Consider the following 144,179-nt stretch of genomic DNA (forward strand, 5'->3'; position numbering starts at 1 on the left):
CAATTTCTTTTTCAAATTAACCTTTTGGAAGGGTCGCAAAGAGCATTGAACCCTTCATATTTTTGAAGTTTAAACATAAACGGGGATTTCTTCCTTTTGGGCAATATTGCATTTATGTTTACGAATCACTATTTTTGACAGGACTAGGGAATAAATAATTATTTTTCTATAACTGATTTTCTTATAAACTCTCCCAAGTAATAAAATCTCTTACAAATTTTAAAAAACAAAGTTTTTTTTGAGTAAACATTTTATGAATGAAGTTGCAACGGTTATACTTGAGACTGTTTCTAGAAAAATCTTCAGTTTTTCTCATGCCCACAAATCTACACATATTATGTTATGTAAGGGGTGTAATATTACACCCCTTTAATTGAAAAATACACTAAGACCCCATGGCTGGAAAATGAACATAACAAGATATGTAAAGTCCTACAAAATTACATAAACAATCTCCATGTACATATTAAATTGATCAAGGTTGCGGGAATGCGTGAAGATAGGCACCTTTTTTTTTTTGTCTAGTTATTATTTCAACCGTCTTTTATCATAGACTTGGGCTCTGAATATAATGAATCAGACTAAAGCATTAAATCAAGTAGCGCATCGAAGGCTAACGTCATTATTAGCGAGGAAAAAAATATCTTGGTCAATTTCATTTTTTGCCTTTTTAAAACAATTTAAACTAGATAGGTGAGAATGATTACTTTACAGGGAAAAACTAACCTTTTATACATAAATCTGTGAGTAAATGCTCAAATACGCCCGCTACAAACGGGTAGAATGACAAAATATCAGTTCATAAGGTCATTTGTATTTATTAGATTTTAATATATTTAAGTATATACCTCAATAAAAAAATCAAGCCTGTGAAATTCATAAATAACAGTTTTAATGAAATTACTTAAATTGGTGTTTTTTTATACAAATATGTCTAATGGTTTTCTACTAAATGACTTAACAAAGCAAAGACCTATGAAATAACGAGCACAAAGAAGAAAGAGTACATAGAACAACTGTTTTTTCTTTCCTGATTTATAAACATAGTTTTTCGTTAAAAAAAATGTCTACTCAAGTAATGGAATTGGCTGGCTAATCTAAATAATACGTCTTGATAGCTAGACTGCTCTCCTCTCCTCTAGAACATTCTTCAAATTCTCACAGTTACCATATCTTTTTTCGGCTTATATAGTAACATTCCGGCAGTGCATAGACTATACAACTCAAAATGTATTCCATAAGAATAACTCGTAGCAACAGTTAAATCTAATTTACTATTATTAATATGATAACTCTATAGAATGTATTTAGATAAAACAAAGTAAACAGGAAGCATCTATCTTCATGAGAAAATTTCGAAAGCATTTGTCTTTATTCCAACTCAAATTATATGTAATGTCAACAAGCATATTATTAAGTAATAAGAATGAACTCAAATTCTCAATGATTTAAAAGCAATTACGTAGTAGGTAAGATGATAATATTAAAAAAATAGATTCCAAAAATATAGGTAAGTAATTATAGGGGAGGAATAGAGTCGTAGTTATAGAGAGAGAGAGAGAGAGTGGAGTCATACATGGTTGCTTTAAAAAGGGCTTTCTGTAGAATAATAATTAATAAATGCTACTACATAAAAAGTAAATAAATAAGTGCACACTTATATTATAAAATATAATTAAATCCAACTAAAAAAAAATATATGAATATAAGTAGATAGAGATAATAAGCCATTATTAATTATTCGATGAATAACGAAAATGATTTTATATTATTTATATTTCGGTAAATACAGACAGCAGAGTTAAATAAGTAAATATAAATAAACGATTCTTCACACATATACAACATCAGTAGTCCACGGAAACTCCTCTTCTTCCTCCTCTTCCTCAATAATTGTGATCTGTAAGAAATATAAGAGGGGAAAATCATTATTAATATTATAATAAATATAAAGGCATAAATTCTTAAAATTAAGGAGGAATAGGAAACTAATGGTCTGACACGCCTCTCATTCTTTTTCATGCTCATTTTTTGAACGTAACAAACAGAGAATCGTATTACAGACTTCTAGTTTACGACAAATGGTGTGTCGGTCCTTATATAGGAACGCAGTTTACTCCAGTCGCATCTCACTTGTTGGTCCTTCAAAAAGGTCAAATCAATACCTCTTGACGTAATTGAGGGTGTTTTTCCTTCATTAAGTAAAAATATAGAGCCTTTTCACTGATGTTATAAATAGTAACATAATTGAAGGCAACGCTATTTTGAGGCCTCATAACTAATGTTTTTACGACATAAAATGGAAAAATTTCCATTTAATAGTGAAATAACTTAAGGAAATTGCTTTAAGAATACAAAAAGGACTTGACATCTGGATAGAATACTAGTGGATACCAATGATAAACAGTGATATTTGAATTAAATCAAAGTAGTATGTAATTAAAATCCCTATGAAATGACTAGATTAGTTTTTTTGATTGATTAAGGACGAGAATAGTGGAATGATAAAGAGAAAAATATCTTATTACTTCCATAGAAGTAGTTAATTTATTGTTTAGACTATAGAAATATGATTGGATAACATATTAGGGCCCTATATGATAAAAGTAGCCATTAGAGAAGGGGTCGGGGATCAGAAGTTTATTAATCCGAAGGGGGTAATTTAGAAAATTTTGTGGGAAATTCTGCAAGTAGATTGATTTGTCCTGGAAATTAATTCTGCTACAAGTTATTTTAGGGTATTGCTAAAAAAGTTACCCGAGCCCTCATTAGAGGGATATATTTTTGATGGAGAGAAAGGGTACATGTCCTTTTATTTGTTAGTCACATTTTGACGTGATCCAATAGCTCACTATTTTCGTTAATATGAATGAAAATAGGTGTTTTATTCTTATAAAAATTGGTTGTTTGAACCCCCAAAATGACAGACCTTTAATAATGCTGACGGTACATGAAAACGATCAATGATCTATAAGTATTATATTACATTACTAATGGAAAAATGACTATTTTTTTATGGATAAAATATGTACAATCCTCTTTCTATATGTATTTGACATATCTTATTTGGCTTAGTAAACGCACAATATTTTTAGAAAAGATTCAATAACCAACAATTGTAAGAAAGGACTGATAGGAGCGGTCCCAAGACTGGACTGACACAACACTATAATTACGACCTCATTTAATATTAATACATTAACAGGCATAATATGTATGATCACAAAAGATAAAGAAACAATAATTATTTCTAATAATAAATTCACACCAAAAAAATAGATTAAGGATAGGCCTCAACCGATTCTGGATAAATAGAAAACTGCAATAACAATAGCCTGGAATCGACTTCAGAATACTGTCACGATTCCAGACTTTGCTACTAATATACATCATAGTCAAATATAAATAGATAGTGGCTACCACATACATATATAAATGGTTCTCAAACTTTTTATAGTGTGTAACCAGGGCAGGTTTACCGTAAGCGGGCCTGAAGGGAAAATATATTTGTGGAAGATTTTTTTTAATTTGAATTTATTTTTTGCAATAACTTTATATCAATTTATAATTGATTTAGTTGAAAATCAAGAATGTCCTAAGGCTTCCTAATTTATACAATCAAGCATGGGAGAAGGGCATGTGTCCTAAATAGGGAATGGTCCATAGAGCAATGAGACATAGCCCTACTTTGCCCCTTGCTCCACTAAAAATCGACCTTATATTTATATTATTAAATTGCTTTAGTGACGTATTTTACTCCGTTTTTTTGTTTTTTTTTATTGTGCAATAAAAAAAAATAGTAATTATTTGATTCTACTGACATTGGAATGGATTCTTAAGTCTTGAAAGTATTGAAAATTTACTCAAAATCCGGAATCGTCTCAGATCTAATCAAGGAAAACATTATTTTTTACTGCCTTGCTATTGAAAATGATTGAACACTTTCACAATCTACAATGAAAAACGTGTCACTAACATCACAAACAGCATAAACCACCCAAATGAATGGAATGTTAGAGGCATAGTTGTTAACTTATTAGAGTTTTTTTTTATAATAAATAAATAATCTTCCACAAAAATCTTGAGAAAGTGTTAGCTAATACCCTTAAAAATTAGATTGTTCATGCCTCCAAGATTGTCGACTTAAAAAATGATGACGCTATGGTAAAACACTATAACCATATATCAATAGATTATAATCTATAATAAATTATTTAAGGCATTATTTCTATCTCATATTCATACTTGAAATCAGAATAAATTGAACATTGGTTTTTAGGAGCTTATCAAAATGTGCTGAATAAATATCTTGAAAGGATATATTAAACTCCAGAAAATATGGTATTAAAGTAGTAGGATAGGTTGTTTACTTTAAAATGTGATACAAGATTTGAGCGCCATAACAAAATATATCAGTCATAACTCATAAGTGATGTCATTTTATCCTTTGCCCTCGTGACTAATCCAATTTCCCGCTTCCTTTCACAGAATTAACCAGGTTAATTCATGGACGTTGAGTAGTTAATTATAGAGTAATTAAAAGGGCATCTAACCGACAAAAAAGGTAGTCTTGTATTCAACAAAATATGTACATAAGCTTATTACGTGGTAATCGTTTCATCATAATCACGTTATAGTTTTGTCTGGAACGAGAGTTTCACAGCATTGAAAGATGCTCAAATTTTCAAGCCCTTTGAAATATTTATTTATTTAAATGAGATATAGATATTTCATTTAATATACTTAAATGACTATAATTTCTTCACCATTTATTTATTATCTGAATAGTAGGTGCACCGATTAAAAATGACACTGTAACTTTAAGGGGAGAGTGTAAAAACCACATGATGAAAACACTAATTGAAACTAAAAATTTCTAAATTAAAAGCCTTGCACAAAAATATTTATCGTGAAATCAGAGGATTTTATAACATAATAAATATACATATTATTTATGTGCATTAACAAATATTTTCAGTCACACATCAGTCACATCTATCTTCATTTTAGGAGTCATGTCTACTAGAAACGTGTACTCGAGTCACATCGGCATAATCTAGTTGGACTTGAGTCAAATGTCTAAAGTAAGGTGACTCAAATTCTCTAGAGCCACTCCCGAGTATGACTAGAAAATTATACTTGTTTACATGACTGGAGTTTCACTTTAATCAAGTTGAATGAATCAGCTCAATGAACTTTAATTCTCCGACTCTAGTACACATTTTTGGTTACATCTCATTATTATCATACTCTACATTATTTAATAAGTGTTCTCTATTATCATGCTTCAAAGAACCACTTAGTAGTCGTTTCTCAAATATATCTTTCATTTAGAAGTATAACAAATGTAAAGCTTTCGGATCCTTAACGATACCTTGTCAAATAGATGAATAAGTCACTTATATGTAGGTAGAAAAACTTTCGATCTATAGCATTTGTTCAGAAAACATTATTGTGATTAATCACATCTTGACATTAGTAATTTGAATTAAATAATCAAATTCAAAATCGAATTTACATCATCTATATAAACGTTAACAGAATATTAGTTTGTCCGTCCGTCTCACTTTTGCTTTTCAATCAAACTCGAAATTAGCAACTTCTAGAGTGCTAAAATTTTGCGTTTGACTATGATTGTTCAAATATTGTCATAGGTTATTACTGCCCCTTACTATAAAAAAAATGTTATCACAGAAAATGACCGGTGTATTTTTAATTACTATTTTGTATTATTAATAGCACAGAAATTGGTTTAAAATCGTTTAACCAGTCAAAGCCAGCTCAACAACCATGAAGATAAGAATTTGAAGGGAGAACAAAGAATTATATTAAAATGAAATTGATGTGAATAAAGAATCAGTACACTTTAAGTATTCATACCTTTGGTTTAGTAGCCATGTACAAAGTATGTGAACAAGTTTTTGGCATTTATCCTCTTCCCTCCCTCCCCCATGTTCGAATTTGGTACACATTTCTTTAGCCCTCTCTCCTCATAAAGTAAGTAAATTATAGCTTTTGTTAGCAATTTCAAATCCCCATCCCCTCTCCTATCTATATACGTACTTCGTATTATTTCATTTCTAACTTCAGTTAAGGGATATTCTGCTGGTAAGAAATCAATATTATTCAATTTTTGACTAATAATGTCATAATTTTTCAATATAAATTCATAGCACTCTTCAAATCTGACGTCATTTGTAAAAAAACAAAAAACAATGACGTATTAATGATTTGAAGAAAAACCCAACAATATATTTACATTTTTTGAACTTCCTATCAACTTAACTCACCTATTTGACAATATCATTAGCTATTAGAAAATTATACACATGATAAATCAATTAAATTATTTACGTATGACGTAAATTAAAACATGCAAGTGAATTAATTAATACGATTATGCATCAGAATATGTTACATTTATGTTTTTGAAGAAACGCAATAGATTGAAAAATATGTACTATATATATATATATATATACTATGTTACATTATTTGACCAAGTCCGCAGTAAAAGAAAACCCTTGTTTTTGTAAAAACACAATCCATGATTACTTATATAAATACTCGTTTGAGAACCTTGTATCAATTCTCAAACAATTTAAGTCATGTGACATGAAAGAAGCAGTGAATTTAAGAGCACTAAGTGGAACTAGTTTTTTTTAATAAATATTGATTGTATAGTAAGAGTGTTAAATTATGGCAAATACATTATTAATTATAATATTATAACATTTAGTGCTGTCTCCATTCTATGTATATAAAGATTTAAAGCATCATTATTATTATTTGACTATGTAGAGTAATAAAATGCAAAAAAAAAATATAAATATTTGAAAAAAGCATAAAGAGATAAATACAATAAGTCTTGCCTAACAAAAATTATGTTTCTTGCCGCCGCAGTTTTTGTAACTTTTGTCTCCCTTAAGTTATTATTATTTTTAAAGACTTTGAATGTATATCAAATATCTAGAGTGCTGGAAACTACGTCGTAGAAGGGACAAGTCAAAATAAGTGAGGCTGTGGTAAAAGATCCTTCGATATAAATATGTAAGTCCTTAAAATAATAATATTTAAAAGGAAGAAGAAAATCGCCAAAAGCTGCGGCAAAGAATGTATCCATCTGAAGAGTGGTATGTCTCTGGAGTAAAGTTCTTTTTTACTGCACTATGATATTTCTGCTGAAGAGCATAACAAACCAGCTATCTGCAAATTTTTTGACATATTTCTTCAGGTCTCTTAATTAATCAAAATTTTAAAGAATTGGGCCAAATATTGTAACGATATCACTACATATGTTTTGATATACCAAAACAACTCTTGTACACCTTGTTTTCAAAAATCAAAGGTGCTTCAAGGGATTTCAAAACCAAATGTTTCTCTTTTATATACCTTATAAATGGCGTGAGAGATCTCAAATTTTGCAGATAGCGGTTTCTTATGCCCTTGAGTAGAAAAGACCATAGTGCAGTAAAAAAAAACAATTTTACCTTCAAAACGGGACTTTCTAGTAATACAAATTTTACATTTTGCAATTCACATAGAATAAATGTGAGACAATAATTGATTTTCTATTGAAGATATGAAAAATTCAAAATATAAGAAACATTAAGGTATTAGGGAATCAATATGTCAATAATTCTTTTCTTTAGATAACATAAACAATAGCATTAGAGAATACCTTAGTTTCCCACTTAATTGCAACAGAGGCACTTTAGAATAGGAATATGTAAATAAAATTGGAGTAAGAAGGATAAATAAGGTTCGAAGGAAAGGAATATGATTTCTATAACTATGTATATTGACGGATAGGCCAAACTTCTAATACATTCATACAGGGTCGATTAGATATATACGTACTATTCCAAACTTGTTTTTAAAAAATGTAGAAAAAATTGTACAAAAAAAATATAATTCAGGGGCAATTATTCACTCAATACGAGTCTAAAAATGCTTTTAAAGCGTTTACCATCTCTGCAGGAAAGACAGCTGCCCAGTATTACTATCAATGACTCCAATAACACCCAGGGGCAGGATGAAGGCTATAAACTTCTTTTTTTGTACATATGGTAGACCTCTTATTTTAGAAGTTCAATCATTGAACAATTCTAAGCTATTTGTGATCCTGGATGACTTTTTTTTTATGGCGATTGTTGGCCAGAATACTGATAACATCCCAGGATTTGATCTGGGTGATCATTTTTGGGTCAGCCATAAGGATGGGAGTACTCTTCCTGTCTCATTTTGACGAGTGAACTTTCATAATATCCTTTTCATCCCTCCCAGCTATAGAAATAATAAACTGAGCTTTTTGATAACCAACTACGTCCTAGACTACACTGGAACAGTAAGCTCATTCAAACATGTTATCTTTTTTTTAAACTTTGACTGACACGTTGTTGAGTTGCATTGAACGAACAAATGTGGTCTGGAAACACAAATTGCACACGTCCAAAAAATAAATTCTTGCTACTTGCTCTCGACTATGTTTTTGATAAGGGTTAAAATTTTGTGGATTTATCCCATCTACTCTGATCTATGTATAATATCTGTTTCATTTGCTTCATCTTGCAAAATCTTATTGTGTTTTAATTCCATCATGAATATTGATGTGTGGTATTGAGAATATTTTACTATTCAACATGAATCATTTTTATTTTGTGATCATTGAAGAAGCTTATTAAAATAATATTTTAAACATATTTTAAATAAATAATCTATTGCCTGCTGTTGTACATACGTTTGTAAAATACATAAATGAACAAGGTATTTATTCAGTAATAACCCTTGTAGAATGCTAATGCCGTGTTTTGAATATTGTTTTTCCACTCGAAGTAGGCTGAGTCTCGACTGACTCCATTTCTTCGACAAATCTACGACTTACAGTAGTTACAGTAGCTGTTGTCATGGATGAACGAATGAGGGACTCATTATGCCTAGTTAAAATCCCTTCGTTATTATTGAAGTAATGTGCGACAAAGGATGGTATACACTTGAAACAAACAATTTCTTTAGAGTGAATACGATACAGCTCAATTCGCAAGGAATCCGACAGAAGATCCTCTTTAAACTTATCCATTGACATTTTGGAGTTCTTCGCATCAGCTGTATTGGGAGAGTTTGGATCAGTAGCATCCGACAAGATCTTGTAAGTATAGAACTGATCCTCGTTGTCTTCCTCAGGAGGATTTGAGCTTGAACTAAGGTTGTCTTTTGATGGTTCTCGTTCTTGAGGAGGAGGAAGGTCATCAATTATTTCCTCCTGGATTCTGTTGGTCTCTTCAAAAAACGAAGGGGATACGTAGATGTCACATTCATTAAAAGTGGTTTCCATTTTAATTACTTTCACAACCAAAAACTTTTTCTGCTTTTTTTGTAGTCCTATACTCTCCTCCTTCCCTACGCAAGAAGGTACATGGACCAAATTATCAAGTAGCTCCTTTAATTTCCTGAGTGCTAACTTTTTATCATCCATCATAAATTGCCATTTGAGTGAGTAGAGCAACTTTTGAATAAACTCAACATATAGCAAGACTCTGTCCCTAACATTTACATTATTTTCCCCTAACATTTCTACAATCCTCATCATAACAAATGACATCAAATATTCCTCCATTTGATTGAACTCAATCATATCTCGTTTGGCTTTGTAAAAAATGGACTCATCAAAACATATATGAGTAGGGTATTTATCGAACGATATGATTCTTCTCTGCTCAGAAGATAGAAGAATCAGTTCATTCTTAACTGAATGCAACAAGACAGATAGATTATATAGAAGGCAGTTAAATCTCAAAGGAGACATGGACGGGGGTAAAAGTAAGGAAGCCTCTGGTACAATTGATGCATCGTACCATTCTAAGTGTTCAGCACAAAAAAAAGAAATAACAAAAAAAAGAGAAAAGAAATAAAAAAATGAAGATGAGTAAATAGATGATTGATAAATGAGGATCATCAGAATTGTGGAACGTCAAATAATATTTTTGGGTCATTCTACATCAAATAATCCAAAGGTTTTCACATCAACAACTCTGAATCTGATACAATTTACTTTACTTGTGATGTTGACTTACAAACTCAATATCTACAATTTTTGTACAATCAAATAATTAGTTCTCAAGATATTGAGCCTTTATTTTTTTTCTCAATTTTAGAAAAGAAATTGAGGAGTACACCAAATTTCAAATAGTCATATATTCTTAACCTGTGGTTGAATTTCAATAAACAAAGTATTTATGAGAAGTGGAATGTGTGGAAAAATATGTTCTTCCAAAAAATTTACATTAACTTGTTTTGGGTCCATGGCCCTTAATTTGACCTCCTTGATAAATTGTATCTTGGTCTAATCGAATTCATTTTTAGCTCTGACGATATAAATATGAATTACAGTTCCTTATATTGATAATAAATTATCCTCATATTATAAGAAAATATTAATTTATAAGAAATATTTATGTAATAGACTGCATTTTATTTTATTTAAAATCAAATTGAAATATCTCCAAAAAAATTATTCCCTTCATATTCACATATATTACTATAGAAGATAAAACTTGAACCACCAAGTCAAATTCAAGGTTATAGTCCCAAAACGAGCTAGTTTTATATATAAAACTTTTTTTTGTACAATTTTAATGTTACTTGAGCCCCAAGTTCAGAAGATATGACTATTTGTAAATTGGTGCATACCTCAATTTTTGCTAAAATTAAAAAAATAAAGGAATTCAAATCTCAGGAACACATAATTTAATTGTAAAAAATTAGATATGTAGTCTGCAGGATTTTTTTTTACATGTATATTAAATTCCATCAAAACTCCGAGTTATTCAGGTGATTTTTTTTTTGGGTGATTTGATATGGAAATTTTTTCATTTATTTTTTCAAGTTGTATTTAAGGATTCAAAGAGAACTAAAAACCAAATTTTTAAAAGTGATAATAAGCAATTTAGATACTATTATGATGTACCTTCATGATTAGATGGTAGTGATTCAAAATTTCTTTCTTCTTCCTCTAGTTCTTCGAGTTCTTCCTGTTCATCTTTTTCGATTTCATTTCCGTCCTCTTTGATTTTCTCATCTACATACGAAATCATTAATCAATTATCAAAATGTTATTCATGACATACGGTTAGCATGTTTAATATTAATTCATTATTGAGTTCATTTTACCTGTATAAGAAGACTCAGAGACCACATCCTTTTCTTCTGCAATATACTTATGCTCCTCTGCTTCATAAATGGATGAAGCAACTTCCTCCTTCAGAGATTTCTTGTTGTTCTATATTGTACATAAATAGATAATTATTCTAATAATTAAATTTATAATATACACAGATAGTTAGACCTTATTAAAGGATACAATTTACTTGTCTCCTTTATTTATATTCTTAGTTTTTGTAAATGTACTTAAAATAATCGCGAACATCATATGAATAATATTTGTATTTAATAACTTAAAAAAAATCCAAAAAGTGACATTCTCCATAGATGTTATGCAGTATAGTTACAAATATGTATATAAAATATTCACAAGTCAAAAAGCGTCAAATTTCCTATGCAAAAAAAAGAAAAGTCGTTCAAAACTAAGATTGTCAATTAGGAATTTTTTTTAGCTATCCACAATTCTCTCCGTATTAAGTATGCTGGTTTATAGGAGGCATTTATTAAAGTCAGTTATAAAGGAGTGTATCATTAATTCGATTTTTCATATCCGGCTTCAGTGGGTACTACTGTATTCAAAATTTATGTATTTGATTTACCCAAAAGACTCTAAAAAATTAAAGGATAATTACCGAATTGTCCTGTACTTGATTCAGAGCCATTTGTGCGATTGTCTTTTCGTTATTATCTGTTACCATTTCCACATTAAACATACAAGCCTTAATGATATCCTCTCGTCCACAAACATGAAGTCCACGCTCAAGTTCATTCCCAGAAGCTCTATTTTCATTAAGATTCAACCACAAGCGGAGCATAACCATGGCCTGCTGACCCACATTCTCAGGGTACTCGGATTTGATTATATTTATGTCAGCTTCATTAATGTCAAGTATATGAGCTAGATGGACCCAGTCTGAACCGAGCATGTTACCAATATCCGATATGCGTAAGTCAGCTTTGTGAATGGTATCAAACTTACCTAAAAGGAATCACGAAGAAGAAAAAAGGTAATTATGATGACCAGAAATATTATTATGAAAAATCCGTTAGTTAAATTTGCTAGTCAGAATTGAAGTAAAAATTTAAAAATAATCATTCATATTGTTTTTTATATAATTTCTGAACAATTCTCAAAATTTCATTATTTATAAAAAGCTGTAAATAAATAAACGGGTGTCTTAAATCAAAAAACTCATTCGTTACATATCTCTTAGATTATTACAAACAGTCTGAGAACTATTCACCAAAGAACAATTTGGGATATTTGGGAAAAAATAATGTTTAATATATTGATATTTTAATACAATTAAAAATGATATAATAATAAATAGGAACTGTTATTACTTTCTTAATTTTACTAATTTACGATACAACATTTGTATCGTTCGTGTCCTATTGGTAAATTGAATGAGTGTTTTTTTGCAGAATAATATTTCTTATTAATTAATAATCATTATATAAACACAACACAGTAGCATGTGGTTCGAATCCTTTACCCTTAAATAATGGTATTTTATCTCAACACTCGCCTATTTTACAATTATTATCCTCTCAATTTTTAAGAACAGTTTACGGCCATTAATATTGTACATCAGTAGGACCGGACCCATAAGGGCCAAGGATATACATATTAGCCCTGACTTTTTTATACTAAGTACAGTAGTAAGATAATAAAATGGTCAGGTTGCGTGACTATGGTGTTGCAATGATATAATTTGTCCCCAGCAACTAGATCCTGATCAATTTTACAGAAAATTACAATTTATGGAGCAAATAAGAAAATGAAGAGTGATCATCCCTGGCAAAGAATTATTTTTTCTCACACCTACCAAAACAGTTATTTTAAGTAGCAAAAGGAGATAAAATCCATCTTACTGTCATATATATGTATAATGATCATAAATGAATATAATTATTAAAAGAAATATTATTCAGCAAAATAACACGAATTAGTTTACTTTATATGATATATATATAGCATATGAATAAAACCTATTTATCATTTTAAATTTAATTATAATATGCAAAAGCATATTTTAATATATATTAACTATCGTTTTTGGCGAAATGTCATTTTACGGTTACAAGTAAAGCCCTGCAATGAACTAAAGTTGAGTTTCCACATCTATTGAACCTCTACACTATTTAGTATTTATATAATTACTAAATAAGTCATTTCAAAGGTGGAGAAAAAAAAAAAAAAAAGACTGGTTAAGAATGTAGTCTTAAAATCAATCCAACAGTAGTCTGAAGTGATTTTTATGGACCAATATTTTTGTCTGGATCACGACTTGAAACCAAATTTAAATTTCAATTGCAGACCAAAATTTCCTTTTTCAAAAAATATCTCAAATGACTATTTTTTAAATCTCTTTTATAAAAAATCTTTTTTTTATATTTTAAAGAACGGGAGTCAACCCCGAATTTTAATACGAGGCCGCTCCATACATATTTTAAATGTAGGATTTCCAAATCAAAGCCCAGCACTAGTGTGCATGCTTACGACGTGTTAAGAAAAAACAATATATTTTTAAAAACTCTGCATATTATAATATTCAAATCTTAATCATTCTCATTTTCAAAATGAAGAGGTTCATTTTGTTAATAATTTTTCATCCAAATTTTATCTCATCAAAACAAAAAACATTTTAAATGTGAATTGATGTGGTTTGAGGGTTATAATAATGCAGAATTCTTATAAATATATTGTCCATTGTTCTGTTTCAAAATTATACACGACCAATAGATGTGGAAACTCACCTTATTACATAGTTATATTCATATTAAGACACGAAATCAAAAACATTCTCTACAGTAAGTATTTGTATTAAATATTATCCATATAATATTATGCAGTTTGATTTTAGGAACAATTTATTGATTAAAGTGAATAAAACAAAATATACTTTACCATAACCAGCTTCCTTTAGGAATGAAGTATTTTCATATGAGGACTCAACAATAGAATTTTTAACTGGGCTAAATACAGTTTCTGGCAGTTCTAGATTTAAGTTGCAAATTGGCGTTTGTTGAACATTATTGAGGGTCTTGGACTCTCTCATAAACGCTACGCGACCCATTGATTTGGATTCTGTGTCTTTTACTCGAACCACAAATGGAAGACGATTTTCCTTAAAAGCATTAAATTTAAGACTGAATTGTTGACCAGATTTTGAAACAGGAACCAAATTTCCTCCAAACTCCAAATAGTTTAATTTTCCTTCAAGAACTTCAACATCTCGGGACTTGGCCACCTCTATGAAATGTTCTTGGCTTTCCAGTGTTTTATCTTCCTTATCATCTGTGATACAAAAGACACGAAGGCTTGACTCATTAGGATCCTGTCTTTTGGAGTACACAAGAAACTTGGCCATAAAGGGAACATGGATAGCTTCTCTATATAATTCAGTTGCCATTTTAATCACTTCAGACACATTCCTACAATCAATGAGCCAGAAACGAGCAGACACAGTTGTGGTAAAGTTCACACAATCATTAATAAATGTTAGAGGTGTAGAGCCTGTAACATCCTCCCATTGAGCTCTAGTTGTGCCACCTAGAATGATAATTTAAGATTATTCACATCATGGTGAGCTGCTGGTGTATCTTTTATGAGAGAGAAAAAAAAGTTTGTAATTTTAAAATTTCTATCATGCAGATTAAATGATAAAAAAAAGAAAGAAAGAAAGAAAGAAATAGATTCCATCCTGTCATCACGTTGGATACCCGTACGATTTAATCATTAGTATAATTTATATAATGGTATCGGCTAATAACGCTAACATTGTTATCTGATACAAATAACTCAGTTTTGTCATTATTAACTTACCCCTTTCAAAAAACAATAAATTGCATAAAGTAATTGCGTTTGAAATAAACCATACAAAGATATTATACAATTGGATGAAACTCACTTACAAAAAATAATTAATATAAGTAAAAAGTTGGCAAGTAAGGTATGATGATGATCCCTTATTTATTCATTAGAAATAGTCTAATTGCATCTTTGAATAATTAATAATAAGATATTTAAAATAAAAGATATATAAAAGAATCAAATAATAATAGGATTTTTTTAAATAATAAAGAATAGAACAGTGTTAATTACGTCAGCGAATTTTGAATTCGTCTCCTCCATTTTCGTTTCGTCACATTTTGTCTTGACCATATATTATTTCGTCAAGAAGATGAAATATCTTTTACATACAGTCATAGATTAGTATAAAATATAAAAATTGTACTTTTTTTAAATGTTTATTTTCCACTTGCCAAATCGGAGGGGCTTGTTAATCCCCTTTGCAAGTAAAAATGTATTTTTTAAAGCCGCAAGTAAAATTTTGTTTGTATATTAATATTATGCATATATAGAGATAGTAAAAAAGTCAAACCCCAGGTGAGCGTAAAAACCACGCCTGAGAGAATTTAAAAAAATAGTAACTTTGAGAAACACTATTATAGATCACCATAAACTAAACTATTCCTAGCTTGTTAATACCAAAAGTATTAACCAAGTCACGAAACGATGCCCACTTCATCAATTTTGTTCAAATTTAGTTGGTTACGAGAATAATTTTTCGGCCGCTGGGGAGGTTAGTATATCTAACTACTCAACCTCCATGAATTTAACCTTTTAATGGAATGAATAATAATGTTAAATTTGCAAAAAGAGAAACATATTGCATAAGTCACGAGGAAAAATGATAAATTTACGTCATTTCTTAAAAGAGATATCTTGCGGGTGGGGGTTCACATAGCCAAGGAAATTTCTTCAAGCTAATAGGTTCATCTTGTCAATTTGTTTTATAGCTTAGGCTAGCTTATACGTTTGAATTAACAAAATAAGGATAAATAATTTATAGGACTTTCATATAAATATTTATAATTTACGCTCGCCGGGATTTGGACCTTTTTTACAATTCTAAATTTATATCATATTTTCGTCTGGTCCAGTCTGACGAAATTAACACTGAAGTAGATAAGTTAAAACTTTACATAGAGATATACCATATGTTATGAAAAAAGCACTGCAGAAATACTCAAATTTTGCTAATTTTAGTTAAAATATAATTAGAGAGCAAAATAAAAAAATAGCATTAATATTGTAAAATAAAGTCAGCCATTCATTCAACTTTTTAGTAAAGAATTCAAATATATTCAAACGTTATTTTCCCAAGTAGGATATAAAAAATCTATAATGTAAGTCATAGTATTGATATTTTACTCACATAAAATGTGTGGATCAATATTTCAATAAAATTTATATCCATCAATCACCCTTCAATGTGATTTTGTTTGACTAAAAAAAAGACGCTCAACTCACAATACCTTAACATTATTTTAGCACGTTCTATGTATAAACATTGAACGTAGTGGATATAATGAAAGTCAGATGGTTTGATTCTTAAAAAATATATAAATATCAAACGACATTACCGTTGCTTTATATTTGAGTTTACCTTCTCTTTTGCAAAAGGGTCTCTTATAAGAGGAAACAAGGATATTTGTACTCATAAATTACTATATATAGATATCGAAAAAGTAAGAGTCTAAAGACTCATTTCAATTATAAGAATTCATTTCAGTTTAAAGAAACTAAGTGTCCCACTAATAATATTAGGTAGATAATATAATTAGTTATAATCAAAACATATTTTAACGTGAGCAAAAGGTTGAGCAAAGATTTTCCTAAAACATTTTAAATTTAAATTTACTTTCTAACTTTGTTTTTTCTAAGAAAATAATTTCCAAATCTTTTTTGGAAAATTAAATGCATTTTTTGTAGAAGCAAATACAGCCCCAGTTGAATCCAGTCCCATTTATTATGTTTAATTAAGGTAAAGTTGATCCCTAGTGACGTCATTGTCAATTATATAGAATTAAGAAAAAATATAATACGTTCCAATTAAATTGAGAACAATAATACTTTTTGCAAGAAATGTAGAATAAATATCGTATACATCTTATTTGGCTTGATAAACTAACGAGATTTGTAAGAAAAAATCAATGACCGATCGTAGGACTGGATTGCTCCGAATAAATTTTGTACCGACGTACCAGTAGTTGAGATTTACAAGTTATAGTTCGTTTTTAACTTTATATATGTAGAAGAGCAACCTTTTTAAATTATTAATATATGTTTTCTACTTCATTTTCCTAGTCGGGCAAAATGATTAGCCTATTTAATATTGCTGCTATAGTAGCAATGATCGATTCATTAACAACAAAGCAAGTGTTAAGGTAAACCCTGAAACCGTTAGTTACGAGAAGAAGAAGAATAATTATAAATTAATTAAAACTAACAACCATGCATTTTGTGTCCTTATCATCATGCACAAAAACAATATATATAAATTCTCGCTAAACATGCCAAAAAATTTAAGTAAACTTATAATGATTTTTAACCTGTCTAATAGTTAAGTTATATGTATATTTCTAAGGAAAGAATGCCATGAATTGTTGAATTGTACTGAATGCATAATCTCAAACGAACATGATTGAGAATGTTATATATAAATTGGGAAGGGATTGACTTATATCCCTACCAGGATCATTAATCTAAAAAAATGCCCACATACTATCCGCAAAAAGGATACCACCTTGTGGGTAATTGCTCGTCGGCAATTACAACTTAAAAAAGTATTCTGATCCTTATTTATTGGAGAATACCCTTTTTTACCAGGGTATTTGTTTTAAATTTATCACCATTGACGGTTGATTTTGGGTATTTCCATTTGGTATGAGTAGTTAAATAGTTAATAAGTTTTTTAGACGTCATCAGTCTTGAAAACTCTGAATGATTATTGGCTTACGATTTCATCACAAAAGTATAGCTACACTTTTAATAAAATATGACATTAATACAGTAGACTTAGTTAAGGTCCCTGCATTGTTTGCTTTCCATGCACTCACTCATCACCAAAGTTACCGGGATTGATTCTAAGTGGTAGGGGATGGCCGAAATGTCATAAAAACGACGTCACATATTGATAGAAATATAATCCCTTTTCAAAGTTATTGATATCCAAAGGTTCTTTGCAATTAAGGTTATATATGTATATTATTTATTTTCCACGTATTTTTGTTTTTGAGCCGGGAATCCGATAGAATTGGATATTTTAATGCTCGCTTGTATTGCGTAGTTAACATACATATATTCATATGTAAAATAAAACTCGACTTGTCCAAAATTGTGTATGCTTATCTATTTATTCATGTGAAAGCTTTAAAAAAACTCTCAAAATATTAAAAGGCACTCCTCCCTCCCTCCCTCCCCTCTGTTTAATCAACTATAAACAAACAGGAATATATGTATTCTCCTCACATTTAGACTTTTTCCCCTATTATTTGAATTTGCTAGCATTTAAAAAGAGTTGTGCTTTGTTTTATAATGAACCATCATACATGTGATAGACTCTCACTATTAGAACATAAAACTCACTATGGGAGTTTATTTTGATAACAACAATTTTTAATAACAGAAAGAAAATTACTGGTACATAATATACCATTATGTGATACAAACTGAACCAAATGATTGTGTTAAGTAAATTATTTGAATTTCTACAAAATTTATTTTTGTGAAAACATAATAATTTTCCATACCTAGCACTAGCACGTCTTTAAGTTCATTTTTGTACAACTTAAAAGTTACATTCTTGGCATCTCTGTAAATTATCGGCAATATATACGCGCTAGGGACGGAAAAATCAGCAACTAATATGGACTAGACAACTTTTATCCATTGATGGAACTCTTTATTTTACTCTGTTTTGGCGGGAATCCCTGCCAACAAAGTTAACTCATGTATGAATATATTAGGATTGGGTTTCGGTCTGAAAATCCTAAACTGGTCTGTGACCATTATACTTTTTAACTTAATATGTACAAGTTCGGTCTACACCGGTCTCGTAGTAAAATTCGGTCTACAAAAACATTTTTTAGGGAAAAAAATTATTTACAGTTTAAAAAAAATCCCTTTGGAACAAACTAAAAAATCGATCTTGGACAGAGTCTCAGTATTGTTTTATAATTGTAGTAATTAAATAAAAAAGGTATAGAAACTCAAAGGTATCTAGAGTTGAAATATATCATATAAATATTATCATGGTTAAAATAAAATATTCCAAGGATTATCTTATGATGTAGTGCGTCCACACGTCATGTTAATAGTTAGCCATAATTAATTTATATAAATATATCTATCTATGAATTATCTACATAATTTCCTCACTTAAAGATCAGTTAAATTGATTTTCTATACCAAGACCATATCAACATCAGAGTTCTTTAATTAAAGAACTCCCAATCTGTTAAAAATGGGTATATTTTTTTGGTAGTTAATTATTTTTCAAAGAACAAATAAACAATAATTGAAATTATTATAATCAATGATAGTACCAAAAATGGAATTTGCTCATTATATTGGCAAATTAGAGTTAAGTTATCTCTATATCTCCCCCCCCCCTCTCCTCCACCCAACCACAATATTAATAACATCTTTTAAGGTGAAAACCAATACGCTAGCATAACATAAACCTGATTCAAATGTAGATATGTAATAGACGTAGTAATTAAATACTCTTATTAGGCATGAAATATCTATACAAGATAATGTTTCTCGTGAATCATAAAAAATTATGGATTGAGTACATTCTAGAATGTACGGGAAACCTTACAAATCATATTATTATCTTCTTCTATGTATTAAAACTTTGACAATTTCTAAGGATTTGCAAAATAATAATCCAACATGTTGTTTTTTTATGCTATAAACTTCGGTTAGAAACTAATGAACCTATATGTGGGCCGTCAACACAAAAACGAGCAATAATTATTTTTTTCAAAAATGAGTCTGGATTAAATTTAAATTGTTCGAGAACGGATATCGTGAATTTCTATCGTTCAATTAGAAATGATTATTCCTTGTAAAGTAACATTCAGTAAGTAAGATTCATTGTCACAATGAAGGAATTAGAAAATTGATGCAATATATCTGAAAGGCTATATGGGGTCCAAATTAAATTTAGGCTTTAAACTTCCTTCTAACATGGAGTTACCCTGTCATAATAATGTTGAACAAAAAGTTGGAAAATTATCTTTCATAACAAAGGGAAACCACAAGGGATTGGGCAACTCTGAGATCCCTTATATATACTATTAAAATCAAAGTTTTTAAATGATAAACCAAATACTAAAAATACAATTTTCAAATTAAAATGGCATGTAATTCGCCAAACTCTACTAAATTCAGTATTTCTATCGTCCCCAGTGGAAAAGGTCTTTGAGCAGGGGGGAAATAATATAAATCTGAAACCGGGACAGTCTATAATACGTTTATATACTATAAGTATATGAGATGACATTGTTCAAGATTGTTTTTATGTTAATTCAGCACATATACTCCTTATTTTTGAATTACAAAAGTTATGCTACACAAAAATACAAAAACAACAGACGATTGCATTTGATACAAAAAGAACTTGTTACTATGCTGCTGCCTGCCTGCTTTATTAAATAATAAATACACTCCAAAAAGTTAAAATAATAAAAGAAACCTCAACTTATATGCATTAGAGACCCAAGGTATTAAACCAGACAGTACAATTATGAGTATGACATAATCTTTCCTTTAATAATGAATTATAATAATACCATGTTTTTGAACTGATAAATTTTAAAGTCTTATTAAACAATCAAAAAGAACATACATATAAGTTTGATTTGTCTTTTAAAATGTGTTTACCTTTTAACGACCGTTTACGAAACAGGCCTGTTCAAAATAAAGGTAATTGTTTGTTTTACACAAGTGATCACAGGATGGGAGATGGGGGTCAAAGGAATAGGAATTGGCTAATAATAGTAATAATATTGAGAGCTAAAGATGTAAAGACAATTGGTTTACCTGTAATGGAGCATAGGAGTCTCAAAGTGGGAGTTCGGTCACTTGTATAACTATTGATCATTCCCTTAGCCACGGCAGTGGGAACTGGCATTGTCAGGGTAATTGGTTTATGAAATTTTCTACGTCTTGGTTCCACTGTAACTATAGGTGATACAGCAACACGATTACCAAATAACTTAGTGACTAGATCGTTAACAATAGGCTGCGCTTGAAGACCAACTTTTATCTTTTTAGTGAGTGCTCCCTGAGGGAAAATAGCTTGGACCTGTGGAACTACAGAACTGTTGACCACTCCACCCTCGGGTCCAATGGCATGTACTTCTTGACGAATACGGGACACAATTGCAAAATACTGAGGAAAATCTGTAGTTAAAATCCTAGTTATTCGGTTTGTGTTCAAATCCTCTAGCTGATCATCCCCATCAAATGACTCTTGTAAAACTTCTTGGACAGCATCCTCAGTTGCTTCAAGGGTGTGCTCGCGCCAGGATTCTCCATTGTCACTACGAAGAATGACTATTTCTCTTTCTTTACCACGAAGGGATGCAAAATGGGGTACCTCAATAATAACGGGTCTGAAAATAGTTCAAACATTAATTAATTTAAACATTCTTAAAAATACACATAAATTAGATCCTTATTTTAAAAGCCCAAGTACGAGTATATGCTTTTAGACTTTAGTTGATACATGAATCAAATTATTATTATTTTTTGAAAAATTATTCTCCCAATATAATTAAACAACATATGTAATTCACCGCCTAAATAACTAATATCTTTCAAACTTTGGAATATAGACAGTTTATATTAAAAATGTTAAGAAAAACAAATATGTATTAGACTAGTTAAACAATTGAAAAAATGTCAGTCAAAAGGTTAAAAAATCCTATATTATACATAAAGGACAAAAAAGTGGAGAGATACTTTATTTATCATTTTTTTGAACGAGAAATAATCATTCTAGGAGAAAAATATATCAAAACTTTTGAAAGATCTAAATTATTTATTGGTATAATCTGCAGTATTTTGACTCATATTGACTATTTATCTTTAAAAAAATAGGAAACTTTGAAACTGCAACGCCTATGTGCAACCTCTAAATATTGATCAATAAGGCTCAAACATTATATTTCTTCATTTTTACTAGAAGGAATATTTTTGGACAGAGTTTTCCAGACATTTTAAGAACCAGTCTAATATATATGAGCCTTTTTGAAGAAGCTAAATATGATTTTCATACATACCCCAAAAATTTTGCTCCAGTGGGCCAAGTTCAAGAATTCTTGAAGCAATAGCTTCTCCTTCCATCAAGGGTGGTGGGTGAATTAGTTTATCCTTTCTTAGATAACGGCAAGTTATTCTCATTGGCATGGGTGCTTTGCGAGGAGGAATGATGACTCTAACCCCTGAATGACGGCAGCCACGCATTGCTCCACCCCTAGCATCTACCATGAAACTTACAAGAAATCTAAAGAAAAAATATTTAAAAAGAAAATTATTAGGATACAAAAATAATTATTAAAAAAAAAGTAAAATGAATTTAATCAATAAAAGGTAGATACTCACGACCTCCAATGAAGCTTTCTGAATAGATAAATAATCATTACTATTGTTAATACCAAGGAAGTATTATTAATTTTGTTTGATAGAAAACACAACATAAGAAATAAATAGGTATGCAGATTATAAAATAAAATATGAATCCTAATTAATAAATGGGTTTAATTAGTCAATCATGGGGTAAAAATGAACTCGATTATAAATCCTTTTAAATACATAAATCTCAAAAGTAATCTAGGTACAAACAAAACCAACCTTTCTCGCCACATAGATGTACCAGTAAACGATGAAATTGAACTGTCAAAGCTTACAGAGCTCTTAACTCCAGAAGAAGACCTGAATTATTAAAGTAACTTTTTTTATAAAGACTCAATGATGTAATGAATGAATCTATATTTTATACAATATTGCCTTGCCTCCAAAAAAAAATAAAAAAATAATGTTTAATGTTTTCAAGTAATAAGCAAATAAGAAGAAACATTTATTAAATAATGAGTTGCTAAATAGGGGTAGTGCGCCCATTAGGTACTCATAATAACAAGGCGTTGCTTATTTGAACTGTGTACCATATCTATGTAAATATGTTGAAAAAGATTAGATAATAACAAAACATTTATTATTCTCTAAATTGTTATTAGATTTTAAAAAATATGTCCAAGAGCCAGTTAATTTGTTCGCAATGACTACATATAATTAACAAGCCCTTGTCTCTAGTGGAATATCTCAGTTTCCTTAAATAAAAAATGATCACTTTTCTACCATGTAAAACGCCTGAATTAGAATGATCTCTTATAAAGCTGTGAACAATTCCCCATAATTATTGAATAATAATTCTATAGTTGGGAATATTTCACTAGCTAACCATTAATTAACAGGTATTTTCAATTTCCTGGAGCATTTTATTACTTAATTTTGGCAATATTTGGAAAAATGAACCAAATATCGAGGGTTATTACATGTTTCTCCAGATTTCTTTTTGTTTTTGAAAGTGCGAAACAAATATTGGTGGGTTTATGTTTCTCTTTATAATTCCAATAACGGTATTTACTACTTGTTTTTTTGCAAAATGAATGACTTCCCATCTAGACAATTATTTTGATGTATATATTTTGGTATGCATTTGAAGTTTATAAGACTTTTTTTTTTAAATTCATAATAATAGATATACTATAATTCTCGCCACATTATCATAGAACAGAACTCAACAACTCTTTTACGAGTGAAAGATAGCATTGTTTTAATATCTGACTCTGTTTGCTACTCAATGCGCAATTACATATTACTTAATTATATATTAAAATGATGAAGTTAATAGTTCTCAACAAAGAAGCACATATTTTGATAGCTGAACTGCTACGAACGTTGCTACTTATGCTCAAGGAATTACGGTATTTTTTTTTTTTAAATCACAAAAATAAGTAAGATATCTATAATCTATTCCATTCATTCAGAGGCAAATAAAACTTGGGGAGAGGAGAGTGAGTATAATAATAAACACAAGTAACCATTACAACCATCAAGTTCTTAAATCCGTTATATACATACAATACATCCAGGTGTTATATAAAAACTTTAACTTTCACAATCAGATTGAACAAGTGGGAATTTGAACGTCATATATCTTAATATTTAATCATCAGGATGCCGGCCATTTTCATTACCTACTATAAATTAATGCTGACATTTCATTTGGTTGTAGAGTTAAAATTTCGAGTCTTTGGTGGACTCGGAGTAGAATTGGGGATCGACATCGGAGTAATTCTTGCCAATGTCCTGGTTTATTTCCTTCTCAGAGATAATTGCAGCTGCTCTACTCCAAAAGATTCTTAAGTTGTCAGGGTTACCATGTTGATTTCGGTTTCTTTTTTTAATATGCCCAAAATTTACACAATTTGCATCACTATTGATAAGCATTCTGTGGCACATTAGTAGGGTGTCCTTGTTTTGATTTCCAAAAAAAAGAGGACACGTAGTATTGGTTTGAGGAAGGGGGAATATTTTGAAGTTAATAACATCGATTCTTGTTTTTTATACAAGTTTTATTTCTTTATTAAATTCTACATACTTGAAGTCGATTTCAGACTATTTCTTCCATAAAACCGGACACTTCTTGAGTTTATAAATAAAATCCTCTTACAGAATGTAAAAAGAGGACATGATTGGGTAAAAGTGGGGCAGTTGGTCACTCTTAACATTCAATTATAATCCATGGCTTCACATTTCAATCACTTGTAAATATATAAAAACTAAGTAATTTTAATATGTCAAAATGGCATGATAACATCAATATATAGTTGGAAATAATTAAAATGACGAACATTATGATTAAATACTGCTTTATGAGACGTACCAGCTCCTAATTTGTACAAATCATCTACAAGATAACACATGGACTGAAAAGTCTCGGAATTACCAAAGAAAATGAGGTTAATTACAAAAACTTAGCGATAATTATTTGTGAATCCCAGGATTTTTCAGCCCATGTGTTGTATTTATATTTTTCGTTTTGTATCTTTAATCTTAAGATAACTTCATCTCACAGACAGAAATTTAGTAAAATTCAAGGTATAATACATAGCATACCAAAATTATGATACTTCATAATTACTCCTTTTATAAAGTTTTTAACCCTATAACGCCATACGTATCATATTTGATGCACGAGTTTTGGATTCCTAAAAATGAGCAGTTCGACCATTTTTTGGCTCAAAAACTTCATGAACGCAATTGTCAATGAATCAAAAAGTAACATATTTTTTCCCCCTATTTGATGGCCTTCCAGTATTACAAACGTATTCTAGGATTGAAAAAGTGTTATAAATCTAATTTATTTATCATTCAACGTTTTATATAAACATCAGCAAGAACAATTAGTTAGTTTCTTTGAATAAAAATAATTTCTCAATTTCTAACCAAAAACTCATCGATTTTAACCAATTAAAAAAATAATAATAATAATAACATTAATGTCCTTAATAATTGACAAGGATTATAATTTCACAAAATCTGACAATTCTGACCACGCATTAACCTCGTGGGTGTCATATGTCGGGGTTAAATTAATATTTATTAAAACATCTTGTGTGTTGCAATAGCAATAATTATTTAATGAGGTTTTTTAATGCCTACTTTATAAAATAGCGAACAAATGAAGTAGAGCGAGAGATAAATTATGAGTATGAGGTAGGTGTCTCAAATCATATCATGTCATGAAGTGAACTAACAATTCAAATTAAATATTCAAACTAATTATTGTTGGGTATAATATGAAACTTGTCACATATAATTTAAAGCGTCTTTGTAGACCTGGCTCCGAAACCACAATATTGCTGCGTAGGAACGAGATATGACCCTGGGCCATAAATATGAAACTAAAATCATTTTGAGTGGAGAAAATACGTAATAGTGTGTGTGAGAGAGTTAGTAGTGCTATATGTTTTAGTTGTTAGGAAAATGGGTGTGACCCAAGCTCAGCAAAATAATAAACGAATAAATAAAGAGATTGAATAACAAATTCTCCTTTCTTCTTTTTTGTAGATCAGCTGATGGTGATTGAATCTATATTTTACATATATATACGCGTATATTCATAATATTATGTATGCTTTTAGTCAAGGAAGGAATGCTCTATATATGCGAGGGATACGCTCTGATTTTTTTTGACGAATTTAAAGCTATTTTTTCTATGAGTAGAATATTTATCAAATGAAAAATGAGAATTAAATTAAAATAATCGTATATTTTTATGAGAATAATCATTAATCAAAAAAGTTATTTTCATTCCTTAAGACATTCATTACTCAATTGTTTTAATTCATTTCTCTCTTTCACTTCATTACTATTCTATAGGTTATGTTGAGACTAGAGGTGGATTCGGTATATGCCCGAGTCCAAAGTGCAAACTCATTTTACCAAACCCAAAAACCCTGTGGCCCCAGCCTTCCACCCCGACATTTATTTGTAATTTAAAATAATTCCATTACAACTAATCGATAACGTCATTTTTTATTTGATAGCTTATGAAAAATTAGCCGAAGATAACGTTATTGATCATTTGTAATTGTTACACTTACAAATACCTGTTTTAGATCGTATATTTATGATTGATTTCGTACCAACATATGTTACACACCTAAAATGTATAATCAACAAACCTCCCAATATTATAAATTGAAAAAATAGGCGTGTTTCTAAGATCGAAACGTCACAAACCCATTGATTTATCAATATGTAAAGCTTCAAAAATAATGCCTCTTCATTCAATTGATCGGGTTTTGATTATGTGATAGTAGACTTCATGAATTAGTTATTACATGCGAATGTTTTAAATATATTTAAATCTCATGAGTATACTTTTGATGTATAGATTATCATATTTTGCCCCGAAAGCCCACGATATGGCCCAACCCCGGTATTTTCTAGCTTGATCCACCTCTAGTTGAGACTAGGCCCAAAAGTGAATTGTTTTTTTGTTGTTTTTTTTCGTTTGGTTTTAAGAGATTTTTTCTAGACCAATCTGCACTGAAACTTACTCAAACCTAATTAGTTTAATCTTACAAAAATCATTCTAGAAAATGTTCTAGGATTTCCATGCTGAAGCCCGATACTAATATTCTTTTAATAAAAAAATGTGAAAATAGCTTTCAGTAGGTCAAAATAATACAAAGGGAAAAAAGGGCGTGCGTTCCATGTATAGAGTATTCCATAGACAGTTTAGTTTGCATATACCTAATTATCAGAAATGCATATTTGATTATCTTTAAAAAAAATAACTTATAAAGTTAAAAGTCATAACTACATAAAATGTATAATATAGATCCCCTGATCAAAATGTCAAGCCCATAATATTAATAATGGAGCGTTTTTATCTGACATCATCATCATATTTCTGGAAGCCGGCTATTTTTAGATGAGGAAGAAGAGGCACAAACAAATAGTTGGTATAAGAAAAAAACCTTTAATCCTTTTTAATTAAGGGAAATGGTGAATTATTGCCGTGTGAATTAATGTTATAAATGGACTGACAAATATATATGAACATAAACATTTATTTTATTGCACACCACCTACTAATCAGATAATTTTATTCAAATATTCCTGTATTTGAAAAGCATCTACTGCATGTAAAAAGTATTTTTTGGAATTTTATTACCATTAGATGAAGTTTTCTTCAGATTTTATTTTTTTGGAAATTTGTCCATTTTGTTTCATAAATCTCTTTATATTTAGCATATTTTATTTTTAAATCCTGTTAGGAGCGTCCAGGGGATATTTATTTATAAATTCATGATATGCTCGGTATTTGTAGGTTAAGACCATTTTCATTCAATATAAAATTAAAGTCAAATCAAAAATTATTATTATTATTTTGGTGTTCTTATATTTTATTATTGTCAAAAGATTACCCCACACCCTTCCTATAACTGTCATTGTAAACGTAGTATTGGATCGGTCAAAAAAAACTAAAAAGACTGCAATCCCATCAGTCCACTCTTTCATTCAAAGAGACAATATACCTTAAGTTAAAAGTAGGAGGTGTGTGACTAGAACGTACTATTATACGTTCCAACTATCTTTCATTATTTCCTTAGTTCTTATATTCTTGAATCCTAGCTAGGAGTGAAGAAAATAAAAAGATAGCTAGGACCGTAGAACTAAAAGACCGATGTATCGATCCTTAAGACCGTTGAATGATAAAAAAGATCGGACCAAGAAATAATCCAATCACCGACCGCACACTAGCCACGTGTCTTCTTTTGTGAAAATCAAAATATGGGGACCCTTGACTATGCCTCCAACGTGACGGTGTTGCTTTCTGTGTACTACTTATTTAATGTGTGAAATCAGTGAACACGCTCTTTTATATTCATCGATAGTGGGAGGGAGGTTTAATGTACAATCCTGAGCATACTTCAAAAAATACTTTTCAAAAAATTAGGAGCAATAAAACTCTAATTTATCACACGACTCCTCTTACTATGATCATAGATCTTGAACAAAAAAAAATGAAAAATGAAGACGTATCATAATTATAATGTAAGACACATATGAGAGATTAAATTCAATTAGGAACTTTTTCTTTTCATATATGTATGTATGAGTTCATCTATTCACATTTAAGTCAATTACCTTTCAAAATAGGCCATGAGAAAATGGGGTCATTCGTTGAAAGTTCGACAAACTTACCAATACATAATTAAAGTTATATATTATACTCTAGTGTTAGAGTTCGGAAGAGAAATACTTGATGGGTCTGAGACCACTATATTTTTTGTAAGGCCAAACTCATTCGGTCTGGACCGTCTCCTAGTAAAATTACTATTTTTTCCATCAATGTGATTGAAAAGACATTATTAGTCCAGATAGATCTATAAAAAAGTAAATTAAGACTGAACCGGTAAGAAAATCGGTCTCGAATCGAGTCTCAATACTAATATACACACACTCCTTTACCTATTTGTAACTATGTATATTTGGGTCAAAAGTTGAATTTTTCCTATGTCACCCAGTTTTTCCTTCCTCCCCCTTTCTGTGACATTTTTGTAATATGAACGTACAAATAACATATACAATCAATCATATAAATGCCCCACTACTGTCAAATACCTTAATCTAAAATCTGCAAAGTGAAATATATGTAGTCCAGCTCAAAGTTGATTTTTGAAGTATTAATGCAGCTTTAAAAAGAAATATACAAAACAAAACAAAATGCAATGCGGTATTTTCCTTTGCAAACTAATGCAGCACAAGTGGCTTTATGTTTTTGAATTTTTCACTACAATAAGTTGTTGCATCTAATAGCCAGGCATGAGCAAACTAACAAAACGTTCATAGTTGCAAGATGGCGCAGATATCCCAAGTCTATATAGTAAACAAACAAACACACAACCAAGAAAACAACGCTTATATAAATACCCTATTTATTTTCAAAATGACTAATAGTATGTATTTACAATATAGCGAGTCATTATAAATGCAATGAGAGTTTATACATATAATACATTATGTAATTACTTAAAAATGTGCATGCATTGGTTAATTCATGATGTATGTACAAGTTACCTACTTGTGAAGACTTGATAACTCTTACTAAGTAAGCCGTGTGTATTTTGTTATGTAATGGAAGCAAAACTATGTATGTGTGATATATATTACATCATATGTTCTTTATAAATTTGGAGAAATTAAGGGATGATGGGCGGCATGGGAGACTACTTCACTTTTCTGTTTTAATTGATTAAAGAGTTTGATACAAGTACATATATACATTCTATAACTATTATCAGTGACTTTGTCGGCCATGATTATTTATCAAGAACTATTTTCTATTAGAATTGTTTTTTATACAATATTATTCGGGATCCCTCAATTCTAGGAAATACTATACAGCCGTGAGTCAGCAGCAGCATGACGATGGGTGATCCAACACCCACAATTGAACCCACTGATAGAACAAAAAAAGCGTGCGGGTCATTGCAAAAAGTTAAGAGTTAAGACCAAGTTGATACGTGGATAGGTTTGTTAAAAACATAAACATTAAACATACCCAATAAGCATTAAACATGTTCTACATAACATATTTATGTATCGAGTAACAAATTGGGATTTTAACTTGTACAATAAGATTATACAACTTGCAATTTCTTCGTCATATCATGTTTTCTCTAATAATTACTACAGAATGTCATTTTAATTATTACAAATATTAGTAAATAGATGCTATACCTTCTTTTTTACTTATTACTATGTATTTAGGAGTAACATTATTACTGTGGACATTTGAACTTTATAATATGTCATAGAATACTTACTATCATTGGGTAATTTTCAAATCATACTAAAAAATGACAATCTTAATACATTTCGATCATCTAAGGAATATTCAACTGTTACAATATCCTCATCACAAGTCCTAATGTAGATTCATGATTGGACTTTTTGCAATTTGTATAATTTGTTTGTACAAGTTACTAACTTGTATAAGTAAATTGTACAAGTTACAATTTGTAGGTCTCATAACTCCTTAATTAAATAATAAAAGCGATCTTTTTACTTATATATACAAATATTAATTAATAATATTATTTCCTTTTGATCCATTAAAATTACTAAAATATGTACGAGTTATATGAATGTGAGTATTTGAACTTTAGTATGTGCCAATAAATTATCATTTATGGTAGTATTTTTCATTAAAACAGTCAAAAATTACAGAATTAATAATATGTCGATATTCAACTATTCCAAGTATATTGTAAATTCATCCTTTAAATTTTTCATTTCATGTTTAATTTGCAACTTGTTCGTGTTGGATTCGAGTATTAATTGAACTCGAGAAAGAACCGGACTTTACTAAAGTGGACAATTTTCTTAAAATTATTCGAACTCGCCCAAAAAAATATTTTAAAAACTCAACTAAACTCCATTTCCAAATATCACATTTCGAAAGATTCGAGAATAGAGTAACTTTCTACTGCTGGGGAAATTATATCGAAAAGTAGAAATATAATAGATAGTGAGTGATGTGGGGTGAAAAGTTATAAACTACACGTCAGGGAAAAACTATGTTTTGTTGTGATGATTTAGATACAACAAATAAACATAAATATATATTTTTTTAAATAGCCTATATTAGTTGATTAATATTTATCAACAGCCTTATTGAGGTAGTCAAACTGACTTTTGATTGCTGAATCAATGAAAAAATATCCTCATGTCTTAAGTCGAATTCGATGGTCATAACTCGAATACAAAACTACAACTTGTACAATTTACTTATAAGAACAAGTTACAACTGCATAATACATCGTATATAAGTAACTCATACATATCACATCGTGAGATCTCATTGTTACCTCTAGATATGGAAATGTACATATTATTATTTGTTATCATAATGATCATCCCAATTTTATGTCTGTATATATATTTTTAAGGGATATAAAAAGATGTGAAGGGGTTATCATATCATTAATGAAAGTTATAGGCAGCTAAGTGACATTCATACTTTATAATATAAACAATGATGTGGATTTTTAGATAGATTTGACGTAGTAGTTCAAATTGTACTAAAAAATAGTTAACATAACAGAGCGTGGATGTGTACTTTCGAATAGCCTATATTATGCTAATATACTGCTAAAATGAAAAGTTACTCACCCCACGTAAACTGGCGTATATAGAGCAATATTATCCGACTTCAAATGTTCAAAGGAGGACGTGTCCTTCACTTCACTATTACTAGTGTCCAGGGTGGCTGCAGCGATGGCAGAGGATATTTTTTCTTCCATGTTGTCCACCTTTCCTTGTTGTTTTTCATCATGTGTGACGTCAATAGGCATGGAATCATCTCCCAAGGATTTCATTTCATCAACTGTCAAATACTTATAACTATGATCACCAACCATCGTTTCTTCACCTTTAAAATAGAAATAAATCAAAATGAAATATGAGTTTTCTATAAGGAAACAATTAAAAATAGACTCTACGTTGAATTTAATAAAATAAACAGTAGTAGTCCTATAACTACTACTGTCATAGTTTGATGATAGATGAGGATTATTATTAGTTCTACTGAGAACTACACAACAATCTAAACCTTATGTCATTCATGTTATAGAGCGGGATTATTACTACTACAGTACTACTACAACGTACTGTGGCAAAAATACTTATTACATACAGAATACAGACACACATACGACTTGAGCAGAAGACACCACCTACGTGCTATGTAAGTAAGAAGTACATCACAGCAGCAGTGAATGCATTAGCGACGTGGCTCCCTTGCCAATCAGATTGCTTATATCTAGGAACGGTCTCTCATGATTGGAGCTATGGGATTGGTTAAATTTTAAAGGAACCCCCGGAATTACAACTTATTCGTTTTACAATTAAACTCATTACAGAAAGTAATGACATGGAGAGAAATACCTATAATAGTTTTGAAAGAATATTATATATAAAAAGTGATACTTACATCCATCATCCTCTGAGTCGGAGAAAAAAGTTTCTTGCATGGCCTCAGGTGAAATGACTTTATACTTTTCTTCTGTTATTGTAGTCGTTGTGGTAGTAACTTCTTGCTCAGTCACGACCTTAAGGGTTTCCACAACAGATATATAGCCCAATCGTTGAGCTATAGATAGAGGTGTTTGTCCGTTCTGTAGGAGAGAAAAATACATAGATATGTATTAATGATTATTATGTGTCTTAATTATGAATTGACGTCTTACATTGGAGACTGAGTTGGGAGAGGCACCATGTGATAATAGCATGTTAACAATTTGAGGATGCCCTTGTTGAGATGCCTGGTGCAAAGCAGTGTACCCTATTCCATTCTGTACGTTTGGATCCACCTTCTTTTCCAATAAAAATTTGACCATATTTGTGGATCCAAAGTGAGAGGCGACATGCAAAGGACTATAGCCTTGCTTCGTTTGTGCTTCCATGTCAGCACCCAAAGAAGTTAGCATTTCTAAATTAACATAGTGAGTTCATTATTAGAATTATAATCATTTAAAAATATCCCCACACACTAACCTGCCACTTCTATGGAGTCCTCTTGCGCACAAAGATGAAGCGGAGTGAGGCCATTTTTGGCGGCAGCATTAACATTTGCGCCATTCGCAATAAGTTTATTGCTTGTTTCCTTGTGACCCTCTTGAGATGCAAGATGAAGTGGTGTAAAACCAGCCTTACTCATGGCATTTGTGTCTGCTCCAAATTCTAATAGGGATTGTGTTATTTCTAATTGATTCTTTTTAGAGGAAATGTGCAAGGGTGTATATCCATTCTTGGCGACGGCATGTGGAGAAGCATTCTGAGGATGGATAAATAATCATGTATGAAATAAAAGTGAAGGACTGGTGCAATTATATAATGAGATATCTTACATTATCTAATAGTAAAATTGCAACGTTCGGATGGTCATAGTGAGATGCAACATGCAGGGGAGTTACTCCATTCTTTCCTTCACAATTCACTGGGGCTTGTTTTTGAAGAAGTAACTGGCAAACATTCTTGTTACCATACTTGGCAGCTAGATGCAATGGCGTAAAACCTTTTTTGGTGGGAGCTGTTCTAGAGGCACTATGATCCAAGAGCACACTTGCAACCTCTTCTTGTCCTTCTTTAGCAGCAATGTGTAATGCAGTATATAGATCTTTTGTTTTGGAATCAATCTGAGCACCAGATTGAAGAAGTAAAACTACAATATCGATATTTCCCAATCGAGATGCAATATGTAAAGGAGTTTGTAGTTCCTAGTAACGTAAATGTAATATACTTGCAAGTATTGACATAAAACGATATGATTTATTCTATTATTAATGATACATTATGTATCAATCCATTATTATGTAATTGATCTTCAATAATGCTTCAACTTTTAAGAAAATATTATATCAGATATAATCCGTCAATGACAGCAAATCTACGTACTTGATACTCATTTTTTTAAAAGCAAAATTTGACGTAACAACTACATATTTTAGATCCCAGCAACGCATGATAAAATCTACGTAAATTTCATGCACCACGTTGGTAGTTGAATCACTTCATCAGACAGGTAACAAAGCTTACATATTATTATGTTAATAATATGTAGTCAATCATTAAATCCTTGGTATTTTTCAAAAAACATTCATTATATGAAAATACCACTTCCGGAAGTATGTATGTTTGTAGGAGCATTATTATCTCTCTTTCTTATTAAAATCGAACCTTCTCTTTGAATAATAAAGGTAAAATTGTAAAGGAATCTCGCAATCAAGTTAAATAAATAAGAATATACATATTTTGAATGAAACCAATATAAACTGATCTCCAGAGAAAGATGAACATGAAATAATTTTGTAAGATGTAATGATAATTGTAGTAATAATTTGATTGAAATAACTTTGATCGTAGATGGCAATTTACAATGAATAATCTAATTAAATGCAAAAAAAAAAAAAGAACAAGTCGAAAAAACTATAAAAGCTTAATTATAATAAATAACTAATATTCACATTGACTGGAATCAAAGAAAGATACGTTTATCTTAAAATCAGTGTTGGGAACCTCCGTCTAAAATGCAACAATGCATCTTTTAAATGGCGCGCCTTTGTCCTATTTATTATATTGAGATAATTAACTCAAATAACTTATTGGAAACAATTGTATTAAGAAACTGTAAAGAAAGAATAAGCAAAGTAAACTGAGAAATAAGAGCGTCGTCGTAACCAAAAACATGGAGCAACGCAGAACTGTAAATCTGGAGCTATTCGGGAGTGGAAAATCACCACCAGAGATATGGGTGCTAATGCTCAATGATGGGATGTAAATACTATATTGTGTACTGGGTGGCCACAAGACTCACACCAAAAGCTTCCATAAGGTCCAAATTGAGGCCAAAAGAATTGATTGAGGCAGTTAAAGCTACCATTCAAAAAAGAAGAGGCAAAGTGACCGTCAATAGCTATGCTCGTGGATTTGACAGCAGCCAGACCACCATGCACCGCTTGATGAATCAAGACTTAAACCTTAATGCCTACAAGAGAACTCCTTGTCGAGGTTTGAAGCCTTTTGATAGAGTAAACCTTGTTACCCGTTACAAAATCCTCCTCAACAAGCTTGAAAATCAAAACTCTTGGCCTCACCACAGCCTTGACTGCTCCCCCTAGACTTTGGTATTTTTGGGCACCTCAAGGAAAAGCTTTCGGGAGTCACAACAGAGGACCGCCATCATCACTGCTTTAGTCAAGCTTTGTAAAAAAACTGCAGTGCAAAAGTCTGCGCCACGCTGAAACTGATCATTTAGGGAAAAGGCGTGTATATTGATTCAGAATGTAAATTACTGTTATTTATTAATTAGATATTTTTTGAAGTATAATATTATAGACGGAGGAGCCAGTATGACTTAGTTGAGTAATACCTTATTACATAAAACTCCGTAGAAAAATAATTAAGTTATATTACTTCGAATAAAGAGTAATAAAATTACTTTACTTTATATGACTTATTTTTTGATATTCCCCTAAGAGATTAAGAATGCTTCAATCAATACTGCGAGTTTCTTACATTAAAAAAATGAATAAGTGAGTAGTAATTGTATTTTAATATACATGCAGTGAAAAACTAATTTCTACTACATTTTCTGTATTAACATTTTTTTAATCATAGATTATTATTATTATTTTTTTTTTTTTTACATATTAACAATAAAGAAATATTTAAATAAGAAGCAGCAGTTTCTAACTTTGCATCATTCAATTTACAATCTTAACTTATTATTTCGCGAATACTTTCAAAATTATTTATTCGCTGGTTCACAGACAGTTATAAATTAGTATTTGTACAAATTATAAAATATCCCTTCAATTATTTTATAATTTAAAAAAATAAATAATGACTTTCGCATGATATAAGACAAAACTTATAGTAACTAAAAACATAGTAGCAGTATTTGAATTTATTGTTGCTCGTCTTCTGAACAGATTAATACATTTTATTTAATGAAAGATTCAATTAAGTAATATATTATATTATATTTTACTCAATTAAAAAGTAATTTCGAAGTGTCGTTGTTAAACTATTAGTTACTAGAAATGTAACAAGATTACAAAAATACATAACCAACTAGCGAGTTACTACCCAAAACTGCTTAAAATTGATATTTAATTAAATGCACATACCCTTGCTTGAGCATCAACCTTGGCTCCATTTCGAAGTAGTATTCGGATAATATCAGTTTGATTAGCCCTAGCAGCCAAATGAAGAGGTGTCTCACCACGAACAGTAGCATCATCTGGACCAGCTTGATGTTGTAATAGATATATTACAATATTCATACATCCCATAAAACTTGCTACATGTAATGGAGTTAATCCAGACTATAAATTAAAAGTGGGAAAAATAGTAAGTGGGTCAAGTTGAAGTCGAGTGTCAAATTTAATTCATTGATTAGTATATGTAAATATGATTTGACATACCTCTGTCGTAGACTCAATTGAGGCGCCATACTTGAGCAATAGCTCCACCAATTTAATACGATTTTTCTTACAAGCAATGTGAAGAGGAGTAAATCCATTCAAAGCACGAGAATTTGGATCTGCTTTACAATCGAGTAAAAGTTTAGCTACACGTACATGTCCACAATGAGCGGCAACATGAAGGGCTGTTAAATAATCTACAGTCACCTCATCAACAGGTGCTTTGTAGTGAATCAAGACTCTAGAGATTCGGTAATAGAAATGGTTTTGATAGATCATTCAAATATGTGTAGTCAATACACTTTACTGTACCTAGCTGCATCAACGTGATCCCCTTGACTTGACATATGAAGGGGTGCCAATCCATTTTTAGTTTTTGCAGAAATGGGCGCACCCTTTTGAATCATGAGTTCCACAACGTTCTCATGGCCAGATCTTGCGGCACAATGAAGGGGTGTTAATCCGTCTCTTGTTCTTGCTTCAAGATTTGCTCCGTTATTTAGCAACAAACTCACCATATTTGTCTTTCCCCACTTTGCGGCAACATGAAGTGGTGTTATATTGTGCTAGAAAACAGACATAGCGTTAAATATAATATAACGTAATTGAACGAAAGGAATGATGTTTAAACGATAGCATAACAATTAGACTTAACCCTATGTCAAAAATATATAATTAATCATTCTTGATAACTTATCCATCTTATTGACTATTGTTGTATTGGTATACCGGTACTATAGTGGTACCGATGTACTGACATATTTAAAATGGTACAATAATACTTCGCTATTAAAACAAGTTTTTGCAGCGCTATTACGTACTATACAAATTATCATATCAATGGCGTAGCCCTATAAATTTATGAGCTAGAAATTTGTATTTCATGAAACAAAACAAACATGAAAATTATGTGAATTGCCCTTAAATACATTTTTTCATCGAGAAGTATCGAAATATAGATACTAATTTTGATGTAGGAATCGATAAAAAAATATTGGTATAGTCACAACACTTATTTAGACATAAACAAATACAATTTCACAGCAATCATATTATAATAATTGTATGAACTTAATTAAGTATGTGTTTAAATCTGAGTCTCCTTTATATTTAAAGATGGTTCAACTTACTTTGGCTACGAAATTGACGTTTGCATTTTTCTGTAAAAGTAACAGAGCGACGCCTTCATTCCCGTAATGAGCTGAGATATGCAATGGAGTAAAACCAGACTTGGAAGTGACATCTGGATTATGATCATTATGCAGGAGTAGACCAGCAGCCTTTACATCATCTTTTTTAGCAGCAATGTGTAGAGCTGGAAGACGAGCCTTTCCACGTGAATCACTTTCCAATAAAAGTGTAACAACCTTGAAAAGCAATTGATGGAGGATTTATTTAAGTTTTAATGTAGAAAACGGGTACAAATTTGGATTTTTCATTTTGTTAAAATCAGTAAATTAATAACCATCATCAAACATCAACGCATTTAACACGTATAAGTCGGTCGATAATTGTTAACCTATGAGTGACAGATTTTCTGCTAAATGCTACATTATTGCAATAATTGTGTAAAACGCCACTTTGGAAATGATATTCTCGCAAAATAAATTCACAAAAAAAAAAAAATGCCTACAGACAATCCTCGTAGTACAAAAAAAAGATTGTCAACTCATACATTACCAACAAAGTTAAATTATATTTAAAATAAGTTTTGATTGATGTTATGTAAGAAATACACTGCAATATTAACTTAAGCATATACACACTTGATCATGGCCTTGTTGTAGTGCCACTGCAAGAGGAGTGAACCCATCTTCCGTTGCAAGTGATTGATTTGCTCCAGAAGCTAATAAGAGATGAACGGCTTGGACATGGTTTTCCTGAGCTGCCATATAGAGTGGAGTAAAACCATTTTGACTTTGTAGATTAACGGTGGCATCATGATCAACCAACATTTTAACGATAGCATCTTGACCCGCCAGAGATGCTATATGTAGGGCTGTGTTTCCCTTTCGGGTAGCTGCGTCGACAATGGAGCCTCGCGATAAAAGCTCGCTTACAATTTCAACATGACCCTCTTTCGAGGCTAAATGTAGGGCATTCAGTCCATTCTATATGTTATGTACATAGAAAAATGAAATGTTTATATAAAGTGGAAATATAAATATGTACATAGGTGTGTATATTATCATGTTCCAGTATAAAAAATCTACAATATGTAATTTTATATGCATCCCATGAAGCTAACTACAGATTATTGGGTGGAATTAAACTTGATGTAATTGAGCAATATATATATATATGTATATAAAAGAAAATTGTTTAATAAAGGCTCTAATCAAAAGATATTTGAGTTGTTGGGTAGATGCAGTTAAAAGTATGAATACTAATCAATGTTAATTTCATGTTGTCTTCGTCATATCGTATATATTACGTCAAGAAAATAAAAGATTTGTAAAATAATTAGTCAGACGAAAATTCAAAATAAAATTGTTTCACCTCGTCTTTTAATCATTATTAAAGAAATCATAGGTTAACGAATAGTTTGTGGAGCCATGGCTAACGAAATTAACACAAAATAATTTGTTCAAAATTGAATGACAGGTTGGATCTTCATACAAGTTATCTCACAAAAAGTATACATATATTTCAAAACGACGAACAATTGACAACTTTTAGCTCTTCCGTGGTGGTTCTATTCACATGATTATTCAGATCCTTTGGAGTGGGGTATAAAAGGGAATAGCGCAACCACCAAGTGAGTGCTCATAAAATAATAATGGAACTATGATGTTCAAGAGATGACATCCCTAAGAAATGAATGCAATGGAATTTACCGCATTACAAGAGTTGATATTTGTGGATTGTTTAAGATATTCCAACACTTTCTCTAGATTTCCTCCACGAGCAGCTCTCAAAAAGCTTGCATTGTCGTCCCCCTGCAATTAATGATGAAGAATGGATGAGTTTTGCATCGTACAAATTAATTTAGCTATGACTTACCTTCATATTCATCTTTCCAGAGTTCTGGTTGGACTCACTGTGCATCTTGATCCAGAAATGGGGATACTACTCTTACTATTAAATTACTAATAGTGTCTAATAAATCAACGTTCCTCCTTTTAATCAATCCCCTCCTGTCAAATATTATTATTTCAAGAGACGACTTGTACTAAAATCACTAATAACCTTCTTTCCTTTCATTACACTAACAACACACCAACCATCAGAGACAACTTTTCACTCACTTCTATGTATAAAGTTCTTTCATTTATCAAACATAGAAAACAACATTTAAAAAAAAAGAAAGTAGAGGAAAGGAAAGAATTAGACACACACGTACAGTAGTGTAGTTACTTTAATAAGGAAGAAACATAAATCCCACTTTCTTTCCTTCTTCTTCTCTCTCTCACATACGTACACAGAGTGCAAAGGGAAAATACCCGTATTTTATTGTCAGCTGTCTCCTCCCTTCTGCCGCGTACATTATGGCTGCCGCAGAAACTATACCTTACAGTTGAGGAAGGTAAACACGGGAATTTTAACAAAATGATCCGTTTCCAAAATATCGCAAATAATATTTTTCTCCTTTTCTTTTCTTTTTTTCCCTAGCTAGCTAGATATTTAACTCAATAAATATTTTCTTCCCGTCTTATCATTTTATTTAATATTTGCCTATCATGATCTATTTACATACAATTTCGGGCGTGACACTTATTATTGCAGAAGACTGCCTTAGCTGTATATAAAATTAATGTGTAAAATGTGAGGGCCGTAAAGAGTTGGTAACAATAGTATGCAATTGGCTTTATACCAGATGATTTCTGATATTTTTCCTTTCCTTAACAATAAAAGAAGGTTTGGTGATGTTCACTATGGATCCTTCATGGGCTTTCTCCACCTATTAAAGATGGGTGGGGACTTCCGGGACGACGTAAGCCCTACCTAACTAATCCATACATAAATTATCAAAGCCAGGATACTACTACTATTACTACTTTTGAAATGATCCTTTACTCTACATGACTCGATAGACTAATAATATCCTGATTTATACTTAAAAGTAAGTACATTTATAGGTTGGAAAGGATTGTATTTTGAATATTAATGAGGAGCTTCCTATTAGATCCGCGTAAATCATTGCTATTCATGTCATAGCGAGCCTGTATCTCCTTTTTTTTTTCTTTCCCTCTCTCCCCCTCCTACAAAATTTCCCCCTGTCTTTCTTTTAACAGCTCCCCTTTACCTCACTCGCTCGAGTTACTATATTATATAACTTCAAAATATAAAACACTCGCCATTACGCGCTTAACTTACTGTTGTACATAACTTAGTTATAGAACAATACATATATTAAGATATTATTAGAAATATATAATATATTTTCTTATTCTCTCAATGTACTATAATATTGTTGTTTAAGGGGGCCTTTTTTCTGTAATCAAGGTATTGCTATAAGTTACTAAAAAAGGAAGTATTTGCTAAAGAAGTTACATTAATCAATAATGAAAAATATCACAATATTATTTATGATAGAGCAGGAGGGTTTCTTAACTTGGAGTAAATTTTTGGTAAAATTATATATAAATTGGACTTGAAATATCGATTTCCTCAAAAACACTCCTCTAAATTTCCTTGTAACTCTCGAAATTATTAAATATTGACATCAAAGAACATTTAATAGCTTTCAATAGTTTTGGAAACAATATTGACAAAAGAAAATTATGTTTTCCAAGCGTGATCTGGTATGTAAATAAATATAACCACCCTCCCCCACCCCATTTGCATGTACATTCCGGCGCCGGAGCCTCTAGGATAAATTAAAAACCATACATGTAATGATGAAAATCCAATGTAGAATGGGGATGTTTAAAAAAAGAAAACAAAAATCAACATGGTAACCCTGACAATTTGAAGAATGTTTTGGAGGAGATAAGGAATACTGCTCATGACGTTTCATTAGATCAGCTACAATCAGCTGTGACAAGGGAGGAAGGAGAAAAGGATATAAACAAGTACATTTGCGAGAGTTATTCAAATGTCGATCCCCAATTCTACTCTGAGTCCAAGAAGGACTTACAATAATTATAACTGAGCTACAAATCTTGAGGGTTACGCTCTGTCTTTCATGAGCATACACGAAGGTTCAATCAGGGTTTGAATATAATTGAATCGTTTTCGGAAAGGATTCTTGAGACTACCAATTCCAAAAAACACGGGTCAGCTAAAAAATGCACTACATGTTCATCACTGCTAATTAGTATAGGCAGGTGCAAGAGAAGTGAGGAAATATTGACTAGAGTTGTAAATTCTCAGCATTTTCTAGATAGCAACCGGAACAGTTTTTTTTTTAATTTTTAATTTTCCAAAAACTGATATTTTTATTACTTCATTCTTAAGGATAAAACAATATATGGGGTATACAGATTAATCCCATATGTGTGCGCAAATGAATGATAGAGATGAACACTGAGTCTTTGTTGGAGAATTATTAGTCGTTGTTGTACTCAAGACAATGTTGAGGATCGACATCCAAGTAATTTCTGCGTATGTATTTTTTACATACTGAGTGGGGTATTAGTTTATTTCTTTCATCTCTTAGCTAATTGTCAGGATGTCGTATTGTCTTTTGTGAGTTTCTGGTTTTTTACATACCAAAAGTTCCTCCTTAAAAAAAATTCAAATAGTAATCCCTCAAAATGCTTGTGTCACTATTGGGGAAAATTGAGTCATAAACAATTTTTTACCTTGACTTCAGAAGTACAAGGTCCCTACTCTGAGAATATTCTGCCCCGCAACAAGCATATAATGATTCTTTGAAATTACCCTAAATGTACGAAGTCCAATGATACCATAATTATCCAACTGTGTCAAAAATTATATTTATTCGGGTATTGCTAGGAATCATTAAGAGATTAGTAACCATGAGCTACTAAGATGTTGTTCTTTTGATTACGCTTGTTCTTACGTAAAGGACATTAAACCAAACCTTCTATTATTTTAAATTAATAACTTGATACTCTATGATCAATCCAAAAAGAGTTTCAATATCATTAGAAAAAAGTAATCAATTAAAATTTATATATATCTGTTGTATGTTGGTTTGGAAATCATAGATCGATCTGATACCGTGATAATTTTTTATACATTGAACTAATTTTGATCTTGAGAGGTCTTATAGTAAAATTTGATATACACGAAAAAATCAATCTTCATCAATATTCTGTATAAAAATTTCCTTATTTCCGTCGATATCTTTATTGTGTCTTCCAACCTTTCTATAAAAAAGAAAGGGACGAACAGACAAATTTTAATGTAATAAAATAGAAGATAACTTCACAAGAAACCTCTGCTATACTCACCGTTTTTCAAGAACACATTCACACGTAGTTATTCAACTTTTAGATGTTCTTTCCTCCAGAATAAATGAATAATAATTACAGTTTGAGATTTTTTATGACGTGATGAACCAGGGAGTTATTTAGTCCAGAAACTAAAGTACAACCTGGTGGAGCTTTAGCTACGTACTCTCGGGCTTAAGCCTAATCTAGAGTGACATTCATTATTCTGTATATGTAATTTTGATTATACTTCCTTCTTTTTTAATATGAGATTTATCTACAGACGCTACAAATAAGCCCTACATTTATATTTTTTCCCAAGAATCCATCAATACACAATACTAAGATACACTAAAAAATAACTATACGTTGCACATACACACATACAGATAAACTTTGCTTTTTTTGATATACAAGGTATTACCTAGATTAATAAAAATACAAGCAGGGGCGTCCGCAGGGGGTGGGATGAAGGGGCTGTGCCCCCACCGCAATTAAGGATTTTTTGCTTTTTACTCGAAAATTCATTATTGAAAATTAAAAAAATTCAAAAAATTCAATATATATACAATTTTTCAAATTTTTTGGCAAAAAATTTAATTTTCTGGAAATAAATTTAATTTAATTTTTTGATAATAACAATGGATTTCTAAAATATTTTTACAAAATTGAATTTTCTGTTAATACTTTTAAATTTCTTATATTTTTCTCAAATTTGAAATTTATTTTTGAAATATTTTTGAATAAGTTTAATTTTTTGTAAACAACTATAGATTTTTTAAATTTTTTTCAAAAAAATTTAATTTTGTCTGAATAACTGTGGATTTTAGACATTTTTTTCTAAAAAATTTAGTTTTTTGTGAACAGCTGTTGTTCTTTTTAAAGGAAAATTATAATAGTTATAGATTTCTTTAAAAAAATTCCATAAAATGTAATTTTTCAAATTTAAAAACAATAAACTTTTTTATTTCTCCGAAAAATTCCATAAGCCAAGCCCTCCCCCTCCCCCCTAAAAAAAAAAAAAAAAATTATGTACATATATATTGCGGACGAACGACCCTGACAAGGTTATACCGTAACGCTTTTCCGCCTGATGTTTGGTCTCCACCACACTTTCTAATAATTACGTCATAGAGTATAACTGTTACTAAGACTAGCTATATATCGCCTTCCTTGACTGTTACTGTTAGAGCGCCGCTGTTACACTCTATAATGTCAAAATCATACTGTCTTGTCTAGCAGCCGGTATAGTACATCAAATTGAAAATTATAGCAAGCCTGATTCCTTTATGGTCTAACCTTGTATTTCTAATAACCTTGGGCATAACAACGAAATACGGTATTTTTGATCTATTTACTTTACATTAACATAAAATTGTCATTTTTTAGGTTTATTCAAGAGAGAAAGACTGGTTAGTAGATAAAATTATTGAAAATATAACTCACTCAATGTAGGTTCATTGGTCTTAATAACTGCCTCGATTCGAATCCTGAACCACCCATAGGCTCTGGAAACTAGGCTCTCATCTAAATTCTAGCATTCCAGGACGATAGAGTCAATAAGGTACTTATTGGTGGTGTGAGCACCTTTGTTGAACTTTGACTCAATGTAGCTCAAGACAAGCTAACTATCCCTTGTGTTCGGGCACTTTTTTTCTTGTGATCAATCATCTGGGATCATTGGTCCCCATCACGGCCTTCCTCAAACTCTGTAACCCTTCTCTTGTCATCTTTGAGACCTCAGTATGTCCAATATCTAGATTAAAATCATCATAACAGCGCACCTGCATTCTGCCTCTGAAAATGTAATAGGCATGAAATCTTCTGTTGTTGACTCTATTGACTGTTGTTCACTCTATTTGGTTACATTGATTTGGTTACTAAGAATTCTTCATCATATTACGGGGGTTAAAATCAAATTTTAGCCCTACTTTTCGGATACAAGAGCATATTTTAACACTCTCAAAAAAATAATTCTTAATAACCGCCCAAAGAAATTAATTCAAACATAATTGTAAAAGTAATTCTCTTCTCAAACTAACCGAATGATTCCATCGACAGAGGACATTTAATGTCTTTGGATTGGAAGATTTTAATATGATGAGAAGATTGATCATATCTAACGAAAAGAATTTAAGAAATGCATTAAATGATTTTTTAGATAAGGTAGTGAGAGCATCATAAAATACAATTTCAAAGGTTCTGGATGGTGATCGACATACAAAATTGAGGCTATAATGAAATGGCAGCTTTTGTTTGATACTATATATTATCTTTCTCTCGCACCAATCAATCATTCTTAATCATGCCCGAAGTATTATTATATGTTATGAAATTGCTATTATTGAGCGATTTACTTACAATGATAAATATGCCCTCTTTTAAAATAAAAGTATAAGGTAAATAAGTCAGGATTCATTGTTTTGTACTATGGAATGGGGTTCCTGACCACATATTTATGTACATTGTACACCTTCACTCATAATTAATCTAGATGCCATCTAGGAAATGAATTTTTATATATAGCTACATCAATCTAAAAATATCCCAAATATACATTATGAATATTAAAAATACTTGTTAATGTATTTGCATGGAAGTTTGATACCCTTCAGTAATATTGAATTATTTTTCTACGAAGTTTATTTTAAATCTATTATTACTTCATTTGATTTTGAGACTCCCCATAACGGTAATTTCTATTACTTTAGCCACTTGTCTTCAAAATTAGGACTGATACTTATTTGATTCGATTTGAATGTTGGTAGAGTGTTTCTGATCGTTTCAGTATCCAAAGTAGTTCATTGGCCTTCGATTTGTGTTTCTTCAAAATGGAAACTATTGATTATATTCCTATACATTATTATACAAAGAAACTTTTAATATTCAGTAACATAACTTTAAAATTGAAACTTTTGAATCCCTTTACAATTGGAGAATGTTGTGAACAAAAGTCATTTTCAAATGGCTAAAAAGGTAAAAAAAAGAATATGGCTTTTGAAGATAGAAACTAGACACACGTCATTTTTGTATCAAAATACAACAGAAGATTGAATTAACAGGTCACCTTAAAAATGGAACACTCTAGTAGACATGGTAAAATAAAAATTTAGATTAATTTGATCTTTTTGCAACTTTTGACCTTTTTATATCATCTTAAAACTATAGTTTATTAACTTTAAGTATAAAATAGCTTTAATGATCACAACATTCGTGAGTTTCTTATTATTACTTTGAAAATAGATAAAAAAGAAGAAATTTTTGACGTAGGGGGCTAGAGTTTTGGCGGCCAATTTTTTTTTTCCACCAAAATACTACCAATCATGGAGGTCCAAAAATCATTTCAGAGCGTCCGCAGGATTTTTTTTTTTTTTGAGGGGGGGAGGGATGTTAAAAAAAAAACAAAGAACGACAAATTAAATTTAAAAAAATTGAAAAATTATTTTTTTGGAAAAGATCCTAAAATTAAAATTTTAAATATTACATTTTTTGAAAAAACTTTAGAAAATTAAATTTTTAATATTATATTTTCTGAAAAACCTTTAGAAAATTAAATTTTTTGGAATTTTTTTTTCAAAAATTAAATTAAATTTTTTGGAATTTTTTTTTCAAAAATTAAATTTTTTTGGAAAAAAAAAATCAAATATTGAATTTTCTAGTAAAAAGCAATAATGCCTTAATTTGGGGGGAATAGGGCTAAAGCCCCTCCAGCCTACCCCTTGTGGACGCCCCTGTATTAAGTCAATTATTTCTAAAGGGCATCAACGTTGTTTACTTATTAGTAGAATGTTTACATACCCGAATAGTTGGTATATTTATTTGTTTATTACGACAATAAAGAAGGTCCATGCCTAGAATGGAATTATTTCTTAAAAACTGTTGATAACTGTTCAATGTTCATAGCTTAACAAGAGTTAAATAGTATTAAACCAATCAACGTTTAGAATACTCATAAGGAAAAAAGAAGCAAACAAATGGAAAACAAAATAATATATAGTAATTTTTGAAATCAAAAAACAATCATTTTGTAAATGACTTGTATTAAAAAACGATTGGGGATTTCCATAATGTTGTGTAAGTCCTTATTTGTTAGGTCCAGTCCAGTTTTACGACCGTTCACATCAGTCCTTGGGACTGGCTGTACTAGAACTGAAATTAAAAAAAAGAAGAAAACATAGTTGAGTGAAGTCATCGAAGACCTAACTTTATAGGTTGCCGGATTGATGTGCAGGACAGAACTGCAGTCTTCTGTCTTAAAAAAGGATTGACACAAGACTAGCTGTTGTACATATTTTGAGAAAATAAGTATTTCAAAAAACTTTCTTTAATTTTCAGACTATTTCAACTAGCAATTAAAATAAATTATAATAACAAGAATATTTAAGTAATTTAGCTCAAATATTAAAAATGTGTTGTATGTTTATCTTTCCATTGTAAAATATTGAGGAAAAAGTAGCTCAAATAAACATAGAATGTACGTTTGTATTTGAAATATTTTTTAAGTGTCCCCTTTAAAAATTTATAACTTGACCATAAAACTCGCATCTCATAATCTCCCTAGAAGATAAAAAAGGGAATTTAAATTGTAGTTTTTGAATAGATTTTACTATTTTGTACTTTGTCACTTCTCCAGGGTGTTTATCGACCACAAAGTCGGAAATTCTATTGTAATATCATGTGTATATCATATTTATAGTACTAAGTATGCGCCTATGAAATGAGAATTTCGGCTATTGATCCCTAGGTGTCGCCATTTGGACATTATAAACTGGTCCAAAAATCTAAATGCTTATTTCGACATGTGTCAACAATATTTAAATCATTGTTCGAACAGCTTTATTCAACAACAAACTTTTTTGGCTCGTAAAAATGTCTAACATTGTCCCTACAAACTACGATGTGAAGACATCATTGATTTTCTGTTACCAATTGAAGAAAAACGCTTCTCAAGCCAATCATATGCTTGTGGAAGCTTACGTGAGATATGCTCTAAGCAGGGAACAGTACTTCAGGTGGATTGAAAATACCAAAGTGGTGATTTTGACGTGAGAAATGAAGTGCGCGGCCGGCCACCGAAAAAGTTTGAAGACGCTGAATTGCAAGCATTGCTGAATGAAAACGATAGCTAAACGAAAGAAGAGCGTTAATAGTGATCACTACCAAGAAAAATTGGCCGATTTGAACTATGCTATACGCCAAAAATGCTCAAAACATGAAGCCAGGCAACACAAGGTAATTTTCCTTGATGACAACGCACCACCATATCGCTCTATAACCACCTGCCAACTTGTTGAATCGTACAACTGGGTACTTCTTACTCATGCGGCTTACTCAACAGACCTGGCGCCTTCCGATTATCGCTTGTTTGCATCGGTGGGCCATGCACTAAATGATTTACACTTCGAATCTCACGCTGAAGCCAAAAAATGGATTGATGCTTTGTTTGTTGCCAAAGCCGAACAATTTTTTTTGGAAAGGCATCCATAAATTGCTAAAAGATGGGGTAAATGTGTGGCTAGCAAAGGCGCATACTTTGAAAATTAAATTTGTAACCATTATTTCACAATAAACTTTCAATTTAAAAAAAAGAAGTCTCATTTCATTGGCGCACACCGTATATCTTAGATTTTTAATTTATTATATATATCAGTAGTACAGGCATTGCCTGGAGTAATGAGTTGTCGGCTAAAAGACACATTTTGCTTTAATAATTTTAAAAAAATTGCCCAAGAAATGGTCAGTGTTACTCTCCGTTTCTCATGAGCAGACTCACACGTAACAACTCAATACTTATATCTATCAATTCATTCGGCGTGTTCTCTCCTCAAGAATAAAAGATTAATAATAAGAGTTGTAGAAAAAAATGGATTGGGATGACTGGAGAGTACTTAAGTCTTCCGAGCGCTCATTAGTTAAAACATACAAAGTTAATTTTACCATGTCAGAGTGTACAGTTTATTCCAATCTTAACATATACTGAAAGTGCACTGGAATAATTATTATCGAAATATGTTTATGATATACCTAATAGATCAATATACGTAGTGCACCCGGTGACTTGTTGTCATATATACAGACAGACAAAGTTTGCTATATTAATATTGATTTTCTGAGTTCATGTTTATTTCCAAATTCTGGAGTTAATTATCGAGTTTTCAAAAAGTTTTTTTTTATTGATGTGTTTTGATTATTTATCTATCCCAACGATGAATATGAAACATGAAGATGGAATGTAAATGGTATATGTCATGTTTGTAAAATATATGTATTGTTTGATCATAAGTTATTAATGTAGAAGTAATATTTATATATCTCCTTGAGTCTACTAAATGTAATATTATTTTCTGCAAATACTTTGATGATTATCAATTCACTATTATAAAATATAATGTTGAAGTAAGTATTCAATTTGTTCATTAATGGTTATTATATCATATGTAACTTCTACTAAGGACCAATATAGTTTTAAAATATTAAACTATTTATTTTAGTGCTGGCGTGGCTAAGTACTTATTTACGTTAGGATTTGAAGGGAAGTAAACTGTTTGAAGATTTTTTAGTTACAAAAAGATATATTTCTGAATATACGAAACTTATTCATTCCCTGTCCTCAAAATCCCTATTATACCACTTGGACAAAGGACATTGAATTTTGTTAAAAAGAAGAAGGGAAATATCATTGCAGAAACAAAATATCAATGCCTATTCATCACGGAACAATAAAGAGGACTTGTGAACTTAAAAATACAGGAAATGGAAAATACACATTATGGAGTACCCAACCTATAAAACAAAGTTGCGAAACGCGCTTATTTGCTTTAGGAAATGTTCTTTAGGTTAAATGAAAACTACCCCCCTCCCTCCTATAAGATGTAGCTTTTAAGATACCATAGATGAGGTTACCCCATCATTTTTCCACGTTACACATGTAATTTTTCCTTCTCTTCATAAAAATCACCTTTTGAATTCATGAAGGGAATATAATTAGACATAGAACGATATTTATAAGGCCCTCAATACCCTAAAAGAACAGAAGAAAAAGGTTGAGTAAAAACAACATTTAGACAAATAATGATCACTTGGTCTTAATTTTGCAACTTGCTTTGTCATGGCGTAATTTCGCTAATACAAAAAATATAGAGTGTATTTTTAGTTGTCTCATTTTGTCACAAGACAGCAAGAATATATAAATAAACAACACTAATATATTCCCAATTGGAGGATAACAAAACAACTAATAAAGTTTTCTTCTAAAAAATATATATATATAATAACTAGGGATGGCATTTTTGTAACAAAAAAACACTGTTTAATCGTTAGAAAAGGAAAAACGGTTGTTGAGTTACCCCTTTCTTCTTTTTTGTTCATTGCTTAATAGATCGTACTGATGTTAACATCCTCATGAAAAAGAAGAATTCTTCCATATTTTTGGGGTAAATTGTTTTAAAAATAAATAGTAAAATAATAATACCAAAAAAATATTAATTTTTTTTGGAAAAAAAAATCAAATATTTAATTTTCTGGAAACAAAATTCATAAATCCAGAGGCTACTCACAAAAAATGTAATTTTTTGGAAAAAAATTACAAAATAATAAATTTTGTTATCCTAACAAAAAAATCTAGTAAAACGCCCCTAATAATACTATTTTTAATGTGGTAGTTTATTTGCTAAATAGTAATTGGTCTCCCAGCGTTCAACAAAATCCCATCCCCACACATTCCTACCAAACACACAACCAAAGAGAAGGTAAAAAGACTCAAATCCATTTGTGGATCATATTTCATGTTTGAACGTTGTTTATTATTTATTCGTATAACACAACAATACAAACATTAAAATATGAATACATGTCATTACTAACTCCGTTTTAATTATTTTATGGTTTTTTATGGAGGACTACTAAATAGGACTAAAGGCCACTTACCTACTTTCTGATTCAATTTCACCAATAAATAAAATGGAAAGTTTGAGTACACACACAAGTTTCTCATTTCTCGGGAAATGGTTGTTGAGCAGGATCCCGGGAAATATATTTTTATGTCTCGGTATTCCGTTAGTAAATAATAAATACTGTTTAATATTTTCTTTTATACTTTAAGAAGTTTAAAATAAATTTAAAATAGTCTTACTGGGGTCGTCCGGGGGATTTTTTTCTGAGTAGCTGTCGAATTTTGATTTTTGGTTCTCAAAAAATTCAATTTTGTGTAAATAAATGTGGATTTTCGAATTTTTTTCCCCCCTAAAAATTAATATTTGAAATTTTTTTCACAAAATGATTATTTTTTGAAAATAACTATGGATTTTGAAATGTATGTCCAAAAAATTAATTTGTCATATTTATTTCCATTTTTGTTTTGTTTTTTAAACAAAAAACAATTCCATTTACCAACCCCCTTCCAATATATATATATATATATTCCTGATGGCGCCCTTGGTTACTCATATATGCATATTTTATTTATTTGATCATTACCAACAGCTCCAGCTGTTGGTAATACCGAAACTTGATCTGACCTGCAAAAGAACATCATAAATACCAAGAGATGAAAGAGTTAATTTATTGGTGTATAATTCGAAAATACACAACCCGACTCGCAGCCTAAAAGTCTACTTGCGCATCACTAAAATATATATCTCTCTTTTTTTTTCTTCATTTAAAATATATTCAACGAAGAAATTTAATGAATTTTACATAATTAGATAAATCTTCTATTATTAAATAATTAAATGTGGGATTTTCCGCAGGTATAAAAACCCCAGAAATCCCGGGAAACTGGGATTTCGAGATATATATATATATATGTATACAAAGGGCATTGTAAATAGTAGATGAGCCCTACGCATTTTTGTACAGATAATTAATTAATTATTATTTTTGATATTAAACATTTCATATCAATACGTATGTGCTGCACTCAGTTATATATTTCTGGTAAAAAGTTAAATAAAATATAGGTAAGGCAAAAGAGCTGGATTCGAGTACATTCTTCTGAGTTTGCATTGTTCAGAGTCTGAGCCAGGTATGGATCTGCTTGATTACGAGTAGTGCTATGCTATATAATGATACTATTGTGGCTTTGTGCTACTGATGTAAAAAAAATATTATACTAAATTGATATTGAACCCTACACATGTAGAGACATCAAGCCCGTTAATCACAAGATAGCCTCCCCCGAAAATTGTTCTTCATAAAAAATAGCAGGTTGTCTCTTATATAAAAAGGTCAACATTTCTACAAGCTAGCCATATATAAAATACCAATTATATTATCGGAATCGCCTCGAAAATATTGGTATCGTGACAACACTAGTTCCGAGTCCAGGCTGGTGAACTACATCACTAACTGGGTATATACTAGTGTTGGTTTCGGTCTGGAAACTGAGGCTGTTATATTTTTTGTTGGAACGAACTTATTCGGCCCAACAAAAAAGGTCGGTCTAGACTGCTCTCATATAAAAATTCGGTCGATATCGGTCTAAAGAAAAAAATTAGCCTAGTTTGGCCGCAAAAAAATCTGTTTTGACCGATTTTACAGATAAATGGCTTATAACATGACATCATATATTTTTTCAAGTACAATGACGTTATACGAAGTTTAAACAGAGATAGGTCGGATTAATTTTGATCCGCCATCTCTTATATGTATACAGTATTCGTTCTAGAACTTATCGTGTACTTTTGAGATTTTTTGAAAGAAATGAATGACAGTTGATCTAGAAAAAAAATGGTCTCTCATTATTTATGAAACAGAAGAAAATCGGTCCATAAATTGAGACCGTAAAAAAAAATCGGCCCATATAGTGAGACCGAATCAAAATTGGTCTACAAAATGAGTCCGAAAGAAATCGGTCCACGGTCTGAGACAGCGGTCTGGACCGAAAGATCGGTCCAAATCAGTATAGAAAAAATCACTTGTGACCGAACCAAAAAATAAATTTGGTGCTGGCCTGAGTCTTAACACAAGTATATACAGTCAAACCTGTTTTCTCAGATACCAATTTTTAATATCAAAAATACTTCACATTGAAGAAACATGAAGTAAAAAATCCGCATAAAGTCAAGATATTTTACACATTTTCATAGAAATTAATGTGAATGCAGAATTCCCCTAAGGATTTTTCCTTTTTGGGAGGTAAAAATCGTTAGCTAAAGCCAATTTTTTTTTTTTACTGTATGTTACTTTTTAAATTCATTTCACATTACTTTTTAATAAATATGGTTACGTATATTGAGCGCCCTACTACGAACACTTTTTCTGAAAGGTAAACTATAAATCGTCAAAAACAGGATCTAATCAAACACTGATTGCATTGAAAAATGCATTGTCAAATTTACTGATTTACATAAGTATCCAAAAATTGTGGTTTCTTATATACTTCGAATATAAGAGAATCCAGATATAGTCAACTTTTCATCTAAAAAATAGTAGTTTCATATATCCGGATTTGACTTCATAATATTAAGTATAAATATATTGGTGTTTAATACAATGTTGACTAAAAAACAATTTTTGCTATAATAATATGGAGGATAACTTCTCAAAAAATCCTTAGTTAGTGTTACTCTCTGTTTTCCATGAGCACACTCTCACACAGTTACTAAATATTTAGATGTCCTCTCCTCAAGAATTATAATAACAGTTTGATAACTTTTTTAAGGATGACGTAAGGAGCTAGAGAGTACTTGAATTTGCTTTACAAAACGTATAGAACTCGAAACTTTGTGATAAAATTTGAATATGTTGTTGGGAAAACTAGAAGATATTGATTGCTATATTCCTTACATTTACTATTGATATAGTGTATTTTATGTCTTTTAAAGAACTATAGAGTATCTTTGTCTTGTTCTATATATTTCAAGAAATATATATTTGGTGCACATGTAGCACCAACAGGAGCTACATTCATTTTCTTCATCTCCGTTTGGGTATCCCACAATTATGTATCTTTCCGGTTCTTTCATTTTGAGATCCCATTTCCTTTACTCTTCATTACGGCTACTAAAAAAGTGAAAAGTGGACACCAATTGTCGTGTTTTCAAAGAAGAGTAGAGAGTAAAATATTTCTTCAAAGGACCAGAAAGCTAGTTCCTTAATATGTAGCAAAAGTATTGCAGTTTTGACAGAGTAGAATCTTCATCATTGCAATGAAGCAAAACATCTACCAAAAGTTTTCTGGAACGTTACACTCTGAGAATTATGAGTCCATGAAATGTAGTTTAGTAACTCATAGAAACATCTCCACGAGAAAGTTTGCTGAAAATGAATCTGTCACTGTTACAAGTTACAAAAAAGAATATTTAATATTATGGGGCCCACCCTGCTCATTCTTTCATTTATCAGGTCTGACGTAAAAAACCTGGTCTAGAGGCTAAAGTACTTCTTTGCGGAGCTTTAGCTACACCCCCTGATATTTCATTCATTTTTATATACCGTTTTTATACAACATAATACATTTAATATATTATGTACAGTAATCCTTGTATAGATATATTTTTTTAGTATGACACGCTCAATATATTATTTTTTCATATATCAAGTATCTAGAATAAAAAAATGACTTTAAAGATGGCAGACATAAAAGTATAGAAAAAAAACTACTTTACTTTATTAATATACTAGAGTTTCAACACTGATATATGTATACTAGTGGTAGTAACTTGAATTGCCTAAAATTATCAGGCGTCGACAGACATACTAACTTTGCATTAATAATTTTGAAGAGAACTCCTTTAGAAATTGATATCAGTTCATATGGGCGGGTTCTTTCCTCACGAATGAGTTAATAAATAAAAAAAGAGCTGTTTGAAAAAGTTATAAATATGCTGGAATGACTCCTAAGTATTTTAGTATTTAGAACGCTCAATAACAAAACAAACAATATTAATTCTTAGATGCAACGTTTATCTTTTATTCAGATCCCAATATGTACTCTAAATGCTAAATGCATTTGAATGATGGTATACATTAGAGAGCAATAACAAAAACATAAACAGTACTCTTGTTATTCATGCACAGTTCACACGCCTGCAATATTTCATTAATACGACTCCATTATAATTTTTATATCAAAATATATTTATTATATACATCAGGGAGCACTATTTATAGACTGATAATTTTGCTTTATTAATATAGATACTAGTGGAGATATGAAAATTTTCTAAATCCTAACGAACGTAAAGTCGATTTTCATAATTCACTATTTGATCCACAAAAACCTGACATTTCATTTCGTGGGCTGTATAGTTGATGCTCAAATTTGATTTGAAAAATGATCAAAACATCAACAAATTGGATATTTAATAGATAATAGTGTTGTTTTGATCAAAAAGAAACGGTATGGTTGTTTCAATACTTTTAATACTAAAGATTTAAAACAAAAATGTCGAAACATATTCACTTACTGAAGTACCCGCAATAACTTTTGTTAGAGATTAAATATTTGTTTTATTTTTAAATATTAAAAGACAATTTTCGTTCTTGCTTTTTTTTCATAAAGGAGAACTTTTTTTTTTGTTTAATTGAAATTTCAAAAGAAAAAATTCGAATATTAAATTTTCTAGTAAAATACAAAAATTCCTTGTTATTATATATATTTTTTTTCATACCTTAGAAAAGTAATAAATAGTTAAATAAAATAATAAACAAAAATTGGAATCGCAAATTAAACATTATTTTCCCGATGCCGATCGCGAGCATAGAAAAAACACATGATTCTACAACACTCATTAATCGTCCCATCAATACTTCTTACATACTGCACAAATAGGTGGGGGATATTTTTTTAATATATTTGGTTTAATGAGCGTTAAAAATCCACTTAGAATATAGAAATTTTAAAATCAATTTTTTTATCAAATATTACTACGTTTCCTAAATTTATTCAAAATTAAAAAAGTTATAGGCCAAAAAAATATTAGTGAAAATTATAATTTCGTTTATTTCAGGTGGCAAAAAAAAGGAACTTCCAATGGAAATTGGTTTTAGTAAATAGGATAAAGTTTGTAGAAATTTGTATGGGGATTGGTTTGCAAATAAAAATTGATGTCTAACTGAAATATCTGCTATTTTCTGTATAAATTTTCAATTTTTTTTCCAATTTTCCATCATAAGTCAATTCCCATTTTTTTTTTTTTTTTAAAGAAATGCAAAAAAAAAGATATATTTTGGATATAAATCCTTTTAAATATCCTGCAAAGATGAACGAGTTATCGAATATTATTTTTTTTACAACATTATTCTTCATAACTTTTTTTTCATACTAGTTTGAAAAAAATATTTGTAGGTTTGTGTTTATTTTACCATTCCAATAAATCTATTAACTATTTTTTTTAACAAAATTGGTGCAAAAAAGTTTTTTCAATTTTCTTCGTGAATTTGGATTTGGGAATTTTTGAATTAAATAAAAAATGTACTTCTCATCTAGACAACTTTTTTAGATGCATATATGTTGGTATGATACTTGAAGTTTATAACACAATATTTTTTTTTCATATTCATAATAATACTACTAAGGTTAAAAAAGTGGGTTTTTTTGTGGGGGGGGGGGAGGGATGAGGGATTTGCTATTTAGCTAATTTAAACTAATTGATATAGTTTCAAAAAACCGATAAAATAGGAAATATAATTGTCAGGATCTTTTTCGACAGCAACGAAACATTCATGTTATAATTATTAGTCTATGTAGAATATATAAGTATTTTCTGAATATTTTTTTTATTTTTCAATTAATTTGACCCTTTTCAATGTGATTTCCCTCTCACTCCTTGGTCCAAGCAATGCCAAGTGATCCTTAGCTAGTACATAAATATTAGACAAGTTCTTAAAATATTTTTTTGAAATGTTGGGGGGGAATGGAGTTAAAAAGCGAAAAAATATAAAGTTTTACTCGTATTGATCTATATATTTAAAGTTTCTTAATTTAAATATCCCTTTTATCTGAAAATACAATCAAAATATAGCACTTTATAAAAAATAACTATTTTAGATGAATAAACGATCTTCCAAAAGTTATTTTATAGTTTTTTCACGAAACAATTATTTATTGTAAAAACAAACAAGATCAAAAAAGGGCAGCATGGTGCATCAGGCCAACTTTATTATGTTTATTATTATAAGATTTCCCTTCGTTTTAAGTCGATTTTCATCATGGACTATTTGATCCATAAAAACATGACATTTCATTTTGTGGGTATTATGTTTGATACTCAAGTTTGGATTTGAGAAAGGATCAAAACTGCAACAATTTGGATATTTTTATATTTATTGGGTAATAGTGTTGTCACAATCAAATGTTATTGGTATCCTTCTCGCGTCAAAAACACCATGTCCCAGCTTCAGGTACAGGATCAAGCGTGCGGTGACGGCTGACGGTGGCAAAATCTTATAAAATGTTATTTATATGCTTATATAGTTTAATAAAGGACATAAGTCTAAATCATTTATAATATTGCTATTGATCTTGATGAAGTCATACTTTGTTTGGATATACGATTTATACTTTCAAACCCCCTTTTTAAAGTGTTACAAAAGGTAATTTTTTTATTGAATATATCCCTTGAGATCAAATTAGCATAGGGCATTACTCTGGAACAGTTAAATTATAGTCCTTGGAGTAGAGTACCGCCTATGAATTCAGAGGTAGAGCAATAAACCCACATAATCACTTCATATCTTTCATTTCTTTTTGTCACGAATAATTATATTATGTGCTGCTTGTATAAGGATAAAAAAAAGTACTTCTAACCATTTTACAACAAAACTACACTTTTTCATTTTGAAAAACATCATTTAAATTTTATTCTACTGAAACTCCAGAATTAGACCCACATTATAAATTCTTGCACTTAACAATCTTTTTTTTTTTAAATGGGTTCACTGGACATCTGTCTACTAAGGGATATTTCATAACTAAAATGTCAAATAAATTGTAGAAATAGTTATAAGAAATTCCTTTTATTTTTAAATTAAAGGATATTATAAATTTCAAGAATCAAAAATAAAATGTAATCTCAAACTAGTCAACCAGCAAAGATAGATCATAATCACGGTTTTATCCCTTCTAGAACTTGGAGGCTCCTTTTTGGATTTAGGTTCTATTCTTTGAAGTAAATAAAGACTCCAAGAGGGTTAAATTAAGAGGTACACATATGTACTCTCTTTTTTGAAAATGTATAAATGATCATTCAAATTATTTTTTTAAATTTAATTTAATTTCTTAGACGTATAATGATTTGGTATTCTCAGGCCCGTCACTACAACGAATTTCTTGTTTCCAAATTTCAAATATTTTGTTTAAAAAACAGAATTTGCTGTCAACAAATGAATTTATGTAGTCAAAATTTTAACTTCATTGTCATTATTAAAAAATTATTCATGCCAGTCAGATTTTGTAAAATGGTATTCATGGATCCTATTGAAATCGTTCAAGTTCTCAAAAAACGAAACCATATGATTGAACAAGATTAGGTCCTTGTAATCGATGATGTCTTCAATTCTCGCTTTTCTTAGTTTAAAGAAACGCATAAATACTCGTTCAACAGTGCCAAAGTGGTCAACGAATTTACGGGGTTAACCTAAGTGTGACCGCTCTTAGGCGAGGATTTTTATTCCAAGTGTGAGATTTTTTAGTTAGTTTTCATCAAAGGACTAATCGAAAAATCTTTTTGAGCAAATAAGGTAGAAAAGCTATTTTTTCAAGGATTAAATCGTATAATTATAAAATAACGATGTAATATGATTTCTTTTAAATATATTAAAAAAAGTCATTGAAGAAATGGTTCTAGGACATTTTGCCCAAAAAAAAACAACACAAAAAAACCCCAAAATGTTCAATTATTCACCACGAATTGCAATCATTAATCGAACCTACACACATTTAGTTCAAGAAGATAATTGCTCACTTGCACGTTGTCCACTGAGCTACGTTGCTCTATCTCTTTTGTAAAACCTTGACTTGGGATTTCATTACCTCCTTCCGGTGATGGTATTAATCAAAAACTGTGATCCTTGGGTATTTGTAGAATAATCACATACCATTATTGAACTAATTCAACAATTGTAATTTATTTGTTTTGTTTATGACTTTACTGAGTGAAAATTAGGGTTTTAGGATACTTTGCCGAAAACATTTTTGCCGAACGGACACTTTGCTTGAAAACATAATAAATATATGTGATGATGATTCAATGCTGCAATATTATTTAATTAGTATTCCTATTCACTTTAATCCAATTTTAAAGATAAAATGTTTAATTATTTCCCAGGAATTAGAATCATTAAGTGTGTATTGTAAATCAAGGCGTTACCTAACTAACACAAAAATGTAGTACCATTTATTTTTTTGTCAGCTGTTCATGTTTGGATTTTTTTTGGGTGAATATTTTTTGTATTCCTTTTTGCAGGGACTGGTGTAAGTTTCTCTAAGAATGATAAACATCAATTGAGAGTTGTATAGTTAGAGACGATTAATGAACACTTGATCATTACAATTTCTGGCAAATAATTAAAGATTTTATTCTATAAAAACTGAAATAACATGGATGAGAATCATAGTTACATAAGTGGTCATTCTGCAATGTGTCCGTGCATGTGAAAAAATAGGCTTTTTATATGAGATCATTTAATATATATTTTTTAAATATTATATCAAAAACCGCCATAACACTTAAAAGTTTTGTCAAAATTGTTGTCACTCCCCCTAATAAAAAACGTAGTTATGGCCCTAGGTGGGTGTTTTTTAGACGTGCTATGTCTTTAGCTATAATTATACAAAATACCTTAAGATATTTTTTTTTTTTTTTTTTTTTGACAACCCCTAGAAATGATGCGCGGGAAAGGAAAATGCGGACGAGGATGTTCATCGTAACGTTCTTACTACTCCATACTATACATACATAAGTTGTAACTCACATAGTGTGTAAAGTGTGCGTAAGAAAATACATGTATTATTTTCCCAAACAAAACTTGAAAAGCATGATGATATTCTGATTTTGTTTCATTTTACTCATGTCCCGATATTCATGAAGTAAACTTGATACAATTCTCTCTCTACCTACTTTGAATCTGTTTGTTTGTGACGTGATACATCATTTTAACTATTATTTATTATAGTACAATAATAATTAATATTTGACAAGAATATATTATGAATATTCCCATACTTTTCCTTATTTTTTCCATTATTAGGACTTGCTCCTCGGGCTCAGGTTAGTTATATTTTTACATATTTAGAATAGATAATTATTACGTCATTGTTAAACCAAAAATTTGCATGTTGTCATTTGTATTTGCAAGAGGAATGTCTTACATATGCATCGATGTTTTATATGAAAAATTTAGTTCAAAGCATGTTTTTGTTCTTACGAAATTGAGTTTCTCTCTTGTAGCCTCATGGGAAACTTTTTATATCAAAGCATAGGTCTTTGCCAAGAAATTGAGATTTATTTGAGAAAAGAAATTCTAAAGAGTATTATTACTAGTACACTTTATATTTTTGATCCAACCCCTTATTCCATATATTATTCCCTTCTTCATAGATAATTCCACCCCCTTATTTAACATCATTTCTTTTTTTATCAAAAAGGATTTGAGTAGCTCCATGTAGGTACATGGCAAACCAAGGGCTTCCCTTTTGCCAAACGTTGATTTTAATTGATGATCCTTTTAATTCATGTTTAAAGAGTGATGGTTTCTTTTATATAAAAGATTCTTTTGACTTTTTTGACCATTAAGTCCAAAAATGTTTTTTTTTCTTCTTCTTTTTCGAAGTATACTTTTGAGGAATTTGATTTTTTACAAGGAATTTTGTTTGTATCAACGGTTTATTGAGGTGGATCTTTTCTTTGTATGTCCTATATTGTATACAAATAAAAAGTAGTTCCTTCAAAGGATAAAGTATGTGAAGAATGAAAACTAAACAATCTTGGAACAAACATCAAGAAAAGAAGAGGTGTATTTTTTTACATTATATATACCGCTCAATATTTAATAGACAATTATACGTCAAATATAGAATTTGTGTTCAAACTTTTGGGATGAGTTAAGACGCCCATGGTTCTTAACTAAAGTTTAAAACCTTCATTTTATATATGGGACTATATATCCTTGCAAATAAATAGAATATATTAATTTCTAGATTTATTTCATTGTGACGATGAACCACCACAGAGTTAATCAGAATAGTTTGTTGATACAAATTGACGATAATACAAATGTAATCCAGAGATCATTATGGGAAGACTCATGTCGGTTGGCTTTTGTCTTGACGGACCACATATTTATAAATTTCTTTGAATGCATGTTACACCTCTATTGATTATGGTTTGATTAGAAGAAAGGTTATTATTTAAAAGGATATAATATTATTATTTGGTCAAAACAAGACCATATTTATTTAGAAATAAATACGTATTCTTCTATCTTCTATTGCTCCTATAGAGGATATAATTTAGGTCAGTGGTTCTCAACCGGGACCCTGTAGAGCCCTTCTACTCCATGTTAGAATTACAGAAATAAAAAAGTAATGGAATCACTAAACAATTCATTATTAACGGGAGGAAATTTGATTTCTTTTTTTTTCTAAAAAATTTTATATTTGAAATTTTTTGAGAATAGTTAAGGATTTTTGCAAAAATTTTTCAAAAAATGTAATATTTGAAATTTTTTTCCGAAAAATATAATATTTTTTGCAAAAAAATAATATTTTAAATTTATTTTCAGGAAAATTTAATTTTTCAAATTTATTTTCTGGAAAATTTGATTTTCAAATTTTTTTACAAATAATTTAATTTTTAGTTTTTTATAAATAAAAAATTATAACACCCCCCCGTCCCCTCACCACCACCCAAATATAATCATGCGGATGCCCTTGCTTATAGTTTAATATTCATTTGTATATTTCTCATAACTAATGGTAACCAAATTGGTCAATTACCGCGCTCTTTTCCTGGGCACGCCCCTTTTTACATAATGTCCGTAGTTTTTGGGCTTTTAAGAAGTTTATTAGGACAAGCCCTACTAGGTAGATTTAAGTTAATAAAATGATACAATCTAAGCGCTTAAAAATATACAAAAATAAAAAAATTCGGGGAATACTTTGCTAAATGATTTCTAACATTTTCATAATATGTAGTGTAGCATAATGGCTCCAAAGGGTCCCGATCGGGACCCAACGACTTAGATTATAATAATTTTGTTTCAAGGATCTTATCCTATATATGAGCTACATTGAAAGATTAAATATCTATTTATTTATAAATAGATATGGTGTTGTTTTATGAATTCATCAAATCTGCAGATTTTTTTTGATTAGGTCGATTTTTATTCGATTAAAATTTTAAGTAAAATAAATAACAAAGAAAAATCAAAAGTACAATTTTTTATTAAGAAAAACATGAATCAAAATTTACTAAGATTTTAGATATTTTAATATTTTATTAATGCCAAAATATCAACCCTCGTTTTCTCTTAAAATCATCCAATCATCGGGCCACATGTAGTGTTGGATCAATCCTAAGTATCGATTAATTGGTTCTTTGGTCCAGTGGTTCTAACTACTTTTTTATTTTCTTCACTCCTATCTAAGATTGAAGAATATAAAAACGAAAAAAAAAAAAATATATATTATAGCTGGAATAATAAGTTCCAACCACAAATCTTCTACTTTAAATTTCAGGTATCTCATCTTTTTGAAAAAGGTTTTGATAAAACATCAACAACTAAAATGGCGTAGTTTATAACTACGCCATTTTAGCTATTGTAGTTACCATAAAAGATCCATCCTTGTACTGAAAAAATTAATAAGGGCGAACTGATTAAACATCAGTCTTTTTAGTATATGTAGACCGATCCAACACTAGACATATGTCCTCTTTTTCTCTTCTTTTTAATCAAAATATAGTCTCAAGTGAACCTTCAATCATATTTTTTCAACTTTTCATTAAATAAATTACATAAAGGAAGCTTATAATATGAAATAACTCAATATGAGATTTGCTGTTGAATATTTTTCTTTAATAAATTTATTGTAGGCTCAAAAACCTCGATCCTTTCGTGGAAAACGGGATACCTAAAGATACATCCTTCTATCTACAATATGCGTCATACATGCTATAAATGATTTCATTTACGCTTGAATAGCCTTCCGTGTACCAACGGTAATTAATAACTTTAAATGATCAAAGTAACCTTCACAAATTTATAACAATTACTGTTATTAGTTCAACAAGATATCGATTGTTTTTTTTTCTTTTAAAACACTGTGAGTAAGAAATAACTTATTTTTCAATGTTTATTTTTTATTTTGAAATATATTATTTAGCTTTGGTCATTGATTTAAATGATCATTATTTATTGTCAAATATTCAATCGTTCTCGGCTTTCTTGGCGGTATACCATGTTGTATATATGAAGTACTTTAATAAAACCTTAACTATGGAAGAATAATTTCAAACTTTTAATTATGATACATAATTATCTACCCTATAGGAGATTATAGAATTGAAAAATTGATTTATTTAGCAAAAACATTTAAAAAGTTAAATTTCATTTATTACATTTTTTGAAAGAAAAATCAAATACAAATTTTTAGTAAAGAAAAATTAAAATTGAAAATTTACAAAAAAAAAAATTATTGGAAAAAAATTTCAAAAAAAAATAAAATTTTTGAAAAATTTCAAAAAATTATTTACAAAAAAATTTTTTGAAAAAAAATCAAATATCAAATTAAAAATAAAAATTACACAGTTATTTACAAAAAAAAATTTTTTTGAAAAAAAAAAATAATTCAAAAAATTAATTTCAAATATTAAATTTTTTGAAAAAAGCTTCAAAATAATACAAATATTAAATTGAAAAATTGATTTTTTTGAAAAAACTTAAATAAATTAATTTTTTGGAAAAAATATTTCAAATATCTAGTTATTTACAAAAATTAAATTTTATGAAAAAATAATACAAATATTAAATTGAAAAATTAAATTTTCAAATACTTAATTTTCTAATAAAAAGCAATTTGTCGAGAGCCAAAGCCCCTCCAGCCCATCCTTGTGGACGCTCCTGTAGATATACAAAATAATTGGGGATATTAATGTTGTCTTAATACCAATATTTTTGTACCAGATCCGGTACCAATATAGATATATGTATTTCGATACTTACCGATACTTATTGTACTAAAAATACAAAACAAAATTTCATTAGGAGTAATAGACATACAATTTTAGCGGTGTCCATAGAATTTTTGTTTGAGGGATTTCAAAAAGTTTGATAACTGTTTACTAAAAGAATTTTATTGGTTCTTGGTTGTTTGTTTTTAATATGTGAAAATATTGTTTAGAGTGTTAAAAAAATTAAGGGATTATGTCATCAGTCTACAAGTATCAGTCCCAATATCAGTTTTAAATGCGTCAGTACTTTTATACTGCTACAAAACTACTGATATACCAAACTACACTAGTGGTTATAATCAGAATTACATCCTATCCAATTGGCAGATCCTTTCAATTTTTTCTCAAATGAATGTTAAGTATTTTATAATGAATTTTAATTATTTCCTAATTATGCAAATTATTTATGGCAAAGAGAACAATGAAGTTAAAGTTTCATGTCTTTGAAAATGTCCTCATATTAACTAACAAGTCAATTGAATTTTCCCTTTGTTGATTGGTGATTTAATTTATATACTAGCTATTTAGTTCTGCGGATTTTTAATCAACTTCTATTGATATATGAAACGAGGTTATTATGTAATTAATACAACAATAAAAGAAAGGGGGACCATAATTTAAAAAAAAAGGTGATATGTATTGATAATATAACTAATATTTATAATTAATTTTTCATAATTATTATTAATATCTTTGTGAATGTTGATAGTCGATTTAAGATTGATTTTTGTCCGATTCGGTCTTAATTAATATTTTCTAGAACAATATTTATAGAATCAAATTCGGAAAAAGGAAACTGCTATTTTTCATATGAAAAGTTGACTATATCCGGATTTTTCTTATATATGAAGTATATAAAAACCCCCAAAATTTGTAGGATACTTATGTAAATAAGAAGTTTTGAAACTCCCTATTAGGGGGCAACCCATGTTTGATCAGTCCCTTTTTTTTAGCTTATCTTTCAGCAAAAGTGTATTTTTTGGAGCACTCTAATATGTATTGACTAAAAAACATTATAAAATAAATTCAAAAGGGGGCATACAGGACAAACATGTTCACACCAGCTTACGATTTGTATCTATTAATGTGAAAAATCCCCATGAAAATTCTTCACCTACATGAATTCATATGAAGTTGATTCGTATGAAGTTGAAAAACATAAAGTAAATAAAAATCCATTATTTTTCCAATAGATGGCTTTAGTAATGTGTATCTCGCGTTGTATCAGTGCAATCACTGGGTGGCGTTAAAAAGATAAGATTATGTGCTAAATAACTGTTTAACAGTTTTCTGATTGTTTGACTCAGTATTGTTTTACGTCAAAGGAAGAAAAAAAACACCCCATATTTTACAGTTTTTCTTCAAACAAGAGTCCAGGCGGGTGAAAAATCAATAATGTTTATGGTCCTGATGTTGTAACTGCTAATCACGCAGAATTTTGGTTTCGACAATTCCGTTCCAGTAACTTTTATGTCTAAGATACCACACGCTCTGGAAGGCCAGTTGTGGAATGTGGATAAAATCATGGAAATCGTCGAGTCCGACCGTCATGTAAGCACTGTTTTGATTGCCAAGGAGATGAACAGTAATGGAAATCGACCATAAAAATGTCCATTAAAGATAATGGATTTCTTTCTAATACACCTTATATTTTAACAAGAAAGAATATTTTTTAAACTAGTCTTACTCATATATTCTCATTTTGTATCATTGCCACAAATAATCCATGGGTTGAATTTTTTCTCACCCGATCCGACCGGCAATAAATCCTTAAATAAAAGTGATGAAACAACTATTTTACGTGGAGCTGGAGGTTGAATAATTGAGAAATACACAACTCGCCCCGCGGTCTAAAAGTCAACGCGGATGTTTATATACATAGTAGTTATAATAATTGAATGAAACTTATATAATTAAATACATAATTTTCCGAACCTGTAAAACTCTGACAAATCACGGGAAAGAAAACCTACTAACCGTTTAAATAATTATAGATAAAATGCTTTATCAGCATCATCAAATCATTTTCTATAGGCAAATTGTCTTATGTGGGATATAGGTCATTTTTATTCTTATCCACTTCTTGCTGTTGATGATACAACACAGTAATGGACGACATAATACCCAAAGTACAGTAAGGTGACTCAAATTAATAGGGAAAATTCCCTATGTAACCAAAAATCCTCACTTATCAAAGATATGATAAGTTATATGGGTCATCTTTTAGAAGGCACATAAAATAAGTGTTAGTTTTCCATGAGGTGCAGCATTTTGTTACTACAATATTAATCCCTCTGTCCAAGAAAATGAAAGTTGACAAATGAATATATATGTATTGTAAATTAAAGTACAATCCATGATTACATAACATAATAAAAGTATCCTTTAAAATTCATTCCTATGGACTTAAATACTTCTCAATGCTAAGTAAATAAGTAGTTTGATAGTGGGTTTAAATCTTCTTACCGTTAAGAGTATATTGAGCTTCTTATCATTTCATCATACTTTTAATCCTCTAAAAAAGAAGGTTTCTATTGTACTATTATAACTAATAAGTTGTCATTAACATACTTACTTATGTATGTAAATACCCAGGCTATTATAAGTAGTACGTAATAAAAAAGTATGCCATTTAATTAAGAGAAATTTGTTAAAGTATGGATTAGTCTATCTACATATTTTGGATTAATTCCGTCCTCTCCCTTAAATGTACATACCTACAAGTAGTGTTGGAGTTGAACTAGAGGGACCTTCATACAGAACTTAAACTGGAGATGAGAAAAAGTCCAATACTTATTCTACTAGTCCAAGACGAGTCTCAAGTCTCACAAGTCCCTGATTATTTTCATCTAGTCTAGTTCTAGTCCTCAGGTATTATTATTTGGAGTTCATTTAAAGTCCATAAATCTGACACAAATCGAGTGTTTTCACTATAAAAAATACATTGAAGAGTATTTAATACTCAGGGGAAAACCTGTACTTTGTTAACAAAACTCACATTAGTCGGGTCAAATTTAAGATAGATCTACACTTGACCCGATTATTGGCCCGAATTATAACTAGATTCATATGGAATGTCTTCTAATCAGATAAAAATTCAGCAAAATTTCCAATATACTCTATAAAATTCAATTCGGGCCGACGCGTTCGACCTTCTCTAATAAGCGCAAGGGCTTGACCCACTAGCTTTCATAGAATTGAACACAGTGCTGGGACACACGGACTTCTCCTTGACAAATTCAGCCCTGTACCACAACTGGTATTTAGTTACATATTTAGTGATTATTTAACCATACTTAAAATTACCAAAAAGAGAACAAATGTCCAGATCATTGTTGATTTTATAATTAGATGTGTTTAGTATTTTGAAATTAATAAAATCATTGGATTTTTTTATTTGTAATGATAAAATTTTGATTGCTAATAGTTTTTTTTTTTAAATCAATCACTCTGAAACACTCGCAATTTGTCACACAAAAACCAAACGTGAAAAAGAATGGAGGGTCACCCTAATTTAACGGCCATACTTTTTTCATAATACAAAATACTCACTTGTTTATCTGTTTACCAAATGCGTTATGAATCAGGCATTGATCTATTTGAATAAATATATGTATGTAGAGGAATGCATAAGAATTAAAATTCCTTTAAGACGCTAAATGCTTAAAGAAGATATTTTCCAACTTACAATTGTAAATTTTACAAACATACATAAACTCCTATAGAAAAAAAAATACTCTTTCAAAGAATTACATTCTAATTAACCATTACTCACTGTCAGAAGACAAACAATATAATCCATTTTCGTAATCTTTTGAACAATTATCAAAAGATTAAAGGTTCTTCCAAGCAGAAAGGGGACATAATAAATATGTAAGTTAGGTAAAAGTAGTAGACGTGGGGTTGATAGAGTGGGAAAAGTTGAAGATTTTTTCTTTTATTTACATAAACATGCAATCAAGGTCATTCATATCCTTTATTTTTTATTGTCATTCCTATATGTGACAAATCAAGAATGAATACTCAATACTGAAGGAGAGTGTTAGGATCAAATCCTCACATTTTTCAAAAATATGTAAATGTCACTGAGGCCAAATTTTTGGGGAGATTTACGGTTTGAATTGTACATATGAATGTTGAAAAGGGCTCATTTGCAATCCAAGGTCTGAATTTTGTTGCATAGTATTACTCTCTGTTTTTCATGAGCAACCAAACTTAGACGTTCTCTCCTCAAGAATGAAAGAATAATCATCTTACCTCAGGGAATTAGAACTTTTTAAGTGATCAACTAATTTAAAAAATAGTTTTCAATCCATACAATGGTGTTTTAAGAGTTAATACAATTTCCTCTTTCATGAAATAACCATTATGAATACTCTACGAAAATACCTTTAGTTGGTCAATAAAAAAAGGACAGGGAAAAAAGTGTGCTTTTTCCATAATACATGATATATATTTCTTGGACAAATAGAGTCAAAAAACAATTAGAGACACGGGGGAAAGTTCCTTATTTTATTCAATATCATTTAATAAAATCAATAAGTAATACACGTATAATATTTGAAGCCGAGGAGGTACGTACGTACAATGTACATGACATAGGTATAATTATCCATTAAATACAAATAAATTAGAGCAACAACGAAAATACATATGTAGTTTTACTTGTCTGCTTAGCTACCTATAACATATGTTGCTATGTTTCATTTTATGTAAATAAGTTATCAACGGTATATGTTTTCCTTTTTCAGAGGGAGTTTTGAGAATGAATGAATGTCCAAATGGTCATGCACATATTGCAGATAGCATGAATTGTCATGATTTCTTTCATTGTACAACTGTAGAGCATGCGGGATATGCACTCATGGTCAAGAAATCATGCGGAACCTTTCTCATGTTCGATCCCTTTCTTCAGGTATGTATGAGCTCAATTCTAAAAGGGGTTAGTTACAGGGGCGTATTTTGCTTGTCAGACCCAGAGGTCGGAGATAAATAATTAAGAATTACTAATTTATATAATACAAATGCAGTTTTCTATATTGTTAAGAGACTTTGGAACCTCAAACTCCCATCCACAAACTACTTAGAGCACTAAAAACATGAATAAATACTGAAAGTGCAACAACACTTTTATTGGTTTTATGAATTTATTTGAAAATAAATAAAAAAATTAAAAAAAATTTCTTTTTGAAGAAACTTTTAAAAATTAATTTTTTTTTTTTTTGAAGACACTAAAAAATTAAAATTTTTGAAAAAAGTTTAAAAATAATTATTTTTTTCGATTTTTTAAAAAATTCACAGCTACTAAAAAACTTTCAAAATTTAAATTTTCAATATTACATTTTTTGAAAAAAATTTTAAAATATTAAATTTTTTTAGACAAATTTCTATAATCTATAATTGTTCTCAAAAATTAAATTTTTCTGATACAAATTTCCCAAATCTATAGCTTTACTCAAAAATTAAATTTTTCTGATACAAATTTCCCAAATCTATGGCTTTACTCAAAAATTAAATTTTTTGGAAAAAAAATTCAAAAATAATTTATTTTATAAGCATTTCAAAAATCCATAGTTATTCTCAAGAAATTAAATTTTTCCAGAAAAATATTTCAAAAATCCACCACTATTTACAAAAATTAAATTTTTTTGGAAAAAAAGCTTAAAAATTAAATTTCAATTATATAATTTTTTGGAAAAAAAGCTTAAAAATTAAATTTCAATTATATAATTTTTTGAAAAAAATTAAGAGTATTAAATTTTTTTTTACAAATCCATCACTGAAAATTAAATTTTTGCAAAAAAAAATTGAAAAGTTAAATTAAATTTAAAATATATTTTTATTGTAAAAAACAAATATACCTTTATTTTTTTCACAACCCCTCTAGCCCACCAACACCAAACGCCCCCACATATGTAGTAAGTTAACAACAGTCTTGAACAGATATATATATATATACAAAAAGAGAAACAAACTTTATTTCCTAGACATATTTCGGTCAATTATAGACTATGTATATAAATCTCTTGGACGAGTTGAAATATTCAAGGATGTTAAATATATGTAGCTTAGAGACTTAAATTGATTAGGAAATACGGCCTTTCAAATAAAATATGCCAACTTCTTTCATTGTGCCATTGAATTTTTGTCTACTCCATGTCAAATTTGGAGCACCTCAGAATGTTTTATTGATAAAAATTGACGATCCTTTGTTGTCAAAGAATACAAATGCAATCCTCATTCAATTTTGAGAATAATAATTTTAGCTTAGTCTTGTGTTGATTGACCGCCTATATCCCTATCAGCCAAAAAAAAAAACTAGAACCTCACTTAGATATTTCATCACTGTTTTGGTATAATAAATGAACCATTTTTAAGTTTTTCTAGAAAATAAACCAAACTGGATTGGACTTTAAACTCTCTACTCGAACAAAATAATTCAAAATTGAAGTAAAATGCCTTACTTTAGTTTGACAATTAAAAAAAAAAAGACTTAATTTAGAACCATGTACACATGGTGTAATTTCCTTTTTTCCAATAGCCAATTAAACAAGTTTTATAAATCGGTGAATTTTTGCTTTTTGTTTCATAATAATAGTACACATTTAAAATTTTCTTCAACATAGGTTTACAAATCATATCAGACAGGTGACGTGCGCTATTACTCATACAATACTCATTTCTCTTTAAATAACTTTTTATTGAGAGGCATTTAGAAGAACAATAATTTTCTACAAAAGAATGGAAAATTTAATTGGCAATATATCTTATTTTATAGTTGTGTTTGATAAATTATTTATTTTTTTATTAGTAATTGACAATTCCGAAGAGTTATAATTTTTTTCTATTTCTCCAGTTCTAATTACCCAATTTTGACCAACAAACCCAATTTAAAAAAAATGCACATCACCAAATATGGCAGCATCATTTTTAGCTCTCTAGTCTAGTGAGGAATATGCGTTTACCGTCGGAAACAGCATATTCCTCACTACTCCAACGCATGATAGCGATTGACTGTATTCTCAAGAAAATTTTATAATCTTGCCTCTACAAATGTAACCACGCCCACTCCGGCATTACTTTTACAGCCTGATTGTCACGCATTATTAAAAAAGGAAGTTATGTTGCCGCACTCTGGATATTTAGAACCGATGAAAGCATTGTAATATGGCTAGAAATCTGATCAATAAAAATCAACCTACATTCAAATTATTCAGCTTTTTTTTACACTCAAGACTTAGGAGAAATAATTTTATATACCAAACCCTAGCTAAAATCCTGTCTATAAAAGATATTCTCTCAATCCCTCCGCTAATTACTAACACCTCAGTGTCTATCTTCTATTTAATTAAATAAAATAAAACTAATATGTTTAAACATATATATAATATACGAATTGTATTTTAGAATTGTGATTGGCCTTTTCGAGTACGTCGTATTCGACCAGAATGTATAAATGAAGCCAGTGGAGAGAGAAAACCGTATCTCACCCGAATCTACACATGGCATCCCAAAGGCAAAAATCCATTAAAGGATATAAACAACCAATTCATCACCAAAAAATACTCTGAGAGTAAAAGGCAAGAACTATTGAGCTCTACAACTCAGCGGTTCAACAGAGCAAACGATCCAAGAAACACCACGTCCTCACCCCTTCCATCAACCGTTGTGTCAACTACAGTCTCCATTGTATATACAACCCTTCCTGCATATGCACAAATCAAAGAAGCAAGATCGCCTGATCCAATGTCCCAGAAGCCCCTTACACTTTCTAAAGTGATACCCATGGGGAAATTCAGTTTGAACTCTCTACGAATCTTTACTCCTCAAAACGTAACAAAGTTGAGAGAAGCCAGTCCAAAACAGCTGTCAACTCAAAATTGGACACTATCTAACAAAAATCCTAGGAAATATCGGCCATTATCTTCTAATTTGATCAAATTGAAAATATTTAAAGGATAATTAATGCATTTTGTGCTCTGTGTTTTTGTATCTAAATTATATAAGTACAACTGCATGAAACTTTACTAATTCTTGCCATATTTATTAACTATTCAATCTTGTATGCACCAAGGTATTTATTTTATAATGAAAATTTAGCTTTTAATATGTATTTATGTATTGAAATATAAGGTCAACTTACATAATAAAAATATAATTCATACTTTTTGTTTTTGATTTCTTCCTCCATATATGGTAGATCCATAATATTAGTGTGACCAAGAGGACAGGTGATCACTATTGGTATTTGTAAGGAGGGATAAAAGCTTTGAAGTTTTTAAAATTAAAAAATAAAACATTAATACAGACAAATTCTTGTTAATAAGCGTTGTATCGGTCTATAAAATTGGTCTCTCCCCAAGTCCCGTTCCATTACTGTTATTGGTCGTTGAAAAGCTTCACAAATTTAAAACACCCTCTACCAGGCATCATTATGACTAATATTAAAGTAAAGTACCTAAGTTTACCAATGGAATCAGTTTCGTAAACTTTTATTTATCTTTTATACATACACAATAAGAATTTGCCATTATCCTGAATTTAGGCCTAATCGAACTATTTATTATTTTTATATACATTGGATCAATGATGATAAAAAAAAATTGACCATGACGTCACCGGCGGATATCTATGATAACTCAATTTAAACAAGGACATGGGCAAGAATGACTCCAATGTCGACCCTTAATTCTACCCTGAGTCCAAGAAGGGCTTAAAATTATATTCTGCAACAAATCCTCAGTATTACGCTACGTCTTTTATGAGTACACACGAATAATCAATCAGGTTTGGAATATAATTGAATGTAGTAGAAAAGGAGGTTCACTACTCATGAGTTTTAAAAAAATGAGAACAGCTGAGAAAAAGACAATTCATTCTTCAGTTTACCAACTCATAGGTTAATTTCTCTCTTCATATTCTAATCCTTACCAAGTATGGAGTCTCTCCAACTCCGAGTCGTTTCAACTCATCACCTGGGGAGTCATCATCAAATTTTCAAAGAGATGCTACAAATCTCTTGCCCTGTTTGCTCCTATTTTATCCATTCAATTAACTCAGCAGATATATAAAAAAATGAGTATGTTTAAGGTTGAAAAACTTGTTCATCAAACTAAAGACATCCCTACCGAATCTTTTTTACAGCAGATGCGTTCTTCTACCTAAAGTTTATATATTCAAAAAGACGTCTGTCTTACATTGCCAAACTGCCATAAAAAATAACTTGTCGTTTCTTTATATTTATTCTTCTATGGATATATAATCAAAATTCCTTCGATCGCTCCTTAAGTAGTAATCCCACTTTTAAGGATCAACCTCTTCCATATATGTAGGTACGTAATATGATTGGTCAATCAAATTATAATACATATATCATAGTCTTAGACAATGCTTTAAATAATCCTATGAAATTATAATACATACGCATATTCATATTAAGTATGTAAGTATATATTTACCTTATGCGTATTGCTCTTTGGGAAATTCCAAACGAAACTACTATATATGTTAATTTACAGTTTACTTTCTTTGAATAATATTCTTGTGGTGTTTGAGACTTTGAGTAAAACAACAAAAAATGTTCTTGATTCGATAGCAAATACACGTTTATCATTTCATTTATTATTGAGCGATGGATAAAACTAGTGTTGCTTTCGAAATATTTATAACTATTCAATATTGAGTCAAGAGGAGTTTAAGTTCGAGTAAAGGCACAATTACCTATTACAACGGCTATTTTTCAGATGAAAAGTTGACTATATCCGGATTTTTCTTATATATGGAATATATAAAAACCGCAATTTTTTGAATGCTTATGTAAATAACTCCTTATTTCGAGGCTATGAGTGTTTGATTAGATATTGTTTTTGACAAATTATCTGAGATTTTTACTTTATCTTTAAAGGAACGTCAAAGTGATTTTCGGTGCACTCATAATATGTATTCATATTGATTAAGCAACATCTTTTGAAAGTAATTTAAAAAGAAACATACAAAACAAAAAGGTTGGCGCCAACTTACGATTTGTACCAATAAAAAGGAACAATCCTCTTGGGAATTTATCTAGTTTATACCAAAAAAAAAGGAAGAAAAGATGAATTTATGCGGATTTTTTACTTTGTTTCTTTTATGCGAATTATTTTATTGTAAAATATACATCAGGCATATATTCTTGCAACGGCTTCAAGACACTGCTTTTAGTTTCTTTGTCTCAGGCTCACTGACGACTTGTAATACCTGTGACTCCACTTGATCTCACAACCAAAAACTCGAGACTTGACTTAGACTCGAAAGTTTAGACTCACGATCGATCCACTTGAACTCAAAAGCTATTTTCTTACTTAATTCAAACAAAGCCTTAACACCTTCCACCCTTTCATATGATTATGGACTTGAAATGAGTTCCAAAAAAATTAATCAATGGACACAAACTGGACTTGATACAAATATCCAAAGACTTGGATTTGGCATTGACATGTGTGCAAATACTTGAAACTCGACTTGAACTTGCAGTATAAGAACTTTCTCCCACCATTGATTAGGAATTCAATTTTCAGGATGTCTACTCCGTTTATTTTCTTTAAAACAAATTTTTAAGTGGTCAAATAGTTTATGTATAGTTCTCATTCTAATTAATAACGATTCATGAATCCACCTATTGAACGATAAATAAATATACATAATTTACATTTATACACTTTTATGTAATTTAACACTTTGATTTCACTTTTGAAATACAGAGATTTAGGTTCATTAATTGCTAGAAATGAGTCTTCTATGTCAATGAATTTATTACATTTTGAAGAGTGAGTAAAATGTGGTTTTCAATTTGATGGTCTGCTTCATATTTTTATGATGGTTCATTTATACATATTTTTCCAGTTTTCTCGAGATATGCATCTATGTATATTAATAGGACTTTAAATCTAATTACCGTATGTAAAATTTACCGATAACAACAACCTGTGAAACTCTCCATAAATCCCAAGCTTTTTCAGTGTGAAAAAACGACATCAATAAATTGAATTTATGTGGTAAGTTAAAACACAAAAAATCTTGAACAAAATGAGGTAAAGGAGAAATGTTCAATTAATTTTTGTATATCATATTTACATATAGCCTGATAATTTATCGACATACTTGGATCAGTTAAAGGGATTCTAGGAAAATTGCCTCAGTAGAAAATTGTCATTGGGAAATTTTACAGCATTTAGATTCCCTCCATAACGTCAAAAACAACTCCAAGCCATGGCATGATAAAGTCTACGACAAAGACACCAAACTGGCTAAAAACCACCGCCAACACTTCAAAAATCATTTAGATCGCCACCAAATACTTCAAAATAAACTCTGGGCCATGCGGTTAATTAAAGCTATGTCAAAAACACCAAGCAAGATAAAAACATTGACCCAAAGCTCCTTTTCAAGTATTTGGAGTGGCCGATATGTTTTATGAACTGTTGGCGGTGGTTTTTAACCCGATTGGTGTCTCTGCCGAAGCTTTAATCCGCCCATGGGCCCGAGGTTCATTTTGAAGTATTTGAAAGGGCCCTAAATACATTTGGGAGGTTTTTAAGCTGGTAATTGTCTTTGCTGTATCCTTAATTAACAGATGGAACTAGAATTTAATTCATTTATGTTGAACAAAAATTCCAAAATCCACAGCTGCTTAGAATAAATCTAAATTTTTTCAAAAAAAATTAAAGTTTAAATATCATATTTTGGAAAAAAATCCCAAAATTAAAGTTAAAATATTTTCAAAAATCGATAGTTGTTCACAAAAAAAAATAATTTTTCTAAAAAATTCAAACATCTATTGTTTTCTAAAAATTAAGTTTTTGAAAAAAAAATTCAAAGATCAAAGCTTAAATATAATTTTTTTAAATAATAAAAATTCATAGCAATTTCATAAAATATATAGCAATTCACGGAAAGCCAAATTTTTGATAAATAATTTCAAAGAAAAAACTTTCAAATATTTACTAATTAAATTTTCTTTAAAAAACTTTCAAATATTAACAATCTAAAGGGTTTTACTTGTTACGGAGGACTGTTACACTCAATTACTTTAAAATGTAAAGTTATCAATCCACACTATTCTTATACAACTGAATGTCTTCTTTTAATTATCAAATCAAGATAAAACCCGGGATGCCTAATGCTTACAGTTATAGAGAATTTCGACATTGAAATATTTTAGACAAAAAGTAAAAATTTTAGGGTACTGTTTTTTGAGATATATTTCTATTATAAAACATTAGATTTAAATTTTATTTTATTAAATGTCATAGTCTAGCATATTGTTCAATTAATTAACTTGCTTGTAATATATTATTAGTTTCAATATTAATTTCAAATCATCTATTCTGATTCCAATACTATGAAGGAGACTTGTTACGCCCTATTTGTAATTATATATATTAAATATATTATATTTAATTATGTTTATTTTTTTTTGTAATTTCATGTTATACTTTAATTATCAATCACAGTAAGTAGTAAAACAAATATGTTTTTTTAATTTTATTATTAGCTATGTTTTATTTGTTTATCTTATATATGTAATAATATTAAATATATGTATTTAATTAATTTATTTTGAAGTATTTACTTTATGCTGACAAACTGTAATAAAAAGTAAAATAAATGCTTGAATATAACCAATGTGAGTTTGTACATGTTTCCTACTGTTGTAAAATGTCTAATTCTGCCCTGTACCATGTCTCCTCCTGGTGTATCAAGTATCCTACTTTTGGTTAGTTTCCAAAACACCAATAAATGGCTATTAATTGTTGTACTACATCAAAAATACTCTGGAATTATTTGTCTTAGCGTAAGCGTTTAGTTATCTTATAAATTGTGAAACTTATGTCATTCTAAAAAAATTAATGATTTTTTATAACATGTATCCTCACTCTCCTTCAGAGACAATTAATAATAATTTACGACAATTTAAGTAAACATATGTATTTTACATATTAAGACTCTGTTGATATTGATTTCTTGTCCAATAACGATACTTAAAGGGTTTAAAAACTTATAACCAATTAATTGGCCAATTTTTCCCCTTCAAATAACATTTGAGATCCTAGTAAAAATAATCAAACAAAAACGTTAGGAAGGCCATTTTGAAAATTGCATAATGATTCTTATTACCGTAGCAAAGATTTTGAGAAATTTCATCTACTAATTTTTCTTCTTGGGAAATTGAAATTGAGCATTCAGTTTTAATCTGGCCATAAATATGATTTATCAATTTTTTTTAATAAATGAGGGTTAAAAGTAATGCCACATACCTTAAATTTCATTTATAGTCTGGGTCAAAAATTTTAATTAATGGTGAAATAAGGACTCTTGTATACCTATTGGTCTGGAAGACTCCTCAAAAGAACCTAAAGAGTAAAGGAGAAGTTCGATGTGAATGGAACACTTATCGTTTGATTAACTGAGCGAATGGAAAACGACACATCTAATCTGAAACATTTTTTATGTGTGTATATTTGATTTCAAAAAATGGGGTGTTTTTTTTTCTTTATTAAGTTATAACTTTTCCCATGAAATATCATTTTTTTTTAAATATATGTTACATTAACTAATAAATACAATATTGCAACATACCCATTGATCCACTCAGATCTATAAAGAGAAATATATGTGAATGACCCCAAAAATAACAAGATCCCTTATTCAATAATATATTTACAGAATATAATTTATAAAATAAATTATATAATTTCTTGTTTAGTCAAATAATAATATTAGTAAATAAACAAATAATAAAATTAACGATGAAATAACTTCAAGAAAGTCCACATTAGCCACATTTGATTTTCAATAGTTAAGAAATTAAAAAATTTGAATCTTATGTTTGTTTTTGTTTTTTTAAATATTGGATCTTATTTATTGGATAAACTACCTATATTCGGACAATTTAATAGGCTCACCGACTTACTTGTCAATTCTTACTATATATATAATATACATACATACAGAGTGCTATATTCATAAGTTTAATTATAAATTATCTATTGGTTATACACAAAAAAATTGAACATGCTACTAGTGGTGCAGTAAGGGTTTTTAAACAGGTAGAGGGATTTTGGGGCCACACCTCCTAAGGACAACAATTAAATATTCAATGAACGGTCCATAAATAAATAAATTACGACTTTTTTTATATTAGAAATTAATCATTTATAAGTACTTTTGTGGCACGCAATAATGTAAAAATGCACACAGTTACATTACTTGTAAAAATATTGTTTATTGGCATCAATGTACATATAGCTTGTAACTAAAGTGATGGATGATACCTAAAAAATTACAACTTGTAATGTCTACTTATACAAGTTACAGCTTCTACAGACATCCCCACTTGTACACGACATATACCGAGTGGACCCTTAAAATCTGAACACTTTCAACTTAAAACTTCAACAAGATATAATTTATTAATTAACAATAGAATTTCACCAAAATTAATACTATAAATAGATGTGTAGCTGGGTTCTTTTAATAATTAATGTAGCTGTCCTTAGTGGTAATATTGGGTTCCAGTTGGCAGAAGAAGGCCTTACATCCCTGTGTATGTAGTCCTCTGTCATGGCGTCACAGTGCTAGCTGAAAGTGGCTTTGAGGGCTTTGGTGTTTTGATGAAGGACATTGAAGTCCTTCACCTCAACATACCTTTAAAAGTGTAGTCGAGGGTGATGTAATCAGTCAAAAATGGCCTCGCCACCATCAAAGGCTCCTTCCCTCCACCTTTTTTGATAACTCTCTCGACAGTTTAGTGTGAAATTCTGAGAAATCCTTCTTCTTCTCCAACGTTTCGGACTTGAAGAGAACTTAGACGGTCGTCCTGGAAACGCCCAAATGCTTGCAGTGAGCGAATGGAAATTCGTCGATCACGTTCAAATGTAATTTTCTCAACTAGTACGTAAGCTAGAGAGCTCAGGTTTGTTTTCTATTGTAACTAATTGGTAATGCTTCAATTTATCGACATATAAATTCAAGGAATCAACCTTAATTAATCATTGAATTAGTAAGTGATCAAATTTCAATGAACCACCCAGTATATATACAGTCAAATCCGGATAAGGGAGACTGTTATTTTTCTAATGAAAAGTAGAGTAAATCTGGATTTTTCTTATATCCGATCTATATATATATATATACAAAGTGAGCGTAAGTCAATTGGTAAACTGCATCTTGTTTGACTTAATCCATTGTTTTTGTGAACAAATGTACTGGACATTTTTATGTATCCAAACACACGCCCAACTTCAACATTAAACAACATTATGCCTTCTTAAAATTTGTAGTTTGGGTGCTACATAGCTTTAAATTGTATCCAGATTTTATGGTGTCACCCTGAATAATGTAAATGAAACCTAATTGATTTTAGACTAGAATTTTTTGAAAAACAAATGAAGGATCAGCGCCTCAAAATTAAAAATACAAAGAGTACATCAATACAAGTACTTTTAAAAGTACGTATTATACCCTTCTGATTGATTGTAATTCATCTTATTTTAATTAACAGACAGTGCAAGAATGTAATTACTTGGTCTAAATAGTTATACTTATCTTAAATTGGTTTTGGGATGGAGAGAGACCTAAATTGCCTTAGGATATGAGTTATTAAACAATGATATAAAGTGTTTGTTATAATGTAATGAAAATAACTATTATGATTAAGGACTAGGTCTGTATTTGTTTTAAATAAGTAGGTAATTAATTTATATTGATTATATTAATTAAATTAAAAATACAGGACCAATAATCAAATGATATTGTTCAAATAAATATGACTACACAATCATTATATATCATTACAGAAACACAAAAACTTACATTGTATGTGATCGTTAGCCTTCGATATACATACTTCGTTTCTCCCAATCAGGGGGTTGAACGTTGATTGGTTGAAATAGAATTAGCTCTTGTTAGGCTGTGAACAATTTCAAACAATCATTGAATAATAATTCCATAGTTGGGAAGAATTGATTAACGAATACCAACTGATTTTGGGGCTTTTTATATTTACATGAAAGGTCGAGAGACACATTAGAGATAATGACGTTATACGATATGTACTAGACTGTTCCGTTTTTGGGTTATTATGGTTAATTTCTTTGCAAATAGATTTTTTCTCGAATACTTAAAAAATCTGACTTTGAAAAGGATTGGTGCCTTTTAGGACCTTTTGCTGTGGTACAGGCCATTTTAATGGGGAAAAAAGGATTTTTGGGTTGAAAGTATCCAATTTTAGTACTTTTGCAGGGTCCAAAATATTATGATATAAGGAAAAATTAGTCTTTAATATTTTTAGTAATTGATTTATTAATGAAAATATTATGTACCTTGTTTTTAATAGTTTGGAGGGTCTAAGATGTGATCAATGATTTGTAATTTCTCTGTTTTATCAAACATAACGTAGTAAAATTTAACTTTTACTTGAATTGACAGTTGTTGAACAAAAAGGAGGAACGAAATTTTGGATAAAACAAGGAATCATTGAGCACATCTTAGACTCCTGAAATTATAACAAACAAGGTGCATAATATTTTTAGCCTACATTTAACACGGTACAAAAGCTCTATAAATGGCCGATTTTGATCTGGAAATCCAAATTTTTCATGCCTTGCAAAAATGGGCTGAAAGACCTCAAAATTTGTCCAAGTCTAATATGTACAAAGGGATTGAAAAAAATAATATATTTTTTAAATATGCACTTTTTCACATTGCAAACATCTTTTTTTTAAAAAAAACAATAGATGTTAAGATAAACATAACGGACAAAATAACAAAAAAATCGTGGTACAACACTTATTTATTTAGCATATTTTTTTGTAAAAAATGGTTTTTAAGGGGATTAGTATTTTAAAACTATTGAAAGATTTTTTCTTCAACTAAAACAACTATTTATTATGAATTGCTCTATTTTATCTTATTCTGACTGTTTTATGGTAAGGATTCTATTTTTTCCAAAAATGATGAAATTTATCAACTTTAAGATCCCTATGCTATGCGCAGCCCCTCAGAATAGATCAATACAGCTAGCTCAACCTTGATATTTTTTCATTTTTTATCAAAAAGAATAGTTTTGGACTATTTCTTCCAAACATTTTGAAGAAAAAAAATAACAAAAGGTATTTATTGCTTAGATTATAATTCTCACTAATAAATAATGCCTTTACTTATACAATAGTCTAACGAATAGCGTAAGTAATAAAAAAATCCATGCAACAAAGATCATTATTAGGATTTCTTTGATTAAATAATGAACAATGAAAGGATCTATTTAATTTAATAGCGAATATGTGATTAAAGAAAATGAATTTTATATCACTCTCGAGTTGACAATGTCTAATTATGCTATCAAATTTTATTATTATAGCCGATAATAGGGCTTTATTAATTAAGGCAAAAAATAGAATAAGTGATTCCAAAAGCCATTCTACAATAATATTAGGTTTAGTGGGCAATTGTTTCATAGTCTGAATAAATTTAATGTAGTCGTGATATACTTTGATCTTTCAAGTAATGTAAGATTCGAGATACAAATTTAAGGTTCGATTGACTGTTGGCAAACGAAACAACTCAATTGTGGCTCAACAAAGCAAATGTTGTAAGGGATACGGGCACATTTAATCATTTTTAAAATATGGGATGGAAAATTAATTTTAAATAATATCAAATTGAAATCTATTCTGATACCAGTTAATGTCTAACTCGAATGCAGCAATACTTTCAAGAATCATTAATAGCATGTTTATCCCACCAGTTTTAAAATAAAATATCAAAACAGTAACTAGTAGACATGCACGTGACGTCAAACTTATCAAAATTAAACAAGGACATTTTGTAAAATTCGGTTTCTTGTAGAGCCCTTGTTTCTTTTTTATTAAGAAAAATTGTAAATTATTATAACCTTTAATTTGGATGTACGATTAATGACAAGACAAACATAAAAGTCGTTACCTTTATCTTTCACAACTTTTATTTAAAAATAAACAGAAAAAAGAGACCAAAATTTAATTGGTCATTAAACACCTTTCCTTTCAACTATGGAATTATCCCCGAAAAACTGTTGGGAATTGATCACCGCTGAACAAAAACTAATTTGAAATTAACCAATCAACATTTTGAGGACAAATAGGGGAAAAAGAAGTGGAAAATTAATGATATGTAAATTTAAATCTTAGTAGGATAACGCCATATATAACCTTTACATTAATCAAAAATGTATCTTAGTATGTATTTAAAAACAAAAAAGGATATTATATCATTAAACATTTACATTTATTTTGTGTAGTTAATATATTAGTAATGAATTTCTTTCCATAATTAACCTATATTTCTGGACTCTAATCTATTTTAAAAAGTATTAATTGTAAAAATCCAGCCAATGTTTCATAGATATTTTCACGACCTATTAGTTTGATTTTTTCCAGATATCACGGACTTTCCTTGGCTATGGAACTATATTCATTTGATTGATACTATTATATCTAAACTGACCAATCTTCCTCTTTCCAAAGGACATTTCTTCTTTTTGTTCCATCTTCGGAGCGTCTGTGGATTTTGTTATAAGGTTTGTAGTGGCTTAAATAAATGTTCATTCTACATAAAATGTAAGTCAAAAAATATATAAATTAAAAAAACAAGATCCAAAATAAACTAGAATTAAAATTTATTAATTTTTCAGATATTCTTAAATTATATTGATGTCAAAATATTAACCCCTTTCCCATAGACATGGGAAACAGTGATGGGCAACAATCCATATTCATGATGCTAATTGATTGCATTTTTTAACTCTACCTTTTTTTAAAGTTGGCGACCAGAAGAGTGAATTTTCTTATCCGAAGCTGTTGACATTATAATTTAACTCCTGAGGAGTTAACTTCCTTTTCTACTACATATCATTGATATATACGAAACTGGATGGAATATTAGCGTGTGCTTATAGAAGACGGAGAGTAATCTTGATGATTTGTTGGGGAGTTATAATTGTATGTACAAATCAGGCACAGAGTAAAATTAAGATTGACGTTAGAGTCATTCTTGTATTTGTTCTTTTTATTTTCTTTCTTCCATCAACACAGCTGTTGATAGCTGATCTAAAGATCTTTATGACTGGTTAGTTGCTTTTTTCCAAAACATTCTTCAAATTATTAGTGTTGCCATGTTGATTATTGATGTCATTTTTAATGATTTTCCTTTAAAAAAGGATGTCAAGTTATGTTATTTTTCAAGAAAGGTAATTTCTTGATGATTTTTTTAAAGGACATCAAGAAATATGTTTTCAAAAAGGGGAGTCAGAAATATTTGGGTAAAATTTGAATGCCCCTCCAAAAAAAATTATACTCCCTCCACCTATGTATGACCTCCCTATTCTAAACTTCTGATTCGTGACATGTCATATTTCTTACAAACTAAAATATGGTGACTTATACCTAAAGAGCGGATGTGCATAAAGAAAACTAAGTATAGTACGGTTGATCCGTATACACTTTCTGGGTTTGTTAACATCTTCCCCTAAATAAAGCCTATCTTTTGTGTGAATTAACTTCAAAATGCATAATACAATCAATTTAAATATAATTATAATATTTTCCTGAATAAATTGGTTCTCTTCTTTTAGCAGCAATACGTTTTCGCCCCTCAAACCATATAACCAGCAGCTGATATTAACAAATTTTTTAATTCAGTAATACCACATGTCTCGCTCCTGCCTTTTCTTAAAGCTCTGTCACAAATCAAACCTCTACTTATCATATAGATCAGGGATCCCCAATTTATTTTCTAAAAAAAATGTTATGAGAAATAAGAATATTCGGGCAAAGTTAGTTACTCCCTTTCAAAAAAAAATACCCCTAAGGGCTCCACAGTAATGAAAAGGTTGTTGGGAATAACAGCCATAGACCATAAATCATGAGAACCGGAATGGAGGGAGTCATTATTACCCTTTTTAATTACAATCAAAACTTGCCTTATTTTCGTTGTAATCAATATATGTTTCTATGAAACTGGTCACCACTCTGGAATTGATTCCGGCACCATCGTTACATTTAAAAGGTTATATATACTATTTGACACCTAAGGATGCCAAAATTAAGATCATATGAACTAAAAAATATTTCACTTCAATAAATTTCACGAAGCTAATAAAAAAGACCCTCATTATAGGACAATTATATAAAGGGGTTTTCAATAGGGACGCTCACATTTTACGTTAATAGGTTTCGAAAACGACGTCATATTTGTTATTGCTTCTTTGACAGCTGTGCTCAAAAATAATTGTAGTTTTATCATGGAGTAGTACACACTCGAGCAACGCTTGAAAATTATTAAAATTTATTACAAAAGTGGCGAGTCTTTGATCCAAACTTTAAGAGCGTTAACGCCAATTTATAGTCAACGTAATCGACCTGCAAAAACTACAATTCAACGTTTGGTGAAAAAAATTGAGTCCACATCCACGCTACATAATGTTCCTGTGCCAGTGAGACAAAGAAATGCATGAAGTGTAAAAAATATTGCTGCCGCAAGCGCATCAATTCAAGATGACCCAAATTTGTCTCTTACGCGCTGTTCTCAATCGTTGGACATCTGTGACATCGTTGTGGCAAATTTTGCGAAAAGATCTTGGCCTACACCCGTATAAGATCAAGTTGACACAAGAACTGAAGCCGCTTGACCACTTCAAACGTCGGGAATTCGTAAAATGGGCTGAAGGAAAATTCGAAAATGATCCTGATTTTCAACGTAAAATCATCTTCAGCGATGAGGCACATTTTTGGCTCAATGGCTTTGTTAACAAGCAAAATATGCGCTATTGGGCCGGAAAAAACCCACACGTGATTCATGAGGCGCCATTACATCCCCAAAAAATTACTATTTGGTGTGGATTGCATGCTGGTGGTGTTATTGGACCGTATTTTTTCGTCGACGATGACAATCGCCACGTTACTGTCAATGGATATCGTTACTGCGCCATGATAACCGATTTATTTTGGCCTGAATTGTATGATATAGACTTGGACGATATGTGGTTTCAACAAAACGGCGGGCGCCACTTCACACACAGCAAATGTTACAATCGATTTATTGAAGAGTAAGTTTGGTGAGCGTCTTATCTCCAGAAATGGACCAGTCAATTGGCCGCCTCGCTCGTGCGATTTAACGCTTCTAGACTATTTTCTTTGGGGTCACGTGAAAGCCCTGGTCTACACCAATAATCCATCGAAGTTAGAAGAGCTCAGAACAAATATTCAACGCCAAATTGCTGCAGTTTCAGCCAATTTAAGCGGAAATTTTTTCGAAAATTGGGTATAACGATTGGACTTCGTAAAACGTGCACGTGGTGGTCATTCAAACAACATCGAATTTCATTCATGAACTAACTTGAATGTATCTTAACGGCAAATAAAGAAATCGTCGATATCTCAAACCGTTTTCGTTTTATTTTAAAAAAAATGGGAGCGCTGTTAATGAAAACCCCTTTATTTATTTATTGAGGCTGCTATACTTTTTGGACCCAATTTGGAATATCTTCATAATTCAAACGATGCTGACAAAATAATGGAAATAGTCAAATTGATTTCATTGCTTTAATTTCAGAGAATGTTTAAAAATCAAAATTCTCTAGACTTTGTTTCTATAGGTTTAATTTTTTCCTCCTTGATAGTTCAATCATCTTATTATTGCAGGTAACTGGAGCATATGATCCAATTTTTTTAAATCTATACATTATGTCATACACATATAAGAAGAAAATATTTCATATCTCTCGTCAAAGAAATCATATAACTACTTTATGAAAAGTTTTGAAAATTGATTAAAATCACACATTTTATTAGTATTTTGTGGGATTGAAGGAGCAGAAATCTAGCTAAGGAATTCTGATCCATCAATCCTCATTGAATCTTGCAACAAATGAAAAATATTTTTACGCCAAACTGCCAAATCCTGATTTTACATTTATGCAAAAGGTTGGACGTAATATCAGTGGTGATAATGACTTAACAAGACTCCTGAAAATCTCGCCAACTTCAAATTTCATTCAACTACTAATTTGTACTTCTACAAGCATGTTTTAAATTACTAATACTGATCGAAGGGAAGACTTAACAGAAGAAAATCTTTCTAAAATCTTGATCTGTCTGAATAATATAGCAAAATTTATGAATAAATTATAACAAATATTAAAAAAAACTAACTACCAACTGATTTTGGCTTTTTTTTTTTCTTCCTTTTTTATGAAATGTTACGATATTAAATAAAAGTAACACCGTGTTAGTCTTAAGGCAGTGTTGTAGATACTATTAATAATATAATAGTCAATGATGTATGAGTCATGATATTTATTGAGCTTCTTTATAAATATAATTAATCTCATTTTTTTTCCTTCCAAAGTGAGTCACGTTCAAAACCAAGCTTGGATATTGAACTGAAAATGAAGGATATTAATCCTTTTCATTCATTTTTTATTTGTTCTCCCAAAACATATTTTACCTCAGAAACAAAGCTAAAACCGAATGACAAAAAGACGTTAATATGATCAATTATTCTCCAAATTTTATGGGACATAAGAAAACTCATTATCCTCCTAGGGGTACTGAGGATATCATGACTCTTCTATAGCTAATTACGCAACCTCTACGAATTCACAAGATGAATTATATTGAAAAAAAATTATAGGTACGAAACGAAGAAATCTGATTAATCGACGTTATCTTTGTTACTACAAAATGGACATCTCGCAAGGAATAAGTTTTTTTTTTTTTTTTTTTTGTAGCCAACTAAATTTGATTAAAGATTGATCACGTGATTGCCGCTTCTTTTTTTTCAAAAAAAAAGAGCAAATAAATGGAAATATTTCAGAAATGAAGGAAAAAAGTGCCCTAGGTTCAACTCCTTTTTAAAAACAATGCTTTTGTGATGATAATTGCCCCATACTAACCTATTCACAACCCTTATCATTGTTCTCATCCTTCAATATTAGTTCAGACGTTAAACATACCTACAACAACAACATCAATTAACTACCTTATGAATGAAGTTGTAGTAGTAGTCCTATTGGTTTCATAGACAATTCGGATCGTACTGTTTACGCGCAAAATGTTAATTAATTATTTATAAATCGATAATGTAAATATGAATAGAAGTCAGGCATGAAAAGCCTTTTGTGAACTAAGGACCGCATTGCACCATTTTCATGATAATACATAATACAGTGTATAAATATTATTTGCCCACTTGAATATATTATTATTGTAGTTTAAATTCGAGATAAATAGTGTACCCCAACATATTATCTAGAATTCTTGCTATGAACAATGGACACTTTGAGATATTAGAAGCTGATATTATATTTATAAGCTTGCTGCCTTTGAAACCTCATAATATCTAGGTTGATGGTAAATGAATATAGTAGTTTTTATTTTGTATATCTCTTTAAGACTCCGGGAAATTGATTTTACTTTGTATTACTCTATAACTAAGTAATTACGCAACCTCCATGAATTCGCTCTTTTAACTGAATTGACTGCGTTACTTAATTCTGCAAAAGGAAAAAATGGTTGCATGTCATGAGGGACATCATACATAGACAGTGAATAGTGATGAAAATTGTGTGTATTTTGGGCATGTTAAAAAAACGAAACCAAAAATCAACATAGTATCCCTGCCAATTTGAAGAATGTTTTAGAGGATATCAGCTGTGATAACGGAGGAGTGGAAGAAACAGTTAATAAGAAAAGGATTGCATAACCAGAACACCAAATCCAAGAACTTTCTTTGTTGCTACCTTCTGTGTTAAAAATGCTGGTGAGCTCTGAAATAGCAATTGAAGTCATTGTTGGCAAAGAGTATGAACAGGGTCACAAATGGTCAAGCATTCCTGGCAAAATTTCGCAAATCCTTTTCAACGTTATGGGCAAGAAGTTGGTTGTTGAACTCAATTATGGAATAAGACAAAATAGCCGAAAGAGTGTATCTAATAAGAAAACACCAACTGAAATTAAGGCACGAAAGATTTCGAAGCTACAATCTAATTCAACATACTTAATTCAACTTATATTTAGTATGTAGTTCCATATGATTTTTATTTTCGAATTCTTACTTATTGTCTACTCCATTATTTTAATAGTTTCTATTAAATAAATTTATCTTTGTTATTGAAAAAAAATGTTTATAATAACTTATTTCACATTGTCAATCAGGTGAAAGAAGATCTAGAGTTCATTACGGTAGGCCCATCCAGAAATGTGTTTATCTATGGGTAGGCCATACCCTGAGTTGCGAGTTTTGAAGTCCACCATCCTTATAGACATAGTAGAACAGGGATCTTATCAGAGCAGAGACATCCTTAGTATGGACATTCTACAGCTGAAACGTCAGCTGATTCAGTAAACATATCCCTAAAATCCTAAAGTTTAAGATAAAATAACTGCTTGTTAATTAGAATAATTTTACTTTATGAGAATGCCTGATTGTGCTCCTTTTGGATGCCGGAATAAGCATTTTCTAGGGACCGATAAATTGTTTTTATCTGCTTTCCCAAAAGATTTACAGCAAAATCAGGCTTGATTACGTATTATGAGGGAGAAGAACTAAGAACCGAAAGGCTCTCATCTTTTACGTTCTGCTCAATTAAAGGAAGAAGATATTTTTCATTTAATAAATCGAAATCGGAGGTATTTAATTCCTGGTGCAATTCCCAGCAAATTTTCCTATTCTAAAGAAGCAAAACCAAGAAAAAGACTTAATTCCATGAAGTGAAATGATCAATCGCTATGTAGATCTAATAAAGCCTCGGTATTTACCTACATTTTTTCTCAAATCCGAGAAGTTGGAGATACTTCATCTGAAAATGACACAGAACCAGGACGTTGTATACTCCTTGAACACTCCTATGCCAATTCAGCAGGTGCTCTATTGACATCTTATAAAATGTATGAATTGTTTATATAAATTTAATTTGTATATATGTATTACTAACACTGGATTTTATTTTTAATAGTTGAACCAGTTTCCAAAATGACAGCTACTCAAACTATTGAATTAGGTAAAATTGACTCAAATTGATTTTTTGGTCATACTATACATACATATATACATATTACAGATACAAATGAGGCAATTCATTGTATAATTAATGATGACCAGCTACGTTATCTGTGCAATAATATAAAAAAATATCGCCGTCTGGTCACATTGCACCATAAAAAAGCATTGCAGCTACGAATTGATTGTGGTACAACAGGATACGATGTTAAACTAAAAGGATTTCCTCTACCAAGTCTTAGGACATTGAGAAGACGGTTGGAAGTTTTAGACATCAATCCTGGTACTTTAGAGGACGTAATTACTTTGTTGAAGGTAGTTTTAAAGTTTATTTATAATATATTTTAAGGTGAAAGTTCAAAGTTTCCATCCTAATGAACACTTTAGCATTCGATGAAATGCCCATAAAGTCTGGCTTTATATTTGATTTCTTAATTTGTTTATTTTTATTTTATTTTCTATGAAAATATTTAATTCTGTAAATAATTAAGTATTTGATTCAGTTTTACTTTTTTCATTTATATAAACTTAGGGTTTACATTATTAGTTCATATTTTTCTCTTTAGATGGCGCGCATGATACCCAGACTCTCTTTTGACTTTTTCTATGGCACTGGGGAGAAGTAAATAAACAAGAACATAGGCACGAATTACTCCGATGTCTATTCCACTTCCAGTCTGAGTCCAACAAGGATTATTAACTCCGCTAGATTTGTATCTCCGCAACAAATCTTCAAGGTTACTCTCCGTTATTTATGAGTACACACAAATGTTTAGTTAGGCTTTTAATATAATTAAATCTATTTAGCAAAGGAAATTCACTACTCAGAAATTAAATAAAGATGACAACTGCTAAGGAAAAGAAAATATATTCTTCAGATTACCAATTCCAAAAAAATGGGCCATCTAAAAAATAAACACAATTTACATCACTGGCCATGAATCTACTCAAGATTAAAAAAAGGTTCGTAAAAACGATGTATAGCGATTAGAAAATGAAAAATAGTTGAACATTCTGGACCGTGTGCTTTTTTTTTTCATTATTTAATCAGTCGTGGGTGTGTTAACATTTCCCTTTTAAAGAAGAATTCTCGCCCATCTTTGCTGTAAATTGTTTTTCAAATTCCTAATAAAATAAATATACATGTATCTTTAAAAAAATTATGATGTGTTCCCTGCTCTAAATGTAGAAGGGTCTCTTCTCTATAGCAGTTCAGCTTCATGAAATTTCGTCAAATGTTGCAAACATTTAGGTATATGAGAAAATTAAAAAAAAAATACTTTAAAAAATGATAGAAATTTATACTTAACTACAAGAAGTTAATAATACGTGGTGATCATTTCCTGATTTTTAGAAATTAAATTTTTCTGTTTACAAGAAAAAAATTAATTATATTTTTTAAAGTCGGTAAAAATCAAAGATTTTTAAATTTTGAGTTAGAAATTGAGATTTTTTGAATAATTCAAAATAACTGACTCACTGTTCTTGAGGAATTTTTATTAAAAAAAAATTCATGTAAAACTTCTATTAAATTAGACTTGTAATTTTGCGAAGACACTTGGATTTGGCTCTTTTTCGATGAGGCAATACGTTTGTAGTAACACTGGAAGGTTACAAGTTAAAAAAAATCGGGGTTTTTTTTAACGATCCATTTTATACTTGCAACTGCAACCATGAAGTTTTTAAATATATAAAAATTGTCAAACTGCTCAAATCGAGGATTCCAAAATTCATGTTATCAAATATGATGCGCATACTGTTATAGACTATAGATGAAAATACTTCCTGAAATTCCTACGATTGATTTATCAGCTTTATAATAAACTCATAAAAAATCTAACGGCTAAGCTAAATAAATATATTTTAAAAAGAGGAATATATCATATCTAATGTTATTAATTCTTGTTCATCAGCAAATTTATTCAAACAATATAGTATCCAAAAATAATTAATAATAATATTCTCCCTCCATGATCAATCAAAATGAGGAGGTGTAGAAGCTCGACTTCCACTCTTTGATCCTCCTTTATTATTGCGTTTTCCTCTTCGATGCCCAACCTTATTCGTCGTCCGCCGACTAGATGATGAATCTCTTGAATTGCCAGGATTAGAGCTATTTGAAATCGTTGAATCTGCTGGTGAACTAGCGTTTGACAGAATAGAAAGACTTTCCCTTAGCGCCGCAGTGTCTCCCTCAGTGAAACTAAATTAAACAAAGTATTAATAAAGATTGGTGTAACAATCATTATTGAATTCTAAGTCATCTTCAATAGGGTCTTTGGGATGAAATTAGCATATAAATTGGGAAAGCGAATTCTTAGTTTATAGTCTATAACAAGTTTCTTTTGAACTAAATAGAAGGTTAATTGCATATTAATAATTTTATATTTTGCCAATACGGACATAGTTAATAATATGCTCACTAATTCCACACTACAAAATCCTTAATGAAGAGAGAACTCATAGTGTTTAGTAAAATATCGCCTGAAAATGCCCTATCTGATTATTATTAATTAACAAATTTGTGGATCAATGCCCTACGTGCATTTATGGCCATATTAGGTGTTTTTGAAAGTATGATAGCTATCCATTTTAAATTAGGTATCAATGATGATATAAACCCTATCTACTATCTTTCAATGATTAATTTCATCGGATGAGAGTTGCAATTTGCATTTACCTCAATATCTCAGGTTTGACAAAATGTCATATAGGACTGTTTTCCAAGTTAGGGTAGTATAGGTAAATACTGGAAATAATCGATTTTGAGGTAAATGATGATAACAAATTATTTTGGAAGGCCACAAGATATTCGGGCCCTGTGATTCCTACACCACTGGAAGTATAATGATTTATTCATGGATATGAGTATCTTTTAATAACAGGACAATCAAATATTGATTGAGTTACTTCTCACGTACAAGGACACTTGTAATAATTTTCTTTTTTTTTTGGCATATTTGTTAGTAATTTTAGATGATGAAAACTCCTTTCTTTCTTACCTATCAATATCCACATGAGTTTCCTCATCATATCCACTTCCAAGATTACTCAACCATTTGAACCGGACTTCCCTTCTTTGTGAATCAGTATGTATTTGACAGCGTGTGGACCTTGTACAAAGCTTTTTAGAGTGCAAGGTAACTCCACAAATATTGTTCAGCAAATGAGACCTTTCTTCCTTGCTCAACTGATCATAATTTGCTGGAGGTGTGATAGTCCCATCAAAAAGTTGCTCCAATATACCACCACGGCCCTATATCCAGCACGGGTATAAATCACTACATTACATGAGTCAAATGAATATATGTATATGATAAATGAAATACGGATTAAGCAAATGATGGACTTGAGTTCTCTTAAGTCTAAATGAATAATAATAAGCTCCTATGTATATTTATGAGGATTAAGCAACTTCAAGATGTAAATTATTGCTAAAAAAAAAAAATTCTAACAGCTACGACCATGATCAATGTTGATGGGCTTAGGAAGTTGGGTGTGAAAAAAATTATAAATCTATAATAATTTAATTTGGCAAATATAGTTTTTAGTTAAGAGACGAAAATATATAGAGACAAAAACAAGTATGTAATAAATAAGTTAAAAACATGTATATTTGAATAATGTCAGTTCAAAAGTCACGAAATAAAAAATATGAACAAATTATGCACATTCATTCTGGTGATTGACTTAAGAATTTACAGAGTAAATTTTCTATATAAATAATGTTATCACGAGTTACAGTCTGAATGCTATACAAATATAGATACAAGACAAAATGAATACACGCAAAAAAAATAAAAAAGAGGCAAGGATTAAAATTATACTAAAATGAAAAGGATATCAAATTATTGTAATAAGTTATTTATGAAGAAAAAAAAAAAAAATCCCCTGAGATCATAACTACTCAGAGGATGAATAACAATAAAATCCCAGATCGTGTTTGCATTTGCTAAATTCCCAGAACATATATTTAAAAAAAAAGAAGAAAATAGTCCGTTCAATTGTCCTTTCTTTAGAGACTACAACAATTACTAATTAGTTCCTAATAATGAATTATAGTATTTCCATCTATTTGATCCACCGATTGTTAATTTAAATAATTCTATACAGTTATTTGGAATGGAGATGTACCTGTGAATTTCCATATTTTGGGGCTCTATTTCTCCTTGGAGAATTTTTGTCTCTTTTTTTTCTATTAAAACTTTTCCCAGGCTCAATCCAATCTTCGTCTTCGGCGTCATCTTCATCCAGACAGCTGGCAGAACTCGCATTCCCTCCACTCCCTTGCTCTGAATGACTGTTGTGAGAGTCCTTAGAATTACTATTTGAGTTGGAGTTATTTTGACTGGATGAATTATTAGAGTTATTTGAGGAGGATGCGATTCGACGAGAGGCGATGCGACTCGAATTCCGACCCATTCCCATACATTTCTCCAAATGTGGGGCAAAACGAGAGGCTGCAAGGTTTCTGGAGCAATTAGGGCAGACACACTCGGGCTGTTTCTTCAGAGTGGGAACTCCAACAGCCGTTGTCACCACAGAGCCAAAAACGTCCATTGTATTTGTACATAGTCCCATTTTCTTGGCCTCAGATGGAGAACAAGGCTCAGAGTTGTCCGAATCTAAGAGAGGAAAGAGTCCAATTTTCACAGACCTAAAGTCAATGATATATAATTAATTAATGATAACTGATGTGAGCAGAGCAACATGATAATCATGTATCAGTTGTATCAAATATCAACCCACCTGTGAACCTCAAACCCGATCCCTAGAGAAATCTCATCCACCAACTCTAGAAATATACTTTCCGCAATCTCCTCTACGTCACATTTCCTGAGTAAAGATGCCGTCAAAGACTTTAAATCTACTCCTTCTAGGAGCATCTTCGATCCTCAGAATAACTCAACAAGTCACGGATTAGACCCTTTGTTTTGGTCTGACAGGAAGGTGGACCGATTCCAAAAAAATACTTACTAGGAGTTCAAAAAGGTCCGTCACGTGATTGTCTAAATATGATACATTTCCATAAATGAGCAAAGAGAGTAAGAGAGAGTTATGCGCCGGCCGCTCAGAATTAATAAAGAGAATGAAACCAAATAAAATGGAAATAGAGCGTGCGGGGACATTGCTGAGAGCAGGGATGGAACGAAAGATGTAGGGAAGACAAAACCAAGTTGTCACAGATTTGGTTGTTAAAAATAGGATACTGAAGGAAGTTGTATATAAAATTACGAAATGATCTTATTATCTTATAATTTTTATAGTTTTCTTTACTTTATGTATAAATGTATGGACCAGTGAATATAATCCAATTGGATGATTATTGTATTAACATTTTATTTTAGACCATGGAGTCTTCAAATACTAATAGCACTTCAGTATTTGTACGTATAAAGAATGTTCAACTTGTAAATTCTAAAATACGTTATAATATCTGTATAATTTATTAAAAAATAAATTTCTACGTTCCTTCATGTTTAAATGATCGATAACAACCAAAATTAGAGATAGTATTTTAATCAAATCCTTTCTCATACACCTAAATCAGCACTTGGAATGGCACATACTATTTTATGGCTTAACTAAAGGCTCAAATAACCTAAAATATTAGATTAAAGGTGTATGAGAACTTGACTCCGTCTAGCCTAGCCAAGCTTTGTTATGTGAATGGTTGTTTGTTGTGCGTTTGCAGAGGTTGTTACTTGTTTGATGTTTGATGATATTGGCGGAGCGGGTTCCTTGGTTAGTTTGGAAAGGTGAAGAATGTCTGGGTCTCCGATGCGTGGTGCTCCTCCTCCAGGCCTCATGATGCGAGGTCCTTCTCCTCGTATGCCTCCTCAACGGATGATGATGGCTCGGCCAGCAGGAGTTGGAGGTGGTCCTCAGCTTCCCTTGCGCCCTCCCAGCAAAGTCATCAAGAAGAAGAAGAAAATCGCGGACAAAGTACTTCCTCAACGGGTTCGAGACCTTGTTCCAGAGTCTCAGGCATATATGGACCTTCTCAGTTTCGAAAAGAGACTGGATTCCACAATTATGCGGAAGCGGTGAGTTAATGTGAGTTTAGCTTTTGCCTAATTGGGAATTGCCTTTAATTTGTTTCAGACTGGACATTCAGGAGGCTCTGAAAAGACCCATGAAACTCAAGAGGAAACTTCGAATCTTCATATCGAATACGGGATACCCAGCAACAGAAGGGAATCCTCCCTCTTGGGAATTGCGAGTGGAAGGAAGACTGATGCCCGAAAAGGATAAGCCCAAAAGGAAGTTCTCCTCCTTTTTCAAATCCCTAGTGATTGAGTTGGACAAGGATCTGTATGGCCCCGATAATCATCTTGTGGAATGGCATCGTACTTCTGCAACTCAGGAAACAGATGGGTTTCAAGTTAAAAGGCCTGGTGACAAAAATGTCAAGTGTACTATACTACTCTTACTCGACTATCAGCCTCTTCAATTCAAATTAGATCAACGACTGGCACGATTATTGGGTGTCCACACTCAATCCCGACCCGTTATTATTGCTGCGCTTTGGCAATATATTAAAACACATAAACTACAAGACTCCAATGAAAAAGAATTCATCAATTGTGATCCTTTTCTCAAACAAATTTTCCAAGCGGATCGTATTAAATTTGCTGAAGTTCCTCAGCGCCTCAACCCTCTTCTCCACCCTCCAGATCCAATTGTAAGTCAACTTACTTTCCTTTGCCATATCTATTGTTAAACCTCATTTTTCTCCCTCTTTCTAGGTCATTAATCATATTATTAACGTAGAGGATACGCCTGAGCAGAAAAAAACAGCCTGTTACGATATTGATGTCGAAGTGGACGATGCACTCAAAGCGCAAATGAATAGTTTCTTGGTTTCCACTGCCTCTCAACAAGAGATACAATCTTTAGATAGCAAGATACATGAAACTGTAGATACAATTAAGACTCTAAAGGTTCATCGAGAATTTTACTTGAGTTTCTCAAAGGACCCTCAACTCTTTATAAACAAATGGCTTATCAGTCAGTCAAGAGGTATTTTGATATTACTTTTTTTTTTTAATGAATATTTTTCAAATATTTTTATGTAATTGCAGACCTTAAAACTATGACAAATGTGGCTGGTCATCCAGAGGAAGAACGTCATACAGACTTTTACGGTCAGGCCTGGATTCATGAAGCAGTATCGCGATACTTTTATAGTAAAATACAACAAAAAAGAGCGGAATTAGACACGGCTCTCGGCATAAGAAACCCATAATAACCCCATATTTTCCTTTTATACTTTTATTTTTCTTTGTAAATAAAATGTAATTGTAATTTTATATTATTCATCGTCGGCTTGTATTTCTTCAGTATCACTCCAAATATGTATTTTGCCTCCAGTAGCTGTCAAGAGGTGCGCGCTTGAGGGATGTTGAGATAATGAGTGAACTGTAATATTAGAATTGACCATAGGAGCATTTTCTTTTTCGCCATGATCGAGTTTAGCCACAACGTTGCCTTCTACAAGATCCCAATAGTAGGCAAAACCGTTTTCAGAGCCAGATATAACATATTTATCTTTGTGGTCCAATGTTGCATCTATTCTATAGTTTTTCTTGTTAAGAGCACCTAGAAACTCCTGTAAAAGTTCCCCACTGCTTTTGTCGAAAAGCTTAATGGGTTCACCTCCATTCGTGTTCACTAATATGCACTGTCCATCTCGAGTGAAACAAAGAGAGGAAATCGGATATCCGACGTAGTCGGTAAATAGGGCACCATTCCGGATATCAAACCTTCTAATAGTTTTGTCAGCAGATCCAGCAATAATTTCATGATCCGAAACATCAATTGATGTGACCGAGTCTTTAAATACATCTAAAGTCTGAATGGGCTCATTACGTTTAGAGCGCCCATCCCAAATCTTAATAGTTCCATCTATTGAGCCACTTAGAACACATGATGAGTCTTCATTAAAGATAACACAATTGACCGTTCCTGCATGACCTCTCCATTTACGAAGTGCTGTTCCAATACTAACATCCCAAAGTATAACCGTTTTATCCATTCCACATGATGCGATTTGACTATTGTCACAGGATCCCCGAGCATCAAGGACCTCGTATCCGTGTCCTGTATAAGTTCTTAATTGAAATCCTTTTTTTGGATTCCATAGTTTTATAGATTTATCAGAACCACACGTGAGACAATAGTTACCATCCACATTATATCTTACTGCTCGAACAGCTCCTTGCTTACAGTCTATGGATTGTATTCGAAACGAGGGTATTGACATTGTGCTATAAACTCTGCAAAATACCAAATAAGAGAAAATAGTGAAAGATAATTAATTAACATTGGAGAGCTAGAGAAATATAGTCTTTAAAATATAAAGGAATTTATTACGTTCTTTGTTTACATTATATATATATATATGTACTGTTATTTTTTTCTTTCTGTTAAAACAATCAAATCCACACATTTTGCTAAGAAAAAATAAGGAATTTATAACAGATAAAGGATACAAAATTATTGGATCATGCTATCATAGTTTTTTACCCAGTAAATACGGTTTAATTTTAAAAACTAAAGCCTTTCATTATTAAAAGAATATTTTGAATAATTAATTACTGTGTAGCACCAAATGAAAAAAAAAAAAAAGACAGAAGACCATTCTCAACATCACACTCAAAAGTCATTTTTTCATGGTTTAACCAAATTTTTTTTTCTACATTAACATGGAATGTTGAAACTATTTATCAATATTAAATTTTTGTATATATTGGTAAAAAAGGAGAGAAAAAGGAATATTAGAATTACATAAACTTATAAAATAAATTAACAAATATAGATATACATATTATAAAAGTACTAAAAGCATCGAGTCAAAGAAAAATCTATAAAAGACAACATCAATATCAATTTGCACCTACTATGACGATAATAATTACACGTCGTCACAATTATATCACTTTTTCTTTTTCTTGACTCCATTTGTGCTTCGAAGATTTTTGGTATGATTTTGATAAGCCTTTGCATGACCATTAGTATATTGAGCCTCAATTTTGGTTTCACTCATAATGGCATTTGCGAAACCATTAGAGACAGAATGAGAGAGTTTCTTGGCTTTGTGCTTTAAAGACAGCTTATCTATCCAATATACACATTCCTTGAGCGTTAGCGGCCACTCAAATTCGTTTGGTATTTGGCCATGAACCCCTTCTTCGAAATAGGAGAATAGAGGGAACCAAAACCAGTTACGATTCTCTTCTTTTGCAAACTGACTATCGCTTCGACTGTTTCCAAGCGTGTGATAGTACATAAAAAGACGAGAAGAAATATAAAAGGCTATGAAAACGTCAATGGAGTAGTGCTCATGTGCGGCTAGGATGAAGAACACACCAAACACATTACAAATCCATGTGAAGGTGTGAAGGAAATAAATCTTGGTTGAGGTATACTCCGTAATGAAGAAATTGAGTAAAGTGAGTCCAACAGTATGGCCACTAAACATATAATCTCCACATGTGCGGACTCCTTGCGTAGTTAAACCAGCGCCACTCCATATTTGATAAGCCTTTAAAAAAAAAAAAAAAAACTTCTATCAAACATGGTCATGTTAAATTTGAAATGAATCTTATACCTGTCGATACTTGTTCCATACGTCTCCATAAGGCCGAGGAGAGCATTTAAGATGTTTTCCTGGAACGCTTAAGGAAGTAATGAGCATGGTAACACAACGCAGGAGAAAAATCGTTCCCGAGATGGAGAAGAACCTTCTGGCCAGAATGAATCGATGCTTGTGAAAAATGAGGACAGTAGCCCAAAGGGCCAAAAGAACCATTCCTGTGATTTCTGCCATTTCAAATGCCCAAGTTATATGGGGAATATTATCTAAAAGAATATCTGGGAGAGGTGGATATACATCTGTGTCTGGAACACGATCATGGACAATAACCATGACAAAGGCAGTCATCCAAGAGACTGCCAATGCGTAAAGAAATGCCAAAAGAGCTTTGCCCCTCTCAGGACGGATCGAAACGCTTTCAGGATGATCCACTTGATGAGAAGGTGGCTCTCGAAGAAGATCTACGGCATGCAAGAGTCTTTTCACATCTCCTAACACACGAATACCAATGATATCCACACAGTCCGATTGGCTCAGGCTCAACAAGCACCGACCATCCATTCGATGCTTTTCCACAAGGGGCTCCACCAAACTATGGAACTCATTGCACTCCAACCATTCAGATACTTGCTCCACACTCCAATTCTCCGGATAATCCTCCATTCTCATATCGGTGATGATTATTATTGCTAATATGCAATTGGCTTGAGACGAGTGAGGAGCTCAACATATGAATGAGTCAATTAATGAGTACTAGATGTAGTAGTAATAATTACTAATTAGAAACTCAAACCGGATCAGCTACGAGCTAGATGGATACTAATCTTTCGTAAATAGACTTGTGATGAATGAAATTCATTCTTGATTTGTTCTTAACACTCAAATATCTCTTTTACGCAAGTCAGGTAATAATTAATTGTTATTATCATAAACAATATCACGTGACGCAGCTTCTGTTGTTTACACTCTCTATTGATGTTGGACATGGAAAATGTTTTGTACAAAACAATATGAACGTCACTTTCATATTTTTATTTTTATTTTTTTCATATACATAATCTAATCTATGTATATTCTATAAGCATCAGGCATGTTTAATACTCCCTGGCTATATAGTCTGTATACACATATACATCCTAAAGCCGAATGTCGTAATTTATTTAATATTCATTGACGTGTATTCTTTCTGTATTTATTTGAATATTGTTTAAATAATGTAAGCTCATTCAATTGCGTTCTCGTAATGTTAATTCTATTGGTCGTTCTTCAGCAATGTACTAGCTGTACTTATTTATTAATTTATGAAACTACGAAGGATAAATGACTCATTGCCCTTTTTATCAGAATATATTTTTTGCTCTAACAAAGTGTAGCTATCCTACTCCTAATAATTATATAATATTTACTTTCATTAATTATGCAAAGGTGTTCTATTGAGATAAGTTACTCACACACACAACTTTAATTATGATTATTACTTAACCAGCTGTATAAGTTGGGACTATATGCATTATATCAAACTCATTTACATATTCGGCAATTAGAACGCTAGTAATTTTACTACCAAGTTATTAACAAACATTATTTGAATTAATTATAGAAGATTAATTTTCTACGTTCTTACTATTTATCAATAACCCCATCAACGATGAATTTGAAAAAGGCAAGACACTTAGTATCATGGAAAAAAGGAGATCGAAGGCGAGTCCTAAGAAAACATAGCAAACTCGCAAGTCCACGTATCTATATCCATAGTCCTGCTTAACAGAAATGAACGCAGTTAAGTATTAATTTGGATACTCGCTGATTTGAATAAGTGATAACTAGCGTTGTATAAAATATGCCCTAGATTGTAAAAATAAAAGGAACCAAAAATCAACGTGATAATCCTAATAATATTTAAAGAATGTTTGGGAAGAGAACAGCATAGCTGTCATGACGTCTGATTAAATCAGCTGCAAGGAACCGTGAGAGTAAGGAAATAAACAGAAATCCAACCCCATATTTATCAAGGATATATAGGTTTGAATTAGTTCGATTTTGATACCGCAGCAAAGACTTATACTTATAACTCCCGAGCAAATCCTGATTGTTCAGGAGTACTAGAGAGATGGAGAATTCATTCTCTTTTTTAAATGATTTTTTTTTCTACAAATCTAGTCCCACGTATACTTTTTAGTAAATTTGCATCACTATACAATTAAGCTTAAACTTATTCCATTTAGAAATATGTATACTAATAATGCTCAACGAGACTGAAACATACGTGGATTGTTACGTCTAAAGTATATAATATTTTTTAAATTTAAGTTATAACGTGTTTTTAAAATGTCTTGATAAAATCATTGTATCTCAATCACTTTTGGACAACATATAATGACACGAGTGCTCTTCAAAAAGATGAGTAATTAATCCATAAATAAATATAAAAATACTATAGACAACTTTATTATAATTGACAAATTAGAATCTAATCTTATATCTACAAAAATAAACTTTTGAATCTGCCTCCTCATCCTCCTCCGTTTTGTCTGCGTAGGAATTTTTTTTTGTTCCTCATTCTATTATTAAAAATTAGTCAGGAAGGGGAGATTGCATTAACAAGTGACAAGTGGGACTGGACTGCGGTCCTCGGTCCTAAATAACGACCGACACAACACTAACTACCAGCATTTGTGTCCAAATTCAACTTCCCATGTGTCCGTGGAACGGACAGGCTCATACTATTCTAAAATACAAAAATTTATACATATATTTTTCATTATAATACAAAATTTTTTCTCTGATTCATTATTTTTGGGCTGTTTTCTTTTTTTAATTGTAACATGGCTGTTAATATCCAAATACCCAATTTTTTGAAAATAAATCAGACACTTTTGAAGAAATTATGACGATTATCACACTTCCATGTCACGTTTTTTTTTTTACTTATCAGGATTTCCTCAATTGCAGCTATAAATACATGTCGAGGATGTTTAAAGGAAAAAAAAAAAAAACTTTTGTTATAACATGACTATCAAATATTTATTGAGTACATTATATTATGTGTACAACTGTGAGGAACACAAATCATTTGGTCTTACAAGTCAACCACCTCTATTGATTTAGTTAAAAACGAATAATTCTTTTCATCATTTAGAATTTAATGAGCTCAGCCCATGAATAATAAAACATACTTTTTAAGATATTATTGCCTCAACATACAGCTGCAAAGCTGCTCCCACTTTCTAAGACATATTTTATACATCTCTGGCTATAATGACGTATATTTGAAATAATCTACTCGCCCAGACTTAAGTTAAAGACTTATACATGCAGTGGCACGTTTTATTTTTTTTTCACTGAACCTTTGCATTGGTAGAAGTGTATTAAATAGGTCTTAGAAATCGGGAACATCTAAGTATCCACCATCTTCTTCATAAAGACTTCGCAGCAAGCCACAAGTGCATCTTACGCTTAATCTTTAGTAAATGCATATTGTTGTTTGCATACATTATTTTTAATTAATTTTTTAAAAACTTAAGAGCTTGGTTGAATGACGTCATTAGTACATTAACCCTCTCACACATACGAGCAAGATACTTTGTGAGTCCAGTCTTGTAAGGAATTATTCAGCAAAATTGGCTATATTTACTGCTAAAATCGGCTTAAAAATCAGCTAAATATATTTAATAGTTCATAGCTTGAGGGATCTGAATTTTTTATGACTCCTCAATTTATCATTTTCAAAGTTTCAGTTGGACAATTCTTCCGAGAAAAAAATTATTCTTGCTAGACATTATTAGAAAATCCGTAAGACTGTCTATAAAGAATTCTTCTGTTCATGAATGTGCAATTGCCTTTTTATAACTTTTTTTTTTATGTTGCTTTCATTGGTTAGATGCAAGGTTAATAGAAATACATTCTATATTAGTATTTCTATTTTCTATATTCTAGTATTTTTTTTAACCTTAGTTAGATGGAGATTAAGTATAAGTAAACATTAGAGTATTATAGTTACTCCATCTGATTTAGGAATCTTTTGGTGATAAAGAAAGATACATCTACAGAAAAAAGTATAATTCTTTCTCCTGGAATCGCCTGGGCGTGAACGCACATCCCTTTTATTAGAATATCATCTCCAGAGTGCCTCGTCTATGAGCTACGGCGATTTTATTATTGTAAATTGAATTTAATCAATTTACAAACATAAATTGGAAACCATAATTTTTATTTATAGTTCTGTCATTACTAAAAATCGGCTAACTATTGCAAAGATGAGCTAGGCTTTACGGCTATCAGCTAATTAATTTTTTTATAGCTATATAAGTGAAAAATCAGCTAGGTCTGGAAAAAATTCACCTAGCTTGGCAACACTGTTAGAGACTTGTACTTGTCTCTGTATATCTTGCATACGCGTAGGATAGGTGTTGCCAAACTTTTCAGCCTGCGACTCCCAAAATAACGGTGCCAGAGACTGGCAACTCCGGAAGACACTGGAAGTAGTTTATAATGTTGCAGCACACCCACGCACGTGCACTATATCAATACAAAGAGAGCAGGTAGATCCCCTACGCTTATGACGTCACATTGTAAGGTTCAAAATCTTCCGCTAAACTAATTTTAAAACTTGCGAGCCCTATTAATACAACTTGTAATTTTCATTCATTCATTATAAACTCTCAATTTCATTTTTGGCTTACTTATTTTATACTGTGATGATTTCGGAATACTACCAACACTGTATTTTTACTCCACAATATTTAGTATAGGTTTTTTTATATCTACACTTGATCGCAATTAATTTATTCCATATTATGATGGGGATATCATATATAAATATAAGCAATGGCGTAGCAAGCATAATTGTGAATATTGTATCTCCCAACCTTTCCCGAGATTGTTGGGAATTGCTCCTCCAACTTTACAGTAGGTAACTTTAATTCAACCAATCAACGTGTAAAAGGCTAATTATGAAAAAAGAAGTGGAAAAATCAATAGTTGATAACTAAATACTGTATATATATATTTTTTTTGGATAAGTGAGTTAACGCCTTGGTACACTCCACGATGTGCTTAGGAATTGACACTTTATTTCTGAGTTTTCTACATACTAGTATTTTCAAACCTAATCTAATTAATTATCCATATAAAAATAAAGAGGTTTTGTGTTATGAAATATTACTTGTTTGTAGGAGATAACATGTTATGAATTTGTAAACACGCTTGTAATTGTGGTGCTTCAAAATATAACTTAACGTGCATTTTGCACCGAGATAAAATACGTTTATTCCTTCTCTCCTCCAAAACATTCCTCAAATAGTCAGGGTTACCATGTTGATTTTCGGTTTCTTTTTTTAAAATGGCCATTCTACAGTGGAATTCATTACCAGTGATGATACTATACTGACCAATAGCAAAGGAAATTCTTTGACGCTGCAACAGCAAACGAGAGAAAAAAGGTAGTTGACCTAAATAATCGAAAACATAGTATTTCCTGCTATAAGCTCCAATTAAAAAAAAAAAAGAAGCATTATTTACATATCATTAGTCATTATATCACATCATTACTACAGGCACATAATATTCAAAATATAGCATACGTTGGCGATAAAAAAGCTTGTCAAGTCCAATTCATTGTGGAGCGGGGTGGAATTAATTATTTAGATGTTCAACTTTCATTTCTCAGAATGTCCACCTTCTGCCTCAACCATGATCTCAGTTCGAGCCCTGATGGCACTGCAGACTATCACAATATAGTTGTCCGCATGGCAGCGCATTGTTTCTCAACAGCAACGTTAAGGGAGTTGACAGACGAGGGGGAGGGGGCAAAGGATCTAATTTCCACAAAGCCCCAGATTCCTTAATCTAGGGAAGCATAGACAAGGGATGAGGGGGCCAAAAGTTGGATGGCCAATTAATGGCCCGTTTTTCATTATCCAGTCTGCCGATTTTGGTCGACTTAGTAAGTAGCTGAAGTTTTCTTCTGACATATGAGGTCATACCAAGGTCCTAAATTGCTCTGCGCACTTAGGTTCCGAGACTCAACTCGCTTGATTTTTTTTCGGCATTGTCCTTGTTGGATTATCCTCGACGGTGTCATCCGATTGCTCAAAAAGAATTCTTGTTCTTACTTTGTTCTACCCTCTACTTCTTGGCTTCCTCTTTGGACTTTCCCCATCCTTGATCTTCTTCTCAACTTCATAAAAAAGTGTCTTTCCGCAAAGGACAATCTCACAAACGTAGAGCAATTTCATTCCGACGCGGGGCAAGTCAGCAAATCGTTGTCTTTTTGTTTCCATTTTAAACCCTTGTTGTTTTCTGAATTGATCAGAACAAATATCATTTAAAAGCTGAAATTCAGATCTTTAAAACATCTATGAAAATTTACTTATTTTTTTTAATAATGGAAAGTTGGCTTGAATGATCATTCCGAAATTTGCTTACGCATAGTTTATATATAATCTCAAGTGGAACATGACACCTTTTTTACCCTATAATTGTACCTCCAAATCGGCAAAACTTCATAAAATCCTCCAAATATGAGGACAATTTTCAGATCAATCATGAAGATTATGATCTCGAGCAAGAAACTATTCAAGAAGCTGGCAATGAAATTAGGAAGAAGAGTTAGTTATGTCTATAGTTGATAATATTGTAGAGAAAAACGCGTGCGAGTAGACAGGGGGAGAAAGACACATGGTATCATTGATTAAATTCTGATGTGATTATCAAGTATTTATTAGCAAAATGTTTAATAAAGATATAACATATAATTGACTTAGACGATTTTTATCCGTTACAGTAGATTTGGAAACGTCACACTCCATGAAATAGTAATTTATTGTGAACCATATTCTCAGAAAAATAGCTAATGAAACGACAAAGTAGAGTATTTCGAAATATATTTGAAGTTCCAGGTTTAAAAAGGAAGGCTTTAATTAAATATAATCTACATACTAAAAAATAAACCCATCATACATTGAAGTTAAATATACAAAATTAAACAATTAGAATCATATAACTAATAATAACAATAAATTATAAATACAGAATATTGAAATAATAGATTGATCCAAATAATATCTTCTTGTTCTAACATCGGAATTCAGTTCAATATGTCATAACTTGAGGTTGCAAAATACAAGCCAGACGTGGAGTTTAATCAAAAAGATCATCACCTTTTTTCCTTATGTGCAAGTTGCATATACAATTGTGCACAGGATAGATATATTTCTACCGATGATATTTTAATAATTATTAATAATAAAGTAAATCATAAAATAATGTTAGATTTCAATCCATATCTTCTTCCAATCTTAGTAAGAACAGTTTTTAGAATCCCACTTTCATTTATTTCATATTTATCTAAAAAAAGAAAAGTTAATCCATGTAGTCAAATTTAACTGATAAGACAATTCAGGCAACCATTCTTGACTTATTGTAGTTTTCTAGCATGAAAACATGACATAAAGATTTAGAGCAAAAGCTAATTATGTAATAATGTCCGGCGATATTACTCCTTATTAAGAGCATCAAAAAGATGCTTTTTTTTTCTCCGCTATTTATGCTTATATAACAACATATATACACAATTGGTAATTATAATGCTACACCCAATGCAACTACCCCCGTTGTTGTGACCATTTAAGCAGTTGTTTTTGCCTTTTATGAGTTTTCTGAACACCATTTCTTGGAGCCTATCAACCATAGCTAAGCCTTAAGTGATAAAGAAGTAATATTTATTGACTATGTAATATTGGAAAACCTAATGATCATACCCAAGTCTTTAGTGAAGAAACTAGTCTCAGACAAACTAGTTGCGAACCATCCAAAGCTACTACCCCGTTGTTGTGACCATTTAAGCAGTTGTTTTTACTATTTAATGAGTTGTGTATCATAATTCTTGATATGTTTAGCTAAAATAGAATCATATTTTAGGGTTAGATTTAAAAAAGATTGACTTACTGATAGTACAAAACTTAGAGTTTCATTTGAAATTAGTAAATATTTTATACTTTTTACTGATAACTTGATCGTCATTTGGTGTAGACGACTCAAAACATTTTTATATGTATTTCTATAAATGACATCAGTACCAACAGCCTCCATTAATTTAATGATGGCTCCTCGGGAAGGGATAGGTTTACTCGTGTATTTCTCCATAAATTTTTTGAACATAGATGATTAGCAATTGATAAGGTTATATTACATGCAATAAGCATCTTTGTGAGATCAAAGTTAAAGTCTGACTTGATGTATTCATCATTAACTTGATTTTTTAGATGAATATCCATTCTCTTGATATGAGATGAGAATAATGAGTGGCGTGTAATTCTAGATAGGAGACCAAAGGCACATTTATTTCGACAAATCCGACAAACCATCTGTTTCTCATCTGGTAAGTAATTCCCAAATTCCTGGGCCTCCATTTTCAGAAATCCAGACAGAAGGCGACGTTATTTTAGGCATTTTATTCAGTTCTCTATCGACTATCACCATCTAATATTATATTAATATTGAATAATAAAGGCGGGAATGATGACGTTCTTGATTGATAGAAGAAGATGTATATTATTTAATCAATGATGCCATAAGTATTTCTTCTCTTCTGCTCGCACGCTTTTCTATTCTTACCAAAATTATCACCCTTAGTTATGTCCCACCAAGGAAATATATATGAATATTTGTATAACAGATCTGAAGGATCTTTAATATTGTTTTTAATGATCCTTATTAAGAATAATTCAATTTGAGATTATTTACAGCATGCAAAGTCACTAACTGATATGAATAGTAGACATTAACTAATTAAATATTTTATTAAAAGCATAGCTATACATTTGTCATAGTTAATGTTTTCTTTCATTATTTAATGTGTTAAACTATGTTTTTTTGCAAAACTTATGCATTTATTGACTCAATTTAATTATTGTTAAATGATAATGGTAATAAGTTATTATTATTTTAATAAACATTTGAAAAAATAAAATAATTTAGAAAATGATATTTAATTTAAATAATTATTTCAATCTTGAGATGTATACAAAACAATTCCCTCCTTCATCCATAACAAAAAATTATTTGAAACCCCTTCTACAATTTGAGTGTTTTGGTCAACGATTTATTTTTTTACGGCGTCAACTACTACTTCACATCATCACTCTATGGCACTTTTATTCCGGGAAAACAAGAAACATTTAACATAATAGAAATTCTTTATTTTGAAAATGAGAATTTTGAAATTTTAATATTATTTTGTGCATTAGGGCATGAGCAAACTAAATATATATTTTTTACCTGCAAGGCGATATTACAGTCTGTAGCTAGTTGTTTAAAAAATGGAGCATGCTGAGAAGAATTTTCACTTGCGCCCTCTATGTGAATATACCTATTCTTTATATTAAATATAATTATCATTTAGGGAGTTGTATAGGGCTGGGACTGTTGGGTACGAACCGCTGTACACCCTTCACGGTACGCAGGTCGGTACGGTATAATAGTACTATGTTGTGGCTTTTTATTGAATTAATGTAGTTTTTTGATATTTTATTCCTTATCATTTTCTTTTCTTTTATCAAAATTATCCTTCCACCATGCCACTGGGATTTCGTCAACTGGGATTCATTTAATTATTTTTAAAAGTCATTATCTCTTTTTCTATTTCTTTCGCATAATGTTTTATTTCTTTTGAATAAGATTTGTAGGTATCATATCAAAATTTAAGGCGCAATATATATTTATGACACAAAATATATGTTCAATTTTGCAAAAAAAACAAACTCAACCAACACAAATACTCCAGTTTATTTTTATATGTACTAACCTATGTTATGTATAACATATAAACCAAATATATATTGATAAAAAAAAAAAAATTTTAATATATCAAAGTATTTCATGTGATTATATGTACATACCGCAACGAGGGTAAAAATGTTCCAAACCGTACGAGTAGTACCGAACCGAACTACGGTACAACCCTATAACGTACCATCCCTAGAGTTGTATTATTTTACCGCAAGATGGCGCAACGATATAAGGGTGTTCTGAAAAGTATTCAAAATCAACGTAAAGATTGCAACAAGCGTAAATAAAAGCTAATCACATCCATGCAACATCTTTTGACACTTACTCATCAAAGTTTCAGCTAATTTAGACGCACGGTTTTATTGTAACAGTCGTTTGAGTGAGTTGATGTTAGTGTTTTTGAGATTTTTTTTTCCAATTTTTTTACTCAATTTTTCATCATAGTCTCCATGTACATAACTCTTCACAATTCTCCCGGCGAAGTTACAGACGGCACGGATTACAGAGAGGGGAGCATCTGTAGACTAGAGTTACAAGTGGACTATTTTGAAAAATACAAAAATACGAGTTCTTCCATCTTCACGTTGAGGTCGGAAACTTTTGGGAACACCCTCGTATATGTAAACAACGTTCATGCCTCGTTGTTTATAAATTATACACTGATCTGTTCCATAAATTATACATGGCTTAAAATCATAAATGTGGTAACTCATTTTAAAATTGGACATGGCTGACCTTTAAATTTGCCGCCCTTTTTCATCATAACAATAAATATTGGTTAATGACGTTTCATTAGATTATCTGTATTTGACAAGGATATAGTCTAGTATGGCCCCGATATCGATCTTCAATTTTACTCTAAATACAACACTTATAGCCCCCCAACAAATCCTCAGTGTTACTCTTAAATAGGATAAACCAAAAAAATTACATGGTAAACCTGACTAAATTGTAGTGAGCGTAAAAACCCTCCCTGAGAGAATTTGATAAGAAATATTCTCAACTTCATAGACGACATATCTACTAGGGCTGTAACAATACGTGTATGATATTTAGGTATGGAATATGTAATGTATTCAGAATGATATGATTATAAGTCTTTCTTTTTGGATCTTTAATGCCAGTCAATGGAGGAGCGTCTATAGGATTTCCATCAAGGGGATGACATCACGAATATAAAAAATAAAGAGTAGATCATAAGACCCACGATTTGTGAACACAAAACTCATTTACGTACAAAATTAGGATTTATATTTTCCATGATAAAAACAATAGGAGTCTATTTTCGTTTATTGTTGATATTATTAATTAGTAATTAACGTCATCAGAGTTAGCCGGCTCATAAATAATGACGTCACATCAAAATATCTATGTCGTCACTTACATATTTTCAATAATTCCTTGTAATAACCGATTTTAATCTGTATCAACATTCTCAATTAATATCTATAACTACATATGTATTGATATATATTGCAATATCTTGTGATATCAATACTTTTTGACAGCAGAGATAATTATAAACTATAGTGTTCTTTGCTCTCTGATAATATGTTAATCATCAATTAATAAGAACGATGTTATCTCAATAATTTAAACATTTAACTAGTATTTTGTTGTCTGCTCCCGATTTTTCTACTTCTCTTCCCCTTATAAATATTCTGAACGTTGATTAGTTGAATTATAACAAGGTCTTGTAAAGTGGCGATCAAATAAGTATAATTTTAAGTAATAATTTCCTAGTTGGGAAAAGGAATTGGCTAATTATGAACTGATGATGGGCCTTTCCTCCCTGTCTCTTTTTGAATGAAAGGTTGCAAGATACAATGAAGGTAACGGCGTATAAGGTAACTAGGATTGCGAAAAATGTTAGTATAAAGTTTAGTTTAAGGAAAGAAAGAAAAAAAAACTGTTAGTAGTACAACTTTGATACGTTTTATAAGCTTTGTTTATTATTTATTATCAATTACTAGGAGGTGATTGTATAAAACAGAAGAACCAGATAGCTAAATCTACTCAGCAAAACTCGTAACCTTTAAGATGTTAAATGGGCATATAGTCCCCTTTTCTCAGAAAATGTCTTATTTTGATTTCTTATTCTCGGCGTCTGGGAACTTTATAAAAGACAGAAATAGAAATATTATATATAAAAAAAAAAAAAGAGTGAGATCCGATTGTTTATTTACATTTTTAAAATTCATTATAAGTATAAGTTATACTTTTATCTAACGCGTCATTACCTTTACTGTATCTCGCAACCTTTGTTCATTAAAAAGGAAACAGATAAATCCCTTGGTAGTTAGCTATTGATTTATCATTCAATCCTTGTAGATAAATGTTGTCAGCAACTTAAGAAACAAAAATTCAAATGCAACATTCAAATCACTGATTAGGCAAAAAGAAGCAGAAACATCGACAGCTTACAACAAAACACAGCGCACATTTTTGTGTTGACGAGGTAAATCCGTGCTAATAAACCAAATTCTTATAATATAAATTCTTTTAAATGTATTAATATGTATTTATTTTAACTCCGAATTTTTTCTTTTAATATCCCCATTAAGACATCTTATATATATATTTGCAAATGAGGTATAAACAAGGCTAATATTTGTAAATATGTAACAGTTCCCAACAAACTATTATATTATAGTTGGGCAAATATACATATAATAATCATTTATGAAATATTTAGATGCTAATGATTAATAAGACTTTTCCCCATTGTTTTTCGTCCACAAATTATTTACTTATTCGTGGGAACAGGGTTCATGGTTCAATTAACTTCCAAAATAAATAAAGCAGTTGTTTCGTTTTATAAATATATATATATAATTATGTATTTTTATACTCAGAATTGTACAAAATAATTTAATATAAATTATTATTAAAATAGAAAATCATAAATATATTCCTGGAAAAAAATGAATGAAATATATAGGTACATGATATTATTGAAACAACTTTTTCCGTAACGAAACAATCTTACTCACAACATGGAAACTTTTTTAGGTGATTGGTTATACCCATTAAATGTACTGAGATCCTCTGTTGATTGACCCTGAACGAATTCCGAATCCCGATCCATTGCAGGATTGGATATACCCCCTGTTTCAACAACATAGCCTAGATCCGTATTTGGTTTCTTCATTTTTCGTGTTGAAGTTCGAACCAGGGAGACAGAGGCTCGACGAACTTTGCTGGCGAGTCGACGAACTGGAGTAGGGGTCTCACCCCCTGTTTCTATTATTTTAGATGTGATATCCTTTGAATCTGGATCTGTATAAGGTAGCTCACCAGATGGGATTTCATAGCCGAATGGGTCATCCTCGAGCTCTACTGTGATATCATCGTCATCGACGATCATGTAAGACACTTGAAGATTTCTGTCGATGATGTAATTAATTTGGAAATCATCATCGTCGTCCCCAAAGGGATTCAAAAGGGTTTCTGCTACTTTGAGCCAACCCATGTATGAAATGAATTCAATGATGGTGAACACGGGTAGGTAGAAGTCCGGAGTGTGTTTGATAAAAGGCTCAGTTCGTGAAAAGCTTATATTTTTTAGATGTGGAAAAATGGAGGAGTCGTCCTCATTTTCTCGGGGAATCAAATATTGTCGTCCAAACAGGGATACAAAGAAATAAAAGAAAACGCTCACATTAGCCACTTGTGTATAAGCTAATGGAAAATGGACCCATCCATAGTTTAGAATTTTTCTATTTTTCTGCTCTACTCCATTGAAGGAAGCTACTAAATTCGCGTAGACAGGAGGCTCCAAATCGATTTTCTTCTCATGTCTGTATCGTTGAATGAGTCTTAAAGCCCATAAGAGAGGAACCCATGTAGTTTCATGAGGTGTCTTGGCATCTATTCTTTCCAATTGCTCCGTTTCTCTTTTAAGGAGAAGATCTGCAGCGGCCATGGATTCAAAAGTTGGAAACCGATTCATGGCTTTTTTAGATACAAGGCGGAAGACGAGGATAGTGGACACATTGACATAGCGCATTATAGTTCGACGAAGATTACGAGTGAATTTATCCTGAAAATGAAGAAAATATATATTTATTCTATTGACACTCAGATTGGAATAATAAGTCAAGGATTCTCTTCCGTGTATGCAAGTTACCTCTAAATACATATATCGGCTCCTTTGAACATATGTTAAGAATTCAAGGAAATACACATATTTCCTTGTTTAATTGTGAATAATATCGTCCGGAAATAGTTCATCAAATAACTTAGAGATTAAGTTTTTTGGAGCTAAGTATTTTAATAATAGTTTTTGAAATCGTTTTTTGGTGAGTTAAAAACTCCCTAGACTTTGTGAAGTGTAATTTTCTGCCAATAGATATTTTTTCCAAGACTTCTTCTCCCTAATTGATTTATTTGCAAATAGGATATTTTTTGTTTATGTCGTAAATCATAGGACATGAGCGTTGTTATATATAGTAGTTTGTACAACATAACTCAGAATATCTGTGCCATTTTATGGTTATAAAATTTATACCTAAATAAAAAGCACCGTTTGGACGATGTGAATGGAAAGTTGGTCAAATATTCGATGTAATACGATCAAAATTTGTAATGTTTTGTGCAAAAGATTCTGATCATTCTTAAAATTTGAGAATATTTAGTAACAAAAAAATGTAGGACTTTTATAACAAAATGTCATAAAAATTTAGCACAACATAAAATTTAAAAGCTTTGTTCAAAGGTACCGCCTGGGGAACCAGAGACACCACAATTTATCAAGACGACACTCAGCAGCGTCCGCAGGACTATATATATATATATTTGATGACTATTTTAAATGGAATATATGATGTACATATGTGATGAGTTAACACAAAAACAATCTTGAACAAAACATTTAGAAAAGGAGAAATGTTCAATTTATTTCATAGCATCCTATAAAATAAAAGTACAGTCAGCCAAATATTTCATAGATATATTTCGATCAATTATAGGGTTTGAATTCAAATTTGTGGGATGAGTTAAGATACCCAAAAATGTCAATCATAGTTGAGAGCCTTCATTTGATTTTTGAGACTTATTTTGGGTCAATATTAGATTTCAAATAAAATCTTATTAATTCATAACTCTTACATTGTGACATTGCATTTTTGCTATCTATACTGCAATTTACGACGCACCCAACGGTTTAATCATAATAATTTACTGATAGAAATGGAAGATAATTCATTCATGAATACAAATGTTTTTGTATTGTACCTATATGTCTCTATACAAGTTTCAATTTAGATGCCCGATGACATCTTATGACATATTTATGTCACTGTTCATTTTAACTAGCAACTATTATTTAATTCATATCATTTTATTTTGAGTTATTGAAATGAGATGTTTATTGTTTAATTACAAGTAATGGAACAGTCAACATTTAGTTTATCGTTACTTTTACTGTATCCCCACAACCTTTCCTCCAAGAAACAGATACAAAAAAGTCTCAAGATCATCTGGTACTTATTTAAATAAGTTAATAATACCAACTCCTATTCATCTCTCAAGTCCTGGTGTAGACAATCATTATCATATTATTTATTCCCAATTTTTAAAATGAATTACATATGTATATTTTATAATATTAAAATCATACATAGTATTGTATTCGATACTGTTATATAATATTGCTAAGTGGAATTTTGTTCAAAGTGTAGCTATAGATATGATAGCCTAAATTTATTAATAAAAATAATAAGATGGCCATTATATATATCAACAAGAAATTGTATTTCTGTCTTTTTAGAAACGGTGCATAAGTATAGAACAGCTTATGTCTTCATTTACTTTTTAAAATAAAATAAAATTATGAAATGGCTATGACGTATCAAGTGAGATGAGTGAATCAACTACTGACAACAAAATACATAGAGTATTTTTTGTTAATGAGGTAACGCCGTGTTAGTTTTTTCTAAGCCATCTGAATTATGAAATATATGGGAGTATAGTAATTCAGGACGATTATCGTTCAGAAAATATTCCAGGTATATATAATTTAAAAAAAGACATATGTAAAAAATATTCATCTCCAAGGATTTTTCTGCCATTTTGTAATTTTCAGTGATGCCATTTTGAAATATTAAAATTCTCTCCTCATAGTGAATGGACCACTTTATTTTATTCGATCCTGGTACCTCATTCTCGAGGAAAGAGTCCACTCTACTCCCTTATGAGGTCTGGTAGTTTTCCTCGGATGAATTCTCCTCTCGTCATCCCTCGTGGAATTCGGAATCCGAATTCGAACATCTCATGAGATAGGCGATCAAGTTAAAAAGTATCTTTCTTCGATTGCCTAAATCTTTTTTTTTACAAGACATGACGTCATGAAATTAGTATTGAAATCAGAAACAATATGATAATAATGTTGACTATTTGCTAGTACACCACTATAAAAAATGGGATCACTACAAAGTTGAACAAGAATCTTTGGAGATACATATTTTTTAAATAGATCCTTTTTTGAATTATATATTGAATATTTTTCCATAATATAAGCTATGATATTTTTGATCACTGTATAGTATGAATAAGTTATAAGGGTCTCAAGAAAAGTATCGATTTTCATTATTTTTCAGCCGAAAAATGGAAATATATTGAGTTCATAAAAAGATACAGAATCAATAAAAACACTTTTTAATCATAAATAATACTTTTACATTAGTTTTATTAATCTAAATTTTAATTTGGGGATTGTTTTTAGAGTAATAAATGACTCTGAACGATAATAGTCCCGAATTACTATAATCCCAGATATTTCATAATTAAGATAACTGAGAGAAAAACTGAGATCCGATTTGGACTCATTGATAAGTTCGATTATTGTCTTCCATTCATTTGTACAAAATCCCCCCTCCCCTAATTGTTTTTCCTTGTGTTATCAAAATATTTGGCTCACACAACTCTTTTTTACTTTCCTTTTTTGGACCAACTTAAGGCACATTAATTTTTAGAGTAGAGTACTTATCAAACGTAAGAGGGATTTGAATTAAACAATCGAGTAAATGTAGGTATGTTACAAAAGAGGGAGTGCTCTAATTTTTTTTTATCCCCCACAAGTTGCTCGAACAGCTGATCGATAAGAAGTTACGTGACGCATAAAATGCCATAAATATGTACATCTTTTAAATCATAAATTTGATGATTTTTCTTAAAGACATTAAAAAAATTTACCTTGATAAAGTTCTACAGGGTTTCAACTACATATATTGACATTGTATAACTTCAAGGAAAAGTTCCAATATACAGGTTCATTTATTAACTTAAAATGGCCTGCGAATTACCTTCGACGTTTTGGGCCAAAAGGATCCTTCCAATTAATAAAGATTTTTTTTTATTAAACCTAAGGAAGCTTGAACATTTTTCTATTCATTAGTGAAAAAAATATAAAATTGATAGACAGAAACAGTTTTTATGATATGAAGAAATTAGTAGGGGCTATTAAATGAAAGGAGTGTAATTTTTGTGCTTTACTCATTCCTTTTCGGTTACTGAACCTCGTACAATTCACATCTAGGAAAGGGTAGGTCCCGTGTTTGAAACTACGACAGTACTATTAGATACATTTTGAGTGAGATAATAATTAACAAACTCCGTGCGTCATATTTAATACGCCAGTCTTAAGGAATCAGTCCTTAGTGCAAGGAGAAGACGGATTTAATTTTCGACCACGAATCTCCGGATTTCTCATTGAATAGCCAATTTATTTTAATAATAGAGGTCATATGGGAAAAAACACTCCATACACAATGTAAGAGCCCATTTTCAAATTCATAATTGGACTTTTTCAGACTTTGTAACAGTCTAGTAAATGAATGTTTTATTTTTTGGTTATCAGAATTATTATTAATAAAAAAAAAACAATTTCACGATTGTTTTCAATCAATTATATCTTGGATTTAATAATTAATGTAGTTAAAATAAGAATATACTTTAGTTAATCAAAAAAAAAGTAAAAAAAAATATTGCGCGTATTAAGTATTCCTTGGACTATCTCATGTGTCATAGACTACTTGTCAACTAGTAGTTTTTATTAAAATTATCGAAAATTATAGCATTAATATGTCAAACATCGAAGGAATATTCAATTTTTACATTATCCTCATCGCAAACTAAAGAATTATTCATATCCTTTTTGGATTGTAACTTGTACAATTTACTTATACAAGTTGCAACTTGTACTTAATTTATATAAACAGTCAAATCCAAACATAATATAAATACGCAAATGATCAACATTCTCTGAAATATCAAATACTCAAAATTGAACTAAGATCCCTAAAATAATGGTCTAATTTACGACTATTTTAATACAAATTACTAAAATTTAATCAACTCCATGATTGACAAATTAAAGTAACATTAAAAAAAATAATTTTCTTAATATTTTTGATAGTATCAACTTAATAGAATTCATTAGAATGAAGAATGTTTCTTAAGAGATTTTTAGATGATACAACTCGTAAGTTGGCCCCATAATTTTAGTTCTGTATGTACTTTTTTAAATTATCAAAATTATTTTAATCAATAATTGTATATATTATGAGTACCCTACAACATTTTCACTGAAAGATAAGCTAAAAATCCTTGTTGATCTGTCTAAAATGGATCTATTCAAATATTGATTTATTCAAAAAAAGTTTCAAAATTACTTATAAATAGTCTAAAAAAAATGTTCCCAAAAAAATTTTATTTTTTTCTAAAAATGTAATAAAAATTTAATTTTTCAAATTTTTTTACAAAAGTTTACCCCTTTTTTTGTGAATATCAATGGATTTTAAATTTTTCTTGAAAAAAATAAGCTTTTTTCAAATAATTAAATGAATAACTGTGGATTTTTAATTTTTTTGCAAAAGATTCTTCAGGGAGAATAGACTATAATATTTGAAGTTTTTTCCAAAAATCCAAAAACCGGTATAGAAATATATGGGATTTTGTACAAGTTGCGATTTTGTACAAGATAAATAATTTTAAATGAAATACTTATACTACTTGGAATGAATATCATGCAATTATAGAATATTCCATGGATGCTTTAATTTAATGATCTAATTTTTATATTTTAATACAAATTTTTAAAATATTCTTAATAAGTGCCCATTATTAAGATCAAATCCCCAGAGTATATTACTCTTTAATACATAATAATAATGTAATCTTAATATATCAAAATGAAATGATAGTATCAGTTAATAGATGATGCTTAGAATGAACAATGTTGTAATTAAGAGATGAATTTTAAGATGATGAAATTCCCACTTCCTTATGCAAGTGGAATCTTGTACAGACATCGTAACTTGTACACAACTTATCAAAAATATTTTAATAGAATTAAATCAAATATATATATATATATATGTATATAAGTCACAATATGATCAACGTTAATCGTTCACTTAATTCAATGGATTTGTAGTTTTTGATTTATTCACAAAAAAAAAAAATATCTACTAAATATCTAAAAACACCTGTCCAACAAAACTTTTTATCCTGTTTATGCTATTAAATCCACGAAAACACACTTAAGTATATATATAAATTACAAACACTATCTACCCCTTTATGTTTGTAGGGTATCAAGTGTGAGCCATAAATCCTAGTTCTAATGACACTAATTAACACCTTCTTCTCCTCCATGCCTAAGCTATTTTAAATGCACGACTTACTTTTCCTGGAATGAACGTGGCAACTTTTAATGCAGATTCTTCAGGCCATTGAAGACTCATAAATTGATCCCAGTAGCGTGTAACGACTTGGCTCACGTAGAATCCGGTGAGAAAGGTGATTGGGATCATGTCACAAAACCTGTAATAAAAATTATAATAATAATATCAAAACACACGATCATTCTATATATGTACATAAATGCATTATAAGAAAATCAATGAACTTTAATTTAATGATGCACTTCCTTTATATTTCCGAGAACTTTTTAGTAATAGTGGGTTCAAGGAAAGTAACCGTCTCTAAGAAAATTAAAATAGCGGGACGACTTCTTTATGGGCATTAGGGACTTTTGCCTTAAACTATTTTGCCTCAGGACATTTTCCCTTAAAGCAATTTTGCCTCAAGGATATTTCACCTTTAAATATAAACTAATAATGATAGAAGTATCCCCAATAATCCATACATACTATCAAAATATTACTATGGAAGGAGCTCGAACCACAGACAAAATAGTTAATGAAATCAGTATAATACGAAATATAAAAATAAATAGTGGGACAGACAGATTCAAACGGAAAAAGTGTTAATCACTACTCTGTTATTAATTATCATCCCTTAGAAATGGTGGAGTATTCATGTTAGTAACGAGTTTGACAAACAACCGTAATACGATTTTATGAAAACAGATTAATAATGAAAGTTATTAGAACTAATAATTTTTTTCTAAGATAACATCATTTGAAATATTAAAAAACAAAACATAAAAGAGGTTCACATATTTTATTTTCTAAAAAAAACAAAAAACAAATATTCGATACTTATTTGCTAAAAAAAAAATAAAAAAATCGAAATTAAATTCAAATTTCTCATCATAATGTAAATGCATCAGTGTCTATCCAGGAGTTTTATTATTTCGTCTAACATTACCAATGGTCTACGTTCGCCTAATTTTCTATTATTTACAAAAGGCCTGAACTTCTCGCTATCTGAAGGCTTATATATGTCAAGAAGACGAAATTTAAGGCTAGAATATGGCTATTTGGAAAGATTTTCTATAAGAGGTGCACTTGAGAAGCTGTAATATCGTCCAGTGACAAGCAGACGTGGTCATAGTTTATATCCTTCTGGATTATACTTTTGACCCAAAACTGGTGTTCAGCTTGGGGAAACCATAACGAAGGTCGCAAGTCTTTGATTGTGAGATCAAGTCGAGTGGCAAGTCTTCAAAATATGGACTCATGTCTGAGTCAAGTCACAAGTCTATTGTCCCCAACTCTATTCAATAAAAACTCGATGTTACCTCTATTGTAAATATTTTGCAACTTTTCCTCCAAGAAGATTGCAAAGTATAAAATCCGTTCCTCTCAGCCTAACAAGAACTAATTCAAGTTCATGTAGATAATATTCACATACTTATAAGAGGCAGAGAAGCAGGAAAAAAGTTCTATAAAAATGGTTTCTTCACAGCTTTACAATATACAATTTAATAAATCATCAAACTTTGAATAGAAAATATATATTACAAATCGGATTTCATTATTCAAAACTCTTTATTTTATAGTAATCCTTCTATGAATCCTTGCTACAATTTGGAAATAACTATCGATAATCCTCTATGATCAGTCAAAAATATATAAATGTCACCTCTTACTCGAAATTATGAGTTTGCAGCATACTTGTACAAACTATTTGATGCTCTTTATCTATACATACTTATGATAATCTTAACCAATCGCTTCAAATCAATATGTATATGTTGTAAAAGATGTAAGTTGTACAAATAGACTGTACAAGTGGCAATTTATTCCTTTTAGCTAATTATAAAATTATAATTTAAGTACAGCTATAAGTATATTGATGCTATCATTTGATTTTGGTGTGCTTATAGGGATATATCAGTCTTAAATTTTGACGTCTGTATGATCATTCCTAAATTGCCTGGACATGTCCGAGTTGTGCGCAAAAGTTATCCCCATGGATCAATTTTTGTTCAGTGATTTCATCATTGGCGTTCACATCAGTCTAAATCGGCTATCTTGTGGTTAGAAATGGAGATGTGAAAGATGACGAGCAAAAATACAAATATATATTGGTAACTTTGAGAGGCTACATATCACCTGACAAATATGACTATATAAACTATAGTGTCCTTACTTGCTAATACGTTTGTTTGAATTTTCAAAATTGAGAATAATAATTAATAAGGGGATTTATATCTAACAGGTTACCAAAATATTCTTTTTTTCACATAATTAAAAAATTATATGTTTCTATATAAAGATAAAAACTTTGTTTAAGCCTAAATTAAGAATAATTGTAAACTATTTTTGTGAATGAAAGATACTTAATTCATTACGTAACGAATTTTCTTGGTAAAATTAAAGATTTTACTATAATATTAGAGATCATTATGATGCTTTGTAAAGAGTGCCTTAAAATTTGCTATTATTTTTTAAAGATACTTAACAGGGAGGGACAGAACGGGACCAATTTTTAGTCCCTTAATAAGAAAATATACAGCCCTATTTATTTATGATGTATTTTTCATTAATACATGTGCAATTATGTGCTTTTGAATCCTATAATGTATACTTCATAATGAGTAGTTTTCATCAGAAAAGTCAAAAATGATAATTTATGTTTAATTGAATTTTAAGCATTTAAAATATTTCATCTCATTTTTGGCTATAACTAATAAACTATTTGTATTTTGTTGTCAGCAATTGATTTTTTTACTTCTTCCCCCCTCCTTAGTAGTGTTGTGAGTGTTGATTGGTTGAACTCAAATGAGCTCCTGTTATACTGTGAATAGTTCTTCCAACAATTATTAAATATAATCTGCATAGTTAGGAAGAATTGGTGCTAAATAGCAAGTGCTACAGAGTCTTTTTTTTAAAGTATAGGAAGAACTCATTCATGTTCAACCCATTCGAACAAAAGTAGCATATAATTAACAAAAAATAATATTAATTGTATTATCCCTCTTTCGTCCAAAAAGAGAAGGATAAAAGCTAACCAATGACGTCAATATAACCTTCTATTAGAGTATTATCTTCTGTGAATAGTTGGTAGGATATTCTCTGTTTTACAAGAAATAGTTTGATATTATATGTAGTAAATAACTGTACCAGGTATTATGAAAATATTTGAAATAAAAGATATTTAACTAGATGAAATGGATCAAAAGCTTATACCTTTTGATAATACATTCATAGACTTCTGAACATAATTTATGCTCTCGTAACTGAGGAAAAACAATAGAAACAACCTCTCACTCTTTACACTGATGACATTGACTATTCACAAGACTAAGTAATGAGCTAGCATGGCTAGTGGCTATGCTCTATCCAACATAATAATTTAGAATTTAGAGATGTTTGGGAATTTTGATTGTATAGACTATAGAGCATGTTTTAAATTTGTAAAGTAAAGATATAACGATGATTCAACTTTCAAGTTTCATAAATTTGTAGTACTTAATACCTATAATTTATAAGTATTTCGAAAAAAACAACAACAAAAAAACGCTTTACGAACACTAAAGGATTATAAATTAGTTTTATTTTCGTAGATTATAATAATTTTTGGAGTCTGAGTCGCTACACATTTTTCGATTCCTGATTTCAAATCAACCAAAAAAAGGCATTGACTCCGCGACTCCGCAGCCCTGGTTCTGAACGTTAACAGTTTTAAATGATATTTTAGTCTTGTTTAGCAATGCTCAATTTTCGACAAATAAATGCTGAAAAAATCCATAGTTGGGAAGAATTGGCGAACTATATAATGATTTTGGGGCTCAATGACAAACAAATTTGCATTGTATTTCGTTGTCAGTCCATTGATTTTTCTTCTAAACGTTCATTCGTTAAGTAATTCGAATTATTTCTAGTTAAACTTAAAGTAATTCCCAATAATTAATTATTAAAGAAATTATTCCATAGCTCGGAAAAGATACATTAAAGTTTTCGATGTGAAATACATATAATCACTAATGACAGTTTAGGATCTACATTATTGAAATTGAGAGTCTAACAAAAGAAGTAATTAATAGATCATTAACCTGATCAGAATGATTACATCAATTCATTTTTCTATCTGACGATTTCATGATAATTATGTTGTTACAGAGGTGCATAGTTATATCCTTTTTAAATGATAGACACTCTAATCATCATTAAGACCAAAGGATGAAGGATCACCTCAACTTTCATAATCATAATTATTAATCCAGTATGTACACACTTATAAAATGTATTTCACGGTAATATAAATTAATTGACCGACATCGATCTTCCTATATCTAAACGTATGTTTATAAACTTACATAAATTTGTTTTTTCACATCTATAACCACAAAGGTTATAATGATATCCCACACAATGCTGACTTCACTTATTAACACTTTCTAAATAATATATAGATATATATTAAATAATTAAGTATTAGTGTTGTGTAGACACAAACAATTATGGACTCGGTTTGACTCGACTTCTGTCAATGGTTTTTCTAAAATGATGTATGGATTTTCAAATTTGAAAAAAACAACAACAAAAAACCCGAACCGACTTCATATTTTTATGGTGTCGTCTTAATTTCTATCACTATAAAATCAAAGGGGTTATTAGGTGTGTGGGGTTGTTATTCCTATGTGATTTTCCATCATTAATAATTTAACATATTTATAGGGCCAACCAATAAACGTGTCAGCTGTTGTGATATGTCTTTAAGAACTGTCACTCAAAATGGTTCTCTCACTCGTCGTAAAACACAATTCCAAAAATATATTAAAATATTAAGAAAATTCTGTCATTTTCCTTTCAGTCAAAACACTAATTCCATTCCGTTTATGGCCTATTCTCCTCTCTAACTTTTATAGATCCACTCCTGGAAAGAGTAACATCTGTGCCAAATAAATAAAAATATTCGTATTTAATTTGTTTGTAAATATCTAGCCTCAGCCAATTAATGAAGTCATTTTTTATCAACACCTTAGGGGAATAAAACAGTCAATAAATAGTAGAAAATGATAAAAAATTAATATAGTGTCAATGTTCATGCGTGGTGTTGTGTTGGATCTGTATTTAAGACAGAACACTTCAGTAGAGATCAGTTCGATATCGGCCTGGACTAGTACAGTCATGCATATCAGTCCTAAAACTTATAAAGTTCAGTCCTTGATGATGTTACTCAACTTTATTTCTTCTTTTTTCTAGTAATGAAAGTCCAAAGGAACGGTCCCAAGTACTGATAAGATCTGTTCTACGACAGAACTGGACCAAATAAATAAGGACTGACAGAATACTTATCGCACGTAGCCACTTTTCTCTTTCCTTTTTTGATTATTCGATTCGAGTCGACAATTCCCATATTTTTAACGAATGAAAATAAAAGTAAATATAAATTGATAACATTTCGGTTTGACCTCTAAAGCCGAGTAAAATGAGGGACCATTTTTATATATTTAGTATATATATTATTATTTATAAATTAATAAGTTTAGATGTAAGGGAACGGAAAGAAGTTTAAAGATGCTTCATATTCAACGGAAGATTATTTAATAATAAATAAAAATTTGCTTAAATATATTTATTATGTCGCAAGGTATTGACAAATGATGAATTGACCCAAGTGATGAAAAGGTTGGGAATCACTGCTCTACAGTCTACAAAATTATTATTCTCCAGCCTAATATTTTAGATTATGAATTGACAGAGTTAAAATATAATAGTAAACAAGTATTCAATTTGTTTGCAGATGCTTATACTAGCATTAGAGGTGGGAAAATAGTCGAAATCCACGTGAGGATACATTTAAAGAAGTATAGGTTGGTAACCTTCTCTGATTAATAATTATTCCTCCCATTTTTAACGATTCAAAGGTATTAGCAGGAGCTTCTGCAGGGAGGCTGGAGGGGCTGTAGCCCCCAAAATAAAATCCTGCAGGCGCCCCTAATTAGCAAACAGAGATCCCTCTAGCAACCATATTGATATTTGTCAACTGCTATGTTGTCTATCAAAATCACCAAGATATATATTCTTTTTATTTACTCTCAAGAGGATTTCCACAATTTTCACATCTCCAAGTATGTTATGTAACAACTACAAAGGAGATCAAAGTTATATATTGATAAAACATCCATTTGAAAGTTTGGGTTGCTAAATACCCCAGGAAGTTCTCGCATTTGGATTGAAGGGAAGTAAGGAATGATTAAGAGAAGTCAAATGTACATATTTATTTAATGATTTATAGCCATCAAGTTGAAGGATTACTCAAACAAGGAAACATTCATAATTATTATATTGCTATAAGATTTATAATAATTAAATAAAGCTACTTCTTGGCAAAAGTAATAATTTTTACTTTTGAATTTAAAAAAAAAGAAGATCTTCCCTATTATTAAATCCTATGATTCAGAGTAAATAAAACAAAGTAAGGCTGAATTGTCCTTGGAAAAAGTATTTCCAGATGCAAAACAAGTTGTGGACTCGGGGAAACGATAGAAGTAGGCAGATCAAATATAAAGGGGAATATTGTATATGTACGAAAAATAAATGTAAACATAGGATCCAATCAACAGACATACAATGACAACACACACTTGTTGCAAAGGGTTTTTTAAACTAATGGATAACACAGAGTAGTCTAAACGGAATGTATCTCCCAACCTTTCATTCCCATAAGAGATGGAGAGAGAGAGAAGATCGAAGGTCCATAATTATATGTATGGTAGCTAGCCAATTTACGCCACTATTTAAGACTGCTGCTCCAACTAGTGTATATTTAATAGTAGGGTATTATTAGCATATTATCGAGAAATAGTTTGAATTTAATAGATCCACGTTTTGAAGACTAATAAAGGTGGATAATCAGAGTTGATCAACGACAGCTACCAAAAAAAGGTTTAGGAGTTATTAATGTTTTATAAATATCATTGTAATAAAAGTACATATATATATATATATGTCGTTTACAAGTTGTAACTTGTACAAATAGATTGTACAAGTTACAATTTCTACGTGTTCTAACACATAATTTAATTATTTACTACATCCGTCACAATTGATGCCATTATTTGATGTTGATCCACTAAAATTAATTGGTAAATATGTATTTAAGAATAATGCAACAGTGGGGATTTTAACTCTATGATGTGTCACGAATGATCAATTCATAATTTTCAGAGGTGATATAAAGTCATTCTACATTCTAAGACGTTCTCACAAGCCCAAGACACGTCTTTGAATATTTTATTGTGTCTTCAGATTTCTTTTGAGCTCATTTTAAGTTCATAATTATAATATAGGGACCAATGTGCTGAGGTTTTTCTTGAGTTCAGTAAAAATTAATTTTTAGTCTGAGTCGAGTTAAGACTATTTGATTGTGAGATCAAATCGAGTCACAGTCTTCAAAATATAGACTCAAGTCAAGTAGCAAGTCTCGATTCCAAGTCCCTGCCTTTACTAATTTTCACCGAAATAGTCAAAAATTACATTGCCCATTTAAGAAATATTCAATTATCCTCACACAAGTACACTCAATTCTTCGTTTATAAATATCCATCTCTTTTTTGTTGCTGTTGCAACTAGTATAATTTCCCAATAAAAGTATAATAGTTTTCCCACCCAAACAATTAAACTAAATGATCCCTTTAAGTCAAACATAAAATGACTGAATTTTAAAAAGAGATGATAAGCTTACTTCTTCATGCAATAATGCAAATGCAAAATATAATTCCAAAGTAAATAAATACTAATATTAATTACGGAAGTGACAAAAAAAACACACATAAACTGCAAAAAAAAAAAAAAAAAAAAAAAATGATAGAGTTCTTATTGATTACCTTGCGGTGAAGACACAAATGATTTCAAACCATTCTCGCGTGATGTCATTACGAAACAAAACGAATCTATAGATTGCACTAATCACAAAATATAAGAAAATAAAAAGGAGCAAATCGTGCCAAATTAATTTTGTAACACTTCCTCTCCAAACACCGATTAAGTTCCAAAACCCACGGAAGCGTTGACTCGTCTCTTCGTATATATTAGAGTAGATATTAGTTTTCTTTTTCGCAGGATAGAAACGCTCTTCTGGTGCACGGAAACTCATGTCCAATTAATTTTCCTTGAATCTCCCTACTCTTTAAAAACTTTATAAAAATAAGTTTACATGTTTTGGAGTATTAGTTAAGAAGTCATTGCAGCTTATACTTCAATCCAATCTGGTGGTTGCCTCTGTCACGTCTCTCTGTGACAAAAATACAGAACTAACTTCGTAACTAAGCGTAAATAAAATACATTTATAAAAAATAAAAATAAAACGTTTGTAGTAATCCGAAACACCTTGCGTCAATCTTATTATTAAAGAGTGCGATCAAAAGTATACAGAAATATACCTACATATTACTTATATAGGTATACAAACATAAAAAGGACTTGTATCCATTACTGTACCGCGATGATTATAGATGTACGTACTAAAACAATCTTTATTTATAATATTTGATCCCTTTTTTTTTGTCTATAAAGGATGTATAATTTGCAGTTGTTGGACAACAGAGCACAGCTTTTTCTATGCACCTAAGTTAATAATCAGATTTTGAAAGATTTTGAGTTCTCTCATATATTTACCCAGCGCCTACATACATTGTAGATATCTCTCAACCTTTCTTCCTAAAATAAATAAATCAAAAAGCCTCAAATTAACTGCTAGTGAGTAATGGCCACCCGTTTGGAGAAGAGAAAATGAGCGCACTCCTTCTCTTTTGATGACATCAAGAATAATAGTATAGCCATAAAAGTAAGTTTATTTGCTGTCAACGTACTGTTATAACAGTCGTTATCTTTATTGTATCGCACAACCTCTCCTCCGAAATAAACAGAAAAAAGGGCCCAAAATCGGTTGGTAGTTATCCAATTTATTTTTATTTTTTAATTTTCCTTTAATTAGTCAAATAGAGCTGCACTGATTTAGTAATAGTAAACCTTATACTATTACAATTACTCCATCTGAACTAGGAATCTTCTTTGAAGTACATTTACATAATGTTCATTTCCTTCTCTAGGAACGACCGAGACGCAAACCTACGAACATCTAGTTCAAGATAATAATTTCTCCCGAGCGCGTTGTCCGTCAATTCTTCCCAAATATGGAATTATTATTCAATAGTCGCAGAGAAGTGTTTACAGCTTAAAAAGATCTAATTTAAACTCAACCAATCAACGTTCAGAACACTGATTTGGGAAAAAGTAGCAGACACGTCTACAGCTTACGGCAAAATACACTGCATATTATGGTGTTAGTGAGGTAATGTCGTGATAAATCTAAAGGCAGTCATACTCATTTCTAGAGTTGTAAAAAATATGAACTAAACCACTTTTTGTAGTGGGAACCTCAACAGTACTTTTTATTTTACAAATCTGTTATCATTTTTCTTTCATTCTTGAAGAAATAATAAAAATACGTGCACTCATAAAAAACGGAGAGTAAACACTAAGGATTTTTTAGGGAGTTGTAAGTGAAGTCCTTGTTGTACTAAGAGTGGAATTGAGGATCTACATACATTGGAGTAATTCTAATTGCTAAATACGGAGTGGGATATTTTTTTATTTCTTTACTCCTACAGTTGATCACAGCTGATCTAATAAAATGTAATATCCGCTAAGATGCTCTTCTTCGAAAAAGAAACATTCCATGGTTAGAGTTAACCGGTCCATTTCCGGATTCTTTATATATATTATAATAATAATTAGCGATTTGTCGATTACAAACAAATTCCAATGCGATTCTAGTGAAATTTCCTGATGCCGATTCTTTAATATTTTAAATAATAATCCAAAAACACCATTGTTTTTGGATTTTTTTAAAATTTGAAATATAAAATTTTTTGAAAAAAAAAGTTCAAATATACAATTTTATATTTAAAACATTTCCAAAATTCATAGTTCTTCTCAGAAAATTAAATTTCTTGGAAAAAAAAATGAAAATTGAACATAATTTTCCTGATACCGATCCCAGAAAAAAAAACCGATTCTCTGTTTCCGATTAATCGTCCCATCACTAATAATAATATTAAAAAAAAAATAACAACAGCTTAATGAAAGATTATTTTATATTAATGATGTAGGGTGTCATCACTGGGATTGCAAGTTTTGTTAATGTGAGTGAGCATTCATACAATTCAGGCTATCTTTTCCTTTTTTTTCCTTCTTTGGGCTACATTAATGCTTTAAAACGATGTAGCAAAACGCACGAGTTAGTTTGAGGATATACTTGATTCTGGAGTCATCTTTTTTCCCCGACATATATTTTTTTTTTGATAACACAGATCGTTTTTTGCCATTTTTCCTTCTGACATATCCAACTTTTTCTTCCCTTCGCAGAGTTTATGTTGATAAGTCAGTGAAAGATTAAATTCATAGAGGTTGTAAAGTTAGTTATACAGTAATATTCAAGTATACTTGACGCCTCTAGTGGACAAAAAAAAGTCTCACTACGCCACTACCTTTTATACAAATATTGATCACGTGGTGCTTTGTTTGGCTACTTTATTTTAAAGCTGTAGGCTATATGCTATTTACAATAAATAATAACAATACTGATAGTATCATCAAAGTACAAGAGTAGCAACTTTTATTTTCTTATCTTTCCTTAAACTCAAATCCCTCTTACCATCTGAAGGGCACTTAGAACTGAAAATGATGCATTGGCTTTAATAAAATAAGCACATATTTTAGAGTGTTTTCATGAGGTGTCATTACTGTGGAAGTCTGCCATCTATGGAGAAGGCAGAAACAACCAAACTTTACAAAAAATAAAAACCCTTATTTCTTTTTGACTATGGATCCTGAATAATAACATGCCTCCAACATGGCGTCACTTTCGCTTTATTATACACGATCTGTGACGTCAGTAAAAAACATTCAAGATTGTTTCTTTGTTGATGGGCCAAATTTTTATTGGCATCAACTTGTATAATTTATATCCCATTTCTAAAATGATATTTCTGTAAAATATTTTTTGGAAAATTTGTTCATTTAATTCAATGACGTCACTTTCGGATTATTGTCATCTGTGACTTCAGTTAAAGGCTTTATTCCTCTATCAGGATAACCAAATATTTTGATGCCGGTTGTTAATAGAATGACAATTATTTCCCCACATTGTCCTTCATAGTATTGTAAATGCAATATACTGCCAAAAAGTCAAAAGAAAAGAAAACTGCCGCAAATGAATTTGCACTGTGAGATCCTTCTTTCTCTCAGGACTCCCCATGACTAATTAGTAATACTCATTATCATTGTCAACAAAATAAACGTGATTTTCTAATATGTTAGAGTACAAATATAAAATTTGTACGTGTAACTACTGATCAAATGATACTCTGATTTGTAATTTGATCCAGGGCGGAAATTAAGTTGTTACGTCAGTGTGGCTCTACAATTTGTGGATCCAATTTACATGTTTTTCTGTTTTGAATATTTTTAATGTCAAAACAGTTGATGAAGTTTTTGACTGTATTTATCAAAATAAAGTGATGATGTTGATAGTTATCAATCAAAAATGACTGGATAAAATCATCATTTATCCCCCTCATGGGTATTCTTCACTCCATCATTTATGTGTTCCTATCGTTCTATTATGATATCCTTACACTATATATTACAGTGAAAACTCTCATCTCATGCTTTAAGGTCAAATATTGATAACTTCCTTGGATTCTGTGATTCTCAAGATACTAACACTTTGATAAATTTATGTTTACACATTTTTTGATGTCATAAGTGCCGTAAAAGAGCATCACTTAGAGGCATACGCGTAGGAGATGATAATTCATAGTAGTACACTAAGGTTGTGTCCGGTTCAGCTTCAGCGGTTCTATTGGTCCCGGTTCTTTCATTTCAACGGTTTCGATCTCGGTTCAACATTATAGGTATCGGTTCAGGTCTTGGTTATTTTTATACAGGCTCAGTTTGGTAACAAGCTGAGAAAACACTAGAAAATTTTGGCTCAGGAAATGATATTAGATGCATACAAGGTCGTAGTTACCTTATACACGTAGTGCACAGTGCCCAAGTTCCAGCAGGGGCCCCGAAAACTAAGGTTGCTTAATACACTGGTTTTCAAAGTGGGACCCTGAGTGCTAGGGAGGGGAGGGCGAAAGGTATGCAGGAAGATGGAAAATTGAGGATAACTTCCAGTCATTACATGTTTCGTATGAAGGGGCCTACCCTGAAAATTTATTGTGGGGGGGGGGCAATGAAAGAACTGCACAAATATTGATAGATTTGCCTAAATTGTGGAGCCCTTTATCTTTCTGTCTCCTACGGCTATCATTATACATTGTTCAATATTCAACAATTAGTATAAGAACTAAATATACTTTAATTAAGTTTAAATTAAGAAAATTTTTAAACTGAGGTACTTTCCATAATATTAGTGAAAATATATATTGTAGTGAGGGTTTTATAATTTGGGAATTTTTCAAGGATCGATATCAGAGACGGAACCTATTTTCTATCCCATATTAAGGGCAGATACAGCCCCACTGCATATTTTAAAACTGGGACAGCCAATAACTACTATCAATAAATTAATCACTAACGATTCTACAAGGAGGTCGAGGGAGACATGTGTTTCATTTTTAGATTGTCCTGGTCACCCCTTTCTGACCAATCGTGTACATATTTTAATGTTACATTCAATCACCAAAACATACCTAGATATATAATAGAGAGTGTCTCATTAATTGTGGCTCACTAGAGAAAAAAATTATAATAAAATCGTTATAATAAACGTATCTTTGCTGTATGGATACCCTTTCACTGCGATTCGTGTTAAAAGTGTTTATAGGGATTGGTGAGATTTTCTCATAGACTTTGCAATGACGATTTTTGCTCCTCTTTCATCTTTTTATGCTGTCCTGGTCGAGGCACTATCCTTTTTTGCAGCCGTTCTATCACCAAGAAATTGAATTTTGGATACCTCAAGCTACTTTGCTGCTGCAGTCAAACTAATTCCTTTCTGAAGATGGCCAACAGCAAATTCACAAGTAATTTGCCCAGGGTTTATAATGTTAAGTTTAAAAAAACTAAAAACAAAAAGAAGTGTAGGGAAAACGAATACTCCATCCAATGCATCATTATATCAACTTGATTCATCTCAACTTTTCTGAAATAAAGTACTTCTTCACCCGTAAAGTTTAGTGTATGCAGGACTGCTTTATAACCGAGCTAGGATATCATTTTAGAGACACCCTTTATTGGACGCCCAAAATCAAGACTAGTACATTCCTGCATTCTAGCACAACGGATGGGAGACTCAGGGATCCCAGTGTCTTCCGCAAAGAGTCTAGAAGGTTTAGAGGTCTAGATATTGATGTAGTTTTGCCAAACAGCACAATTGTCATATCCTGTTGCTTTAGTCTAATTCATCTAACTCTATCGGAATCTGTGTATTCTGTTTTTAGAATTTTTACAACCGCTCTTGTATTAATGACACAGAATATATGTTGATATGATCAATAATATAAAAATTATAATCTGAGAATATTATTGGTTGATATCTTTACTATTCCCCTTGGCTAGAACAGCCACTGCATTTCATAACTTTATTTATAATTTTTTGTTTTCTGGGATGCCTCTGGTCAGTCTTGTGTGTGGATCTTGGTTTTTAGTTATAGCACTGCTCTTTTAGATAGTAATGCGTCCAATCAGTTCAAATGAATGTTTAACTATATTTGACAAAGATGTTTTAAATCTATAAATAGTCTATTTACAAAATATTATCGTTTATGACAAAGAAGATTAAGCAAATCTGTTAATTGTGACTTTTCTTTTTTAGTCCAGTTTGGCCAGGGACTTAGAACGTCACAGTTACAAATTTATGGAAATTATAAAGGCTTATATAAGTCATGTCAATATATTGTCCATCAATAGGATATTTACATATAGTCATTTACTTTTAATCAGATCTGTCGTTCCCTACCACAGTACATATTGATCAGAATAAATGATACAGCGATAGAATGGCTAGATCAATACAAATGCATTGGTGTTGTAATTGACAGAAGGCTGTGATGGGGTGCTCATATTGATCATATCGTCAAAAAACCAATGAGGTATTATTTGCTGCAAGAAACTTAACTATTTTCCGAGGAAGATTTTGGTCTATATAGGTCAAACAGATTCAGGAGGCATCCTTGGAATCAATAGTATATTAGGGGGAAGTAATTTTGGCACCTCATGTTTTAGAAATAGGGGAAACGAAACAAAAGGCAATTGAAATAATTTTGAACTGGTAACATTACCTACATCTTAGTATTAAAAGACCTGCAGTGACAACAAGATTAATAGTTATCTCATGCACCTTTACTTTTCTATTATCCATCACCATATCATGGATGTTATCAATGATTACTGGAGTAATAACCTCACCAGGGCGTCCAGAACGTTCAGCGTCACTTGTGCCCATATGACCACTCTGAAAATTTTGAAACCACTTATAAACTGTTTTAATCGAAAGGTTAGAGTCCCCATAATGTTTATCAATCTCGTTTTAAGTCTCTTGAGGTGTTTTGCCTTTCATAAAGTAATGTTTAATCGACACACAAAATGCTTTTCCGCCCATTTTTTGAAAGTCACTCCACTTCTTCGATTCAAACGAATGCCAAGCAGAAAGAAATACACTGATCTGGCTGAAAGTTGTTGTGTGTTCTTACAAAAGATACTATTAATTAAATATAGCTTCGATACGCGCAAGTAGTGACATCTATCGGACTTTGCATTGACTTTTCAAATGACCCTTGTAAAATAAAGAGAAAATGACTTAAATAAAAAATATCATAAGATTTGTGACTGGTCAGATTCTTTTGAAAAAAACACATCTCAATAAGATGGAGATGGAAGAGAAAGACCATTGTAGGTTATGTGGAGATGAATATGCATGTTCTGTATATATACTAACGAGATCTAATGTCCTTAAAAACATGATACTAAGTCTATGGGGATTTTGCCGATATTTGGAATAGGATGATAAATATATTTTACACTTAGCATTAATGGTACTAGTCTTTTCGGAGATTAAAAAGAAAATTATTGATCTTCAGAGCAATTGCAAACTGTCTTTAAATGATTTTACATGTATTTACTTGTAATAAAAAAATCCGGTTTATTTGACTGTTTTTATATCAATCCATAACTTCTTCCAATGTATGTTTAACTATAGAAGTGATAGTTGTTTTATATTAGTGTTGTCTTTAGAATTCAGTTTTATTTGTACTAATGCTTTAAGAAATCAATCCAATGAAATATACCTCAACCTCTGAGATATATGTAAAACACACGGTTTGTTACTACATTGGATTAGAGTTTCCGTGGCCTCGGGTCGGCTGTTTCGTCGTACGAGTATATGCTCCGAGGCTATGAATAGAAACAAACCTATAGAGTTTATTCTATATATAAGAATACACTATGTCAATAAGTGTATAATCTTATTCAAATATCAATATTTGAATGTAATATAATTGTATCTTTTAAGAATAATTCAGAAAAGTTTACTATTTGTTTAAAAATGGATTAAGGATATTTTTTTTATCAGTAGGTACTTATTTTTGTAACAAAAGTTTGTTTAATTCAACGATTTTTTCACGAGAATTCTTTCATAACGCGAAAAATGAAAAAGTCAACATTTCTAAAGAACAACAAACGATTTCTATGAATTATAATTTATCTCAATTTCTACTTAATATATAAATATGTAGAGTTCTGCTTATTCGAAGCCTCATTACATTACAAATGTATGTTTTCTTTTAAAAAGTCAGTCTTTGACCCCTTCAAACATTTTTTGTTCATTCTTTGATTTTATGGATTCAATTGTTGGACTATTTTTTGCTATAAAAAAATTAATTTGTCCAATTTGTTGCATAATATATAATAAATCATATCTAAATGAACAACAATGATTTTTTATTATAAATTATAATAGCGAGGTTCCACTGCTTTAAGATGGGAACCATTGGAATTCAGCAGGATTTGTTTCACGTGCTATATCTCTTACAATTTCTGCCTGCTCTGTCAAAGTTCAACGTTAGCCTTTTTTATTTGCGAGTACAAGGTCCATGATAACTTTAAAATATATAGCGGTACCCCAAAAAGAATTAGAATCATCATTCAGTAGAGTGCAAACCTTGACCTGTGGTCCTCAATATGATTGTCTTGCTATTTGAAGCAAGTTTATCAAACCTACATAAAAATTTTCTTTTTTAATTTAAATTCAAACGTATTATCAAGCAAGGAGCACCATAATTTATTTAGTGATCCCTGTCAGCATTGTTGTGTTGGTCATTATCTAGGCAGTCTGTCTAGCATATCAGTGTTCCAAAACTTATAAAGTTCATTACTTGATGGCGTCACTCAACTTTATTTCTGCTTTTTTAAATCAGTTCTTGTACTGACAATCTGACTGACTGTCATAAGTACCAGTCCTAAGACTGGATCGAACCGAATAAATAAGGCCTCACACAGCACTAACTGTCAGCAGATATTTTTTTTCTCAGAGTTACGTTCATATTTTTCATTTATTTATTTACACTCGCGAGAATTTCGTGAGTTTCACATCTTTACATATATAGGTATACATATTACTTACTCATTTATAGTGCATAATATTAGTGTTGTATCAGCTCTATTTTTTTTTTTGGGTTCAGTCTTGTCGAAGAACAGTCCTAAGGACGGGTGCTTACGTACAACTTGATACTACTAATTCATAGGGAAGAAACTCCCCAATAACGTCACGAGAGATCAAGTTTTCCTTTTTTAAGGACTATAAAGTGGGTTTGAATTAGACTACAATCTTCTGTTTTAAATAAGGACCGACACAACACTACAGAATATCTAGAAACGTTTACATCAGTTCTATTTAAACACATGTATACTAATTCTCCTCAAAATTAAACAAATATAATAATAACAACTGTTTCTGATAATCATATTTACTTTTCTCATGCAAAAATTGATGTCATTTGGTCTATTATGAAGCAAATTATTCCTAATTGCAAGCCGTACTATTGCGTACCACACTATCATGAGGGCTGCTTGGAGCGAATTTAAAATAGGATGAGAGATGTAAAATACATTCTTCTCCAAGACGCCCCAAACTGCAAAGCCTCGGGGGTGAGGTTAGGGCTGGAGGAGGGCTGTACGGAGGAGGGATAGAAACAATCCCTAATCTTTGTTACATTAGTTTTAATACTTCTTGGCTTTATGGCGCTGTAATCGACTTCCTGATGTTGTAGACAGTCCAGACGGAGATACTCACGGTTTCTGCAGCCTTCTTTTAACTGATACAAGTGCGGAGGAGATCGTACACGCGTTTCCTATTTTGTTGATGCTACGACATTTTTAAACTTAGAGACATGGGATAGAACCAAAACTTGTCAGTTGTATTTCAGCTGTCGTTTAATTGAATATCAAAACCGCTTTAATTAAAAATATCAAGATTTAATCACAATTAAATGCTACTGCATGTTTTGGATCCCTATAAAACAAATCAAGAATAAAAATAATCTTTTAAAACATCATCACATTTATGAGATATCTACATTGTATGACCAAAAAGATGCATAAAAGTGTACAAAACAAATATTTTCTCTAGACTGATGGCAATGTAAGAGTTGTTTGTTCAAATGTTCATGAAATGACATTCGATTATATATTTCTTTAGTGGTCTGGTTCTTACATTTTCTTATGTTTTCGAAATGTTGCCGGATATAGTTCAAAAAATGTTTGTGATGTTAAAATGAAAAAAAAAAATATCTTTAGGAGATATTGATCAGTGTTTTCCCTCTTCTAGTTTCTATACTCATATTTTTTGAAAAATATAGCATTTTGTCTTCAAAATTGACAATATAGAGGAATTTATAAAAATAACTATTTTAAATAAATAAACAATCTTAAAAAATAAAAATTATCGCCTAAAATGAATAATTTTATTGAAAAAAAAGATAAATTAAGTAATGTTGTACTTTTTTGTACAGGGTTCGGAAGCAAAACGTGGACTGAATGACTGATTTTAGAAAAATGTCAGTTATTTTATTTTTTGATGAATAATTTTGATTTTTTTAACCAAAACTTTGAGACACGACCTTTGTGAACATGTTCACTCAATATGGCTACTCTCAGCAGAATCATAGCCTCCACAAGGTGCAGGAACGCCTTGCAGGAGTTGATGATGAACTCATCAGACACGTTGTTCCACTACTTCACAATGACAGCTTTCTGGTATTTGGCCGATATGTGTGAGGGTGCACCATCTTGGGTCCACACATAGTTGTCCTCTGGGCAGATGGCCTTGAGCCAAGGCAGTATGGTGAACCTCAGCACCTCGTAGTAGACCTCCTGTCTGTTTTTCTCGCAAGCCTTAAAAAAGAAGGGAGCCATCTTCTTGTCATCTGAAGCCAAGACCCCCAGGACCATTGTTTGGCCGGGTGTTTTGTACGAAACACCTTGTTTACCCCCTCTGGTGATCCCCCAAGCCAACAGTCGTTCCAACGGTTGTAAACCTGGTCCATGGTGAAAATCTACTCGTCAGAGAAATTTTTACTGTGGATCCATTTGCCTTGATCCACGCGCAAACTTAATAATATATGATAAGAGGCGTGGTATCCTTTTGTAAGAGGACAACCATAAGTTCTCCTTCACAGCCCTCGTCCACGCCAAACTTATTAAAGAGGCGATTCATGGATTTTGTGAGGTCCTCCTTAATCTTCTTCAGGTACCCCAGAAACTCAGAATCCCTTTTCAAGTTGTGTCCCCACTTCCTTCTTTCCTTGAGAGGTATTTTACATCCTTTTTATCTTGACCACCTTGAAAATGAAGCTCCTGGAGCAGTTCACAATGTCCATAATTTCTGCCACCTCAATTTTGGCATCCAGAAGGTATGATATCCTCTGCTTTTTTGCTTCTTCCTCACTCATGATGAAAGATCTGAGAAATGTTGTTTATTGTTTACTTATGCAAAAAGAACAGGGAATTCGGAATATGCAGGAAAAAATCTCAAATATTCTCTATTTTAATTACAAAATTAGTATTTATTAACAGTCCACGTTTTGCTTCCAAACCATGTATTTTATAAATAACATAACATCTAAACTGTTTTGAAAAACTTTTGCCAAAGTGAAAAGTGCAATTTCTCCTAAATATTTATATTTTTAGTAAAATGAATAGTATTAGTAATTCTACTCACTATACAAGTAGCACATATTATAGTTACTGATAACATGAAGACATAAAAGATGTAATGTGAAGCTATGTTTTTTTTAATACTACCTCAGATTTTCATTTACCAAAAGGAGCATTTGTGGAATACGTATCATTAACTTTTCCAATAACAAACACATTTAAGAACTATTTCTATGTATAAGTACATTTAATGCTCTAATGCTTATTCTTACTATTTGCAAAATTGTAATTAATTACTAATTAGTAACAAGAGGTGAAAAAAATTTCTTATACTGCACGTCCATGTGCAGTTGTCTCAAGTCTTTGGTCACAAGTCCATGATGCTTATGAATATTTTGATCATGTTCAGCTATAGCCCTCAGATTCAGTTTGAGTTCATTTCAGGCCCATAATAATAATATAGCGTCAATAGTGTTAAGGTTTTTCTTGAGTTAAGTATAAATTAACGTTCGATTCCAAGTAAATTATCGAGCCTTTAATTGTGAAATCAAGTCGAGTTGCAGGTCTTTAAAATTGTAAATCAAGTTCAAGTTTCCATACTCCATTAATATACTTATAATCTACAAAATATTCAATTATTTTATTATCCTCATCGCAAGTATTCTAAATTCTTCGTTTTAAATGTTTCACCCATATTTTTGAGTTACAGCCTCTACAATATGCTTATTCAACTTGTACAAAATCCCAATTGCAGTAAGCTTTAATCAGCATTGTAATACTATGTTCCAAGCTTAGATTCTAATTATTTGTATATGGTTTCGGTTTCCGTACTTTGTGTACTCAAACTTGCTACAATTATGATATACATTAGACACCAATAACAGAAACAAACAGAACCTAATGTGCTCTTATTATACATGCACACGCCTGCAATATTTCATTCATACGACAACATTATTATTCTTTATATCAAAAATATTTATATGATTTACATCAGGAGCGCTATACCAAGTGGACCCAGTGGCTCATTTTCATATATTCACACATTTATACATACCAAAAGACAAACTTTACTTGATTAATATAGATTACAATTGATGAAAAAATTGATTGTTTTTAAAACATTCTCCATAATTATCTGTCCTAAATACTTAAAAGTATTTCAGTGTTCATAAGAATCAAACCATGAATCAGTCCTCATGTTTAACGAATACTTAAGTATATCTCATTATATGTAATGAATTATAGGAGTTAAGAACACTCATGTAGAAATACAAATGTACTTGGCCACACCTCTGATTAATATTGTTTAAATTTACATTCCGTAGTTATACATATCGCTTTCATCAAAAGTTGATAAACTCAATAGCCTGCAGGTATATGTAATCTCTACATTCTGATAACCTTGTGGGAATTAAAATCACCTGAGATATAATTAAACATGTCAAAGTTTAAAACAATAGCTCATTTATTAGACCTGCATCTTTTCATCATAAGAAACAAAAACAAGGAAGATAAATTAACAGTATATTTTATTCGTGAATTAAGATAAATTATTATGAGTTTTTCATATAAGTATTTCTTTTGAATGAATCCAGATAAGTTCAAGTAAAATAAAACTGAATAGCATAGCATAAATAATAGAGTGTTCGCTATTTTGTAAAGTTGAACAAATTCGAATTGTCATGGACCATGAGATGTGTGGATATGTTGGTAATGATCTCCTAATTTATTTACACTGCCATTAAAAAGCGTTACTCTCCAACTGGGCAATCCTCCAGTGTACCGGAAGTACTTCAAAATGGGGTCAAATTAAATCTTGATACAATTATGGCAAATGAAAAGAAAAAATCATTTTTTAATTTGTTAGTAATTTTTTTGACTTTATCATGTAGTCAGGTTTTGAAGGTTAAAACTCTCGAAGTAACTATTGACGGCATACAAATATAGATAAATAATTATGGATTTTCTATTTATTTAGCAATTTATGTTATTAAATTGTTTCAAGAATAGAACACCTCCAAGCTAAATAAAGAAGGTAATTCATGACTTCTTCATTCAATATTGGTGTCACCGATATAAAAAAGATCAAAGTATGAAACATATCCATACATATTATGCTTAATAAGCCCAAGTCGAAGTGATTCAAGATATGAAGAGAAAAATTGAGACTCATTGTAGAAGCCTCACTGGACATGACCCTTTCCTAGCCCACCTAAGCAAGTGGAAAGAGATAAGCTGAACGTGCAATGTCTGTATGGAAGAGTTGCAAAGTGCAGACCATCTCATCAATCGATTCCCACCCTATCTTACGAGAGACATCAAGCAATGAAGGAGGAAAACGAAGACGTATTTTACAATGTATGAAATGTAAAAAAAATATTATTGAACAAAGTTTAAATGTAAACTAGGTTTTAGAGTCTACTGTAGTAGCACAAAAACCACGTTCTGTGCTCGTGTTCGTTGGCTTATATTTGTACAATTTTATCTTATGTATATATAGCAAGCAGTAATAAATATTTACACAGTAAATGAATTCATGAATTCATACTTTTCTAAGTTTTTATTCAATTTTGATCTTGATTGATTAGTAAAAATTATTTTTTGTATCTTTTATCTTGTTCATATGTTTTCTGGGATTCCTTTGTTGTTGAAACTACATATCTTTCAACGTTTTGAGATGATTAGACCTGGAATCCGAACTTGGATTTGAGTCATGTTTTATGGTGTTGGACTCGTTTCAGAAACAGGGCCATTTGAACTTGATTTGGATTCGGTACCATAAGGACTCAAATTTCACTTGAACTCAGAACTAAATGTATTAGAATTGCATTCATTTAGCCATTGAATGTATGCTTATAATTTATTTTTTTACTGCTCACATTTTAACACGGTCATTATGTGAGGAATTTACACTCGCTTGAACTCGAGGATTGTTCACATATATATGTATAAGGTCCAAATTATCTATTTAATGGAATAGTTATGCATGTGCTACATGCCTCTAATCAGAGACAAATTACAGAAATATCAGTGTTTTTTTCTTACAAGGTTGCAATCAAAATTAAATGTTATACAAATACTTGTTTTTAATATTTTGTCCATCAGCGCTGTAGTGTTCGAGCCTGGACTCGGATTTAATATTGACTCGAGAGCATGATGACTTGGATTCAGGAAAAGGGGAGAGCGAATATTTTTTTTAATAATAATTACATAATCAGCAGTTTTATCACTAATCTCTGCAGAGCTATATTCAAGTCCACGTTTTCTGAGTTCAATTCAATTTTGAAATATATATTTGGGACAATAAATTGTTAATTTTGATGATAAATAATCAAAATTAACAATTTATACATTATTATAAATAACCATATTAGATATGATACAAAAATTGAGAATCACTTGGTAAAGTGATTCAAATTATTAAATCTAATTATATTAGTCTGCATTCATATGTGCTCAAGTTTGAAAAAAAATGGAAAATATATTATTTGGCTTGTTGAAGTCTCTCTATTTTTGTAGATCCTTGTTGATACAAGGAAAATCCTTTGTTGCATCTACCTAAAATTACATAAATTGTAAAGTATATTTGAAAAGCAAGAGAGTTGATACAATTATGAGTCCAAAGCAATGACAGCATTTCATGATCCTTAATTCAAATAACTGAAAGTTCGAGTCCAAATTAATATCCGACTATTTTGATCAGTGCTTATCAAACTATGGTGCACGACATCCCAATACTTAGTCACGTATAAGCGTGACTAAGTATTGGGATGTGACATTTTTTATTTATGTCACAAAGTAAGAAATACATTTATATATAAACGACATTATTCAAATAAATTTTCGTCAAAAAAAAAAAAATAAATAAATAAAAATACCATGTCTTTTATAAAAAAATGTAATCGAAAAATTGTCTTTTATTAAGAAATGCTATCAAAGACTTTTGTGTTTTGTTATATTTTTAAAATGAATCACGTACAATCATTTGATTATTTGTACTACTATTTATAGCAGTTCCTGATTTCTAGTTCGGCATTGATTTTGTCATCAACAATTATTATTATTTTTGTACATTTCATAAATTGCTTTTTTGGTCCGGTTGTTTTTTCTTATGAAGTTGAAGTTTTATCCAGTTCATTCACCCTTGTTAAGGGTCTTCTCATAGCCTCTTTGAATCTTTTATCCCTGTCCAGCTCATTTTGGGTTATTTTTTGCTCTTCTGGTGATCCATGGTCTTCGTTGGTGTCATCAGCATCTTCATTGTTAGCAACGTTGTTGGGGGCATTTCTATCAGCATTGACATCATCCTTTTCATCTGTATTTCACAGGTGGTCCGCAAATGTGACCAGTAATTTTCCCTCTAATCGTTTCGCTGTTGGTAATTTTGTCTCGAGAAGATTTGGCCGCATAACATATTCGCCGCCTTTTTATATTATCGATTCGAACTTTACTGTTTCATATTGATTATTTAGCTAGGAGAAGAATAAAAATCATAAAATAAATTAATAAATACTAGTAAAAAGGAATAGCCAAAATTATTTGGGGGAACATAAGCTTAAATCTCGCAACCTGTATTAGTGAAATTATCATTTCTGATGAGAAATTCATATAAGTTAACTCATATGAACTTTGTACAATAATAAGCTATAATATTTGTTGGAGTTGTAATTTTAAATCACCATCACGTGGTATTTTAAGTAACTCTTCCATTTTGGGATATTATTGGAAATCCTTAAAAATGATGGATCGAAATGATTTGTTCTATAAATTTGATATCCCAAATCATTTTTTAGACTGTTCAAATACATCATTTAAAACAATTCTGCAAAAGAAAAAAAATTTATGTCCTTAATATACATGCACACTTCATTTTTTTTTTTGTAAAATCCATAGTATTTGTGTACCTATGTATATAATTATGATTTTAAATCTTAATGTTAGACTCTTGCTGAGCTGAAAATTATTAGGTAATCGTTTCATTTTATTATTTGATATATGTATTTATATGAATTCCATGACTTCTAAAATAGAAGTTCCTTATTGAAAAAGGTTAATAATCAAATTAAACTAAATGCTATTTTCATATGCATGGCCTTGAGAATTGATTCCTTATCATTATCCAATTATTATATCATAAGTACCTAAATATATTATTTTCCTTTCGAAAAGAAGTAATGTTATAAAGATTAATATGTATTTACTAATGAATTCATCACATAGAGCTATCTTCTTCGCATCTCTCAACCTTTCCTCTTAAAAGAAGAAAGAAAAAAGGATCAAAATTAATGGATTGTTCCTCAATTACGTCATTCTTGTCAACTATTGGACTATTTTCTTTTTAATAGCAGGGATATTCATAGCTTAATGAAAAATAACTCAAGTTTAACTAAGCAACCTTCAGAACACTAATTAGAAATTATAGGGCGATTAATAGGAATAGGAGAATCGGGTGGTTTTCTGGAATTTTAAATGAAAAATGAAGGTGTAAATTCCGATTCTACAATTTCGATTCATATCTATCACAATTATAATTTCTAATTTATGCAAAAAATGAAATATTTTACTAAAGAAACGACCAAATTAATTTATGACTTGAATCTTATACTTTTATAAACATTATGATAAAATAATTTATGATCAAAAATGCTCAAAAACTGTAAAGAAACAGACTGAACTTAAACAAGTGTGTTCTAAGCAAATGTAGATGGTGCAACAATTGTTATTTTAGTACAATAAGTTTTGTTAACTTAATTCATGATGCATCTGGGACCATAGCAAACTTTTCTAAAGGTGGATTATCATTGTACTGAATCGGCTAACCCGTTAGACTTGCAGCAACATTGGTCGACTTACAAGTGAGCAAGTTTATTTATTACCCTTTAACCATTTATTTGGATATTCAGTAAGCAACACATAAAATATCAGAGTTTGTTCAGTTCTTCCTTTCTGACTGGTTCGCTTTCAGTTAACATAACAGCTTTCTTTTCATTCTACTTTTAAAGCTTGAGAGAGCTTTGGGGACATTTGATGTGATCCCCAATAATTGCAGAGGAGTTACAAATTTATCCTGTGGTCCAGATATGTTAAGGAGAATAAATTCGTTCATAATACAAAGAGAAGGGTAGTTAGCAGACGCATGTATTGCTGTATTAAATAATTCCCCACGATCTTTGCAAGGAACATTAAAAAATAAACATCCTGTGGAGATTTAAAATTACAAAGTAAAACTTTTTCCATCATTAATTTTCGCAATTGAGCTCATTTTCCATGATACCGTTAAGTTTGAATCTTTTAAAAAACTTGTTGAATATTTCTTGAGCATCTTCCTTAAAATATGATTCGAACGACATTCTCAAATGCCCTGGAATGGGAATGTTACGAAATTCTGCGGCTTTCATAAGTGGGTAAATTTTTTTTACTACAGTTGAACAATTAGTTGTTGCCTAAATCGTGAATCGAAACAATATTCCAATTTTCTGGGTTCTACGAGGGCTTTAAAATGAAACTTCCTTTTGCAATTGTCAATTGTTGAGGACGATGAAAAATTCTGTGTTCCTTTCCATAAAATTGTTTGCATTGCTGCTAAAGATAAATAAAATTTAATCCTGATGATTATTTATGAAATCTATCCAAAGCATAAGCCAAGTGTAACACGGACTTGACAAGATAGGGATCTCAACTAAACGTCAGATGTCGCGTAAGATCAATTAAATTTTCTTTGTACATTTTAGGGATTATTCTGACG

At 30.7% G+C, this 144,179-nt stretch overlaps 7 protein-coding genes across 7 annotated transcripts; 2 read left to right on the plus strand and 5 right to left on the minus strand.

Moving 5' to 3' along the window:
- Positions 1-1,353: 1,353 nt before the first annotated feature.
- LOC121113799 (uncharacterized) lies at positions 1,354-40,225 on the minus strand. Its single transcript, XM_071886813.1, is given in 24 exon segments — positions 1,354-1,900; positions 8,741-9,858; positions 10,967-11,077; positions 11,170-11,278; positions 11,793-12,139; positions 14,072-14,716; positions 21,062-21,636; positions 22,306-22,330; positions 22,333-22,529; positions 22,628-22,645; positions 22,877-22,957; positions 31,781-32,039; positions 32,601-32,784; positions 32,857-33,098; positions 33,164-33,443; positions 33,517-33,885; positions 36,298-36,495; positions 36,595-36,835; positions 36,907-37,160; positions 37,725-37,961; positions 38,361-38,705; positions 39,432-39,533; positions 39,598-39,731; positions 39,784-40,225. Coding segments are annotated over 22 exon segments (5,925 nt in total). The 5' UTR covers positions 39,643-39,731; positions 39,784-40,225; the 3' UTR covers positions 1,354-1,900; positions 8,741-8,797.
- Positions 40,226-59,941: 19,716 nt separating this feature from the next.
- Positions 59,942-72,269, plus strand: LOC121113798 (uncharacterized). The gene is made up of 3 exons (XM_040707660.2): positions 59,942-60,145; positions 68,857-69,020; positions 71,513-72,269. The coding sequence occupies exons 1-3, from the start codon at positions 60,085-60,087 to the stop codon at positions 72,065-72,067; spliced, it is 780 nt and encodes a 259-aa protein (XP_040563594.1). The 5' UTR covers positions 59,942-60,084; the 3' UTR covers positions 72,068-72,269.
- Positions 72,270-91,023: 18,754 nt separating this feature from the next.
- Positions 91,024-94,184, minus strand: Sgf11 (SAGA associated factor 11kDa). Its single transcript, XM_040707658.2, has 4 exons — positions 93,929-94,184; positions 93,314-93,836; positions 92,182-92,435; positions 91,024-91,382 (listed from the first exon to the last, which is right to left on the minus strand). The coding sequence occupies exons 1-4, from the start codon at positions 94,063-94,065 to the stop codon at positions 91,154-91,156; spliced, it is 1,143 nt and encodes a 380-aa protein (XP_040563592.1). The 5' UTR covers positions 94,066-94,184; the 3' UTR covers positions 91,024-91,153.
- Positions 94,185-94,827: 643 nt separating this feature from the next.
- Positions 94,828-96,492, plus strand: LOC121113793 (brahma-associated protein of 60 kDa). The gene is made up of 4 exons (XM_040707655.2): positions 94,828-95,226; positions 95,285-95,864; positions 95,929-96,202; positions 96,265-96,492. The coding sequence occupies exons 1-4, from the start codon at positions 94,946-94,948 to the stop codon at positions 96,426-96,428; spliced, it is 1,299 nt and encodes a 432-aa protein (XP_040563589.1). The 5' UTR covers positions 94,828-94,945; the 3' UTR covers positions 96,429-96,492.
- LOC121113796 (WD repeat domain-containing protein 83) lies at positions 96,439-97,445 on the minus strand. Its single transcript, XM_040707657.2, has one exon. It carries the CDS (start codon positions 97,443-97,445, stop codon positions 96,495-96,497), a length of 951 nt encoding a protein of 316 aa, XP_040563591.1. The 3' UTR covers positions 96,439-96,494.
- Positions 97,446-97,525: 80 nt separating this feature from the next.
- LOC121113795 (sphingomyelin synthase-related protein 1) lies at positions 97,526-100,001 on the minus strand. Its single transcript, XM_040707656.2, has 2 exons — positions 98,793-100,001; positions 97,526-98,726 (listed from the first exon to the last, which is right to left on the minus strand). The coding sequence occupies exons 1-2, from the start codon at positions 99,444-99,446 to the stop codon at positions 98,118-98,120; spliced, it is 1,263 nt and encodes a 420-aa protein (XP_040563590.1). The 5' UTR covers positions 99,447-100,001; the 3' UTR covers positions 97,526-98,117.
- An 11,370-nt stretch (positions 100,002-111,371) lies between these two features.
- On the minus strand, positions 111,372-126,729 carry LOC121113792 (bestrophin-3). The gene is made up of 4 exons (XM_040707654.2): positions 126,596-126,729; positions 126,094-126,531; positions 118,253-118,391; positions 111,372-112,608 (listed from the first exon to the last, which is right to left on the minus strand). Exons 2-4 carry the CDS (start codon positions 126,360-126,362, stop codon positions 111,556-111,558), a joined length of 1,461 nt encoding a protein of 486 aa, XP_040563588.1. The 5' UTR covers positions 126,363-126,531; positions 126,596-126,729; the 3' UTR covers positions 111,372-111,555.
- Positions 126,730-144,179: the final 17,450 nt, after the last annotated feature.

The sequence above is a fragment of the Lepeophtheirus salmonis genome, chromosome 2 (assembly GCF_016086655.4).
Source record: "Lepeophtheirus salmonis chromosome 2, UVic_Lsal_1.4, whole genome shotgun sequence".
NCBI lineage: Eukaryota > Metazoa > Arthropoda > Copepoda > Siphonostomatoida > Caligidae > Lepeophtheirus > Lepeophtheirus salmonis.

What these genes read in the sequence shown, in the direction of transcription:
- LOC121113798 (XM_040707660.2), top strand. Translation starts at nt 60,085, where the DNA reads ATGAATATTCCCATACTTTTCCTTATTTTTTCCATTATTAGGACTTGC. An exon ending in GACTTGCTCCTCGGGCTCAG is followed by an intron (nt 60,146 to 68,856) that starts GTTAGTTATATT and finishes TTCCTTTTTCAG; the next exon opens with AGGGAGTTTTGAGAATGAAT. An exon ending in TGTTCGATCCCTTTCTTCAG is followed by an intron (nt 69,021 to 71,512) that starts GTATGTATGAGC and finishes ATTGTATTTTAG; the next exon opens with AATTGTGATTGGCCTTTTCG.
- Sgf11 (XM_040707658.2), bottom strand. Translation starts at nt 94,065, where the DNA reads ATGCTCCTAGAAGGAGTAGATTTAAAGTCTTTGACGGCATCTTTACTC. An exon ending in CAAAATATGGAAATTCACAG is followed by an intron (nt 92,436 to 93,313) that starts GTACATCTCCAT and finishes TGCTGGATATAG; the next exon opens with GGCCGTGGTGGTATATTGGA. An exon ending in ACTCATGTGGATATTGATAG is followed by an intron (nt 91,383 to 92,181) that starts GTAAGAAAGAAA and finishes TGTTTAATTTAG; the next exon opens with TTTCACTGAGGGAGACACTG.
- LOC121113793 (XM_040707655.2), top strand. Translation starts at nt 94,946, where the DNA reads ATGTCTGGGTCTCCGATGCGTGGTGCTCCTCCTCCAGGCCTCATGATG. An exon ending in TCCACCCTCCAGATCCAATT is followed by an intron (nt 95,865 to 95,928) that starts GTAAGTCAACTT and finishes CCCTCTTTCTAG; the next exon opens with GTCATTAATCATATTATTAA. An exon ending in GCTTATCAGTCAGTCAAGAG is followed by an intron (nt 96,203 to 96,264) that starts GTATTTTGATAT and finishes ATGTAATTGCAG; the next exon opens with ACCTTAAAACTATGACAAAT.
- LOC121113796 (XM_040707657.2), bottom strand. Translation starts at nt 97,445, where the DNA reads ATGTCAATACCCTCGTTTCGAATACAATCCATAGACTGTAAGCAAGGA.
- LOC121113795 (XM_040707656.2), bottom strand. Translation starts at nt 99,446, where the DNA reads ATGAGAATGGAGGATTATCCGGAGAATTGGAGTGTGGAGCAAGTATCT. An exon ending in TATGGAACAAGTATCGACAG is followed by an intron (nt 98,727 to 98,792) that starts GTATAAGATTCA and finishes TTTTTTTTAAAG; the next exon opens with GCTTATCAAATATGGAGTGG.
- LOC121113792 (XM_040707654.2), bottom strand. Translation starts at nt 126,362, where the DNA reads ATGAGTTTCCGTGCACCAGAAGAGCGTTTCTATCCTGCGAAAAAGAAA. An exon ending in ATTTGTGTCTTCACCGCAAG is followed by an intron (nt 118,392 to 126,093) that starts GTAATCAATAAG and finishes TTTTTATTACAG; the next exon opens with GTTTTGTGACATGATCCCAA. An exon ending in CCACGTTCATTCCAGGAAAA is followed by an intron (nt 112,609 to 118,252) that starts GTAAGTCGTGCA and finishes CTTCATTTTCAG; the next exon opens with GATAAATTCACTCGTAATCT.